Source organism: Myotis nattereri (assembly GCF_964212035.1).
Source record: "Myotis nattereri genome assembly, chromosome: X".
Taxonomy (NCBI): domain Eukaryota; kingdom Metazoa; phylum Chordata; class Mammalia; order Chiroptera; family Vespertilionidae; genus Myotis; species Myotis nattereri.
In genome coordinates, this window is record NC_138078.1 from 148,385,582 (window position 1) to 148,529,760 (window position 144,179).

The window sequence follows — 144,179 nt, forward strand, 5'->3', positions numbered from 1 at the left end:
GTGGTTTGTGTGGAATCAATGGAAATGAATACTTTCTCTTGTGATCTTTCAATTCCCTACTCAACTGTCTCCAGACTGGCAACCCAATAATAATGACATTTACCATCTCAAATAGCTTCATCTGCAATTGTGGAATCAAGTATTCAATGCAAATTTAGGCACCTCTGAGGCTCTCTGAGCTGGGATTGAGGCTTCAGAGTTGCCTCAAGCCCAGATAAGGCCTGAAGGAGCTCATGGTAGTGAGGGACTCACAGTCTAAGGGGTTCCTCAGATATGGTGAGTGGCCCTGTGACAACAAAGAGGGCCTGATACTTCCTGTTGTGAGAGTGAATGGGTAAATGGAAGGATCAGCAGCTCTGGGGGGGGGGGGGGTAGACGGGGGGGGGGTGGTGGTGTCAGGTGAAAAACCCCTATGAAGACAATCTGAAGTTCATAAACATATGAAAACCTTTAGGAGTTTAGGAATGTGCTGGAGCTTTGGATTGTACTACTGTCACTGGCTCTGTGGTCTCAGGGAAATTATGAAGTATCTCTGCAACCCAGCCTCTTCATTATTATCATTATTATGTGCTATTATTGTTATTAATATCCACACAATTATTTTGTATATAATAGTAGTAACACTAGTGATAAATGGTTTCTTACGACTTAAGTAACTGAATCCATCTAAAGTGCTTAAAATAACATCTGGCATCACTATGAAGATGAAAGATATATCAGCTGTCACACTATTCTACTCATACCATATTTACAGCCGTGTAGCGAGCAAGGACCTTCAGATTCAGGAGATACCTTGAGGTATTTGCTCGGGTGGACGTGGGAAGCCTCCTCAGAACTTTCGTTCGTAAATAGGTGATAAAGCAGAGATGGTCTTTGTTGGTAAATGTTCCCCACATCCTGGGAGACTCCTGAAGTATCAGGGAAATCTGCAGCAGATGGCATCAATGCACTCACCATCAGGGTTATTTTGGGACTGGTTTCTGATGATCGTTACTATAGATTGTACATTTGTGCATAGGATTAATTCATAACATTCTCTCTGATGGTTTAGAAAACTTGAACTAAATTCCACCACTGTCTCATTCTATTCCATGACATACATCTTACATTTCCCCCCAAAGAATTAAATTGATTTGTTGGGAACTTGAGCTTTCTCCACTTAACGATGTGTGGCAACTAGAATTCACTGTATACTCAAAATGGGTGAATTTTATAGTATGCCAATTATACCTGAATGAAGTCGTTTATTGTGTGATGACCCAGGTATGATTTAGCACAGCGGTTCTGCAAGGCTTCCAGTATAAAAAGCCTCCTCTAGTGTCAAAAACTGTGTACTGGATTTTCAGCCCCCTGACATTGATCTTGGGAGCTCGTGGAATAGGGCCTGTGGAGGTGGGGGTCCTAGGTCTATTGGAAACAGTGTGAGCCTTCTGACCCGGTCTTCTGGCAACTCTGCTGTTCCCGCAGAAGAGCAAGTGAACATATCCACCCTCTTCACAGTGAGTAAACACACTGCTCACATAGGCAGAGCTTTTTTGAGTGTGTGGCTTCTTTCACCCCCTGTGGCCTCTGCTCACTAATCACTAGGAAACCTCAGTGTGTGTTTGGCATTGCTATCTTGAACACTCTCTCAAATCAATATATAGAATCAGGTTCAGTTAGGAGTGAGAAGACCATTCTGTTTGGTAAAGCTCAGGAAAATACGTGAGTGTCATTACAAAGTACCTTAATCATTTTTCATCTCTTAAGGTGTTTATCTTAAGCTATCCCAATGCTATTCTAAAATTGAATTGGGAGGTCTTTTGAGTATTTAGACTTTAATCAAAATTTTCTTAATTTTCCTGTGGCTCACGAGGGTGTTTGGCAAGAATATTAACACCATTAAATAAAGAAATGTTTCAGGACATTGGGGGATAAGGACACATTTGTAATATCTTAATAGATAAAGGGAAAAATTAAAAAATATATTTTAATAACTTTACATAGTTAGAATTAACAAAATGTACATATTTGAATTGTCTAATTTCACAAGTTCTGACATATTGTATGCTCATTAAATTGTAATTACAACGAAAAAAAAAGAGAAATGTTTCAAACTCCAGAAAACTACTGAGGACTTTGTGAGAAACATGTGCCCCTCTCTCACTGTGTCTAGTCAGATCACAACACTAGTGCACATCCGCTTCACAGGGTTCTGAGATCCTTCATCCAAAACACAAAAAAACAGTGGGAACACGTCACAGCTGATAGAATCCATGCAGTGCTCACCGATCCCTGCCATGCCTACTTCTGCACTTCTTGACTCCTGAATTTGATGAGTTTTATTCACATTCAGGTTTTGATATAATTACCTTTGACCTATTATATATAAAAACATATATTGTTCTTTTGTATGTCTTAGGATTTTATAAAAATCACCACTGAACTGACTGTACTTAACCTTCTGCATCCAACATTCTTTACTAGCCAGTGATCCGTTTAGGCAAGAAATCCCTGAGAATCTTTTCTGAGCAGCTGAACCCCAAATAAATTGGGCTTCAGGGATAATTTCCAGGACTTTCCTGTCACTTACCATGACTCCCAGGATTCTGAGGTTCATCTGAATCATGCTCAGGAGATTTTGGGGTTGGATTATTCGGGGGCATGAAATTTGGGCCGATGGGCATGAGACCTAGGAGAAGCAAAAAAAGAGTTGTTGCTTAAGAGACAACCTGAGAGGAGGGTGGATGCAGGGAGGCAGCAGGGACAGGAAAGGTCAGGAGGTGGAGGGATGCGAACAAGGGCCAGTGGGAGAGAAATTGCAGGTTCCAGATCTGAGCATCTCTGTGGCCACTCCTGACCTTGAGTCCTGTTCAGGATCCAATAGAAAAGTAGGTTCTGAAGCTGCTCAGAGAATTCTCCCCGCACAAACGAAATGGGGTAAATTTAGTTGAGCCGAAGGAGCCACAATATGGAAAGGGAAAGAGGGATGGTCTTGTGTTCCCAGGTCAGCCTGTTACCTAGAGCAGTCATGAATTCGTATCTTTTCTTCATGTACACATAGCTTAATTCATCTTCATTTTCCAGTTTCGTCCACTCTTCCTCAGACAAGCATTTGGGAACATCCTGGAACATCTAGGAAAAGAAGAAATAAATGAATCCCTGCAGCCGCTCAGGTAAGCATGTTTGCCCTTTGGCCTGCCCTCTTCCTGTGCTGCAGAACCTGTGTTGGACCTGTACACTGGAGCTAACCGTTCCTCCTGGCTGATGTCACAGTGAACTGACAGAACAAGGGGAACATGGCTCAGCCTCTCCCCTGCTTGCAGCAGGTGCTTCATGCTGCTGGTGGGCTCTCCTCTCACCTTCCAGAATGGACTGTGAGTCACCACGTGCACCCAAGGTCACAGGCCCTGTTTCCTTCAGGGATGCTAGGCAAGTTCTGAGTGAGGGTGGGAAGCTCCTGAGACTCGGATCTCCCCCGGCCGACACCCTGCTCCCTGTCCTCACCGCCTCTGACCTCATGACCTCAGACATGTGGTCACCCTGTCGTGTGCCCCAGTCACTTCTTGAGACCCCCCAGGCTCCTCACCTCGCATGTCTCCTCTGAATCCTGGGAGTCCTCCATGGGGTTGTTATCCAAGGAGCTGTCTCTGTTCATGCCTCTGGGAGTGCAGTGATGTTGAAGGGATACAAGTGAGTCTCTGAGGTCACCCAGCTTAAGGGCTTGTGGCGATGAAACCCTGAGGCAGGGTCAAACTCAGTGTCACCAGGAATTAAGATTCTACTTTTGCTACAATGAGCTACCACCTCACTCCTGCCAGAATGGCTACCATCAATAACACACCAAACAAGTGCTGGCGAGGATGCGGAGAAAAGGGAACCCTACTGAATAGGTGGTGCAGCCCCTGTAGAAAACTGAAATAAAGAGGTAAAAGACCTCTACTCAGAAAACTACAGGATGTTGAAAAAAGAGATAGAGGAAGACATAAACAGACGGAAGAACATACCATGTTCATGGATTGGTAGGTCAACATCATTAAAATGTCCATACTACCCAAAGCAATCTATAAATTCAACACACTTCCCATTAAAATATCAATGACATATTTTACAGACCTAGAACGAAAGCTCCAAAAACTCATCTGGAATAGAAAAAAGACCCCGAATAGCTGCAGCAATCCTCAGAAAGAAGAACAAAGTAGGTGGGATCTCAATACCATATATCAAGCCTTATTACAAAGCCACTGTTCTCAAAACTGCCTGGTACTGGCACAAGAACAGGCATATAGATCAATGGAACAGAATAGAGAACCCAGAAATCGACCTGAACCAATATGCTCAATTAATATTTGACAAAGGATGCGAGAACATACAGTGGAGTCAAGACAGTCTCTTCAATAAATGTTGTTGGGAAAATTAGACAGATACATGCAAAAAAATGAAACTAGACCACCAGCTTACACCATACACAAAAATAAACTCAAAATGGATAAAGGACTTAAAAGTAAGACGGGAAACCATAAAAATACTAGAGGAATCCAAAGGCAACAAAATCTCGGACATATGCCAATGTAATTTCTTCACTGATACTGCTCCTAGGGGATTGGAAACTAAAGGGAAATGAAACAATTGGGACTACATCAAAATAAAAAGCTTCTGCACAGTAAAAGAAACCATCAACAAAACAACAAGAGAGCCCACTGCATGGGAGAGCATATTTGCCAATGTTATCACTGATAAGGGTTTAATCTCCAACATTTATAGGGAACTCATACAACTTACCAAGAGGAAGATAAACAATCCAATCAAAAATGGGCAAAGGACCTAAATAGACAAGTTTCAAAAGAGGACATTCAGAAAGTCAAGAGACATATGAAAACATGCTCCAAGTCACGAATCATCTGAAAGATGCAAATCAAAACAACAATGTGGTATCATCTCATACCTGTCAGAATGGCTATCATCAACGAATCCACAAACGACAAGTGCTGGAAAGGATGGGGAGAAAAGGGAACACTCGTGCACTGCTGGTGGGAATGCAGACTGGAGCAGCCACTATGGAAAACAGTATGGAGTTTCCTCAAAAAGTTAAAAGTGGAACTCCCATTTGACCCAGTGATCCCACTTCTAGGAATATATCCCAAGAAATCAGAAACACCAATCAGAAAGGATATATGCACCCCTATGTTCACAGCAGCACAATTCACCATAGCGAAGATCTGGAAACAGACTAAGTGCCCATCAGCAGATGAATGGATTAAAAAACTGTGGTAAATCTACACAATGGAATACTATGCTGCTGTAAAAAAGGAGAAATTCTTACCATTTGCAACAGCATGGATGGAACTGGAGAGCAAACTGCTAAGTAAAATAAGCCAGTCAATGAAAGAAAAATACCACACGATCTCACTCATTTATGGATAATAAAGACCATTATAAACTGGTGAACAGAAATAGATACAGAGGCAAAGCAGCATCGAACAGACTGTCAAACTATAGCGGGAAGGCTGGGGAGGGTTGGGGGGCTGGAGGGGGGTAAGAGATCAATCAAAGGACTTGTATGTATGCATATAAGCATAACCAATGCACATAAGACACTGAGGGGTAGGGGAGGCCAGGGGAATGTCGGGGGGAGGGGGGGGAAGGAGACATATGTAATACTCTTTGTAATACTTTAAGCAATTAAACAAACAAACAAACAAAAAGAATCCAGAAACACCAATCAGAAAGAATACATGCACTCTAGGTTCATATCACTGTCAGTTATAATAGCGAAGTTCTGGAAACAGGCCAAGTGCCCATTAGTAGATTAGTGGATTAAAAAAGCTGTGGTACATTTACACACTAGAATACTTCATGTATTTAAAAAAGAAGGAACACTTACCCTTTGCAAAAAAAATGGATGGACCATGGGATTATGATGGTAAGCAAAATAAGCCAGTCAGAGAAAGACCATTTCCACGTGACCTCACTTACATGTGGAGTCTACTGTACATAATAAACTGATGAACAAAATAGAACCAGAGGCATGGATAGATGGAAAAGACTGACAAAAGCGAGAGGGGAGGTGGGTGGGTGGGAACTGGATAAAGAAGGTGAAGAGAGTAACCAAGGAACATATGTGCATAGCACATGGTCACAGGCATCAGTGTGGTGAAGGCCAGGGCAGCAGAGGTGGGGACTGGGTGGAGGTGGCCATAGTGGGGAAATGTGGGACATCAGTAACAGTGTCAGCAATAAAAATGTATTCTCTGTTCTCCATCCTGTGTTCTTTGTCCCTGAGGGAGGACAGGGAGTGGTCAGTGGAGGAGAGGGCCGAGGTCTCCGGGAGAGGAACTGGTGGGGAAGACAGGTTTCCTGTGGGCATGATCCCAGGAGCCAAGTGCCTTGAGGGGGTTGGTTACTGCTGCAGATCTGTCGTTTGTCCTGAATGTGTTTCCTGAAAAATGTTATGAAGCTCCTGCTGTGTAATCAGCAGCTGAGGGTGCTGTGTTACTGAGGATGTGTTTTGCATCCAAACGGTCGTGGGAGGTGAGCCCCAGGATCATGTGGTTGGGACACTGAGACAAAGGGATGTGGGGTTCCTTGCTGGAAATAAATGAAGACTGCTACTAGGAGTGGAGCTGGAGGCCAGTCCTAGGTCATTTGGAAATTGTTAGGGTCAGGAGAGCTGGAATCTCTGAGACAACAGGACCAGGCATCACCCTGCCGAGAAGGTAGGAGTTCAACATAGCGCTCTCGTGCTCCCCTAAGTGAGGGCACTGGGTGTCTCTCAAGGAGGGTTTCTGAGGCGAAGAGGACGGCCGCTCTAACCTAAGTGCCCACCAGTAGACGCGTGGATAAACATAGTGCCTGTAGGCCACGGAACATTACTCAGCCACAAAAAGAAGGCAATCTGACCATTTGGGACAGTAAGGATAGACAAGAGGGAGTCATGCTGAGTGAAATTCGTCAGTCGTAGAAAGACAAGTGCCATATGCTCTCATGGACACTGAAATGCAAAGAACAAATAAATGAACAGAGAAAATTAAAACAGACTAAAGGGCAAAGAGAGCAGACTGGTGGTTGTCAGATGGCAAGTTGGGGGATGGGGAGAAAGAGGTGAAGGAGTGAAAAGCACAAATTGCCCCGAATAGCTGCAGCAATCCTGATAAGACCAAAGTGGGAGGGATTTCAATACCAGATATCAAGCTATATTACAAAGCCACTGTTCTCAAAACTGCCTGGTACTGGCACAAGAACAGGCATGTAGATCAATGGAATAGAATAGGGAACCCAGAAATCGACCCAAACCACTATGCTCAATTAATATTCAGCAAAAGAGGCATGAATATACCATGGAGTCAAGACAGTCTTTTCAATAAATGGTGCTGGGAAAATTGGGCAGATAGATGCAAAAAATGAAACCAGACCACCAACTTACACCATACAGAAAAATAACTCAGAATGGATAAAGGACTTAAATGTAAGTTGAGAAATCATAAAAATACTAGAGGAATCCATAGGCAGCATAATCTCAGACATATGCCAAAGAAATTTATTCACTGATACAGCTTCTAAGGCAACGGAAAGTAAAGAGAAAATAAACAAATGGTCCTACATCAAAATAAAAATCTTTTGCATAGAAAAAGAAACCATCAACAAAACAGTGAGAAAGTCCATTGCATGCAGAACATATTTCCCCATGTTATCACCGATAATGGCTTAATCGCCAATATTTACATGGAACTCATACAGCTTAACAAAAGGAAGATAAACAACCCAATCAAAAACTGGACAACGAACCTAAAAAGACACTTTTGAAAAGAAAATAGAAGAAAGGCCAAGAGACATAGTAAAACATGCTCAAAGTCAATAATCATCAGAGAGATGCAGATCAAAACGACAATGAAGTACCATCTCACACCTGTCAGAATGGCTATCACCAACAAATCAATGAATGACAAGGGCTGACGGGGATGTGGAGAAAAAGGGAACCCTTGTGCACTACTCGTGGGAATGCAGACTGGTGCAGCCACTGTGGAGAACAGTATGGAGTTTCCTCAAAAAACTAAAAATGGAACTCCCATTGGACCCAGTGCTCCCACTTCTGGGAATATGTCCCAAGAAACCAGAAACACCAATCAGAAAGGATATATGCACCCCTATGTTCATAGCAGCTCAATTCACCATAGCGAAGATCTGGAAACAGCCTAAGTGCCCATCAGCAGATGAGTGGGTTAGAAAACCGTGGTACATCTACATGATGGAATACTACGCTGCTGTAAAAAGGAAGGAACTCCTACCATTTGCCACGGCACGGATGGACCCGGAGAGCATTATGCCAAGTGAAGTAAGCCAGGCAGAGAAAGATAGGTATCACATGATCTCACTCATTGTGGAATATGAAGACCATCATAAACCGATGACCAAAAGCAGACCCAGAGTCATAGAAGCCTCGATCAGACCCTCAAACCTCAGAGGGAAGGCAGGGGAGGGTGGGGACGGAGCTGGGCGGAGGCGGTGAAGGAGTGAGCCGCACGGGCGGGTCTGCAAAGCCGCCACGGGGATGTGAAGCACAGCACAGGCAACACGGGGAATAATGTGTGGACGCTGTGTGTGGGGCTGGGCGCGCTGGAAATATGGGCCCCGGCACCGTGTGCCTGACACCAGTGCAAAGAGTACTGCGTGTGATGGTAATTTAAACAATGATAAGGTTAGAACAAAGGAAGGGCAGGAAACAACTGTCGCCTTATCGCTAGGCGGCAAGAAAGGAGCCCTCGTGGCGCGGCCCGGTGTCTGGTGAGGGCCCGGGGGCGTGTGTCTAACGGGGGTCGGTCTCTCAGGCTGCGCAGGTCCGGCTCCCGAGGGGAGCAGTCATGGCGGCTCGCGGACGATGGCAGTTTCGGTTTCGTCGCGGCCGGGAGGAATCTGCCGAAAGGCTTTACGTGCCCCTCAGGCCTAGGACCGTGGGTGTTACTGGGGGCGCAGCAGGGACCGACCGCTGGGGCCAGCGGCTGAGGCTCCCCGCGTTTCTCCGTGGCCCCCTCCCCCTCATGTGCCCAGGGCCCACCCTGCGGGAGAAGGCAGCTCCGAGTGCGAGGTTGTGCGGCTCGGGCCCTGAGGGAGGACACGGCAGCTCAATGGCCGAGGACCTTGGCCTACCCTTACTGGTGGGGGAACTTGACCTGGCGCTTGGGGTCAGGATGAGGCAGTGGTCGCTGGGGCCGGAGAGCAGAGGTCAGTCAGGCCGGGCGATGGAGCCGGGAGGTTCTGTCAAGATGGCTGGAGACAACGAGGAGGACTTTCCCGCCTGTAGGGTGGCCCCGCCCAGCGCAGCCGCAGTTGGCCACTCCGGGTTCCGTCAGTGCGCATGCTCAGATTTTTCATTGAGCGGACCCTGAGTCCTACTCTCTACTATGTGTAAGCTGATTTGCTTTTAATGAGATGTATTTAATTTTACTTTTGTAATAAAAAATTTAAAATATGTGCTGTTTTAAAACACCTCACCCGAAGATATATTCATTGATTTTTCATAGAAACAGGATGGGAGATAGAGCAATAGGAGAGAGGGGGAGACGGAAACTTCAATGTGAGGGAGAAACATCAAGCAGTGTCTGACTGTGTCCGTTGGAGAGATCAATCCTGCAACCGTTAGGCATGTACAGAACAATCCTTCAACCAACTGAACCATTGGGCTAGTGCTGTTGTTTAGGTTTTAAAAAAATCTTTATGGTTAATAGTATTACAGATATTCCCCCCTTTCTTCCACTGTCCCCTCCACCCAGGTCCCGCCTCACTCCAGACCTTCACTTTCCTATTGTCTGTGTCAATAGGTCATGCAGATAAGACCTTTGGTTAATCTCTTCCCGCCCCCCACCACCCCCTTCCCTCTGAGATTCATCAGTCTGTTACATGTTTCCATGCCTCTGGTTCTATTTGATTCATCAGTTTATTTTGGTCATTGGATTCCTTTTTTATTTAATTTGGTTTTTAGATTCAATTGTTGATAGATATGTATTTATTGCCATATTTGTTCATATTTCTCCTCCTCCTCCTCCTCCTCCTTCTTCATTGCTTCTTCTCCTAGAAAACCCTTCAACATTTCATGTAATACTGCTTCGGTGGTGGTGAATTTTTTAGTTTTTTTGTTGTCTGAGAAGCTCTTTATCTGACCTTCAATTCTTTGCTGGGTAGAGGAATCTTGGTTGTAGGTCCTTGCTTTTCACCACTTTGAATATATCTTGCCACTCCCTTCTGACCTGCAAAGTTTCTGTTGAGAAATCAGCTGACAGTAGTATGGGTGTTCCTTTGTAGGTAACTAACTGCTTTTATCTTGCTGTTTTTAATATTCTTGGTCTTTAATCCTTGGCATTTTAATTATGATGCATTTTGGTGTGAGCTTCTTTGTATTCCTCTTGTTTCTGACTCTCTGGACTTCCTGTACTTGTAGGTCTATTTTTTTCAACAAGTAAGGGAAGTTTTCTGTCATTATTGCTTCAAAGAGGTTTTCAATATCTTGCTCTCTGTCTTCTCCTGCTGGCACCCACATAATGTGAATGTTGGTATGCGTGAAGTTGTCCCAGAGGCTCCTTGCATTATCTTCATAATTTTGGATTCTTATTTCTTTTTGCTCTTCTGATTGGGTATTTTTTTGCATCCTCATATTTCAAATTGTTGATTTGATTCTCAGCATCCTGTACTTTACAGTTGATTCCCTGTAAATCATTCTTCATTTCAGCTAGTGTATGGTTAATATTTGACTGGTCCGTTTTAATGTCTTTGTAATTTTTACTAAGATCCTTGAAAGTCTTACTAAGTCCCTTGAAGCTCCCTTTGAGCCCATTGAAGCACTCATTAAGATTCTTGAGCAACATTATAATTCTGTATCTAGTAGTTTACTTGCTTTCATTTCATTTATTTCTCTTTCTGAAGATTTCTTCTGTTCTTTCAGTTGTGACATGTCTTTATTTTTATTTTATTTTATTGATTTCAGAGAGGAAGGGAGAAGGACAGAGAGAGAGAAAGATCAATGATGAGAGAGAATCATTCATTGGCTGCCTCCTGCACGTCCCGTATGGGGATTGAGTCTGCAACCAGGGCATGTGCCCTTGACCAGAATCTAACCTGGGATCCTTCAGTCCACAAGCCAATAATCTATCCACTGAGTCAAATTAGTCAGGGCAATATAGCATTCCTAAAGACTGTCTTGTGTAGCTGGTGGTCCAGCAAGGAGATGTAGGAGGATGCTAAACGTGCTGCTTTTCAGAAGGAAATAAGAATATATTCCTTCATTTAGAGCAATTACACCTGAAATGTAATGTTGTGCACTAGAACAGCTTGTGTAAAACAAGTGAGAGACCACATAGAGAAGTCTGTGAAACCTGGAGAGCTCTCTGGGATCATGGGTGCTTGCAAGGGCCATTGGTTATGGACAGTGGTGGAGGGAGCTCTGTCACCTGTAAGGCTGCTGCACTGCTTCCAGGTCATCCTGCTGGAGATCATTCTCGTGGTATTAAGTCACTGTACAATCATGTGAACTAAGTAAACCACCAGAGCCTGCTTCAGACACACCCAACTGGAACCACAAAGTGCCATTTTGTGTGCCCATACTGAGCAGCCAGACATAGAACTCCCTCCAGCAGGACCAACATTGAAGCTTGAACATTGCACTGTCTACTCTGAAGGACACCGATTCCACAGACAATCTTTACTTATCAGGAGACCAAGGCATGAGAAAGCATCATGAGGCCTCCTTTCACCTTCTCTACAGGAATGAGAACAGGGAGTCACCTGGTAGACACACACAGGGACCATCTAAAAGGCCCTTGCATCTTTACAAGCTGCAAGTTGTAACTCATGAACAGGCCAATAGAATGTTGTATGTGACTTGACAGAATTTCATGTCTTTAACAAATTACAATGAAATAACACAGTGCATCGCAGAACAGAATAGAAAATACCAGGCTGTATCGCATGTGCAAAGAGTCAGTATGTTTTTGTGGAGCACTTGGCTTAGAGTCACTAAAAAATGTGTTGTGTACTGTGGGTCTTGGTGAAGAAAGCCCAGAAGGCTCCTCTTCTGATGCATGCACTGCTCTTTCTCACACATCCCTGCATTTCCCAAATGTCTGCTAGGAATGGGGATTAGCTATAGACCCAGTCTAAAAACAATTGAAACACAAATGAATCAGACAGGAGGGTATAAACAGTCATTTAGGACCTCATCAGAAGAGCATATGCATCCACATGGGGCATCAGTTTGTGGGGGAGAAGTATAATTGGGGGTGGGCTCAGAGCCATGTCCAGGCTGATTTCTGGGTTTGGGGAAAACCAGAGTCTCCTGACATCTCATAATCAGGATCTGTCTCATGGACAGCATTATCTATTCTGGAACCTAAGGAAAAACATTTACGCTGCTGACTGCAAAGTGACTTGAAGTCGTTTTTTCTTGTGTATCTTCCTGCTGGGCACCCAGTTGGTGTGTACCACCTTTCAAGGGGGAAGAAAAATGAAATCTTTCAGGATTTATTCTGGGGATTCTCTTCTCTTTTCCCATGGACAATCATGTACTCAAACGGCATTAGCAGAATATTGATTTGAGGAATGCAGTGCTATATTAGGGTAAGAGAGAATTTGTTTGTGCTGAGGTCAGCATCCTCGCTGACCCAGGCAGGACTCCCCTCTCACTGCTGAGCCAGTTCTCAGGGACCTCAGCACTTGTTATTCTGACCCCTCACACCGTCCTCCCTGACACCCTCTCCTTTCAATTTCTGTGACAGCACACACTGGGTCCTTGTTCTCCCTTGCCTGTATGCCAGGCCCTCTCCCACACACCCTGTGCATCTGTGTCCTCCCCTGCCCACACTATCACCAGAACACTGCCTCTCCCTCTCTGTAAGCTGCGCTCTGGAGGTTCCCAGTCTTGGAAAAATGATTCCATATCTTCTCCCCTGAGTTCTGGGACAGAGTCCAGAGCAACTCTGTCTCATCCCACACTTTCCACAATAGCCTTTCCCAGCCCCTGAGCCTGAGATCTGACTGAGTTAATAAAAGCAATGGTTTGAACACGTAAAATCAGGAAATATATCCCAGAAAAATGTCAAGCTCAGGTGGACGACATTTTTTTCTTATTACTGGATGTCTCCTCAGCACACGGGACAGCATTCAGTCCTCTGTAAAGGGCCTGTACCTGTTTGTTGAATGAATGAAACCTGTGAAGTAGCAACTCCACTTCATCCTTTTTTTAAAAATCCCCACCTGAGGATATTTTTCTATTGATTTTTAGAGTAGTGGAAGAGAGTGGATAACGACAGAGGGAAATATCGATGTTAGGGAAACACATCGATTGGTGGCCTCCTGCAGAAGCCCGAAGCAGGGTCGGGGCTGGGGAGAAGGCTGCAACCTAGGTACATGCCCTTGGGAGAATCAAACCCAGGAACCTTTGGTCTGCAGCCCGATGCTCTATCCACGTAGCTGAACTGGCTAGTGCAGTAACTCCACTTCGAAGTCTGTTCAAATGAACCACCCACACATATGCACAGGGTTTGTGCATAAGAAGGAGAGGAGCAACCAACTGAGAAAAAACTTCTGTTTATTAACTGACAGTGACTGATGTAGGGGAAATGAATACTGGGGTTTGCAACACAGAGCAATTGCTCAACAGGGAACAGAGTAATTTATCTAACAGAGTTTTCATTACTATAAACTTCCCAGGACACTTGGTAGAGAAGAGCAATTAGAAGATGCTCATAGTCAAAGCGTTTGGGCGTGGGTACAAATGCAGAGAAGATCATCTGGAATCCAACCACTGGAATGCATTACCAGTCACACCTGGGGAGAGGAGGGTCCCTTACAGTGCTTTTCTACCGAAATAAGTGCATGGATACACGGACAGGAATGTGCATTAGGAACAGGTGTTACTATACTCTATAAAACTAACATCTAACAGAACATTTGTCACATTAACGTATTAACATAGTGCTAAGCTTTTCACTACTGTATGCTCTTTGTTTTAGTTGCTGTCCTCCTGATGGCCTGTACTTCACAGTCGTGCCCATGTTCAGGAAGGGCCACCAGGTTCTGCTTCTCTTCATGGGCACTTGTCACATCCCTGAGGTGGAGACAAGGAGAGAGAAAGGAAATAAGTGGCAGTGAGCTCCCATTGCCTGATCCGTTAATACCTAACCCCTCATCCTGACCTGCAGGACCCTGAGCACTCAGATTCCTCCCCACCTCATGCTGTGCATGCACCCGCCAGTGCTCCTCAAAGCGAATCATCTGCTCATGCCACAGGGACTCTCACCTGTTGTATGAGTTCCTAGGCTAGAGGAAGCTGAGGCCTATAGTTCAGGAGCTGACCAGGGGGTGGAGCCCAGGGCATGCTGGGTAGGGAGGTCCCTGGCTACACAGAGCAGGGAGTAGAAAGAGGGAGGGAAGCCTCCTCATTTAGTCTCAGTGCTGCATCCCAAGGGTGTAGGCATAGGAATGATTTAGGGAAGGAATGACAAGGTGCGACTATGAGAACAGTGTGTTTTGCAGTGGTGTGGGCTGGAAGGAAAGGCCACTTACGGAGTCAGTCATCTACCTCGGAGTCACTGATCTCTTTGTACTTAACACAGGTCTTTCTTTCCCTCAGCCTGCCGACCCAGACATCAGTGTTTCCTTTCCTGGATCCTGTGATACAGAGGCATTGGTTAATGTGGACGAAGCATTGTGGGCCTTATTGTGTCATATAAGGTTTCTCCTCTGTCCCAGTGGTCCAAGAGCCTTCTGCTTGGCCTGTTGTCCACATCCTCTAGCTCAGAGATATTGAGATGGTAGAACCGAACCGGTACACAACAAATGCCGGGTTGAGTTTTAGCTCCTGGACCCTCCAATGGGTTAGATTCCCAACCTCTGTACTTATCAGAACACTCATTTAGACCTTTCAGCATATATTGTTAAGGACATACTGTATGTCAGACATTGAGCTGAGGGTGGTGGATACCACTTTGAGTAAGACATGCGCTCAGGTTACAGAGGTAGAATTAAATGAGCGCCTTTCATGTTGTAAGTCATATAGATTTCACTTAATGTGTTCAAGTAATTAATGAGAGTTGATTCTTCATTTGCATTTTATGAGATAAGAATCTGGAGTTGAGAGAATTGTATGACCTGCCCACAGCAACACACATCTTATGCCGCTGACAAGTCAACCTGTGACTTTGGAAGTCCTGTTCTCAGGTCTCCGCTGGAGCTGAACAAGCTCCAAAGTCCAACCTGGACCCAGGCCTGTTCCGGACGCAGCTCCCTTGCCAGTGAGGCCAGAGGCGTTGTCCGCCACCCCCCCCCCCCCTTACCAGGCTTCTTCTTCCTCAGCTGACCAGAGGCCTTCCATTTGCCTGTGGTGCAGAGCTTTTTTGGAGCTGGCTCTGAGTCTGGCGCTACTGGTGGTCGCTTCAGTTTATTTTGTTCCCTTGCTTCTTTCACGGGCACCATCTGTCTCATGGGAAGGCCACACACAAACACTATCAGAGGCATTTCTCTGGTGTGTCAAATGTATAAAATATCTTCACCTGCAGTATTTTAATGAACATTCTCTACAACTCTGGGGTAGTATATGACCGGTACCTCCATGGTGAGGAACCTGGGCAGTGAGAAGGAAACGGAACGGCCTGAATGAGGGTGTTTTGAGGACTAGAACACTTGGTTTCCTGGTATTTACAGACCCATGTTCTGGCAAATAGCAGAAGTCTCCACAGAAGTGTGAGTGTGGTATAAAGAACATTTTCAGAACAACAGCACTGTAAATATCCACGAGGTCTATGAAAGCAATGAAGAGCTTCAAACCAATAAAGGTGACCATATATAAAAGAGTAGAAACCTGCTGGGATAGTAAATGTAGTTTTCTCACAGAAAAGGAAACCATCAACATATACATATACATATTTGCCAATATGTATGCCTGATAAGGGCTTAATTTCTAAAATATATAAAGACCTCATACAAGTTAACAATGGAAGACGAGCAATACAATTTAAAAATGAACCCAGCCAGCGTGGCTCAGTGGTTGAGTGTCGAGCTATGACCCATTTACACAATGGAATATTATGCCGCTGTGAAAAATAAGAATCTCTTACCCTTTGACACTGCATTGAGAAACTTGAAGAGTATTATGCTAAGCGAAATAAATCAGTCAGAGAAAGACAAGTATCACATGATCTCCCTGATATGTGAAATCTAATGAACATAATAAACTGACTCAGAAAATAGATCCAGAGGCATGGAAGCATGGCACAGACTGAGGAATCCCAGCGGGAAGGGGGTGAGTAATGATTAAAGGAGAAATTATATGCATATATGTATAGCCTGTGGACATAGACAATAGTGCAGTGAAGGCCGAGGAAGGTGGTATTAAGGTGGAGGGGATCATGGGGGGGGGGGTGTTGAAGGTGGGACATCTGTAATCGTTTCTACAATAAAGGTAAAACTTTACAAAGTGTTTGGAGGGGAAAAAAACTGCTTGAAAATGGTGTGGGGAGGTTTATATTGGGGGGGAGCGGAATTAAAGAATGCTACACAGAAAAGATGATACGCAGACAAGAACACTGTGCCAGATGTGACATACTGTCCTACCCTGGCACCATCATTTACTGGTATAGTGGAATTAGGGAGGTGGTTCCCACATCAACTTTGGTGCTGTCAGGTGTTGTCATGACCATCAGCTTTCATGTACTTTTCATCATACTCCTTCCTTTAGGAAAGAGTGAATAAGAAATGTAAAACAAGGGAAGTGAAAGTGGTTTGTGTGGAATCAATGGAAATGAATACTTTCTCTTGTGATCTTTCAATTCCCTACTCAACTGTCTCCAGACTGGCAACCCAATAATAATGACATTTACCATCTCAAATAGCTTCATCTGCAATTGTGGAATCAAGTATTCAATGCAAATTTAGGCACCTCTGAGGCTCTCTGAGCTGGGATTGAGGCTTCAGAGTTGCCTCAAGCCCAGATAAGGCCTGAAGGAGCTCATGGTAGTGAGGGACTCACAGTCTAAGGGGTTCCTCAGATAAGGAGAGTGGCCCTGTGACAGCAAAGAGGGCCTGATACTTCCTGTTGTGAGAGTGAATGGGTAAATGGAAGGATCAGCAGCTCGATGGTGGGTGAGGAGGGGGGCAGGTGTAAAACCCTATGAAGACAATCCGAATTTCATAAACATGAAAACCTTTAGGAGTTTAGGAATGGGCTGGAGCTTTGGATTGTACTACTGTCACTGGCTCCGTGGTCTCAGGGAAATTATGAAGTATCTCTGCAACCCAGTCTCTTCATTATTATCATTATTATGTGCTATTATTGTTATTAATATCCACACAATTATTTTGTATATAATAGTAGTAACACTAGTGATAAATGGTTTCTTACGACTTAAGTAACTGAATCCATCTAAAGTGCTTAAAATAAGGAGAAACTAAGATGGCGGCATAGATAAACACCGGGAAATTGCTGCTTCCAACAACAATCAATAAATGCATCAAAAACACAAGGTGGACACCATCCAGAACTACAGGGGGGCTGGCTGAGTGTAAATTCTACAACTAGAAGGAAAGAAAAGCACACTGAGAGCCAGAGGAGCTGCAGAGGTGGAGTGCAGAGGTACGGGGGCTCGCGCACGTGGAAAGGGTCTGGCACCTGAGGACGCGGCTGTCTTTTTGAATCCGGAGGGAGACACAAGCTCCCAGCGGCTCTGAAATCCGGTTCTGGGAAGTCTCTGGGGACCCAGGTCTCATACAGGGAGAAACTGTACTGTCTGGCAGCGGGCGAGCTTGAGAGCAGCTTTCCCTCAGAGGTGCTTGTAGCCATTGCTGGGACTCTGGGACTCGCGACTCCTTAGGGCGGGGCTGAGGCTCCACCATACCTGCTTGCTCCGCCCTTTGATTCCTTGAGACCCCGCCCCGCCCAGGCTGAGGCAGAGGCTTTTGCATATGAATGCCCCGGCCCTTTGCAACCTGTAATTACCTAACCACAGCCAGGCCAGACAGACCCAGAACTTCCAAGAGAAGGCCCAAGGCCCCACAGCGGCTTGCACTGCTACACAGCTGAGCATCATCAGGGCACCTCCAAACTCCAAAAAAAAAGGAAGGGGAATCTGCAATTCTCTTCGTAGTTCCTGCTGTGTAACCTCAGGCAGAGGCTAAATTAGCACCTCCTTAGATCCAAGAGCCACTGTACCCAGTGGTCAGAGGGGGACCATCCAGATCACAACTCCTCAGATCCATAAGGGACACACTCAGGGTGCAGTCTCAGTGAGCACCAAAGCCCCACTGAAGCAAGTCTTGCCCCAGAAGGGTGTCTCCAGCACAGAAGTTCTCCCACTGCAGACACAGCTGATTCTCACTGCCAATTGCCCTGGAGGACAATTCCTCCCAGTGATCCTACAACAACCAAGGCATAGCTACAACAAGACTGTGCACAAAGCCCACGAGGAGGTGCACCAAGAGTGTCCACCTCAGGTAACTGGGGAGGCTGAGCCACTGGGCCCTACAGGACACCTAGCACACAAAGCCACTCTATCAACACAGGGAAGCAGCCAAAATGCGGAGACAAAGAAACAGGTCACAAATGGCAGAAATGGAGGAAAGCAAACGACTGGATATAGAGTTCAAGGCCACGTTTATAAGGTTTTTCAAGAATTTTATGGAAACCGCCAATAAATTTAATGAGTCCCTCAATAAGTATAGTGAGACCATGGAGGACATGAAAAAGGACCAACTAGAAATTAAGCATACACTGACTGAAATAAAGAATAATCTACGGAGATCCAACAGCAGACAAGAGGATCCCAAGAATCAAGTCAAAGATTTGAAATACAAAGAAACAAAAAATACCCAACTGAAAAAGAAAAAAGAAAAGAGATTCCAAAAATATGAAGATAGTGTAAGGAGCCTCTGGGACAACTTCAAGCGTACCAACATCAGAATTATAGGGGTACCAGAAGAAGAGAGAGGGCAAGATATTGAAAACCTATTTGAAGAAATAATGACAGAAAACTTCCCCTACCTGGTGAAAGAAATAGACTTCCAAGTCCAGGAAGCGCAGAGAACCCCAAACAAAAGGAATCCAAAGAGGACCACACCAAGACACATCATAATTAAAATGCCAAGAGCAAAGGACAAAGAGAGAATCTTAAAAGCAGCAAGAGAAAGACAGTCAGTTACCTACAAGGGAGTACCCATATGACTGTCAGCTGATTTCTCAACAGAAACCATGCAGGCCAGAAGGGAGTGGCAAAAAATATTCAAAGTGATGAATAGCGTGAACCTGCAACCAAGATTACTTTATCCAGCAAAGCTATCATTCAGAATAGAAGGTCAGATAAAGAGCTTCACGGATAAGAAAAAGCTAAAGGAGTTCATCACCACCAAACCAGCATTATATGAAATGCTGAAAGGTATTCTTTAAGAAGAGGAAGAAGAAAAAGGAACTCTTACCATTTGCCACAGCATGGATATGGAATGGGAGAGCGGATAAATACCACATGATCTCACTCATTTGTGGAATATAATGAACAACATAAACTGATGAACAAAGACTGATCCAGAGACGGAGAGGCATTGATTGGACTGTCGGGCTTTGGAGGGAGGGTAGGGGAGGGTGGGGGTAAGGGGGAAAGATCAACCAAAGGACTTACATGCAGGCACATAGGCCTAACCAATGAACACAGACAACGGGGGGGGGGGGGGGGAGGGGTGAGGGCATGAGCAGGGGGCGGGGTAGAGGGTAACGTGGGGACAAGGACACATATGTAATATCTTAATCAATAAAAATATATTAAAAAATAAAGTGCTTAAAATAACATCTGGCATCACTATGAAGATGAAAGATATATCAGCTGTCACACTATTCTACTCATACCATATTTACAGCCGTGTAGCAAGCAAGGACCTTCAGATTCAGGAGATACCTTGAGGTATTTGCTCGGGAGGACATAGGAAGCGTTCACAGGACTTTCGTTGGTAAACAGGTGATAAAGCAGAGATGGTCTTTGTTGGTAAATGTTCCCCACATCCTGGGAGACTCCTGAAGTATCAGGGAAATCTGCAGCAGATGGCATCAATGCGCTCACCATCAAGAGGTTATTTTGGGTCTGGTTTTTGATGATCGTTACTAGAGATTGTACATTTGTGCATAGGATTAATTCATAACATTCTCTCTGATGGTTTAGAAAACTTGAACTAAATTCCACCACTGTCTCATTCTATTCCATGACATACATCTTACATTTTCCCCCAAAGAATTAAATTGATTTGTTGGGAACTTGAGCTTTCTCCACTTAACGATGTGTGGCAACCAGAATTCACTGTATACTCAAAACGGGTCAATTTTTTAGTATGCCAATTATACCTGAATGAAGTCGTTTACTGTGTGATGTCCCAGGTATGATTTAGCACAGCGGTTCTGCAAGGCTTCCAGTATAAAAAGCCTCCTCTAATGTCAAAAACTGTGTACTGGATTTTCAGCCCCCTGACATTGATCTTGGGAGCTCGTGGAATAGGGCCTGTGGAGGTGGGGGTCCTAGGTCTATTGGAAACAGTGTGAGCCTTCTGACCCGGTCTTCTGGCAACTCTGCTGTTCCCGCAGAAGAGCAAGTGAACATATCCACCCTCTTCACAGTGAGTAAACACACTGCTCACATAGGCAGAGCTTTTTTGAGTGTGTGGCTTCTTTCACCCCCTGTGGCCTCTGCTCACTAATCACTAGGAAACCTCAGTGTGTGTTTGGCATTGCTATCTTGAACACTCTCTCAAATCAATATATAGAATCAGGTTCAGTTAGGAGTGAGAAGACCATTCTGTTTGGTAAAGCTCAGGAAAATACGTGAGTGTCATTACAAAGTACCTTAATCATTTTTCATCTCTTAAGGTGTTTATCTTAAGCTATCCCAATGCTGTTCTAAAACTGACTTGGGATGTTTTTGTAGGATTTAGACTTTAATCAAAGTTTTCTTAATTTTCCTGTGGCTCATGAGGGTGTTCGGCAAGAATATTAACTCTTTGAAATAAAGAAATGTTTCAAACTCCAGAAAACTACTGAGGACTCTGTGAGAAACATGTGCCCACCTCTTACTGTGTCTAGTCAGATCACAACACTAGTGCACATCCGCTTCACAGGGTTCTGAGACCCTTCATCCAAAACACAACAAAACACTGGGAGCAAGTCACAGCTGACAGCATACGTGCAACCTTCACCGATCTCTGCTATGCCTACTTCTGCACTTCTTGACTCCTGAATTTGATGAGTTTTATTCACATTCAGGTTTTGATATAATTACCATTGACCTATTATCTATAAAAACATATATTGTTCTTTTTGCATGTTTTAGGATTTTATATGAATCGCCACTGAACTGACTGTACTTAACCTTCTGCATCCAACATTCTTTACTAGCCAGTGATCCGTTTAGGAAAGAAATCCCTGAGAATCTTTTCTGAGCAGCTGAACCCCAAATAAATTGGGCTTCGGGGATAATTTCCAGGACTTTCCTGTCACTTACCATGACTCCCAGGATTCTGAGGTTCATCTGAATCGTGCTCAAGAGATTTTGGGGTTCGTTTATTCGGAGGCATGAAATTTGGGCCGATGGGCATGAGACCTAGGAGAAGCAAAAAAAGAGTTGTTGCTTAAGAGACAACCTGAGAGGAGGGTGGATGCAGGGAGGCAGCAGGGACAGGAAAGGTCAGGAGGTGGAGGGATGCGAACAAGGGCCAGTGGGAATGAAAAGTGCAGGTTCCAGGTCTGAACATCTCTGTGGCCACTCCTGACCTTGAGTCCTGTTCAGGATCCAATAGAAAAGTAGGTTCTGAAGCTGCTCAGAGAATTCTCCCCGCACAAACGAAATGGGGTAAATTTAGTTGAGCCGAAGGAGCCACGATATGGAAAGGGAAAGAGGGATGGTCTTGTGTTCCCAGGTCAGCCTGTTACCTAGAGCAGTCATGAATTCGTATCTTTTCTTCATGTACACATAGCTTAATTTATCTGCATTTTCCAGTTTCGTCCACTCTTCCTCAGACAAGCATTTGGGAACATCCTGGAACATCTAGGAAAAGAAGAAATAAGTGAATCCCTGCAGCCGCTCAGGTAAGCATGTTTGCCCTTTGGCCTGCCCTCTTCCTGTGCTGCAGAACCTGTGTTGGACCTGTACACTGGAGCTAACCGTTCCTCCTGGCTGATGTCACAGTGAACTGACAGAACAAGGGGAACATGGCTCAGCCTCTCCCCTGCTTGCAGCAGGTGCTTCATGCTGCTGGTGGGCTGTCCTCTCACCTTCCAGAATGGACTGTGAGTCACCACGTGCAGCCAAGGTCACAGGCCCTGTTTCCTTCAGGGATGCTAGGCAAGTTCTGAGTGAGGGTGGGAAGCTCCTGAGACTCGGATCTCCCCCGGCCGACACCCTGCTCCCTGTCCTCACCGCCTCTGACCTCATGACCTCAGACTTGTGGTCACCCTGTCGTGTGCCCCAGTCACTTCTTGAGACCCCCCAGGCTCCTCACCTCAGATGTCTCCTCTGAATCCTGGGAGCCCTCCATGGGGTTGTTATCCAAGGAGCTGTCTGTGTTCATGCCTCTGGGAGTGCAGTGATCTTGAAGGGATACAAGTGAGTCTCTGAGGTCACCCAACCAAAGGGCCTATGGGGATAAAGCCCTGAGGCAGGGTCAAAGTCAGTGTTACCAGGAATTAAGATTCTACTTTTGCTACAATGAGCTATTATCACACTCCTGCTAGAGTGGCTACAATCACTAACATAACAAACAAGTGCTGGCAAGGATGGGGCGGGGAGGGGGTGTGGGGGGGGGGAAGAGAACCCTACTGCATAACTGGTGGGACAGCCGACTGGTGCAGCCACCATGGAAAACAGTGCATTTTTAGACCCCCCCCCCCAAAAAAAAAGAAGTAGAAAAAGAAAAAGAAACTGCCTGTTGACCTAACCATCCTACTTCTATGAATATATTGTAAGAATCCAGAAACACCAATCAGAAAGAATACATGCACTCTAGGTTCATATCAGCGTCAGTTACAATAGCGAAGATCTGGAATCAGCTCAAGCTCCCATCAGTAGATTAGTGGATAAAAAGCTGTAGTATATTAACACATGTCTGAAAAAGAGACGGAACTCTTACCCTTTGCAACAGCATGGATGGACCAGGGGATTATTATGGTAAGCAAAATAAGCCAGTCAGGACACAATTTCCACATGAACTCACTTACATGTGGAATCTACTGTAAAAAATAAACTGATGAACAAAATAGAACCAGAGGCATGGATAGATGGAAAAGACTGACAAAAGCGAGAGGGGAGGTGGGTGGGTTGGGACTGGATAAAGAAGGTGAAGAGAGTAACCAAGGAACATATGTGCATAGCACATGGTCACAGGCATCAGTGTGGTGAAGGCCAGGGCAGCAGAGAGGTGGGGACTGGGTGGAATTGGGCATAGTGGGGAAATGTGGAACACCAGTAACAGGGTCAGCAATAAAAATATATTCTCTGTTCTCCGTCCTGTGTTCTTTTGCCCTGAGGGAGGACAAGGGGTGGTCAGAAGAGAGAGGGCGGAGGTCTCTGGGAGAGGAACTGGTGGGGAGGACTGGTTTCGTGTGGGCATCATCCCAGGAGCCCAGCGCCTTGAGGGGCTTGGTTACTGGTGCCGGTCCTTTGTCCGGATGGTGCTTTCTGAAGGAAGATATGAGACCCCTGCTCTGTAGGCAGCAGCTGAGGGTGCAGTGTTACAGAGGATGTGTTTTGCGTCTGAAAGGTCGTGGGAGGTGAGCCCCAGGATCATGTGGTTGGGACACTGAGGCAAAGGGATGTGGGGTTCCTTGCTGGAAATAAATGAAGACTGCTACTAGGAGTGGAGCTGGAGGCCAGTCCTAGGTCATTTGGAAATTGTTAGGGTCAGGAGAGCTGGAATCTCTGAGACGACAGGACCAGGCATCACCCTGCCGAGAAGGTAGGGGTTCAACATAGCGCTCTCGTGCTCCCCTAAGTGAGGGCACTGGGCGTCTCTCAAGGAGGGTTTCTGAGGCCAAGAGGACGGCTGCTCTAACCCAAGTGCCCACCAGTAGATGCGTGGGTAAACATAGTGCCTGTAATAATGGAACATTACTCAGCCACAAAAAGAAGAAAATCTCACCATTTGGGACAGTAAGGATAGACAAGAGGGAGTCATGCTGAGTGAAATTTGCCAGTCATAGAAAGACAAGTGAGATATGCTCTCAGGGACACGTGAAATGCAAAGAACAAATAAATGAACAAAGAAAATTAACACAGACTCATGGGCACAGGGAGCAGTCTGGTGGTGGCCAGAGGTGAGGGTGTGGACCGGGAGAAAGAGGTGATGGAGTGAAAAGCACAAATTGCCCCGAATAGCTGCAGCAATCCTGAGAAAAACGAACAAAGTGGTAGGGAACTCAATACCAGATATCAAGCTATATTACAAAGCCACTGTTCTCAAAACAGCCTGGTACTGGCACAAGAACAGACATATAAATCAATGGAATAGATTAGGGAATGCAGAAACTGACCCAAACCACTATGCTCAATTAATATTCACCAAAAGAGGCATGAACATACCATGGAGTCAAGACAGTCTCTTCAATAAATGGTGTTGGGAAAACTGGGCAGATACATGCAAGAAAATGAAACTAGACCACCAACTTACACCATACACGAGAATAAACTCAAAATGGATAATGGACTTAAATGTAAGACGGGAAACCATAAAAATACTAACTGAATCCACAGGCAGCAAAATCTCAGACATATGTTGAAGCAATTCCTTTACCAATGCAGCTCCTAGGGCAATGGAAACTAAAAAGAAAATAAACAAATGGGACTACATCAAAATAAAAAGCTTCTGCACAGGAAAATAAACCATCAACAAAACATTGAGAAAGCCCACTGCATGGGAGAACATATTTCCCAATGTCATCACCAATAATGGCTTTTTCTCCAGCATTTACAGGAACCTCACGCAAGTTAACAAAAGGTAGAACAACACGACCATCAAAAAATGGGCAACAGACCTAAATAGTTATGTTTTGAAAGAAGACAGAAGAAAGGCTAAGAGACATATGAAAACAGGCTCAATCTCAGTAATCATCAGAGAGATGCAAATCAAAACGACAATGAAGTACCATCTCACACCTGTCAGAATGGCTATCACCAACAAATCAATGAATGACAAGTGCTGACGGGGATGTGGAGAAAAAGGGAACCCTTGTGCACTACTGGTGGGAATGCAGACTGGTGCAGCCACTGTGGAGAACAGTATGGAGTTTCCTCAAAAAACTGAACATGGAACTCCCATTAGACCCAGTGCTCCCACTTCTGGGAATATGTCCCAAGAAGCCAGAAACACCAATCAGAAAGGATATATGCACCCCTATGTTCATAGCAGCTCAATTCACCATAGCGAAGATCTGGAAACAGCCTAAGTGCCCATCAGCAGATGAGTGGGTTAGAAAACCGTGGTACATCTACATGATGGAATACTATGCTGCTCTAAAAAGGAAGGAACTCCTACCATTTGCCACGGCACGGATGGACCCGGAGAGCATTATGCCAAGTGAAGTAAGCCAGGCAGAGAAAGATAGGTATCACATGATCTCACTCATTGTGGAATATGAAGACCATCATAAACCGATGACCAAAAGCAGACCCAGAGTCATAGAAGCCTCGATCAGACCCTCAAACCTCAGAGGGAAGGCAGGGGAGGGTGGGGACGGGGCTGGGCGGAGGCGGTGAAGGAGTGAGCCGCACGGGCGGGTCTGCAAAGCCGCCACGGGGATGTGAAGCACAGCACAGGCAACACGGGGAATAATGTGTGGACGCTGTGTGTGGGGCTGGGCGCGCTGGAAATATGGGCCCCGGCACCGTGTGCCTGACACCAGTGCAAAGAGTACTGCGTGTGATGGTAATTTAAACAATGATAAGGTTAGAACAAAGGAAGGGCAGGAAACAACTGTCGCCTTATCGCTAGGCGGCAAGAAAGGAGCCCTCGTGGCGCGGCCCGGTGTCTGGTGAGGGCCCGGGGGCGTGTGTCTAACGGGGGTCGGTCTCTCAGGCTGCGCAGGTCCGGCTCCCGAGGGGAGCAGTCATGGCGGCTCGCGGACGATGGCAGTTTCGGTTTCGTCGCGGCCGGGAGGAATCTGCCGAAAGGCTTTACGTGCCCCTCAGGCCTAGGACCGTGGGTGTTACTGGGGGCGCAGCAGGGACCGACCGCTGGGGCCAGCGGCTGAGGCTCCCCGCGTTTCTCCGTGGCCCCCTCCCCCTCATGTGCCCAGGGCCCACCCTGCGGGAGAAGGCAGCTCCGAGTGCGAGGTTGTGCGGCTCGGGCCCTGAGGGAGGACACGGCAGCTCAATGGCCGAGGACCTTGGCCTACCCTTACTGGTGGGGGAACTTGACCTGGCGCTTGGGGTCAGGATGAGGCAGTGGTCGCTGGGGCGGGAGAGCAGAGGTCAGTCAGGCCGGGCGATGGAGCCGGGAGGTTCTGTCAAGATGGCTGGAGACAACGAGGAGGACTTTCCCGCCTGGAGGGTGGCCTGTCCCGGCCCAGCGCAGCCGCAGTTGGCCACTCCGGGTTCCGTCAGTGCGCATGCTCAGATTTTTCATTGAGCGGACCCTGAGTCCTACTCTCTACTATGTGTAAGCTGATTTGCTTTTAATGAGATGTATTTAATTTTACTTTTGTAATAAAAAATTTAAAATATGTGCTGTTTTAAAACACCTCACCCGAAGATATATTCATTGATTTTTCATAGAAACAGGATGGGAGATAGAGCAATAGGAGAGAGGGGGAGACGGAAACTTCAATGTGAGGGAGAAACATCAAGCGGTGTCTGACTGTGTCCGTTGGAGAGATCAATCCTGCAACCGTTAGGCATGTACAGAACAATCCTTCAACCAACTGAACCATTGGGCTAGTGCTGTTGTTTAGGTTTTAAAAAAATCTTTATGGTTAATAGTATTACAGATATTCCCCCCTTTCTTCCACTGTCCCCTCCACCCAGGTCCCGCCTCACTCCAGACCTTCACTTTCCTATTGTCTGTGTCAATAGGTCATGCAGATAAGACCTTTGGTTAATCTCTTCCCGCCCCCCACCACCCCCTTCCCTCTGAGATTCATCAGTCTGTTACATGTTTCCATGCCTCTGGTTCTATTTGATTCATCAGTTTATTTTGGTCATTGGATTCCTTTTTTATTTAATTTGGTTTTTAGATTCAATTGTTGATAGATATGTATTTATTGCCATATTTGTTCATATTTCTCCTCCTCCTCCTCCTCCTTCTTCATTGCTTCTTCTCCTAGAAAACCCTTCAACATTTCATGTAATACTGCTTCGGTGGTGGTGAATTTTTTAGTTTTTTTGTTGTCTGAGAAGCTCTTTATCTGACCTTCAATTCTTTGCTGGGTAGAGGAATCTTGGTTGTAGGTCCTTGCTTTTCACCACTTTGAATATATCTTGCCACTCCCTTCTGACCTGCAAAGTTTCTGTTGAGAAATCAGCTGACAGTAGTATGGGTGTTCCTTTGTAGGTAACTAACTGCTTTTATCTTGCTGTTTTTAATATTCTTGGTCTTTAATCCTTGGCATTTTAATTATGATGCATTTTGGTGTGAGCTTCTTTGTATTCCTCTTGTTTCTGACTCTCTGGACTTCCTGTACTTGTAGGTCTATTTTTTTCAACAAGTAAGGGAAGTTTTCTGTCATTATTGCTTCAAAGAGGTTTTCAATATCTTGCTCTCTGTCTTCTCCTGCTGGCACCCACATAATGTGAATGTTGGTATGCGTGAAGTTGTCCCAGAGGCTCCTTGCATTATCTTCATAATTTTGGATTCTTATTTCTTTTTGCTCTTCTGATTGGGTATTTTTTTGCATCCTCATATTTCAAATTGTTGATTTGATTCTCAGCATCCTGTACTTTACAGTTGATTCCCTGTAAATCATTCTTCATTTCAGCTAGTGTATGGTTAATATTTGACTGGTCCGTTTTAATGTCTTTGTAATTTTTACTAAGATCCTTGAAAGTCTTACTAAGTCCCTTGAAGCTCCCTTTGAGCCCATTGAAGCACTCATTAAGATTCTTGAGCAACATTATAATTCTGTATCTAGTAGTTTACTTGCTTTCATTTCATTTATTTCTCTTTCTGAAGATTTCTTCTGTTCTTTCAGTTGTGACATGTCTTTATTTTTATTTTATTTTATTGATTTCAGAGAGGAAGGGAGAAGGACAGAGAGAGAGAAAGATCAATGATGAGAGAGAATCATTCATTGGCTGCCTCCTGCACGTCCCGTATGGGGATTGAGTCTGCAACCAGGGCATGTGCCCTTGACCAGAATCTAACCTGGGATCCTTCAGTCCACAAGCCAATAATCTATCCACTGAGTCAAATTAGTCAGGGCAATATAGCATTCCTAAAGACTGTCTTGTGTAGCTGGTGGTCCAGCAAGGAGATGTAGGAGGATGCTAAACGTGCTGCTTTTCAGAAGGAAATAAGAATATATTCCTTCATTTAGAGCAATTACACCTGAAATGTAATGTTGTGCACTAGAACAGCTTGTGTAAAACAAGTGAGAGACCACATAGAGAAGTCTGTGAAACCTGGAGAGCTCTCTGGGATCATGGGTGCTTGCAATGGCCATTGGTTATGGACAGTGGTGTAGGGAGCTCTGTCACCTGTAAGGCTGCTGCACTGCTTCCAGGTCATCCTGCTGGAGATCATTCTCATGGGACCAAGTCAGTATACAATCATGTGATCTAAGTAACCAACAGAGCCTGCTTCAGACACACACAACTGGAACCACAAGGTGCCACGCTGGGTGCCCACACTGGGCAGCCAGACCTGAGATCCCTACAGCAGGACCAACAGGGTTCTGTGAAGCCTGAACATCGTGCTATCCAGCCTGAAGTCCACCAAATCTACAGACAATCTTTACCTATCAGGAGACTCAGGCCTGAGAAAGGATCATGAGGCCTCCTTTCACCTTCTCTACAGGAATGAGAACAGGGAGTAACTTGGTAGACACACACAGGGACCATCTAAAAGGCCTTTACAAGCTGCAAGTTGTAACTCATGAACAGGCCAATAGAATGTTGTATGTGACTTGAGCAGAATTTCATGTATTTAATGAATTACAAGGGAATAACACAGTGCATCGCAGAACAGAATAGAAAATACCAGGCTGTATCGCATGTGCAAAGGGTCAGAATGGTTTTGTGGAGCACTTGGCTTAGAGTCACTGCAAAATGCATTGTGTATTGTGGGTCTTGGTGAAGAAAGCCCAGAAGGCTCCTCTTGTGATACGTGCACTTCTCTTTCTCACATATCCCTGCATTTCCCAAATGTCTGCTAGGAATGGGGATTAGCTATAGACCCAGTCTAAAAACGATTGAAACACAAATGAATCAGACAGGAGGGTATAAACAGTCATTTAGGACCTCATCAGAAGAGCATATGCATCCACATGGGGCATCAGTTTGTGGGGGAGAAGTATAATTGGGGGTGGGCTCAGATCTATGTCCAGGCTGATTTCTGGGTTTGGGGAAAACCAGAGTCTCCTGACATCTCATAATCAGGATCTGTCTCATGGACAGCATTATCTATTCTGGAACCTAAGGAAAAACATTTACGCTGCTGACTGCAAAGTGACTTGAAGTCGTTTTTTCTTGTGTATCTTCCTGCTGGGCACCCAGTTGGTGTGTACCACCTTTCAAGGGGGAAGAAAAATGAAATCTTTCAGGATTTATTCTGGGGATTCTCTTCTCTTTTCCCATGGACAATCATGTACTCAAACGGCATTAGCAGAATATTGATTTGAGGAATGCAGTGCTATATTAGGGTAAGAGAGAATTTGTTTGTGCTGAGGTCAGCATCCTCACTGACCCAGGCAGGACTCCCCTCTCACTGCTGAGCCAGTTCTCAGGGACCTCAGCACTTGTTATTCTGACCCCTCACACCGTCCTCCCTGACACCCTCTCCTTTCAATTTCTGTGACAGCACACACTGGGTCCTTGTTCTCCCTTGCCTGTATGCCAGGCCCTCTCCCACACACCCTGTGCATCTGTGTCCTCCCCTGCCCACACTATCACCAGAACACTGCCTCTCCCTCTCTGTAAGCTGCGCTCTGGAGGTTCCCAGTCTTGGAAAAATGATTCCATATCTTCTCCCCTGAGTTCTGGGACAGAGTCCAGAGCAACTCTGTCTCATCCCACACTTTCCACAATAGCCTTTCCCAGCCCCTGAGCCTGAGATCTGACTGAGTTAATAAAAGCAAGGGTTTCAACACGTAAAATCAGGAAATATATCCCAGAAAAATGTCAAGCTCAGGTGGACGACATTTTTTTCTTATTACTGGATGTCTCCTCAGCACACGGGACAGCATTCAGTTCTCTGTAAAGGGCCTGTACCTGTTTGTTGAATGAATGAAACCTGTGAAGTAGCAACTCCACTTCATCCTTTTTTTAAAAATCCCCACCTGAGGATATTTTTCTATTGATTTTTAGAGAAGTGGAAGAGAGAGGATAACGACAGAGGGAAATATCAATGTTAGGGAAACACATCGATTGGTGGCCTCCTGCAGAAGCCCGAAGCAGGGTCGGGGCTGGGGAGAAGGCTGCAACCTAGGTACATGCCCTTGGGAGAATCAAACCCAGGAACCTTTGGTCTGCAGCCCGATGCTCTATCCACGTAGCTGAACTGGCTAGTGCAGTAACTCCACTTCGAAGTCTGTTCAAATGAACCACCCACACATATGCACAGGGTTTGTGCATAAGAAGGAGAGGAGCAACCAACTGAGAAAAAACTTCTGTTTATTAACTGACAGTGACTGATGTAGGGGAAATGAATACTGGGGTTTGCAACACAGAGCAATTGCTCAACAGGGAACAGAGTAATTTATCTAACAGAGTTTTCATTACTATAAACTTCCCAGGACACTTGGTAGAGAAGAGCAATTAGAAGATGCTCATAGTCAAAGCGTTTGGGCGTGGGTACAAATGCAGAGAAGAGCATCTGGAATCCAACCACTGGAATGCATTACCAGTCACACCTGGGGAGAGGAGGGTCCCTTACAGTGCTTTTCTACCGAAATAAGTGCATGGATACACGGACAGAAACGTGCATTAGGAACAGGTGTTACTATACTCTATAAAACTAACATCTAACAGAACATATTAACATAGTAACAGTGCTGAGCTTTTCACTACTCTAAGCTCTTTCTTTTAGTTGCTGTACTCCTGATGGCCTGTACTTCACAGTCGTGCCCATGTTCAGGAAGGGCCACCAGGTTCTTCTTCTCTTCATGGGCACTTGTCACATCCCTGAGGTGGAGACAAGGAGAGAGAAAGGAAATGGCAGTGAGCTCCCATTGCCTGATCCGTTAATACCTAACCCCTCATCCTGACCTGCAGGACCCTGAGCACTCAGATTCCTCCCCACCTCATGCTGTGCATGCACCCCCCCACCCAGTGCTCCTCAAAGCGAATCATCTGCTCATGCCACAGGGACTCTCACCTGTTGTATGAGTTCCTAGGCTAGAGGAAGCTGAGGCCTATAGTTCAGGAGCTGACCAGGGGGTGGAGCCCAGGGCATGCTGGGTAGGGAGGTCCCTGGCTACACAGAGCAGGGAGTAGAAAGAGGGAGGGAAGCCTCCTCATTTAGTCTCAGTGCTGCATCCCAAGGGTGTAGGCATAGGAATGATTTAGGGAAGGAATGACAAGGTGCGACTATGAGAACAGTGTGTTTTGCAGTGGTGTGGGCTGGAAGGAAAGGCCACTTACGGAGTCAGTCATCTACCTCGGAGTCACTGATCTCTTTGTACTTAACACAGGTCTTTCTTTCCCTCAGCCTGCCGACCCAGACATCAGTGTTTCCTTTCCTGGATCCTGTGACACAGAGGCATTGGTTAATGTGGACGAAGCATTGTGGGCCTTATTGTGTCATATAAGGTTTCTCCTCCATCCCAATGCTCCAAGAGCCTTCTGCTTGGCCTGTTGTCCACATCCTCTAGCTCAGAGATATTGAGATGGTAGAACCGAACCGGTACACAACAAATGCCGGGTTGAGTTTTAGCTCCTGGACCCTCCAATGGGTTAGATTCCCAACCTCTGTACTTATCAGAACACTCATTTAGACCTTTCAGCATATATTGTTAAGGACATACTGTATGTCAGACATTGAGCTGAGGGTGGTGGATACCACTTTGAGTAAGACATGCGCTCAGGTTACAGAGGTAGAATTAAATGAGCGCCTTTCATGTTGTAAGTCATATAGATTTCACTTAATGTGTTCAAGTAATTAATGAGAGTTGATTCTTCATTTGCATTTTATGAGATAAGAATCTGGAGTTGAGAGAATTGTATGACCTGCCCACAGCAACACACATCTTATGCCGCTGACAAGTCAACCTGTGACTTTGGAAGTCCTGTTCTCAGGTCTCCGCTGGAGCTGAACAAGCTCCAAAGTCCAACCTGGACCCAGGCCTGTTCCGGACGCAGCTCCCTTGCCAGTGAGGCCAGAGGCGTTGTCCGCCACCCCCCCCCCCCCCTTACCAGGCTTCTTCTTTCTCAGCTGACCAGAGGCCTTCCATTTGCCTGTGGTGCAGAGCTTTTTTGGAGCTGGCTCTGAGTCTGGCGCTACTGGTGGTCGCTTCAGTTTATTTTGTTCCCTTGCTTCTTTCACGGGCACCATCTGTCTCATGGGAAGGCCACACACAAACACTATCAGAGGCATTTCTCTGGTGTGTCAAATGTATAAAATATCTTCACCTGCAGTATTTTAATGAACATTCTCTACAACTCTGGGGTAGTATATGACCGGTACCTCCATGGTGAGGAACCTGGGCAGTGAGAAGGAAACGGAACGGCCTGAATGAGGGTGTTTTGAGGACTAGAACACTTGGTTTCCTGGTATTTACAGACCCATGTTCTGGCAAATAGCAGAAGTCTCCACAGAAGTGTGAGTGTGGTATAAAGAACATTTTCGGAAGAACAGCACTGTAAAAATCCACGAGGTCTATGAAAGCAATGAAGAGCTTCTAACCAATAAAGGTGACCATATATAAAAGAGTAGACACCTGCTGGGATAGTAAATGTAGTTTTCTCACAGAAAAGGAAACCATCAACATATACATATACATATTTGCCAATATGTATGCCTGATAAGGGCTTAATTTCTAAAATATATAAAGACCTCATACAAGTTAACAATGGAAGATGAGCAATACAATTTAAAAATGAACCCAGCCAGCGTGGCTCAGTGGTTGAGTGTCGAGCTATGACCCATTTACACAATGGAATATTATGCCGCTGTAAAAAATAAGAATCTCTTACCCTTTGACACTGCATTGAGAAACTTGAAGAGTATTATGCTAAGCGAAATAAATCAGTCAGAGAAAGACAAGTATCACATGATCTCCCTGATATGTGAAATCTAATGAACATAATAAACTGACTCAGAAAATAGATCCAGAGGCATGGAAGCATGGCACAGACTGAGGAATCCCAGTGGGAAGGGGGTGAGTAATGATTAAAGGAGAAATTATATGCATATATGTATAGCCTGTGGACATAGACAATAGTGCAGTGAAGGCCGAGGAAGGTGGTATTAAGGTGGATGGGAACATTGTGTGTGTGGGGGAACCCAACCCCTAGATCCCTTTACCAGCTCAACTAGTTTCATCTGCAATTGTGGAATCAAGTATTCAATACAAATTTAGGCACCTCTGAGGCTCTCTGAGCTGGGATTGAGGCTTCAGAGTTGCCTCAGGCCCAGATAAGGCCTGAAGGAGCTCATGGTAGTGAGGGACTCACAGTCTAAGGGGTTCCTCAGATAAGGAGAGTGGCCCTGTGACAACAAAGAGGGCCTGATACTTCCTGTTGTGAGAGTGAATGGGTAAATGGGAGGATCAGCACCTCGGGGGGTGGGGGTAGGGGGGGTCAGGCAAAAAACCCCTATGAAGACAATCCGAAGTTCATAAACATATGAAAACCTTTAGGAGTTTAGGAATGGGCTGGAGCTTTGGATTGTACTACTGTCACTGGCTCTGTGTTCTCAGGGAAATTATGAAGTATCTCTGCAACCCAGCCTCTTCATTATTATCATTATTATGTGCTATTATTGTTATTAATATCCACACAATTATTTTGTATATAATAGTAGTAACACTAGTGATAAATGGTTTCTTACGACTTAAGTAACTGAATCCATCTAAAGTGCTTAAAATAACATCTGGCATCACTATGAAGATGAAAGACATATTGGCTTTTACACTATTCTACTCATACCATATTTACAGCCATGTAGGGAGCAAGGATCTATGGACCTTCAGATTTGAAAGATACCTTCAGGTGTTTCCTTTGTTGGATGTGGAAAGCCTCCTGAGGACTTTCGTTCGTAAATAGGTGATAAAGCAGAGATGGTCTTTGTTGGTAAACGTTCCCCACATCCTGGGAGACTCCTGAAGTATCAGGGAAATCTGCAACAGATGGCATCAATGCGCTCACCATCAAGATGTTATTTTGGGTCTGGTTTCTGATGATCTTTACTATAGATTGTACATTTGTGCATAGGATTAATTCATAACATTCTCTCTGATGTTTAGAAAACTTGAACTAAATTCCACCACTGTCTCATTCTATTCCATGACATACATCTTACATTTTCCCCCAAAGAATTAAATTGATTTGTTGGGAACTTGAGCTTTCTCCACTTAACGATGTGTGGCAACCAGAATTCACTGTATACTCAAAACGGGTCAATTTTTTAGTATGCCAATTATACCTGAATGAAGTCGTTTATTGTGTGATGACCCAGGTATGATTTAGCACAGCGGTTCTGCAAGGCTTCCAGTATAAAAAGCCTCCTCTAGTGTCAAAAACTTTGTACTGGATTTTCAGCCCCCTGACATTGATCTTGGGAGCTCGTGGAATAGGGCCTGTGTAGGTGGGGGTCCTAGGTCTATTGGAAACAGTGTGAGCCTTCTGACCCGGTCTTCTGGCAACTCTGCTGTTCCCGCAGAAGAGCAAGTGAACATATCCACCCTCTTCACAGTGAGTAAACACACTGCTCACATAGGCAGAGCTTTTTTGAGTGTGTGGCTTCTTTCAACCCCTGTGGCCTCTGCCCACTGACCACTAGGAAACCTGTGTGTGTGTGTGTGTGTGGCATTGCTATTTCGAACGCTCCCAAATCAATATATAGAATCAGGTTCAGTTAGGAGTGAGAAGACCATTCTGTTTGGTAAAGCTCAGGAAAATACGTGAGTGTCATTACAAAGTACCTTAATCATTTTTCATCTCTTAAGGTGTTTATCTTAAGCTATCCCAATGCTGTTCTAAAACTGACTTGGGATGTTTTTGTAGGATTTAGACTTTAATCAAAGTTTTCTTAATTTTCCTGTGGCTCATGAGGGTGTTCGGCAAGAATATTAACTCTTTGAAATAAAGAAATGTTTCAAACTCCAGAAAACTACTGAGGACTCTGTGAGAAACATGTGCCCACCTCTTACTGTGTCTAGTCAGATCACAACACTAGTGCACATCCACTTCACAGGGTTCTGAGACCCTTCATCCAAAACACAACAAAACACTGGGAACAAGTCATAGCTGACGGCATCTGTGCAACCTTCACCGATCCCTGCCATGCCTACTTCTGCACTTCTTGACTCCTGAATTTGATGAGTTTTATTCACATTCAGGTTTTGATATATTTACCTTTGACCTATTATATATAAAAACATATATTGTTCTTTTGTATGTCTTAGGATGTTATACGAATCAACACTGAACTGACTCTACTTAACCTTCTGCATCCAACATTCTTTACTTGCCAGTGATCCGTGTAGGCAAGAAAGCCCTGAGAATCTTTCCTGAGCTGCTTGAACCCCAAATAAATTGGGCTTCAGGGATAATTTCCAGGACTTTCCTGTCACTTACCATGACTCCCAGGATTCTGAGGTTCAAATGAATTGTGCTCCGGAGATTTTGGGGTTCGTTTATTCGGAGGCATGAAATTTGGGCCGATGGGCATGAGACCTAGGAGAAGCAAAAAAAGAGTTGTTGCTTAAGAGACAACCTGAGAGGAGGGTGGATGCAGGGAGGCAGCAGGGACAGGAAAGGTCAGGAGGTGGAGGGATGCGAACAAGGGCCAGTGGGAGTGAAAAGTGCAGGTTCCAGGTCTGAACATCTCTGTGGCCACTCCTGACCTTGAGTCCTGTTCAGGATCCAATAGAAAAGTAGGTTCTGAAGCTGCTCAGAGAATTCTCCCCGCACAAACGAAATGGGGTAAATTTAGTTGAGCCGAAGGAGCCACGATATGGAAAGGGAAAGAGGGATGGTCTTGTGTTCCCAGGTCAGCCTGTTACCTAGAGCAGTCATGAATTCGTATCTTTTCTTCATGTACACATAGCTTAATTCATCTTCATTTTCCAGTTTCGTCCACTCTTCCTCAGACAAGCATTTGGGAACATCCTGGAACATCTAGGAAAAGAAGAAATAAGTGAATCCCTGCAGCTGCTCAGGTAAGCATGTTTGCCCTTTGGCCTGCCCTCTTCCTGTGCTGCAGAACCTGTGTTGGACCTGTACACTGGAGCTAACCGTTCCTCCTGGCTGATGTCACAGTGAACTGACAGAACAAGGGGAACATGGCTCAGCCTCTCCCCTGCTTGCAGCAGGTGCTTCATGCTGCTGGTGGGCTGTCCTCTCACCTTCCAGAATGGACTGTGAGTCACCACGTGCACCCAAGGTCACAGGCCCTGTTTCCTTCAGGGATGCTAGGCAAGTTCTGAGTGAGGGTGGGAAGCTCCTGAGACTCGAATCTCCCCCGGCCGACACCCTGCTCCTCTGACCTCATGACCTCAGACTTGTGGTCACCCTGTTGTGTGCCCCAGTCACTTCTTGAGACCCCCCAGGCTCCTCACCTCAGATGTCTCCTCTGAATCCTGGGAGCCCTCCATGGGGTTGTTATCCAAGGAGCTGTCTGTGTTCATGCCTCTGGGAGTGCAGTGATCTTGAAGGGATACAAGTGAGTCTCTGAGGTCACCCAACCAAAGGGCCTATGGGGATAAAGCCCTGAGGCAGGGTCAAAGTCAGTGTTACCAGGAATTAAGATTCTACTTTTGCTACAATGAGCTATTATCACACTCCTGCTAGAGTGGCTACAATCACTAACATAACAAACAAGTGCTGGCAAGGATGCGGGAAAAGAGAACCCTACTGCATAACTGGTGGGAAAGCCGACTAGTGCAGCCACCGTGGAAAACAGTGCATTTTTACACGCCCCCCCCCAAAAAAAAGAAGTAGAAAAAGAAAAAGAAACTGCCTGTTGACCTAACCATCCTACTTCTATGAATATATTGTAAGAATCCAGAAACACCAATCAGAAAGAATACATGCACTCTAGGTTCATATCAGCGTCAGTTACAATAGCGAAGATCTGGAATCAGCTCAAGCTGCCATCAGTAGATTAGTGGATAAAAAGCTGTAGTATATTAACACATGTCTGAAAAAGAGACGGAACTCTTACCCTTTGCAACAGCATGGATGGACCAGGGGATTATTATGGTAAGCAAAATAAGCCAGTCAGGACACAATTTCCACATGAACTCACTTACATGTGGAATCTACTGTAAAAAATAAACTGATGAACAAAATAGAACCAGAGGCATGGATAGATGGAAAAGACTGACAAAAGCGAGAGGGGAGGTGGGTGGGTTGGGACTAGATAAAGAAGGTGAAGAGAGTAACCAAGGAACATATGTGCATAGCACATGGTCACAGGCATCAGTGTGGTGAAGGCCAGGGCAGCAGAGAGGTGGGGACTGGGTGGAATTGGGCATAGTGGGGAAATGTGGAACACCAGTAACAGGGTCAGCAATAAAAATATATTCTCTGTTCTCCGTCCTGTGTTCTTTGGCCCTGAGGGAGGACAGGGGGTGGTCAGAAGAGAGAGGGCGGAGGTCTCTGGGAGAGGAACTGGTGGGGAGGACTGGTTTCGTGTGGGCATCATCCCAGGAGCCCAGCGCCTTGAGGGGCTTGGTTACTGGTGCCGGTCCTTTGTCCGGATGGTGCTTTCTGAAGGAAGATATGAGACCCCTGCTCTGTAGGCAGCAGCTGAGGGTGCAGTGTTACAGAGGATGTGTTTTGCGTCTGAAAGGTCGTGGGAGGTGAGCCCCAGGATCATGTGGTTGGGACACTGAGGCAAAGGGATGTGGGGTTCCTTGCTGGAAATAAATGAAGACTGCTACTAGGAGTGGAGCTGGAGGCCAGTCCTAGGTCATTTGGAAATTGTTAGGGTCAGGAGAGCTGGAATCTCTGAGACGACAGGACCAGGCATCACCCTGCCGAGAAGGTAGGGGTTCAACATAGCGCTCTCGTGCTCCCCTAAGTGAGGGCACTGGGCGTCTCTCAAGGAGGGTTTCTGAGGCCAAGAGGACGGCTGCTCTAACCCAAGTGCCCACCAGTAGATGCGTGGGTAAACATAGTGCCTGTAAGAATGGAACATTACTCAGCCACAAAAAGAAGAAAATCTCACCATTTGGGACAGTAAGGATAGACAAGAGGGAGTCATGCTGAGTGAAATTTGCCAGTCATAGAAAGACAAGTGAGATATGCTCTCAGGGACACGTGAAATGCAAAGAACAAATAAATGAACAAAGAAAATTAACACAGACTCATGGGCACAGGGAGCAGTCTGGTGGTGGCCAGAGGTGAGGGTGTGGACCGGGAGAAAGAGGTGATGGAGTGAAAAGCACAAATTGCCCCGAATAGCTGCAGCAATCCTGAGAAAAACGAACAAAGTGGTAGGGAACTCAATACCAGATATCAAGCTGTATTACAAAGCCACTTTTCTCAAAACTGCCTGGTACTGGCACAAGAACAGACATATAAACCAATGGAATAGATTAGGGAATGCAGAAACTGACCCAAACCACTATGCTCAATTAATATTCACCAAAAGAGGCATGAACATACCATGGAGTCAAGACAGTTTCTTCAATAAATGGTGTTGGAAAAACTGGGCAGATACATGCAAGAAAATGAAACTAGACCACCAACTTACACCATACAAAAGAATAAACTCAAAATGGATAATGGACTTAAATGTAAGACGGGAAACCAAAAAAATACTAGCGGAATCCACAGGCAGCAAAATCTCAGACATATGCTGAAGCAATTCCTTTACCAATGCAGCTCCTAGGGCAATGGAAACTAAAGAGAAAATAAACAAATGGGACTACATCAAAATAAAAAGCTTCTGCACAGCAAAAGAAACCATCAACAAAACATTGAGAAAGCCCACTGCATGGGAGAACATATTTCCCAATGTCATCACCAATAAGGGTTTAATCTCCAACATTTACAGGGAACTCATGCAAGTTAACAAAAGGTAGAACAGCACAACCATAAAAAAATGGGCAACAGACCTAAATAGTTACTTTTTGAAAGAAGACAGAAGAAAGGCTAAGAGACATATGAAAACAGGCTCAATCTCAGTAATCATCAGAGAGATGCAAATCAAAACGACAGTGAGGTACCATCTCACACCTGTCAGAATGGCTATCACCAACAAATCAATGAATGACAAGTGCTGGAGAGGATGCTGAGAAAAGGGAACCCTTGTGCACTGCTGGTGGGAATGCAGACTGGTGCAGCCACTGTGGAGAACAGTATGGAGTTTCCTCAAAAAACTAAAAATGGAACTCCCATTGGACCCAGTGCTCCCACTTCTGGGAATATGTCCCAAGAAGCCAGAAACACCCATCAGAAAGGATATATGCACCCCTATGTTCATAGCAGCTCAATTCACCATAGCGAAGATCTGGAAACAGCCTAAGTGCCCATCAGCAGATGAGTGGGTTAGAAAACCGTGGTACATCTACATGATGGAATACTATCCTGCTCTAAAAAGGAAGGAACTCCTACCATTTGCCACGGCACGGATGGACCCGGAGAGCATTATGCCAAGTGAAGTAAGCCAGGCAGAGAAAGATAGGTATCACATGATCTCACTCATTGTGGAATATGAAGACCATCATAAACCGATGACCAAAAGCAGACCCAGAGTCATAGAAGCCTCGATCAGACCCTCAAACCTCAGAGGGAAGGCAGGGGAGGGTGGGGACGGGGCTGGGCGGAGGCGGTGAAGGAGTGAGCCGCACGGGCGGGTCTGCAAAGCCGCCACGGGGATGTGAAGCACAGCACAGGCAACACGGGGAATAATGTGTGGACGCTGTGTGTGGGGCTGGGCGCGCTGGAAATATGGGCCCCGGCACCGTGTGCCTGACACCAGTGCAAAGAGTACTGCGTGTGATGGTAATTTAAACAATGATAAGGTTAGAACAAAGGAAGGGCAGGAAACAACTGTCGCCTTATCGCTAGGAGGCAAGAAAGGAGCCCTCGTGGCGCGGCCCGGTGTCTGGTGAGGGCCCGGGGGCGTGTGTCTAACGGGGGTCGGTCTCTCAGGCTGCGCAGGTCCGGCTCCCGAGGGGAGCAGTCATGGCGGCTCGCGGACGATGGCAGTTTCGGTTTCGTCGCGGCCGGGAGGAATCTGCCGAAAGGCTTTACGTGCCCCTCAGGCCTAGGACCGTGGGTGTTACTGGGGGCGCAGCAGGGACCGACCGCTGGGGCCAGCGGCTGAGGCTCCCCGCGTTTCTCCGTGGCCCCCTCCCCCTCATGTGTCCAGGGCCCACCCTGCGGGAGAAGGCAGCTCCGAGTGCGAGGTTGTGCGGCTCGGGCCCTGAGGGAAGACACGGCAGCTCAATGGCCGAGGACCTTGGCCTACCCTTACTGGTGGGGGAACTTGACCTGGCGCTTGGGGTCAAGATGAGGCAGTGGTCGCTGGGGCGGGAGAGCAGAGGTCAGTCAGGCCGGGCGATGGAGCCGGGAGGTTCTGTCAAGATGGCTGGAGACAATGAGGAGGACTTTCCCGCCTGGAGGGTGGCCCCGCCCAGCGCAGCCGCAGTTGGCCACTCCGGGTTCCGTCAGTGCGCATGCTCAGATTTTTCATTGAGCGGACCCTGAGTCCTACTCTCTACTATGTGTAAGCTGATTTGCTTTTAATGAGATGTATTTAATTTTAAGAATGAATTTTTTTTAAAAAAAAACACCTGTTTTTTAGTGTATTTCTTTAATATCTCGCCGAGGGCATGCTCATTGACTTTTCTGAGATTGGATGGGATATATATATATATATATATATATATATATATATATACACACATGGGGCTTGTGGAGAAACATTGAGATGTGTCTGCTTGTATGTGCTTTGTTGAGAGATAGCACCACCTACCATTTTGGGTGTTGGGACCACCCTCCAAGCAACTGAGTCACCTGACTAGAGCTGTTATTTTGTTTTAATAAATGGATTGTAGGTAGTGGGCTATCTTCTCAAATCCTTCCCATTGCTTCGGAACTAGTGTGGTCGGGTGCCTGCCGCAATGAAGCCAATGTCGAGAGGCAGGTTCTGATTCACGAAGAAAGGTTTGATTCAGATGCTGCGTGACCTGGGAGAAGGGTGGACTTACCTGTCATAGATCACCACCCCTTCCTGTTCAACCCTAGGGTTCTTATAGGGATAGGGAGTGGGGAGCTTTTATTCGCTTCTACAATTATCGTGATAGTTTAGTGTGCCCTTATGTCCTGTCCATTTGTCTCCCTGGTTTTTGGCGGGCTTAGTGAAAGAACCTCCTCTTGCCCCACCTTGACGAATGAGAGGGACTCCTTGGCACTCCCTGACTGTAGGGTAACGTCATCATTCTCCAACGTCCTCACATAGGGAGTCTGTCCTAGGATTCCTAGCACCTCTCTAAGAACGAAAAAATTTAAACTGTGTTTTAAAATCAGCATTTTATATGTTTCTTTCCAGAAGACTCAACAACCAGAAATATTTTTATTTCTTCATACTAATATTTATAATTCTGGTATTAATTTGAGTATTTATGTGATTAGTGCTTGCGTGTTCCTTAGTGGGCTCAAAAGTCACTTCTTCTGTGACATCTCCCCTACCCCACTGGCAGTGCCCCCAATGCTCCTCATTACCCCTGGGCTTTATCCATGCACAACCCTGATTTCTCTACAATGCCGATAGCAGAATGACAGAGAGCTCTCTGAGGACAGGGACAGGGACATGGTCAGGACCCCTGTGCCAGCACAGAACGTTTTATATGCATCACCCCATTTAATTTTCATAGCCACCAATGAAATTAAATCAGTGGTTCTCAACCTTCCTAATACCGCGACCCTTTAATACAGTTCCTCATGTTGCAGTGACCCCCAACCATAAAATTATTTTCATTGCTACTTCTTTTTTAAAAAAATATATATTTTATTGATTTTTTTACAGAGAGGAAGGGAGAGGGATAGAGAGTTAGAAACATCGATGAGAGAGAAACATCGATCAGCTGCCTCCTGCACACCTCCTACTGGGGATGTTCCTGCAACCAAGGTACATGCCCTTGACCGGAATCAAACCTGGGACCTTTGAGTCCACAGGCTGATGCTCTATCCACTGAGCCAAACCAGTCAGGGCACATTGCTACTTCATAACTGTAATTTTGCTATTGTTATGAATCGTAATGTAAATATCTGATATGCAGGATATATTTTCATTGTTACAAATTGAACATAATTAAAGCATAGTGATTAATCACAAAAACAATATGTAATTATATATGTGTTTTCTGATGGTCTTAGGCGAACCCTGTGAAAGGGTCGTTTGACCCCCAAAGGGGTCGCGACACACAGGTTGAGAACCGTGGAGTTAAATAGTGATATCATCTCCATGGGTCAGATGTGGAGAGTGAGGTTCAGAGAGTTTAGCCACTTGATGAAGGACACAGAATCAGCAGGCAGCAGAGCTGGAATTCACCCCCAATTCGAACATAATCCAAGATCTATGCTGTTAATTTCTATTCTATTTTGCCTCAAATCTTCATTAGCTGGTTGAATGAATGATGACGACACAGCTAGCAAGTGGTAGAGATGGTATTTGAACCCAAGAGAACCTATGCTCTTAATCAGTACACTATCTTCCACATCCCCTACCACCCTGAGTGATCTGGTGTCTCCTGGTTAGACCTTTGAATATGTGGAAGTGATTGAATGGGAGTACCTCCAGGCATTGGAAAAATGAAGAGGGTCAGGAATCAGAGGTCTCTTGCATTGTTTACAAGCACCATCCTTTATTAAATCCACAAACAAAAGAAAATCTCTGTCTCTGGGAATGAATCAATCATGAAGTCATTCTCTTTGTGTTCGGTTTTGCATGCATATTACACCCCTTGAGCCATTCAGATAAATCACGGCCTTGACAGTGCTGGGTCCAAGAACCCCTGGGAAATGGAAGGAGGGCAGAAAGATGAAGTGGACAGGCTGATGGCATGGTAGTGCCATTTGGCTGCCCAGGGTCCAAGTCATTCCCATAAACTTACCAGGCATTCATACCGTCCCGTGAGGACACGACTTTCTTGGCACACATGATGTCATCCAGAATATGGCGGTTGAGAAGGTCTGGGGGAAATAGAAGGACATAGTGATCTGGTGCATTGGGGACAGAGTGACAGTGTATGTAGGACCCAGGGGTTCTAGGTTCCTTGAGGCCTGAATAACATCAGCACCAACATTAGCTCATTCTGATAACCTTGATTTACTTGTCAGATGGTTACCTCAACTACCATGTTGTCTGGTTATGAATAACCTCAACCACCATATCAGTTGGTTCTGGACAACCTTAACCTCCATGTTGGCCAGTGATGGATGACTTCAACTGTCATTTTTTTTCAACTGTCATTTTATGTGGTTATGAATGATCTAAACTGCAATGGTAGCTGGTCTGATGTCACATCAACCACCATGTTGGCTGATTGAAAATCTACTCAACTGAAAGGTTGATCAGTCCTGGTGACTTTAAACAATATGTTGTCAGGTACTGGATAACCTCAAGTCACATTTTGACTGGTTATTATATAAATGACCTCAATCTCCATGTTGGGTACTTTTGTTCAACCTCAACCACCAAGGTGCCTGGTCCTAGTATTGAAAAACCTTAATATTCATGTTATCCTGTCTTAAACAACCTCAACCTCTATCTTGACTAGTCTTGGACAACCTCAACCTCCGAGCTGGTTAATCCTAAGTGACCTCTTTGGTCACTGTGCTAGGACTTGGACAACCTCAAACTGCTCCCAAATAACCCCAGTCTCCATTTTGATCTATCTTGGACACCCTCAAGCACCATTTTGGACAACCTGGAACAAATTCTACTGTTATTCAATTTTGTCCTCAAAAACACCACATCTTGTCTGGAAAGTTCTCTCCTTTCTACACAGAAGTACATTGTGTCTGTTCCTACAACCATATATCTGCTTCTTCCCTCAGGGGCTGAACAATCTCAACCCCAAATAAGGACAATCGCCTCAATTCTATGTGGCATTAAGTTTCCCATTTCCTGAGTCCCAGAAAACTGAAGCTTCCATTCTGGGTGAGGTTTGGGAGCTCTGAGTCCTCCTGTCCTCAATCTCCATGTTGGGTAGTCCTGTTCAACCTCATTTCAGTGCAGTATGGGTAAGGATACAGGGTGGTATCTCTAACAGCCTAGGCAACTCTGTTTCTTTCCCTATCATTTTTCTGCTTGTTACTTGAGATTATGGCTTAGATAACCTTGCCCTCTGTTTATTGGGCCAGACAGGGCTTCAGGGTATCCCCATTGCTGCCTCACCGTGACAGTCCATGGAACAGAGGTTCTTGGTGGGTGTAACACCATTGTCACACCACCAGGCAGAGTTCAGCTGGAAAATGCCATATTGATTGCTGCCATCAAGATTGTGGTCCACGACAGAGGTATCAAAGCCACTCACATAATGTGCCAGGCACAGCCCTGAGGCAGAGATAGGGAAGGTAGCAGGTAAGCATGGGTTCTAGAAATAGAAGAGGTTAGGAGGAGGGGGGTGGGACAAGTATGGTTGTCATCTCAGCTGTGGGGGTGATGATCTTGGTTTGGTGATGGTGTTGATGTTGGTGATTTTGTTGAGATGTCAATGATGGCAGTGGTTATGGTATTCATGATGGTAATAGTAGCAATGACATTGATGGTAGTGATGGTGTTGATGGTAGAAATGAGAGTGATGGTTGTGAAGGCAATGATGAAAATGACATTAGAATTAGTTAAACCCCAACATCATACTCAATGGGCAAAAACTAAAATCATTTCCCTTAAGAACAGAAACAAGACAGGGATGCCCACTCTCACCACTCCTGTTTGACATAGTACTGAAGTACTAGCCATTGCGATCAGACAAGAAGAAGAAATAAAAGGCATCCAAATTGGAAAAGAAGTAAAACTGTCCTTATTCACAGATGACATGATACTGTACGTAGAAAACCCTAAAGACTCCACCAAAAATTATTAGACTTAATAAATGAATTCGACAATGTAGCAGGATATAAAATTAATGCCAAGAAATCTATGGCATTTCTATACACCAATAATGAACTTACAGAAAGAGAGACTAAAAGAGCAATCTCATTTACCATTGCATCAAAAAAATTAAGATACCTAGGAATAAACTTGACTAAGGAGGTAAAAGACCTATACACAGAAAACTAGAGGACACTGAAAAAGGAGATAGAGGAAGACAGAAACAGATGGCAGAACATACCGTGTTCATGGATTGGTAGAATCAACATCATCAAGATGTCCATACTACCAAAAGCAATCTATACATTAAATGCACTCCCCATTAAAATACCAACAGCATATTTCACAGACCTAGAACAAACTTTCCAAAAATTCATTTGGAATAAAAAAAAAAGACCCCTAATAGCTGCAGCAATCTGGAGAAAGAAAAACAAGGTAGGTGGGATCTCAATACCAGATAACAAGCTGTATTACAAAGCCACTGTTCTCAAAACTGCCTGGTACTGGCACAATAACAGGCATATAGATCAATGGAACAGAATAGAGAACTCAGAAATCGACCCAAACCAATATGCTCAATTAATATTCAACAAAGGAGGCATGAGCATACAATGGAGTCAAGACAGCCTCTTCAATAAATGGTGTTGGGAAAATTGGACAGATACATGCAAAAAATGAAAATAGACCACCAACTTACACCATACACAAAAATAAACTCAAAATGGATAAAGGACTTAAACATAAGATGGGAAACCATAAAAATACTAGAGGCATCCACAGGCAGCAAAATCTCAGACATATGTCGAAGCAGTTTCTTCACTGATACTGCTCCTAGGGCAATGGAAACGAAAGAGAAAATAAGCAAATGGGACTACATCAAAATAAAAAGCTTTTGCACAGCAAAATAAACTATCAACAAAACAAGAAGGCTCACTGCATGGGAGAACACATTTGACAATGTTATCACCGATAAGGGCTTAATCTCCAACATTTACAGGGAACTCATACAGCTTAACAAAAGGAAGATAAACAACCCAATAAAAAAATGAGCAACAGACCTAAATAGATACTTTTTGAAAGAGGACAGAAGAAAGGCCAAAAGACACATGAAAACATGCTCAAAGTCACTAATCATCTGAGAGATGCAAATCCAAACGACAATGCGGTACCATCTCACACCTGTCAGAATGGCTATCATCAACAAATCAACAAACGACAAGTGCTGGAGAGGATGTGGAGAAAAAGGAACACTCGTGCACTGCTGGTGGGAATACAGACTGGTGCAGCCACTGTGGAGAACAGTATGGAGTTTCCTCAAAAAACTAAAAATGGAACTGCCATTTGACCCAGTGATCCCACTTCTAGGAATATATTCCAAGAAACTGGAAACACCAATCAGAAAGGATATATGCACCCCTATGTTCATAGTAGCACAATTCACCATAGCTAAGATCTGGAAACAGCCTAAGTGCCCATCAGCAGATGAGTGGATTAAAAAACGGTGGTACATCTACACAATGGAGTACTATGCTGTGGTAAAAAAGGAGTTCTTGCCATTTGCAACAGCATGTATGGAACCGGAGAGCATTATGCTAAGTGAAATACGCCAGGCAGAGACAGATAAGTATCCATGACCTCACTCATTTGTGGAATATAATGAACAACATAAACTGATGAACAAAAACAGATCCAGAGACAGAAAGCATCAATCAGACTGTCAAACCTCAGAAGGAAGGTAGGGGAGGTTGGGGTTACGGGGGAGAGATCAACCAAAGGACTTATATGCAAGCATATAGGCCTAACCAATGGGCACAGACAACAGGGGGGTGAAGGCATGAGTGGGGGGATGGGGGCAATGTGGGGATAAGGACACATGTGATAATAATCAATAAGAAATTTTTTTAAAAAAAGAATTAGTTAAACCACTCATCACAGTCAGTCAAGAGGTGACCAAGAGGATCACCTGCTGGCCTGTAGAGGTGATAAATGACAAGAAGGGCCTGTATCTGAGTGTGGAGGGAGCCTTGGGGTGTGGATGGGGCATGGGGCAACTGAGGTCTCACAGTCTCCAATGCTGTAGCCTTGGAAGCCATTGAGGCCTGCCTCCTCCAGCTTCATTGCCAGGTCGCATCGTTCATAGATCTTGGCATCCACAGTGGCAACAATCAGGACAGTCAGGGTCACCACCACAGTGCCCCAGGCTTTCATTATGAGCCTTCCTAACAGACTCCTTGCTCCAGACTCACTATGCAGTGTTCAGAACTAGGGCATTCTGGAACTCTGGGCTCTGTGAGCAAAGACCTAAGTGATAGATTCTGGAACACAGAAGCCAAAGGGTTGGGCACCTCACCATTTTCCTCATTGACAACTGTTACACACACACACACACACACACACACACACACACACACACGAAGAAAGATACTGTTGTATACACAGAGATTGAAGGAGACAAAAATGAAGAAAGTAAGATGTCAGAAAGAGATACAGAGAGAGGGGGGCTGGGGACACACAAATGACAGACAGGAATCACATTGGTCCCACATTTCCCTACATTCCTTATCACTGTCCCAATCTACCGTTAATCATTCTCTAGCACTTGCTTACCTCCTTTTCCACTCACTCTGCCCCTCATCACCTCCATCCCTCCCCCAGTTCTGCTAAGTGGTCAGCTCTATTAACTATACTGTGCCTACTACCACCTCAAATTCATGATTGTTTGCAAAATATGACCACCACACCCTCACCCTCTGCCCCCCTATTACTTCCATTTACTCATTCTCAGCACTTGTTTCACCCTAATTTACTGTAATATGCCCCCATGTTACTCCCATTTGATCACACTCTGCCCCATGTTACATATTTATTTTATGTTACATATTATATGTATACACGCTACTGCTTTTTCACCTCCATTCTCATTCTACCTTTTATTCCCCATTCACTTACACTGCCTCTCATCCATTCATTCATTTACACTGGGCCTCATTTTTTATTTTTATTTTTGGTTAATCCTCACCTGAGGATATTTTTCCATTGATTTTTTAGAGAATGGAAGGGATAGGGAGAGATAGAGAGAAACATTGATGTGAGAGAGACACACCAATTGGTTGCCTCCTGCACACGCCCCGAACAGGGCTAGGAATTTAGCTTGCAACAGAGGTACGTGCCCTTGACCGGAATTGAACCCTGGACCCTTCAGTCTGCCAGCCGACCCTCTATCCACTGAGCAAAACCAGCTAGGGTACACTGGGCCTCATATTACTGCAATTCCCTAACCCTCTACTTATCATTAACCAAATTCTCTCACATCACATTCCTTCTTCACCTCCATTCACTCTTTCCTACTTTTACCTCCACTTCCTGACCCTGTATCAAACAACTCCCATTCTCTCTCACATGGCCCATCCTTCAATTTTGTTCATTGACTCTGGACCTCATTTTCTCCCTTATTCTCTCTCTGCCCCATCTTCACCTCTGTTCTCTCTAATGCTATCACTATATATTAGTAACCCCTATTTCGTGGACCTGTGCCCCATATTACTCCTAAACACTAGCTCAAGTTCCCTAGGTATAATTACTCTATGCTTGATCACCTCCATTCTTTCTCAATTTTCTCTTCATTGCCTCCATTTACTCTCACTCAGCCTTTCATTATCTCATTCATACTAATTCACTCCCAGTGTAACCCCTATTTCCACCCATCACTCCCATTTACTCCTGATTCGAGTGCAGTTGCTCCTACTCTGCACTACAGTACCCCCAATTCAGTCACACTCTGTCTCGAACTCATCACTTTTTGTGTAAACTTGGGCCCAATTTTCCCCAACTTACTCACTTTGGGCCATGTGAATGACCTTCATCCCCTCTTCCTTTGCCTCACAACACCCAGTTACTCACCTTCCTCCGACCTTTACTTACATCCGCTCTCACTCTGCTCAACATTATCTCCATTTATGCACACACTTCTTCTCATCCATCTGGGCTGATTCACACTGGGATCCCTGGACATCCCTGGAAAACTGCCCTGCATTGCCACTATCTAATCCCAGCCTGCCTCTCATTCATTTTTCGTCACTCTCCTTCCCTACTCAAAATCAACCTGGTTCATGTGTTCACATCCTACCATGGATTCATCTTATTCTGCCCCTTGTGCACCCCATTATTCCCTCTATGCCCCACATTGCCTCCATTCACTCCTACCTCCCCCCAAATTCACTTCTCTTTACTCATACTGTGCCTCATAAATCATCATTCACTCACACTGTAATTCTTTGTATTCATATAAACTCTAATGCATTATCAACTCCATTCACTTTTACTACCTTTCATTACCCCATTCACTCACAGTCTGCTCCCATTTGAACTCTTTGTCACTTAAACTGCGTCTCATTTTCCCATCATTTACTCAGTCTCAGCCATAATTTTAGATTAGGGCACAGTCTAATACATAGTTACTTCCTCACTATGCCCCATGCTACTCACATCCACTCCACTCTGCTGCTCATTCACCTCCATTCCATAGCCCAGCCGTGGGCAAACTACGGCCCGCGGGCCGGATCCGGCCCATTTGAAATGAATAAAACTATCGAAATAAAAGACCGTACCCGTTTATGTAATGATGTTTACTTTGAATTTATATTAGTTCACACAAACACTCCATCCATGCTTTTGTTCCGGCCCTCCGGTCCAGTGTAAGAACCCATTGTGGCCCTCGAGTCAAAAAGTTTGCCCACCCCTGCCATAGCCCTTTCTCTCTCCAAATTTACTCTCAATTTGTCCTTCATTCATCATTGTAATTCATCACCCTCCCGGTACCATGTGTCTCCTGTTTACTGATACATCAACCAAGACAGAAAAGTCTGATTCGGTTTGACTGCACATACCAAAACCTCCACAAATACAAGTGACTTCAAGAAGTTGGAAAGGGATTCCTCACTTGGAGGCAGGTAGTTTAGGGTAAGCGTGGCAGCTCCAAGGTCACCAGAGAACTGTCTCCTCTGTGCTGTTGTTCCATCAAACTCATCTTCTACCTCATGGTCCAAAATGGGTGGGAGCGTCACATGTGCAGACTCTATGCTGGGACCAGCTGTCAGCTTTCCACACCACTTCACCTAGCTACCTGCTGTTTAGGCCACTGTATGAGGAAGTCTCGCCTGTAGGAATTGATGGTAGAGGATGCCCAGGACAGAGAAGGGGGGGGGGCGGGATCTTAGGTCTGCAGCAGAAAAGTTGGCCTCACATAGTTTGTGGATGCGCACTGTGAGCCCTAGGAGAGTTGCTGAGGGGCTGTGTCACTGGCTTAGGAACATTTCTGGAGCTGGCCATCACTGCACATCAACCCCCACCAACCCTAAAAGAGATCCCTCTGTGTGTGTGTGTGTGTGTGTGTGTGTGTGTGTGTGTGTGTGTCCTAGGTCTCCGTTTATTTATTCTTCAGTTTCTGGTTTGCCTTTAAACGCTTGACTGTCAACTCCCAGCCCTAGCCACTGGATGGAGCCAACGGCATTTTCATACCTCATAGACTTTGTGCACTCTATGCTATTCTGCTTCCCATCTGTCTTACTGTTCTATGACTCCTGCAAACCTGATGCTGCCTTCCAAAGTACAAGACACCAAAAATCTGCCTGCTAGAGCTTTCGTTAATTGGGTACTTCCTCTCTCTGCCGTAGGAAAATGGATCTTGGAAGTTTTAGGAATGGCGGCCTCCCCGCAGAACAAAGTAAACACCTGCTCCAGGCGGCCACCCTCCTGGGGTGCAGATGCGGTGGGCGTGGCCATATTCTGGGAGTGACGTTACAGCGTGGCCATCTTCCCTCTGCGCCTGCGCTGAAGTCTTGTCGCACTTGCTTCGGACAGCCGGGAGGGGCCGCTTGTTGACTATTGGCGGACTCAGGCTCCAGCTCAGACTGAGCGTGCGCGCGCGCGCGCGCGCGCACGCACACACACACACACACACACACACACACACACACACACACACACATATATATATACACACACACACACACAGCCCTGCAGCCTTGTAGGCTGGGGAGCCCGAGTTAGTTCCGAAGCGGAAGTATTGCTTGGATCTAGTTCTCTGCAGCGAACAGAGAAATGTTGTCGAGAGAGGGAAAGACAGAGGTTGAGGGGGCGAGTGCTTAGGGGTGATGGGCTGAGTGATGGGGAGTTCTGGAGGGCGAGTAAAGGGGTGTTTGTGGGGGTCTTTGATGTAGGGGGTTGTGGGGGTGAATGATAGAGGACCGAGAGGTCAGTGAATGAGGGTCTTTGGGCTCAATAGTGGGCAAGGTTATGGGGCTAGTCAGGGTTGAATGGGGCTTATTAAACGTTGACTTTTACACATTTTCCAGCACAGTGACCTGCTCTAAGGGCTCATAGCACCCCTCAGGCCCTTCCTTAGGCGTGCTCAGTTTCTCCCTCTGTTCGTGGCCCCTTGCCCAAGCCCCGAGGTAGGGGCCTGGTGCCAGTGTTCCAGCTGAAGTGACTCTGCACCCGAAGGCTTCCTTCTGGCTCCTGGGCAAGACGGCCCCAGTGAGGTGAGGAGAAGGAAGAAGGCACCTGAGAGGACTCACCTGCGTAAGGGTCCGCTCAGAGCCTGGGGCTTGGCATGGGTGGGACGAGGCCTGAGGCTGCAGGGTCTGCGGGGGACGGGGGGAGGCGGGGGGATGGGGCTAATGCCATGGGGTAATGTTTTAAAAAGTTGGCGGTTAACAGATAAGTAACATACTTATTTATTTAATGTGTTTTTTAAAGTAACACATGTAACTTCTAGATTAATTAGAAAATAGAAAAGAAAATCAAAAGGAACTAATTTTATGCCCCTACATTTAAATGCCCATTCTTAGGCATTTTTTAGTGTGTATAAGGAGTATGCATTTAAAATAAATATTTTTATTGATTTCAGAGAGAAAGGGAGAGGGAGACAGAGACAGAAACATCAATGATGAGAGAATCATTGATCAGCTGCCTCCTGCATGCCCCCCTACTGGGGATTGAACCTGCAACCTGGGCATGTGCCCTGACTGGGAATCAAACCATGACCTCCTGGTTCATAGATCGATGCTCAATCACTGAGCCACTCCAACCCTGCAGGAATATGCATTTTAAAACATTTAATGTACAGTTTTAAAATGGGTTCTTGCAGTTTTATAACCTACTTTTTTCTTATTTAGAAGTTTACTGTGATTCAGCTTAAATATTTATTCTATAACATTTAAAAAACTTAATTTAGATATATGTACAGAAAAGTACACAGATGTGTGAACGCTATGTGTTATATACAGTTGTCAAATTATGTTGTACACCTGAAACTTGTATAATGTAATTAACCAATGTTACTTCAATAAAAAGTACACAGATAATAAATGTACAGTTCCATACAACATTATTTTTAATAGCTACATAGCATTTCATCTCGTATTTCCTTATCAATTCCATATTATGCGTCATATAGGATCGTTTAAATTTGGCATTGTTAAAGTCAATGCTGAGATGTAGGTACTTACAGAGAAATTATGATATATTATTTCATTAAGGAAAATACCTAAAAATACAATTTCTGGGTCAGTGCATAAGTATACATAGAATAAACCTTTTGTGTTAAATATTAATATAAGGAAAAGAGGCAAGAATACACAGGTGGTTGTTAAAACCACATGGTTGCCCCAACTTCCACAGAGCAGCCTCATGTCTAGCTGGTGTGAGGGAACTTCTAGGCAGGTAATTCTGGGCACTGGAAGCCTGGTATAGTCTCTCATATGCTCTACACTTCTCCATTCTTCCAGCTCACGCATCTTCCTTTTCCCAAGAAGAGCAGGAAATGGCGGAAGCCCAGGTAAGACCTGTCTGTTTTTCCTCTGTTTTACCATAGATATGATGAGCTATGTAGGAATCTCTGACATAAAGTAGGAAATTATTTGTAAGTAAGCATTAGGATCAGGGACAATGAGCAGCAGCAGCAAGGCCCATGTAGACATGTGGATGACTTAGGGTGTCACAGATACTAATGCTGAGTTGTAAATTTCTCTTTGAGCCTCTGGCAGCCAGAGGGAAGGAAATACAACCAATAACCTGGCTCACCTTGCTTATAATAGGGAGATCACACCAAGTCCTCAGGAAAGAAAAGGTTCTTCAATTGCCTTTCAAGATGTTTCTTTGCTGGGTCTTCCTGTGGAAGGTGGAATTGTCTTCTACCATAGCCTGGTGAAAAACGCAATCCCTGGTTTCTACAGATATTTCTTATACCATTCCTCAGTGAGTAGAGACCTAATGTCAAAATGTAATTTGGAAATGAAATATCTTGGGGAACTGCTTGTCTTTCAAATTTTTCCTAAAGTAATTTTCTCAGTTGGAATTTTGATTCTCATTTGGCTAAGAGACAAAGTCCTATAGACACCTATAGTCCACCAACTTTTCCCTTTCCCTTGAATTTATTTTTTAAACAAACAAAATAGGAACAGATTCATGGATATAGTGAACAGACTGACAGCTGTCAGAGGGGGAGGGAGATTCGAGGATGGGTGAAAAAGGTGAAGGGATTAAGCAAAAAAAAAAAACCCACAAAAAAACAAATACTCATAGACACAGACAATAGTATGGTGATTACCAGAGGTGAAGAGGAATGGGGGAGGTAGAAGAGGGTAAAGATGTGATAAATGGTGATGGAAGGAGACTTGACTTTGGGTGATGAACACACAATACAATATACAGATGATGTAATATAGAGATGTACACTTGAAAAATATAATTTTATTTATTTATTACCATTTTCTTGATTAAGGCAGCGGTTCTCAACCTGTGGGTCGCGACCCCTTTGGGGGTCGAACGACCCTTTCACAGGGTCGCTTAAGACCATCAGAAAACACATATATAATTACATATTGTTTTTGTGATTAATCACTATGCTTTAATTATGTTCAACTTGTAACAATGAAAATACATCCTGCATATCAGATATTTACATTACGATTTATAACAGTAGCAAAATTACATTAATGAAGTAGCAACGAAAATATTTTTATGGTTGGGGGTCACCACAGCGTGAGGAACTGTATTAAAGGATCACGGCATTAGGAAGGTTGAGAACCACTGGATTAAGGTATTATGTATGTGGCCTATCTCCCCATTGCCCCCCAATCCCCCCACTAATGCCCTCACCCCCCTGTTTGTGTCCATTGGTTAGGCTTATATGCATGCATACAAGTCCTTTGGTTGATCTCTCCCCTTATCCCCATCCTCCCCTACCTTCCCTCTGAGGTTTGATGTTCTGATTGATGCTTCTCTGTCTCTGGATCTGTTTTTGTTCATCAGTTTATGTTGTGCATTATATTCCATACTAGGGGCCTGGTGCATGAAATTCGTGCACTGGGGGGTTGGTGTCCCTCAGCCCAGCCTGCCCCCTCTCACATACTGGGAGCCCTCAGGGGATGTCCTATTGACGGCTTAGGCCCGCTCCCAGCTCCCCTTGGGGATAGGGCCTAAGCCGCAGTCTGGCCTCCCTGTGTGGGAGTTGATCGGGCTGATCAGGGGAAGGCACCAGCCCCATCACCCTGCTGCTGCAGCCACTGCCAGTCACCACAGCCAGCAAGGTTTTTTCATCAACACGGACTCCAGTCCCTTCACCATGAAAAAATGACAACTTTCTTTAGGCATTTTCAAGATGTGTCTTTCATATAATAATAATGTCTTTATTATTTTTTTAGCCTCACCTGAGGATATGTTTCCATTGATTTTTAGAGAATGCGAAAGAGAAAGGGAAAGACAGAGAGAAACATCAAAGTGAGAAGAACACTTTGATTGGTTGCCTCCTGCATGAGCCCTGACCTGGGCCCTGGCCAGGGAGGAGCCTGCAACCTAGGTACATGCCCTTGGTCAGAATTGAACCCAGACCCTGCCATCGGCAGGCCAAGGCATTATCCACTGAGCCAAACCGACTAGGGCAGAATATGACATTTCTTAGCCCTCCAGCAGCGGACCTTCGTTTTTTTCACCAGGAGTGTGGTGAAAAACCCTGATGCCTCCACAAGAGGTGTCAAGCCTGGGCAGGGGACCCCCATCTCCCTCCCATCGCCGGCTCCGCCCTCGCCCAGGCCTGACGCCTCAGCCAGAGGCTTCGACCCCCATCACCCTTCGATCACCGGACCGGCCCCTCACCCAGGCCTGATGCCTCTGCCAGAGGTGTCAGGCCTGGGCAGGGGACACCCAGACCCCTCCCATTGCTGGCTCCGCCCCCCACCCAGGCCTGACGCCTCTGGCCCAGCCTTCAGGCCTAGGCGGGGGACCCCCATCTCCCCCCCATCACTAGCCCTGCCCCCTGCCAAAGCCTGACGCCTCTGGCCCAGGCGTCAGGCCTGGGCAGGGGACCCCCATCTCCCTCCAATTGCCATATCGGCCCCTTGCCCAGGCCTGACACCTTGGCCAGAGGCGTCGACTCCCATCACCCTCCAATCGCCAGATCAGCCCCTCGCCCAGGCCTGATGCCTCAGCCAGAGGCATTAGGCCTGGGCAGGGGACCCCCAGACTCCTCTGATTTCCAGCTCTGCCCCCCGCCCAGGCCTGATGCCTCTGGACCAGGCTTTAGGCCTGGGCAGGGGACTCCCATACCCCCCCGATCACCGGCTCTACCCCCCATCCAGGCCTGATGCCTCTGGCCCAGGGGACCCCCAGACCCCTCCAATTGCCAGCTCTGCCCCCCACTCCAGGCAGACACCTCAGCCAGAGGCCCTGACCTCCATCACCCTCTGATGGCCAGATCGGCCCCTTGCCCATGCCTGACGCCTCCACCAGAGGTGTCAGGCCTGGGCAGGGGACCCCCATCTCCCCGTGATTACCGGCTTCTGGGAGGCTTCTGGGGCTTCTGGGGCCAGCCTGAGGCTTGGGATGGCGGCCTGCGCTGGACCGCCCTGCCTGCAGTATGCAAATTAGCCGCCATCTTTGTTGGCGGCTAATTGGCATATCACACTGATTAGCCTATGGGAGGCGTAGTGAAGGTATGGTCAATTACCATGTTTGTCTATTATTAGATAGGAAATGACTGAGATCATGTGATATTTATCTTTCTCTGATTGGCTTATTTCGCTTAGCATAATGTTCTCCAGGTCCTTCCATGCTGTTGCAAATGGTAAGAATTCCTTCTTTTTAGAGCAGCGTAGTATTCCATCATGTAGATGAACCACAGTTTTTTAATCCACTCATCTGCTGATGGGCACTTAGGCTGTTTCCAAATCATAGCTATGGTAAATTGTGCTGCTATGAACATAGGGGTGTATATATCCTTTTTGATTGGTGTTTCTAGTTTCTTGGGATATATTCCTAGAAGTGGGATCACTGGGTCAAATGGAAGTTCCATTTTTAGTTTTTTGAGGTAGCTCCATACTGTTCTCCACAGTGGCTGCACCAGTCTGCATTCCCACCAGCAGTGAAGGACGGTTCCTTTTTCTCCACATCCTCTCTAGCACTTGTTGCTTGTTGATTTGTTGATGATAGCCATTCTGACAGGTGTGAGATGGTACCACACTGTCGTTTTGATTTGCATCTCTCAGATGATTAGTGACTTTGAGCATATGTCTCTTGGCCTTCCTTATGTCTTGTTTTGAAAAGTATCTAGGTCTGTTGCCCATTTTTTGATTGGGTTGTTTATCTTCCTTTTGTTAAGTTGTATGAGTTCCCTGTAAATGTTGGAGATTAAGCCCTTATCAGTGATAACATTGTCAAATGTGTTCTCCCATGCAGTGAGCCTTCTTGTTTTGTTGATGGTTTCTTTTGCTGTGCAAAAGCTTATTTTGATGTAGTGCCATTTGTTTATTTGCTCTTTAGTTTCCATTGCTCTAGGTCTGTATCGGTGAAGAAATTGCTTCGATGTATGTCTGAGATTCTGCTGCCTGTGGATTCCTCTAGTATTTTTATGGTTTCCCATCTTACATTTAAGTCCTTTATCCATTTTGAGTTTATTTTTGTGTATGGTGTAAGTTGGTGGTCTAGTTTCATCTTTTTGCATGTATCTGTCCAATTTCCCCAACACCATTTATTGAAGAGACTGTCTTGACTTCATTGTATGCTCTTGCCTCCTTTGTCAAATATTAATTGAGCACATGGTTTGCGTCAATTTCTGAGTTCTCTATTCTAGTCCATTGATCTATATGTCTGTTCTTGTGCCAGTACCAGGCAGTTTTGAGAACAGTGGCTTTGTAATACAGCTTGATATCTGGTATTGAGATCCCAACTACTTTATTCTTCTTTCTTCTTTCTCAGGATTGCTGCAGCTATTCGGGGTCTTTTTTTATTCCAGATGAATTTTTGGAAAGTTTGTTCTAGGTCTGTGAAATATGTCGTTGGTATTTTAACGGGGAGTGCATTTAATCTATAGATTGCTTTCAGTAGTATGAACATTTTGATGATGTTGATTCTACCAATCCATGAACGTGGGATGTTCTTCCATCTGTTTATGTCTTCCTCTATCTCCTTTTTCAGCGTCCTGTAGTATTCCGAGTACAGGTCTTTTACCTCCTTTGTTAAGTTTATTCCTAGGTATCTTAATTGTTTTGGTGCGATGGTAAATGGGATTGTTTTTTTAAGTCTCTCTTTCTCTAAGTTCACTTTTGGTATATAGAAATGCCATAGATTTCTTGGCGTTAATTTTGTATCCTGCTACATTGCCAAATTCATTTATTAAATCTAATAATTTTTTGATGGAATCTTTAGGGGAAACATATAATTTTATTAACCAATGTCACCCCAGTAAATTCAATAAAAATGTCTATTTTTTAATTTAGTGTACATTAAAATTGATTTTGTTGCTGTCCAGTCCAATAAATCTTTTTTTAAAAATATATTTTATTGATTTTTTACAGAGAGAAAGGGAGAGAGGGAGTTAGAAACATCAATGAGAGAGAAACATCGATCAGCTGACTCCTGCACACCCCCCAGTGGGGATGTGCCCGCAACCCAGGTATATGCCCTTGACCGGAATCGAACCTGGGACCTTTCAGTCCGCAGGCCAACGCTCTATCCACTGAGCTAAACCGGTTTCGGCTAGTCCAATAAATCTTAACACATTTATAAATTGGTGTAACTAATCTGTAGGGTATAGAATAGTTTCATCATGCCAAAACTGTCTCATGCTACCCCACCTGTAACCTCAGGCAAGCACAAATCTGTTCTGTATCAGTTTTATCTTTTTAAGAATGTCATATAAATGGAATCATATGGTATATAAACTTAAAAAAAAATTAAACTGTATTTTGAGATAAATGATTGACATGCAATGTAAAAATAATACAGAGAAATCCTTTGTGTCCTTTACCCAGTTTCTCCCAATGTTAACATCTCGCAAAACTATAATACAATGTCACAACCAGGAGATTGATACTGATATGGTCAGGACACAGTTCCATCAATGCAAGGATCCCTTGTGTTGCCCTTTTATAGTCACATCCACCTCTTTATACCATTCCTAGACTAGCAATTACTGATCTCCATTTGTAGAATTTTGTCATTTCAAGAAATGATCTAAGTTGAATCATATGGTATGTGACCTTTTGAAATTGGATTTTTTTCCCCACTTGGTATAATTCCCTGGAGATTCAGCCAAGTTATGAGTGTGTCAGTAGTTCTTTCCTTTTTATTGCTGAGTGGTATTCTACACTATAGATGTACCACAGCTTGTTGATCCATTCTCCTGTTGAAAGACATTTGAATTATTCCCAGTTTTGGCAATTATCAGTAGAGCTACTTTAAACATTCATAACAAGTTTTTGTGTGAACACCTGTTTTCATTTCTCTACAGTAAATATCGGATTGCTGGGTCATATGGTAAAGGTATGTTTAACTTTTTTTAAAAATTGATTTCAGAGGAAGGGAAAGGGAGAGAGAGGTAGAAAAATCAATGCTGAGAGAGAATCATTGATTGGCTGCCTCCTGCATGCCCCCTACTGGGGATCGAGCCCCCAACCGGAGCATGTGCTCTTTACTGGAATCAAGCCTGGAACCCTTCAGTCTGCAGGCCGACGCTCTATCCACTGAGCCAAACCAGCCAGGGCTGTTTAACTTTTTAAGAATCTGCCAAATTGTTTCCCAGAGTGGTTGAATCACTTTTTATTTTCACCAGCATTGTGTACTAGTAAGAATTCTAATTGCTTCACATTTTTGCCAGCCCTTGGTATTGTCAGTACTTTTAATTTTATTCATTCTAGTTGTATAATGGTATCTTATCATTGTTTTAATTTGCATTTCCCCAATGGCTGATGTTGAATATCTTTTTACATATGCTCATTTACTTTTTGCATATTCTCTTTGGTGAAGTTCTGCTCAGTCAAGTTCTTTGCTTATTTTTAAATTTGATTGTTTTCTCACTATTCAGTTTTTTTAATTTTTAAAAATTTTCTATTATAGTTTACATTCAATATTTTATATTAGTTTCAGATATACAACATAGTGGTTAGACCAGTGATGGCGAACCTTTTGAGCTCGGCGTGTCAGCATTTTGAAAAACCCTAACTTAGCTCTGGTGCCATGTCACATATAGAAATTTTTTTATCTTTGCAACCATAGTAAAACAAAGACTTATAATTTTGATATTTATTTTATATATTTAACAAAGAAAAAATCAACCAAAAAAATGAGTTCTCGTGTCACCTCCGACACATGTGTCATAGGTTCGCCATCACTGGGTTAGACTATCAGATACTTTACAGACTGTTCCCCCTGATATTTCCAGTACCAAACTGGCACCATAAATAGTTACTACAGTATTATTGACTATATTTCCTATGCTGTACTTTGCATCCCTATAACTATTTTGTAACTACCAATCTGTAGTTACAAATCTCTTCACCTTTTTCAGTTTTGAGAGTTTATATATTCTGTGTACAAGTGCTTTGTTAGATACATGATTTATAAATATTTTCTTCAAGTGTGTGGCTTGTCTTTTCATTCTGTTAACAGTGTTGTTCACAGAGCAAGAATTTTTAATTTTGAAAACGTCCAATTTATAAATTATTTCCTTTATGGTTGTGCTTTTGGTATCATGTCTAAGAACTATTTGCTGAACCCTAGGTCATGAAGATTTTTCATATTCTATAAGTTCTATAGAATATAAACGTTTTACATTTAGACCTGTGATCCATTTTGCATTAATTTTTATATAAGGTGTGAGGACTAGGTCAAGGTTCATTATTTTGGATATGAATTCCCATTTGTTCTAACCCTGATTGTTGAAAGGACCATTTTTGTCCATTGAATTGCTTTTACAGTTTGTCAAATATCAATTGGCCATATTTATGGGGTCTATTTCTGGACTATATTATGTTATATCTATCTATATATCTGCATAGTACCACAGTCTTAAAATCAAGTAGTATGATTTCTCTAACTTGATCCAGTTTTTTTCAGAATTGTTCAGTTATTCTTGTTCCTTTGCCTTTGTCTTTCTATAAAAACTTTAGAATAATCTTGTTACATATCTAAAAATTATCTTGCTAAGGTTTTTACAGGAATTGATTTAAACTTGTAGATCAGTTTGGAGAGAATTGATATCTTTATTATCAATTGTGGCTTCCAATCCATGAACACGGCATGTCTCTCTATTTATTTAGATCAGGGGTGGGGAAGCTTTTTTTCTGCCAAGGGCCATTTAGATAATTATAACATCATTCAAGGGCCATATAAAATTATCAACTTAAAAATTACCCTGCTGCCGAGACCAGTTTGGCTCAGTGGATAGAGCGTCGGCCTGCGGACTGAGAGGTCCCAGGTTCGATTCCGGTCAGGGGCATGTGCCTGGGTTGCGGGCATATCCCCGGTGGGGGATGTGCAGGAGGCAGCTGGTCGATGTTTCTCTCTCATCGATGTTTCTGGCTCTCTATCTCTCTCCCTTCCTCTCTGTAAAAAATCAATAAAATATATTTTAAAAAAATTACCCTGCTATATTTGGTCAAACATTTAATTAACTCACCCCTAATGCCTTGGCAGGGCCAGATCAAATGATTTCCCAGGCCTTATATGGCCCGTGGGCTCGACATTCCCTATCCCGGTGTTAGTGGATATATCAGTTTGTTTAACCATTCTCCCGTGTACATGAGAATTTTGATTGTTTCCAGTATTTTGCAATTAAGAATAATGCTGCAACAAAATATGTTGTGCATATGTTGTTTACTTATTGTTTAAATATATCTCCTATTTAAATTCCTACAAGTGACATTGCTGGATCAAATGGTAGTTTTGTTAGATATTGCCAAATTCCCTCCTGTAGAGTTGTACTGTTTCCACTCCCACTAGCATTGTATGATAGAGTCTGTTTCTACATGGTTGCACTAATAGAGTATGTTGTCAGGCTTTTAAAATTTTTATTTTTTTTTCAATCTGCTAGGTAAGAAATGATATCTCTCTATAGTTAGAATTGGTATTATTCTTACTATGAGTGAGTTGAAAATAATTTCATATATTTAAGAGCCATTTTTAGATCTTTTTTTGTCAATTGTCCCTTCTTTCTAATTTTCTATCAGGTATTTGTCCCCCTCCCTTTGTTTTTTAAGAGTACTTTATATATTAAGGATATTAATCTGTGATACATGTTGCAACAATTTCCCCCCTAGTTTGTCATTTGTCTTTGGATATATGTGTTTAGACTTGCAAAAGTGTTTTTATATTTTCGTGGTTTTATTTATAAATCTTTTATTGCATCTGTACCTTTACTTACAGTTAGAAAGTCTTTCCCTTTATTCAGGTTACCCAGGCATTCAACCAGGCTTTCTTATAATACTTTGTAGGGTTTAAATATTTTACATTTAGCCCCCTGATCCATTTGGTGTTTATTCTTGTGTATGGTATGAGGTATGGATCCAATTTATGCTTTCCAACTGGCTGTCCAGTTGTCCTGTTACCATTTATTACAATGTGGATCTGTTATCCTGTGCTTTGAGAGAATGCATACATCAAGGTATCCTCTAGTTACTTTGTGAGGGTGGGCTATCACAGTTTTTATTTCCACTGTTTTTCTAGCTACTCTTGCACAAGTATTTTTAATATGACTTTTAGTATTATCTTGTTAGTACCATTAAAGAGCTTGTTTTATTAAATTTGGGTCACATTAAATTTATATATTAATTTAGGGATAACTACATCTTTGTGTCATTCTGTCTTTGAAGAGTTTGACAAATCTGAAGTTGGAGGAAACAGTCCCCATAAGAGACCACTCTCATTTCTGACACTACCTACAATCTTGGGGTCCCAACAGCACCCTTAGGTTTGATAATTCACTGAAAGGGCTCATAGAACTCACTGAAACCTGTTATACTCATGGTTATGGCTTTTTACAGGGAGAGGACACAAATTGGAATCCACCAAGGGAAAAAGTGCATAGTGCAGGGTTCAAGAAATGACTAAATATGGGGCTTCCATTTTTCTCTCCCCATGAAGTTGGGATGTGTGATAGTACCCATGGAGTTCTGCCAACCAAGGATACTCACATGAGCCTTGGTGTCCAGAGATTTTGTTAGGTTTCATTTGATAGATATGATTTTCCACGTGGCTACTTGCCATCTCCAGCACCTCAGGGAGTGACCCAAAGCCCCTCCCCCCAAAAATCACATTATTATACTATCCATGGTGACCCAAGACTCCCATGCAAAACATCCTTCCATTCTTTCTTCCTTCCATTCCAGTCTGTCCTTCTTTCCTCCCCCTCCCCCTCCTTCCTTCTTTCCCTCCCTCCCTCCCTCCCTCCCTCCCTCCCTCCCTCCCTCCCTCCTTCCCTCCATCCCTCATTTATCTAGCTGTCTGTCTGTCTGTCTATCTTTGGTTATTTTAAGGAAATTACCATCAATTGTAATCTTAAATCAGGATTGGGTATTGAATTCTGTTTTAATATTTTTGTATCAGCATTTCTTATGTTAATTCTTTTAATCATATGGATTTTCTCCTTAGGTCTACTTAAATGGTGAATAATATTTTTTTGCATATGGATATCCAATTGTTCCAATACCACTTGTTGAAGTGGGAACTCCCATTTTGCATTCAATTGCCTTTGTAATTTTGTTGGAAATATTTTTTTTAAGTATGAAGATATAAAATACATCTATAATAATAAAAGTGTAATATGTTAATTAGACCAGACAGCCAAACAACCTTCCAGACGACCTTCTGGATGAAGCCGGGGCTGCGAGGGCCGAGGCAAGCCACCTAGCATGAATTTCATGCATCAGGCCTCTAGTTTAATTATAACATACATGAAGTATAGTTTATAAGTCTCCAGCTTGATGGATTATCGCAAAGTGAACACACTGTGTAACCACCCCATTGGTCAAGATTAAGACATAATTAGGACTTCTGAATTCCCACTTATGCCCTCTCCCAATCAATACCACTCCCAAAGTTAATCACTCTCCTGAGTTCTACATCATGGATTGGCCTTACCTGTTCTCTTACTACACATAAACTAGAGGCCCAGTGCGTGGGGTCTCTCAACCTGGCCTGCGGATTGCGAGAGGGTGCAGGCCAGGCCAAGGGACCCCATTGGTGCATGATTGGGGCTGGGGAGGGACCACAGGAGGGCTCCAGGGCGTGTCCGGCCTGTCTTGCCCAGTCTCCATTGAGGTCAATCAGGGCTGGCTGGCTGGAGAGGGACCACAGGAGGTTGGCCAGCCAGGGAGGGACCATGGGAGGGCTCCAGGGTGTGTCCAGCCCGTCTCGCCCAATCCTGATTGGCTGGACCCCAGCAGCAAGCTAACCTACCGTTTGGAGCGTCTGCTCCCTGGTGGTCAGTGCGTGTCATAGTGACTGGTTGAACAGTCGGACACTTAGCATATTATACTTTTATTATATAGGATAGAATCATGCAGTATATACTCTTTTGTGTCTGAATTCTTTTACTCAGCAGTATATCTGTGAGATTTATCTATGTTGGATATACAGTTGTAATTCATTATTTTCATTACCATACAGTATTTCACTGAATGACTGGGCCACAATTTACCTATTTTATTGTTGAGAGACATTTTTATTTTCTCCTCAATTAAGTATTAGAAATAGTGCTGCAGTGAACATCTCTGTACTTGTTTTCTAGAGCATATGTGCATGATTTTCTCTAAGGTGTGTACCTTTGGGTAGAATCACTGGATCATAGTGTATGCAAATCATTACCTTGAGTAAATAATGGCTAACTGTTGCCCCAAGCAGTTATACCAGTTTACATTCCTACTAACAGTGTGTGAAAGTTCCTATATCAAAACAATATTATGGTATTTTAGCCTACTTAATTGTAACCTCTCTGGAGGGTGCATAGTGGTGTCTCATTGTGGCCTAAATTTTCATTTACCTGAGAGCTCATGGGATTGAGTACATTTCATTGGTTATCTGAGTGCTAATGAGGTCAAGTACATTTTTCTCATGTTCATAGGTCATTTGGTTTTTCTTTTTAGTGAAGTGCCTATTCACATCTCTTGTCTATTTTTATGTTGTTTGTATGATTCTTACTGATTTGTAGAGGTTATGTTTCAGAAAAGATCCCTTTATCACTTGTGAATATTGCAGATAATTTCCCCATCTATAGCTTCCTTTTTTTACTGTTGTACTTTCAATCTTATAACGTTTATAACTGTTTTCCTTTAAGAATATTTTAGAATTATTTCCATATCCCAAGACTATGAAAACATTTTCCTATACTATTTTCTAGACACGCTATTGTGTTATCTTTCACATTACATTTACAATTTACCTGTAATTGATTTTTGTGTATGGTGACTATTAAGGGTTAAATGTCATTTCCCCTCATATAGATATCCAGTAACCCATCCACATTTATTTGAAAAGATCATCCTCTCTTCCCACTGTTTTGTAGGCCAACTCTGTCATAACTCAGGTGTCCATACATATTTGGATTATCTTTTTAGTTCTACTGGACTATTTGTCTAGCCTTGTGCTAATACCACATTGTCATACGTGTTCTATTATTTAACGGAATAGTTTTTTTCTACTGATTTGTGAGTTTCCCACAAAGTAGGTCACTAACTTGATATGAAGTAGGTATCCTATATTAAGTCATCATCATGAACTGGGAACCCAAACAGAAGTTTCCTTAAATTCCATCCTCATCACCCAATGATCAGCATTTTAGTATAAAATGAATGTGCAATTACAGGGACTCGTGACATTTGAGGATGTGGCTGTGGATTTCACTCAGGAGGAGTGGCAGTATCTGAATTCTCCACAGAGGATCCTGTACAGGGACGTGATGCTGGAGACCTACAGCAACCTGGTCTCTGTGGGTAAGAATGACTTCCTTGGGTAATTTTGCTGTTTATGATTATTGTGTCCAATAAAGGGTATTTATTTTCTCAATTTTTGGGAACTTTCAAAGTCTCTGAACTGTTTGAAGAGTTTGACACTGAATCCCAGGGATCAGAGTACCTTTTTCTCTCTCTGCTCTCCTGACAAGGTATTTGTGAACTCAAAACCCAGGCGAAATGATTTGACTTAACCATTGTGTCAAGTGGTAGGTCCCTTGTGCTGCCCCAAACTTCACCTTCCTCTTTCTCAGAGGCTCTGAAGACCAAGGAGGTGTTGTTGTCTTTTCTCATTAGCAGGGGAGCAAGCTACTAAACCAGATCTCATCCTCAATTTGGAGGTAGAAGAGCCATGCCTGGCAGAAGGAAAAATCCCAATTTGGAGCTTTCCAGGTAAGTGGGATTGACCCAGGTTATGAGGACAGGAGGTCCCAGCTTGTCAGTCGGGGCTGAGGACCTCTGAAAGGGCTTTCATGGATTGCTGGGAAATGTGGCCTTTATTGTTGTTTGAGGACAGGGACATGAACTCCACAGACATAAGACTGATACCACTCCCCTGTCCCACACCCACCAGACCACTCTTCTTCAGTTGGTGCTCACCCACAAGTTTCTGTACAGCTCCTTTCCCCATATATACGTGTCCTGTATATGCCAATCTCCTGCCCTGCACTTCTACCATTCTCATTTCTCACTATTGTATCTAAAGACAGGCCCACATTAGTCACAGGCCTAGGCTAGTGCTGCAATTTCAGATTGAATTATCTGATTCCATTAAGCTTAGATATTCCTATCAGATTTATTCTCCTAAAACATCTAGATTATCTCTTTTAAACGATATTTTTATTGATTTCAGAGACAAGGGAGAGGGAGAGAGAGAGAGATAGAAGCATCCATGATGAGAAAGAATCATGGATCGGCTGCCTCCTGTACACCCTCCACTAGGGATGGGGCCTGCAACCTGGGCATGTGCCCTTGACCAGAATTGAACCCAGGACCCTTCAGTCCTCAGGTCGGCGCTCTATCCACTGAGCGAAACCAGCTAAGGCTTGATTATCTCTTTTTAAAAAGAACTTTATTGAGATAAAATTCACATACCATAAAATTCACTCTGAGGTACACAAGTTCAGTAACTTTTTAGTACATTCATAGAGTTCTGCAACCATCACTTTTATTTATATTTATTTTATTGACTTTTTTTTAGAGAGAGAGGAAGGGAGAGAGAGAAAGAGAGAGGGAGAGAGAGAGAGAGAGAGAGAGAGAGAGAGAGAGAGAGAGAGAAAGGGAGAGAGAGAGAGGCTGCCTCTTGCACGGCCCCACTGGAAACCCAGGAACATACCTTGACCTGAAATCAAACTAGCAACTGTTTGGTGTAGGGGACAACACCCAACCAATTGAGCCACATGGGCCAGGGCTGCAACCATCACTTTTAGAGCACTATAATCACTCCAAAAAGAAACCCCTATCTCTTTTTTTAAAAAAAAATTTTTTTAATATATTTTTATTGATTTCAGAGAGGAAGGGAGAGGGAGAGAGAGATAGAAACATCAATGATCAGAGAGTATCATTGATCGGCTGGCTGCCTCCTGCACACCCCCTACTGGGGATCGAGCCCACAACCCAGGCATGTGCCCTTGACCGGAATCGAACCCAGGACCTTTCAGCCCATAGGCTGATGCTCTACCCACTGAGAAAACCAGCTAGGGTGAAACCCCTATCTCTTATTAGTCACTCTCCATTCCCTGCCTATCCTCTGGCAACTACTAATCTACTTTCTGTCTATGATTTTGCCTATTCTGGACATTTCATATAAATGGAACCATATAAAAATATGGCCTTTTATGCCTGGTTTCTTTTACTTCTTGGCATGTTTTCAGGGATTGTCCATCCATATTGTAGCATGTGTCTGTACTTCATTTATGGCAGAATAATATTCCATTATATGGATACTAGAGGCCCAGTGCACGAAATTCGTGCATGGGAGGGGGCTCCTTCAGCACAGCCTGCACCCTCTCCAATCTGGGACCCCTCGGGGAATGTCTGACTGCCTCTTGCAATCCAGGACTGCTGGCTCCTAACTTCTCGCCTGTCTGGCTGCCTGATTGCCCCTAACCACCTCTGCCTGCCTGATCCCCCCTAACCCCTCTGCCTGCCTGCCTGATAATCCCTAATTGCTCCCCTGCTGACCTGATTGTCCCAACTGCCTCTGCCTCGCCCATCACCTGGGACCCAGGATTCCCTCCTCTGGCCAGTCACAGGCACCAGACCCAGGATTCCCTCCCTCTGGCTGGCCACAAGCACCCAGGACTCGGGCCAGCCTCACCCGGGCCAACCATAGCCCCAGGGGACTGTGGACGGGTGGCTTCACCTGGGCCACAGCCACAGGTGCTGGCTCCCGGGACCACAGGGTGGGCGGCTTGTCCCTCTCCTGGGCCTTAGGCGCAGCCGCTGGTGCCTGGGACCACAGGGAGTGTGGCTTGTCCCTCTTCCAGGCTGCAGGCACAGCCGCTGGCTCCTGGAACCATGGGGACCATGGGGCATGCGGATTGTCCCTCTTCCAGGCTGCAGGTGCAGGTGCAGTTCCTGGCATCCAGGACCACAGGGTGGAAAGGTTGTCCCTCTCCCGGGCCACAGCCTAGCTGGTCCCCATTGCTCTCTCATGAACTCATTTGTGCCTGGCTGGTCCCCATTCCTCTCTCGAGAGCTCATTTGTGTCTGGCTGCTCCCCATTGTTCTCTCTTGAGCTCATTTGTGCCTGGATGGTCCCCATTCCTCTCTCCTCAGTGTTGAGTGTCTGAGCTGTTATGGCATGATGGCATGAGGGCATGAGGGTGTGATGACCATTTGCATATTAGCTCTTTATTATATAGGATACCACATTTTGATTTTCATTTGTTGGGACATTTAGGTTGTTTACACTTTGATGGTTATATGAACATTAATGTAGAAGTTTTGGTGGTGATGTATGTTTTCATTTCTTTAGAGTACATACATAGGAGTGGAATTGTTGAACAGTGTGATAACTGAGTGTTTAACATTTTGTGGAACTGCCAAACTGTGTAAATATCCTGTTCCTCAAAAATTTTTTATTCAGTGGTTTTAGCATTCCATGATGATTCTTGCCTAAATCAGTTATTACTTATATGGTTGAAAAATGATGAATTTTCTATCATTCCTTCTACATTTGTATGTTTGTAGTCTTCTGTAAAGAACTTTCCCTTACCCCATCTCAACTAATTAACTGGCCAAAGGAAACTCCTTCAAATTGGCTTCTGAGTCTTTGGTAGATTCCTTGCTTTCTGTTACAAGATGTTCAAGGATCATTTCACATATTTCCTTCTTCTGACCTGAAATCAGACACTTCTTCTATGAAGCCCCCATTTCTTTTTCATGGTAAATGTTGTGAGACCACAATTTAGATGTTAGGGAATGGTTTCTAAGCCTTTAGAAACTATGTAAAAAATATATTTTTAAGAGAAAATACATCATATATTCAAGTTGGTATTTCCAAATCAAATTCTGGAGTTAAACATTTTTAATTAATATTACATCTAGTGATATTGTTAATCTAAAAAAAAAGGCCAAAGTGAGAGGCAACAGCATTTATTTGAGGTAAAAAAGAATAGGTATTCAGTATAAATTGGTAGTTACAAAATAGTCATGGGGATGTAAAGTACAGTATAGGGAATATAATCAGTAATATTGGAGTAACTATGATTGGTGCCAGTTGGGTAGTGGACATATGGAAGGGAACACTTTGTAAAGTATATGATTGTCTAACCATTATCCTCTACATCTGAAACTAATAGAAAATAATATTGAATATAAACTGTAATTGAAAAATAAATTTTAAAGTTCTTAAAAAGAAGAATACTTATTCGGGAAGCATTGATTCACGCAGAAACCCAAATAGTGTTCTGATTAGGAGACAAAGGCAAGGGGTATTAATGACAAAGGTAAGGGAAACAATCACATCAGTAGAAAGAAGTAATTTCTATAGATGTAGATAAGCTATCATAGTGATGCTAATTCTAAACAATGTTTTTAATTTTCAGTCCAGTAGTTTGGTAGTAATCAGTTCTCTAGTTATAATATCTGCTTTTTAAAAAAATATATTTTATTGATTTTTTTACAGAGAGGAAGGGAGAGAGATAGAGAGCCAGAAAGATCGATGAGAGAGAAACATCCATCAGCTGCCTCCTGCACACCTCCCACTGGGGATGTGGCCGCAACTAAGGCACATGCCCTAGACCGGAATCGAACCTGGGACCCTTCAGTCCGCAGGCCGACGCTCTATCCACTGAGCCAAACCGGTCAGGCATATCTGCTTTTTTATTATCTTTCCAAGCAGTTGTTTGAAATACAGTGTTGCCTTAGGCCCAATCCAAAGGTTTGGGGTTTTTTTGTCCTGTTTTTAACATTCAAAGGTTTGAGGAGTAACATGTGCAAGGCAGTTCCTCTAGGATAGCAGGTCTAACTCCATTTTAAAGTGGCTCCACTTATATTATTTTTTATAGTAGTATTGTTAGTGTTATTCTGAGACTGCTGAATATAGAGGGTTGAATCAGTTGAAGTAATCATGTTGGTACCATTGAGAATCAAGACTTTTCAGCATGGTTGTTAGGAAATATAGATGAGAGGATATTAGGGAATCCTTTTGATGTCTGATTATATAAAATTTGCAAATGTTAAGGAACAAAAATTCAAGCGAGTAACTTTGAAGATGTAATTGACAGTAGTAAACAAGTCGTGAATCAGAGAGCATTCCATCTAGCAAACAGAAGGGAGCTTCAAGGAGTTGTACAACATGGTAGGTTTTTATAGGTAGAAGGAGAGTGGGACAAGGAGGTTTAAAAGAGTGTATTATTTCAGGTACGGTCAGGTCACTTTCTCTTAGGGGAAGGGAGGGGATCTTACTAGGCAGATTACCTCATTAGTGTTGATTAGGAAGTTCTAGAGTGGTTTTAAAATTCTACTCTTGGGAGAGACTAAGACTGCAATTATTAACCCTTGGTGGGGCTTCCTACAAGTGACTCCAATTTGGATCTGTTGTTTCTTTTTAACACAAGTATTTGTTTGGTTTCAAAGTCAAATCTAGAGAACAGGTATTTTCCAAGAAGTCCAGCTTCTTTCCCTTTTCCATCCCACTCTCTTCTTTCCTTCTCCCTATAGGTTAACACTAGCATCAGATGTAACCATTTATTAAAATTTGAAAGTGTATCTTTCCATTGTTTTTCACAGGACCCTATATAAATATGTATTTATATATATTTTCCCTTCTTCAGAAAAATGTTAGCCTACTCTGCACAGTTTTATTAACTGTGTTTTCACTTGCTATTCAAGAACAGGTGAATTACATTGAGATATTCCTTATTTTCAATAGTAATATATTGGCTTAATCATAATATTAGTAGTAGTTGTAGTAGTAGTAATAGTAGTAGTAGTATATTAATTGTTCTAGTAAACATTTGAAAACACTTTTTTTTAAATTGAAAACATTTCTTATGTGCCATATATACTAAGTAATTTAATTATATCACTAAACATTTGGGTGGGCACTGTTATAATTCCTCTTTTCTAGGTGGGAAAGTAAGACACAAATAGATAACTTGCCTAAGTTCACAGAACAAGTGAAAGGCTAAGGCAGGCTTTGATCCTGGGCTAGAGAATCCATGACCCTAGCCCAGTGGTTGGAAAACTGTGGCTCGCAAGCCACATGTGACTCTTTGGCCTCTTGAGTGTGGCTCTTCCACAAAATACCGACTTCTGTGCATGAGCCACGAAGTTTCAATTGCACTGTACATGCGCGCCCGCACGTGGTATTTTGTGGAAGAGCCACACTCAAGGGCCAAAGAGCCGCATGTGGCTCACGAGCCGCAGTTTGCTGACCACTTCCCTAGCCACATGTACTATGCTTCTTACCACATAAGAAGGTCCTATTCAGTAGATACTTGGTGGAACTTGGGTCCCATCAGATGTATTTTGTAAATGCTTTTTCTGTGATTCTAATGTTCACTCCTAGATAAGAACTAGTACTTTGCAATCCAAAGAAAGGATGTCATAGAAGGGAAACCACTGCTGCATGATCCATTTTAAAATTCAGTATTATTATTATAAATGTTATCCTTATTAAATTTAAGTGGTTATATGAATAGTTTAGTTATTGATACTCTTCTTTCATCTTCTCTGTATGAAATTTTTCATATAAAGTTTTAGGAAAAACTTCAAAAGTGAACTTCAAAAATGACAAAAAATTAAGTAGATGTATAAAATGTATTTACCATATTTTATTGACTTCAAGATACCCTTGGGTTTTTAGACATATCACTATGAAAGAAAAATTTCCACCAATTAATTTTTGACATGTCATTGATTGTAAGGTGATTCTGGATTCAGAAATGTTAAAATGTGGAATGATATTCATCTTGTGACTGATGAAATATGGTATATTAAAGACAAGGCTTTGCAATTTTAACTGAGTGGTACATACAGATGAGCAACTACTTTAGAAGTTAATAAAAATTAGTTATAGAGGTAAGTTTTGAAAAGACTGAACTTCTTAAAAGTTATCCACATTTTGACTATAGAAGAATATGGAGGACTAGGCTCTGTGGGTAATGGAACATGAGAAAGGGTTTGGAGTTAATAATAGGCATAGCGTTTAGTAGAAATAGTATAGATAGGAGTAGACGGTGATGTTGAAGAACTGTGAATGCAAGCTTAGATAGATACAAAGGTGAATCCAGATTGGGCCAAGATTTTCAGGTTTTTCTTTGTTTTTGTAAGGCTAATTATTCTAAATCTCATTTTCTGATAATGAATTTAGGATTTTTATAAATAGTGTAAGTCAGGTAGAGTTAAGAGTTTATATGGTAGCCCTGACCGGTTTGGCTCAGTGGATAGTGTCAGCCTGCAGACTGAAGGGTCCCAGGTTCGATTCTGGTCAAGGGCATGTACCTTGGTTGCGGACATATCTCCAGTGGGGGGTGTGCAGGAGGCAGCTGATCGATGTTTCTCTCTCATCGATGTTTCTAACTCTCTATCCCTCTCCCTTCCTCTCTGTAAAAAATCAATAAAAAATATATATCTTTTTAAAAAGTTCATATGGTATATGATGATAAAGGGTGATAAGGTCAACAAAGTAGATGGAAATAAGAGACGATGTAAATGTAGAAATAAAGACTTAGGTGTCAAGGCAAGATTGTTCTCAGTAACAAAAAAGCTAGTAGGTGGGATTTTAGTAAAAGAACAGGATTTGATGGTCAAGTTTCTCTCTACAGGAACTCTAATAAAATGTGCTAACAGTATCAGCTTTCATATGGCAGGGCATTTATAAAGAAGGTCCATTCTATAATATCAGAGTATAAAAATGGTTTATTCTATTTCTTTCTAGAAGAAACCTGCCAAGTTGATGAACAGATTGAGAGGCAGAACCAGGATGATGAAGATAAATGTTTTCTGATGCAAGTTGGATTCCCTGACAAGAAAACAATTACCACCAAGAGTGACCGTGACTATAATGAATTTGGAAACACACTTTATATGAGTACAAACCTTGTTGCTTCAATACAAAGACCCCATAAACATGAGTCATTTGGAAATAATATGTTAGATAATTTAGACTTATTTAGTAGAAGCTCTGTAGGAAAGAGATATGATAATGGAAGTGCAAAATTATTATTTCATACTGAATATGAGAAAACAACTCCTGGAGTGAAAACTTATGGATATAAAGAGTGTGGGAAGACCCTCAGGAGAAAGAAAGGTCTTAGTCTACATCAGAGAATTAAAAATGGAGAGAAACCCTTTGAGTGTACTGCATGTAGGAAAACCTTCAGCAAGAAGTCACACCTCATTGTACATTGGAGAACTCATACGGGAGAGAAACCCTTTGGATGTACTGAATGTGGAAAAGCCTTTAGTCAAAAATCTCAGCTCATTATACACCTACGAACTCATACAGGAGAGAGACCCTTTGAGTGTCCAGAATGTGGAAAAGCCTTCAGAGAAAAGTCAACTGTCATCATACATTATAGGACTCATACAGGAGAGAAACCCTATGAATGTAATGAATGTGGAAAAGCCTTCACTCAAAAGTCAAATCTCATTGTCCACCAGAAAACCCACACAGGAGAGAAAACTTATGAATGCACCAAATGTGGGGAATCTTTCATACAGAAGCTTGATCTAATTATACACCATAGCACTCATACAGGAAAGAAACCCCATGAATGTAATGAATGTAAGAAAACTTTCAGTGATAAGTCAACTCTTATTATACATCGAAGAACTCATACGGGAGAGAAACCTCATAAATGTACTGAATGTGGGAAGTCTTTCAATGAGAAGTCAACTCTCATTGTGCATCAGAGAACTCATACAGGAGAGAAACCTTATGAATGTGATGTGTGTGGAAAAACCTTCACCCAGAAGTCAAACCTTGGCGTACATCAGAGAACTCATTCTGGAGAGAAACCCTTTGAATGTAATGAATGTGAGAAAGCATTCTCCCAGAAATCTTATCTCATGCTACACCAGAGAGGTCATACAGGAGAGAAGCCCTATGAATGTAATGAATGTGAAAAAGCATTTTCCCAGAAATCATATCTCATTATACATCAAAGAACTCATACAGAAGAAAAACCCTATAAGTGTAATGAATGTGGCAAAGCCTTCAGAGAAAAATCAAAGCTTATTATACATCAGAGAATTCACACAGGAGAGAAACCCTATGAATGTCCTGTATGTTGGAAAGCTTTTAGCCAGAAATCACAGCTCATAATACATCAGCGAACACACACAGGAGAGAAACCCTATGCATGCACTGAGTGTGGCAAAGCCTTTAGAGAAAAATCAACATTCACTGTACACCAAAGAACTCATACTGGAGAGAAACCCTATAAGTGTACAGAATGTGGGAAAGCCTTTACCCAAAAATCAAACCTTATTGTACATCAGAGAACACATACAGGAAAGAAAGTCCACGGGAAAGGCCACACCCAGAAGTCAAAGCTCATTATACATTAGAAAATAAATCAGTAGTGTCTGTTATGTTCCCTGAAGGAACATTTCATTTTGTTAGCTATGTTTTTTAAGTATGTTCTGACTTACGGTTTAAATATAGGGATAAAGTCAGCCTTTTTTTTTCCATCTCAATCTTTACCCAAAAACTACAGGGAAGCAAAGAAACAGAAGTGTAATCTCTGTATCTGACAAAATTAGGAGATAGCTGAAACCCTGATGAGAGGGTTGCCACAGGCAGATGTGGGAGATCTCCAAGGACAGAGAATGCTCAAGGCTGCAGATGTGAGGCAGCACAGGTAAGGACGCTTAGTAGAGGTTCATATACAAACACAACAGCAGTAACCCAGAGCATGGGTAGGTGGGAGGTAGGATGTTTCCTAGATCCATTTGGCATCTGAGGAGAGATAGGCTGGGGTCTTGACAAGGAATTGCTCAGACTAATCATATTTAGTAGAAACTAGTCTGTACTAATCAGATGAGCAATTGGTGGGGGTTGGGGCAAGAGAAGGCAGTGTTTTTTGTGACAAACCCTACAGCTTCCCCTATTTACTGACTCAGAGAATCCAAGTCTGAAAGAACTACCAAATGGAAAAAATCCCAGTTGCAAGAGAACCTCTGATCTGCCTTAAATGTTGCCCTGGTTTCTTTTTCCACATGAACCTCCAGCAAACACCATGTCCAGGAAAAACTCTTATTTAAAGAGAAATGATTCCAAAGTAACCAAAACCACAAATGTGCATGGCTTTTCCAGCAATTCCACTTCTAGGAATGTATATACTCCTGCATATACAAAATCATGAACGCACAGAGGAATTCACTGCTGCACTGTTGTGAAAACAAAAGGTTGGAAGCTGTAGATATGACAACACCAGGGGTCTGGTTCCTGAAATCCTGGTATGTTGACTCAGCAAACTCCTAGGTAGAAAAAAATGAGTAAAATATATAAAAAGAACTTTTGAAGACGCCATTTAAGAAATGATGTGGATGCTCTCCAACATACATTATTAGGTGGAAAAACCAAGGTGCAGAATAGTGAGTATAATGTGCTACCATTTATATATAAAAAGGAGAACATATGCTAAGTATTTAGTGTGTATGGATAAACTGTCTCTGGAAAGATAACACAAGAAGCTGGTAACCATGATTACCTCTGGGAAAGAGAAGGGGAAGTGGGTAGCTGGGGGGATGAAATTGTTAGGGAGACAACAGTATATCCTTTCATAACTTTTGAAAATTGTACTGTGTGGAAGCACTACCTTTTCACTCAATAAATAAAACTTTTAAAAAGCATGGTTTGTTCTATTACTATTGTAATGAAGTCAGATTCTAGATACAAGATTTCAACATTTAATAGAGATATGCTCATTGTGGAGTTTTAGTTTTCTAGAGTGAAAAAATTGAATAATCAGAACAATAGATGTCCACTTGGGGGTGCAAATAATGTGATTCTCAGATCAGCTGGGACCACATTCTGTAAACCTAAAATAATTGAGGCTGGTACACATTTCTTATTTAGTATATGTAGTGACATCTGTGAGAGTATCCTGTACTAAAGCCTGTCAATGGCTTTCCACATCTTAACATTGAATTACCTTGTGTGTGTGTGTGTGTGTGTGTGCGTGCGCGCGCACGCGTACACACACACACTCACACACACACACACACACACACACACACGCTTTTAACAAGAGATATAAAACATAAATCTACAGAGAAGTTGAGTGCTTGCCCCTCAGGTCACACTACTGCCAGTGGCTGCATTTTCCAAGGTAAGGGACAGATTGAGAGCCGTGGTCTGAATGGGCATGGCCAAAGACTGTGTAATAGCACATCTGCTCCAGAATAAGAAGTCCCACTTTGTGCATGACAGTCTTTGTGGCCCTGATGCTTCTGAGGTGGAATTGGGCAACCCAAGCTATCTAAAACCTGGGCCTGGTCAGTGTTTCTGTAAGAAAATAAGCTGTGAGTTCACTTTTTTATGAGTGATGTTAAGTCAGACATGTCATAGAGGGTGAGGCAAAAGTAGGTTTACAGTTTGTATGGAAAATACAATAATTAATAATACAAGAATAAAGTTGTGTACTCACAACTGTAAACCTACTTTTGCCCCACATTATTTAGTGCCTTTCCATGGAGAAGAAAGTTTGGGGGGAAATGTGGGGTTAACTTCCTTGCTCCTTGTGCAGTCTGCTGAGAGAATGCCTAAGGACACTAGACATGAAACATTTCATTTTCCTGCTGATAAAGAATATTCCTGGGGTTTCAGGACCATCAAAGATCATTCTAAAGTGGGGTGGGGCAAGTCAGATCTTGCCATTTAAGGTTAATCTTGGACTCCTGCTTTCTGGGACACAGATAAGACAAACAGCCCAGTTTAAAAACGGGCAAAATATTTTAAAAGATACATCGATCAAGATGATATACAGATGGCAAATAAGCACAAGATACTCAACAGCATTAGTTCTTAGGAAAGTATAAATTGAAACCACAGTGGGATACCACTTCACTCTTACTGAAATGGCTAAAATTACAAGGGCAAAGAAATGAAGTGAATGGACACGTACATACTACTGGTGGGAATGTAAAAGGGCACACCACTTTGGAAAAACAGTTTGGTAGTTTCTTACATATTTAAATATATACTCACCATATGATCAAACCATTCCTAGGTATTACACAGGAGAAATGAAACTACGTCCACACAAAGACTTGTATATAAATGTTCATATCAGTTTTATTTGTAACATCCAAAAACTAGGAACAATATAGATTTTTATCAACACATTAATGGATAAACAAATCTGGTATATCTATGCAATGAAATACCACCTATCAATAAAAAGGAATACAGGTACATGTAACATCACAAATGAATCACAAAATAATTATGCTGAATAAAAGAAGGAAAAAAATACCCACCAAGAATGCCTATGGTATAATTCCATTTATATAAAATTGCAGAAAATGCAAACTAATCCATAACAACACAAAACAGATCAGTGGTTGCCTATGGATGGGGGAAGGGTGTGGGGAGGGAGGTTGGATGACAAAGGGGTATAAGGAAACTTATGGGGGGAGGGGTGATAGCTCATTTCTTTACATTTTAATTTTTTTCCTATGGATACATTTTTTAAATGTTCATTATTTTTGATGTAGTGTTTTTCCCCTTTTATTGAATTTAATGGGATAACACTGGTTAACAAAGTTTTATAGGTTTCAAGGGTACAATTCTACAATACATCATCTGTACACTTATTGTGTTCACCACCCCAAATCAAGTCCATCACTATTTATCCTCCCTATACCCTCCTCCATCTCCCTGCCCTATTTGATGTATGAGATATGATTTCTGCCCACCTCTCCCCCACCCTCAGGGAAATCACCACACTGTTGTCCTGGTGCATGGGTTTTTTTCTTTTTTCTTATTTTCTCAATCCCTCCACCTACCCCACCCTGACAGCTGTCAGCCTGCTTTCTATCTATGGCTCTGTTCCAATAAAACTTTATTGTACTGAAATTTGAATTTCATGTAATTTTTTACATGTCATGAAATATTACTCTTCATTTATCAACCATTTAAAAATGTAAAAACTACCCAGCCCTCATGTATCAGTGGTTGAGCATTGAACTATGAACCTGGAGGTCATGGTTCAATTCCAGGTCAGGGCACATGCCTGGGCTGTGGTCTTGATCTCCAGTTGTGGACGTGCAAGAGGCAGCCAATCAGTTCTTCTCTCTCATCATTGATGTTTCTATTTCTCTCTCTCTCTCCCTTCATCTCTGAAATCAATAAAAATATATATTTTTAAAAAGAATGATATGAAACAAATATTGAGTAGTATTAAATGGATATAGAAGGTGACAAAGACATATTACATATACATAATTGATGTCCTGAAGAGGAAAATAGATCAGAAAAAAAAGTTCAGCAAAATAAAACTTCCCTGAAATAAAAGGCTTCAATCATGATTGGTACAGTTTACTGTAACCAAGGTAAAATCAAATTAACAAAAATAAAGACCAAAGCATATGTTTTTAAAGATCCCTAACTTCAAGCATAAAGAAAGAATGTGGCAGAAAGGTACAAGGAAAAAAAAGAGCAGTTTAGTCTAAGAATTCTCAGTAGCATCACTAAATTTTAGAAGAGAAACATTTACCAAGTTCTCAGGAAAAGAAAGTATAACATTAACAATCAGGGTTCAATTAAGTGGATTCACTATGAGTATTATGGAATAAGGAATTTTTACATGAATTAAGCCATACACAAATGTGGGAGTAGCTGAGGAAGTTAAGGTATGGACGGGGGAGTTGGGAGAAACACTGGCATGAATAGGTAAGTCAGAGTTTGCAGGAAACTCTTAGAAGCCAGGCACATCCAGCTGCTGATGTGAGATTATTAATGGGGAGCTAATGGAGAAGTCTAAGAAAAGCCTTTGCCTTTGTTGGTCTTTAGCCAAGCATCTGGTGGTAGGCCTGGGCCACTGTTGGTCAGCAGACTGGGAGATGCAAAGAAGGGCTGAATAGAGTGGAAGAGAGTGAGGAAGAATTAAAACCTTCTAGGTACCCCATATCTGTAGCCCTGAATCTAATCTTAAACTTTTAGAGTAATGATGTTTGCTCCTTCACTGTGACCTCTTAAATCTCTTGCAATTTCTACTTTTGGACAACTCTAACCTGGAATCCAACAGGATTCTTGAAAACACATTTTCAATAGAGCAATACCTAATATTTTTTCTATCAGAAAAGTTTGATGGTGAAGTAACTACCTGAGCTCAGAAATCCCTTCAACTTTGCTGTTGTTTTCTTTAGTTAAGTTCACTTAAATAATGTTCACCAAAGTCAACACTGATCTCCTTGTCACAAAATCCAAGAACCAGTTTTCCATCCTCATATAAATGAACCTCTGGCTGCTCCTTCCCACTGTCCTCTATAAATAAATTCTTCTCAAATGTTAGTAGCACAAGTCTTGGTACTAGGCCTGCTTTTCCTGTTATTCCAAACATTTTCTTTAGGTGGTTGGATGAGGTTAAGATACCACAAAGGTCTCAAATCCTGCCCAAGTACAGAGAGTTGTAGGGGGACCTAGGCAGCCTCAGGAAGTGGGATGTATCTAATAATCATCGTGAACTTCTTTCCATACATAGTTCTAAGTACTTTATACAGATAAATGTATTAATTTATTATATGGGTTGAATTATGTCCCCCCACAAAAGATATGTCAAAATCCTAACCCCCAGTACATCAGAATATGACCTTATTAGGAAAGAAAATCTTTTCAGAGTAATCAAATTAAAATATCGCCATTAGGGTGGGCCTAATCTAATGTGACTGGTATCCTTATAAAAAGGGGGAAGTCGAACACAGACAGACACAGAGAGGGAACACGATGTGAAGACACATAGAGAGAAAATGACCATGTGACGGAAGTAATGCATCTACAAGCCAAGAAATGCCTGAGGCTACTGAAAACTTGAAGAGATGCAGCTAACAGTTCCTGACACCTTGATTTCAGACTTCTGGCCTCCCAAACTGTGAGACAATAAATTTCTGTTTTTTTTAAGCCATCTAGTTTGTGGTACTCTGTCAAGAGACAAAGCAATCAACAGAGTCAGACTCAGGTGACACAGTTGTTGGAATTATCAAACAGGAAATTAAAATAACGATGATTTAATATGTTAAAGAAAATAGTGGAAAATGTGAACAACACATGAACAGATGGGAAATTTCAGCAGATAACATAACTGAGATGAAGAATGCCTTCAATGAGCTCACCCAGTAGACTTAACAGAGCCAGGACAGGGGTTAGAATCAGTGAACTTGATGATAGGTTAATAGAAATTATCCCAACTAAAACACAAAGAGAAATAAAGATTACAAGGGGGCATAGATGTAGGGGTGCAAGAAATTAGTAGTGTTTTTCAAGCTAACATAGTCTATTTTCTGGTCAAAAATAATTTTATTTACATTCCATACCATGCAACAATATGTTCACCCATTCCAAGACCTCCAAATGTCTCATCCCAAATTGTGGCACCATGTTCAAATCCAGGACCTCAAGTCTTCTGTATCAGGTTCAGAAGTGGCTGAGGCTCTCTGAGTGCAGCTTCTTAATCTAGAGACCTGTGAGCTAAATAACAAGTTATATGAACGACCCCCCCCAACACACACACACACACACACACACACACACACACACTATAATGGTGACATAGGAACAGAATTAACTGCAATACACACTCCAATTCAAAAAGGGGAGAAAGAAGAGGCACATATCTGTCACTGTTCCATAACAATTCTTGAAATCCCACAGAACAAATGTTTTCAAGTCTTCCTGCTTCAGGGGTAGATGTTTTTTTATTAGGTCACAGTTCATCTGGGAATGTTTCCCCAGTCCATTTTAATATATTGTTCTTGGGTCTTCTCTCTGAGACCTCCTTCTTTTCCCATTAGAAATGGCCCATGTTTGCAGCCGTGTAACTTTCTCAGCTTCATTTCTATTCATAGAAGCTAGAGAGGAGAGTCCAGGTACCACTTTTCATTCTGGATTGTTTCAGTCCCTTTAAGTCCAGCTTGGAGGCAGTTTCACTAGTAAAACTCTATTAAAAACTTTAAATGTTTCCTATGAATCTGGTTTGTATTTCTCTACTTTGAGCAATGTGTCAGGCTACTGGGGACGATGTCATGAAGTCTACAGAAGCCATTTAGCTTAGCTTAGAGGGTCTCCCAAATACCAACTTAAATGTTTCATGCATTTTTACAAAGGGTCTTACATCTGCACTCATGACTTGATCTCTACCCTGAGGCCATTTTCACTTTGAAAGTATTTTGGAGACTGGAGATGTGAAAGTTATTTTCTAACCCAGCAAGTAGAGGTGTTTGTTTTTTCTTCTGAATTCTGCTTGTAAATGGAATAGTCATTCTCTTAGTTCATATCTCCTTTTTTACCTTATTATATGAGCTCGTAGAAATAAACGAACTTCCAGCATTCTGTTGGAAATCTATTTAGCTAGATCCACAAGTTCATTTGATACATTCTCTATTTTCCCACAGAGCATGGTGACTGTTTTGCTTTTTCTTTACTAAATAACACGGGACGCCATCTTTTCCAGGCTTTCTTAACAGTTTTCCTCCAGGTCCAAAGTCAATGCCACATGTCTTGTGTTTTGGTACAATACCCCCCTCCCTACCCCCCAGCGATCATACACTTTTAAGTATTATTAGCATTTGCTGTGCAACAAAGTACCCTAAAACTTAGCAGTTTAAGACAATAATTATTTTATTTATCTCAAAGTTCTCCATGTATGCTGGGATAACTGGTATGGCTCTTCTTATATGGGCTGGATTGGTTGGGGTTGGAGACCAAGGAAGGCCACACTCCCATGTCTGGTAGGTGACCTGAAGGGCCTCAGCTAGGCTGGCTCATCTTTGCTCCATCTGGTTTCTCATCCCCCAGTAGAGTAATCTGAGCTTCTTCATATGAAGGGCTTAGAATTTTGAAGAGTAGCAAGAGAGTAAGCCTCAAGGTAAGCTTTTTTCACACTTCTTCAGCCATTTCTTGAATCTCTTCGCTAATGTACAGTGGCCAAAACAAATCACATGGCCAAGTTAAGAGTCAAGGAGTAGAGAGGGAGCTCTACTGCTTAATAAGAGAAAAAACAGAGTAACATTGCAAAGGAGCAGGCAAAAAATGACAGGAGAGACCTTTGGCATTTTTGCATTGTTCCACAATTAAAAAGGATAAAAACACAATGTCATGGGAACCAGTATGAATGATAGGATTACATTTGTGTGTTCATGTAAAATTATATCTTCAGATGTGTGTGTATATAAAATCACAATGACCATAAAACTGTGAATTCATGTGAGAGAAAAATTCAATAGAAGACATATTTAATAGATGCAATTATATTAAATTTAAAAAATGAACTTCAGTGATTCCTCCTGCTGTGCATTGTGTTCTGCCACAAACAACCTACAGAACTGAGAGTAGGTCTACACATCAAATATGTTATTTTATTGTCCTACTTTTCATTTTGTTGTCACTTTAAATTGTTTAATGTAACAGTAAACATGACTAACATTTACATAATTTTACACACTTCATCTGCAAAGAATTTGGTAACAATTTGCCTTATAATACTTCCTTTACAATAGGAAGGCTTTCCTCCTAATGTATTAAACTGACATCATTTTTCCTAGTATGAATTCTATTATACAGGGTGTCCCCAAAATGTATACACACTCATTTCTATAGATTCATTTAAATTTTGGAGATGAACTGTATGTTAATAAACACTGATTATATCTCAAAGTGTGTATACATTTTTGGGACACCCTGTATTTTGTGAGGCTGTGCAAATATGAAAATTCCCCTTCATTCAATGCATTCTAAGAGGATATCGTCTAAATAATTTTTTTTACCTCAAGTGAGAGAGCCTGACGAATACTTTTTACTATGCCATATATTCATATAGGGTCTGTCTTGGATGAATTTTATAATATACCCTTATACCTGACTTCTGTGATAAGGCTTTCTCATTTTTAAGAGACAGGGTTACTTTCATGTATGAATATTACGATGCATACTCAGAACTGATTTCTGAGTAAAGCCCTTTCCACAGTCACTGCATTTATAGGGCTTTTCTCCAGTATGAATTGTCTGGTGTTTATTGAAATTTGACCTGTCAGTGAAGGCTTTCCCACATTCTGCACATATATATGGTTTTTCTCCTGTGTGAATTCGTTGATGTACTTTGAGATGTGGTTTCTTGGAGAAGGATTTCTCACAGTCAGGACATTTATAAGGCTTCTCTGTAGTATGAATTCTCTGATGTGTAATTAATTCGGACTTCTGGAAAAAAGCCCTCCCACAATGAGCACAAACATAGGGTTTTTCTCCAGTATGAATTGTCTGGTGCTTATTGAAATTTGACCTGTCCGTGAAGGCTTTACCACATTCAGCACATATATAAGACTTCTCTCCAGTATGAGATTTCTGGTGAGTATTGAGATTTGACCTGTTGGTAAAGGCCTTCCCACACTCAGTGCATATATAGGGTTTCTCTCCTGTATGAATTCGTGTATGCATCTGGAGTTGTGACTTAGAAGGGAAAGATTTCTCACAGTCACTGCATTCATAAGGCTTCTCTCCAGTATGAATTCTTTGATGTGCAATCAAGTGTGCCTTCTGGATGAAGGCCTGCCCACATGCAGTACAAATATAGGATCTCTCTCCTGTATGAATTCTCTGATGCATCCTGAGTGTTGATTTTTGGGTAAAGGCTTTCCCACACTCACTGCATTTGTGGTGTCTCTCTCCAGTATGAATTTTCTGATGTACACTGAGAGCTGAGTTCAGGGAGAAGCCTTTCCCACATTCACTGCATTCATAGAGTTTCTCTCCAGTATGGGTTGTCTGGTGCCTAAGTAGAGATGACACCTGGAAAAATGATTTTCCACATTCACTGCATGTATAGGGTTTTTCTCTAGTATGAGTTTTCTCATGCATAATTAATTCTGAATTCTGGATGAAAGCCTTCCCACATTCAGTACATACATACAGTTTTTCATCTCTATGAACTCTCAAATATATGCTGAGTAGTGGCTTTTGTGTAAAAACATTTGCACATTTGCTAAGTTCATGAGGTTTTTCCATGGTATGGATTCTCTGAGATGCAAAGAGGTGTGACTTCTGGGTGAATATCTTCCTAAATTCAGTACACATATTTCCTTTTTCCCCAACAGGAAACTTCAGATTGTGACTGAGTGCTTGTTTGAGGTTGAGGACTTTTCCACACTGATTACATTCACAAAATTTCACTCCTGTATGCATACTTTCATGGTTAGTAAAAGAACTCTGGGTGAAATTTTGACTGTGTCTATTAATTTTATCAATGTTCTTTGTTGCTTTGTTTTTAGAATGAATATGTAAATCTAAATCATGCTTAAAACCCTTTTCAAATGAGTCACATTTATGGGGTCTTTTCTGTGATGCAATAATATGATTTGGGCTTGGATAAACAAATTTTCTGCTGCCTTTATATTCATAATGCCACTCCGTATTCAATATTTTCTTATTTACAAATGTAGCATGACTCACAGGTTTGCTGTGTTTTTCCTGATATCTTTTCATCTGTTCAGCATCTTGCCACAGTTCTAAAATGGAATACAATGAATCATCTCTTATATCTTCACCCTCCATTTCACTATGAAATGAAGCTTTCCCAGAAATTCTTTTTTGTGAGATCTTAATCCCAAACTTCCCATCTAAAAAGAGAGAAAAAAGTAAAATCAACACTTATAGATAGCAGAAGATTAAAAGATACATATAAGCTAATCCAAATTGAACACAGGGAAACCAGTGAATCCAATGATGACAATGAAAATAATTACAGGAAATACATATATAGCACTTATTGTGTGTCAAGCTCTTGCACGACACTTATGATGTTCCAGGCATTGTTAAGATATAAACATGAACTCATTTAATCCTTTCCAAAGTTCTATTTTCTATTATTATTTATCTATTGTAGATAAGGAAAGTAAAGCTCAGAATGGTTTGATACATATAATTTGTCGTAAAACATGGTTATAGCTCAATTTGGGTAGGAGGCTTGAATATCAAGTAGGGTGGACTGAAGATTAAAAAGACAAGGATTTTCAGGAAAAATATTGATGGAGAGCCTAGGCTCGGAGAGGGTGACTGAGAGACTAAGTCCTCATTAGCTTTAGATTCTAAATCCTCACTGATCTTGTTGCTTCTTGCTATTAGCAACAATACCAAATTCATGAGATCAAAAAAAACAATTTCACTTGCTGAGGGAGTATATCCTAAAAGTTCTCATCACAAGGACAAGAACATTTTTTATTTTTGATATCTATATAATATAGGTGTTAACTAAATTTATTGTGGTAATCATTTCACAATGTATGTAAGTCAAGTCATTATGCCTCTAGGAAAATTATTGTGGTGATAGCCATCTTGACCTATACAAACAATAAATGGATGTCTATACTCCAACTCTCCATCATGTGTAATTGTTTTCTATTAAACACAACTTTCATCAAGAGCCGGATATACACTCTTTTCAGAGACACATGGAACATTCCCAAAGATAGACCATTTGCTGAAATCATACAGAATGTATTCTCAGAATACAACAGAATGAAACTAGACAAAATAAAGAAAACAAATTCCTTGAAAAAAACCACAACTTATTATGTATGACAAAAGATGAAACAGAAAATTGAAAGAGCCCTATGTATATTAAAGAAATTGAACTAGTTATTAAAACTTTCCCATCTGGCAAACTCCAGGCCCAGAAAGTCTTGCTGGTGAATTCTGTGAAACAGCATAAAAAGAAATAACAAACTTACACAAACTATTTCAGAAAATAGAGAACTCATTCACAACTCATATTATGCAGCCAAGTGTAACCCTAATATCAAAACCCGACAAAGATATTTCAAAAAAAAAAAGAAAGAAAGAAAGAAAGAAAGAAAGAAAACTACAAACCGGGATCACGCATGCAAATATTTTAAACAAAATATAAAAATAGAATCCAACAATATATAATAAGGGTAATGTATATAATAATCACCAGTATTTGTCCCAGAAATACAAGGTTAATTTAACATTTGAAATCAATCAATAAATTTGCCATATTAACAAAATAAAAACAATAACTCATATGATCACTAAAGCATTTGACAAAATTCAACACTTAACTATAATTTTTGTTAAAAACCTCTTTAACCAGCTAGGATTAGAAAGGAACTTATGTAACCTGATAAAGGGTAGCTTAAAAAAACTACAGCTAACATCATACTTAATGATATGAATTTTTTGCTCCTAATATCAGGAACAAGGCAAGCATGCCCACACTCACACTTCTATTCAACATCAAACTGAAGGTCTTAGACAGTGATATAAGGAAAGGAAAACAGATAAAAAGATTGGACAGAAAGAAGTAAAACTGTCCCTAAAGTGATGAGTATTTACTTACAAGGAACCTAGAAGACAAACAACCCAATAAAATGAGGAAGATATGTAAATAGACACTTCACACAAAAATGTACAAATGGTCAATAGCACATGAAAAGATATTTAACATCATTATTCACCAGAGGAATGCAACTTAAAATCATAATGAGTTACCATTACATATCTACTACAATAGTAAAAATTAAAGAGACTGATGACAGCAAGTGTTGGCGAGGATGTGGGGCAAGAAGAATTCTCAGGTATTGTGGTTGGAAATGTAAAAAGGCACAGCCACTTTGCAAGACAGTTTAGCAATTTCTTATAAAGATAAGCATATACCTATTTTATAACCTGACAACTCCATTCCTAGGTATTTACCCAAGAGAAATAGAAACATATGTTCACACAAAGATACACTAAAATGATCACTACAGCTCATAATAACCAAATAATAACTCCCTGTCATCAATAGGGATATAAACAAATTACCATATATTTATACCATGGAGTAGTAGTGAGCATCTTAAAAGAACAAACTAGTGATATACTCAATAACATGGGTAAAACACAAAATCATTATGCTGAATGCAAAGAGCAGACAGTATAATTCCCGTTGATATAAACAATAAAGACAAATATATTCTATAGTGAGAAAATGCACGTTGATAGTTGCCTGGGGTCCCGGATGGTTTGGCTCAGTGGATAGAGCGTCGGCCTGGGGACTGAGGGGTCCTGGGTTCGGTTCCGGTTGGGGACACATGCCTGGGTTGTTGCGGGCTCGATCCCCAGTAACGGGGCGTGCGGGAGGTAGCCAACCAATGATTCTCTCATCATCTCTCTCTCTCTCTCTCTCTCTCTCTCTCTCTCTCTCTCTCTCTCTCTCTCTCTCCCCCTCTCCCTCTCTCTCCCTCTCCCTTTCTCTCAGAAATCAATAAAAATATATTAAAAATTTATTTAAAAAATAGTTGCCTGGGGCTGAAGTGGTGATAAGCATTGACTACAAGGGACATGAAGGAGCATTTCTGTGTGATGGAATGTTATATATTATGATAGGGGTAGTGGTTATACTAGTGTGTACCTTGTCAAAACTCATCAAGCTATATACTTAAAATGGATACACTTTAGCGTATGTAAATTATACTTTAATAAGTGGAATCTAATGAACAAAATGAACTAACAAGTAAAATAGAGACACATTCATAGATAAAGAGCAGGCTGATAGTTGTTGGGGGTAGGGTTGGGGATGGAGGAATTGAGCAAAAATAAAAAAGAGAGAAAAAGCTCATGGATATGGACAACAGTGTGGTTACTGCTGGGGGTGGGGTGGGAGAGAGGTAAAAGAGCGTATAGAGGGGATAAATGGTGATGGGAGGAGACCTGACTTGAGGTGGTGAACAAACAACGTAGTATACAGATGATGTGTTGTGGAATTGTGCACCTGAAATCTGTATAATTTTGTTCACCAGTGTCACCCCAATAAATTCAATGAAAAGAAAAAAAGTAGATTTTAAAAGAAAAAATGATATGTGACTAACCACAGTCAGAATATGGAAGAGAGGCATGGAGTAGGTGAGGTGGAGATGAGTGAGGAATCTGCAGGTGATAAATACAAAGAGAGGAGGTGAGGCTGGTTGCAGGTGACAGTTTATTGGTATCTTAGAATGAGAAGACAAAAGTGAAAGAAGAAGGAAATAAAAGGGTACGGGGAAAAATAGGAGTGAGGCAACCAACTAAATCCATTAAAACCTGAATGTATATGATAAGATTCTAAGACCCTGGGGTTGGGGTTAAATAATGAAGCATAAAATGTTATGGAAGAAAAGAATATCCAAGAAAGCAACATCCATAGTGAAGAAGGCTGGCATATGATCTAAAGTATGGGAATTGCAGCAACTCTTCTGGAGGAAACCCCAAAGAAAACAGTTGATGACAATACAGAAAATAAAGACAGAGCAATTTGGTTACCTGAGAGGCCTATGCTATTTATTTTCAAGCAGTTTCTAAAATTTAAACCTTCAAGAAGGCAGCAAAGACACCAACCTCTCTGGGGGGAAAAAAAGTATTTCCATGTCTCCTTTCTGCCTGGATCACACTCACACTGACCTGAACAACTCTGATGTGGGGTTTCTCCCTCCAATATCCATGGTTCCTCTCCTTGCTCCAAATTGAAGATGACCTCTGGTTTGGGAAGTTCATACCCTGTTAATAAGACATAATAGAGAACTGGGTCCAGCTAATTGTTTTCCATTTGTTCATTAGAAAAGAAAACACATTTGACTGGGGAAACACTAATAATCACAGAGGTGAAAGGGACTGAAGAATCTCAGACCAATCAGGGATTATATCAGCATGCACTTAAGATATCCCAGAGCACTCAGCAGCTGGGAATGGAAATGGTTCTGTCTTAGTTTCCTTGGGCTGCTTTAACAAAGTACCAATAACTGGCTGACTTAAAACCACAGAAATTTACTGTCTCCTACTTCTTTAGGCTAGAATTCTGAAATCAAGGTGTTAGCAGGGTCATGTTCTCTCTGGATGATAGGAGGGAGAATCCTTCCTTGCATCTTCTAGCTTCTGGTGTTTGCTGGAAATCTTTGGCATTCCTTAGGTTATAAATGCATCACTCTATTGTGTTTTCTCATCATCTTCCCTCTATGAGTATCGATTTCTGGGCTCTTTTTTTTATGCCAGCTATATTAGATTAGGGCCCACCCTCATGACCTCATTTTAACTGATTACCTCTAAAAGACCCTATTCCCAATTACGGTCATATTCTGAGGTATTAGGGGTTAAGACTTCCACATATCTTTTTTGTGGGGGGACACAATTCAACCCATCAGAGCTTGCCCTCTGAACCCCCCAAATTAATATTCTTCCCATGTTGAAAATACACTAATTCCATCCCAATGTCCCCTAAAGTCTTAATCATTCTAGCATCAACTCTTAAGTCTAAAATCATAAACTCAGAGTCTCAGATATCATCATCTAAATCACCCAAATCAGTTATGGGTGACACTTAACTATGAGTCCAAAATCCAAGTGTCAACAGGGCTATCCATGCTCCTTTTGAAGGTGTTAGGGAAGGAGCTGTCTCATGCCTCTCTCCTGGTTTCTGGTGGTCTCGGCATTTCTCGGCTTATAGATGCATCACTCCAGTCACATGGCCATCTTTTCCTTGTGTGTCTTCACATTGTCTTCTCTGTGTGTGTGTGTCTGTCTCTGTGTTTAAATTTCCCTTTTTTATAAAGACACCAGTCACAGTGGATTAGGACCCACCCTAATAAACTCATTTTAGCTTGATTACTTCGGTAAAGACCCTCTTTCTGCCCTAGCTGGTTTGGCTCAATGGATAGAGCGTCAGCCTGCAGACTGAGGGGTCCCGGGTTCGATTCCAGCCAAGGGCACATGCCTGGGTTTCGGGCTTGATCCCCAGTGGGGGGCGTGCAGGAGGCAGCCAATCAATGATTCTCTCTCATCATTGATGTTTCTCTTTCCCCGTCTCCTTTCCTTTCAAAAATCAATAAAATATATATTTTTTAAAAAGACCCTCTTTCCAAATAAGGTCACATTCTGAGGTACTGAGGGTTAGGACTTCAACGTATTTTATTTGGGGGATATAATTTTACCCACAATTGTCTCCTCACTGGTTTCATGGGGTATCAGTGCTTACCCACTGAGAGCAGGTGGCTGTAGTTCTCCAGCATCACCTCCTGGTACAGGCGTCTCTGAGTAGAGTTCAATTGCTGCCATTCCTCCCTGCTGAAGTCCACAGTCACATCCTCAAGTGACACTGAGACCTGTAACAACACAAGCTTGTTCAAGGTGACAAGGTCAGCACTGGGGGATAGGGAAAAGATAGAAAATAAGTTTCGCCCTTGCCGGCTTGGCTCAGTGGATAGAGCATCAGCCTATGGACCAATGGGTCCCGGGTTCAATTCCGGCCAAGGGCACATGCCTGGGTTGTGGGCTCGATCCCCAGCAGGGGGTGTTCAGGAGGCAGCCGATCGATGATTCTCTCTCATCATTGATGTTTCTATCTCTCTCTCCTTCTTCCTTCCTCTCTGAAATCAATACATTAAATATATTTTTTTAAAAAAAGAAAATAAGTTTCAATGCCTATTAAATACCTAGTTATATAGAATGTTATGTAAACTACAAACATCAAATCCTAAATTTCTGCTATTCATTGTGTACAATAAAAGGATTACTTTTGTACAAAATTTGACTTTGATCCTATTTTGTTGCTCATTTTAATAGGAAATTTTATAACTTTTACAAAGAAGCATGTATATACTTTTAAAAAACTTTACATAGTTCCCTCTACTGTTGCTTTCATTTACTTTAAAAAATATGGCCATTTTCTTCTGATGCCTTTTTATTGCTCATTTCTAATTTAATTTCATAGCGGTGAGGGAATATATTCTGTATGATTTCAACACATGGTCTATCTAGGAGAATGTGTTACATGCCCCTGGAAAAGAATGCATATTTATCTGTTAGTGGGTAAAAACTGACAAGGAGATGTTAAAGTTTATATGATTATGCAAAGGACATAGAATAGCCAAAGCAAGAAGTAGTATGGAGTATTTATACTGTGTAATGTTAAGATTTCCTATAAAGCTACAATAATTCAGACAAGGTGGTACTGATGTAAATACAGTTAGATAAATCAATGGAATGTAACAGAGAGTCCAAAAACAGGTCTGCACATATATTGATGATTGCTTTTTTACAAAGATGCCAATGTGATTTAATGGGGAAAAGGAGAGTCTTTTTAAAAAATGTGCTGGAATAAATGGTTGTCAGTATTGAAGAAAAAAACTTTGACCCATACTTCACACCACATATAAAATTAACTCCAAAATTAAAGGAAATTAAGTTCCTGTATGAATAAATTGCTTTTATTAGGCCAAAAGTCATACAGATAACAACTATAAGCTCTGAACAAAATATAAAAAACCATGATCTGAAGATACTGAAGAGCAACCTAAGTTATGCATCTACTGGAAGAGAGTTAATGCAAGAAGGGATGACACAGGATGTGTTTACTATTTTTACAGCTTTTAGTTTGTAAATAAGCCCAGTCAGTCATGCAAGGTAACTAAAATTCCAATTTTTAAAACCTTCATTCTTATTGACTTAAAAAATCAAAGGAGTGTTTTGCAATCATAACGACCACTGGAAAGTCAGGGGGGAATCCAGATGGAGAGGAGTGCCTAAATTCTGTATAAGAACTCTGCCCAAATATCTGCTTACCTACTTAAATGAACTAAAATCTGAGCTATCACACACTACAGAGAAGATAGTTTCCACTTTGAGTCCAGCCACAAGTCAAATGCTTACTAAACAAAACAAAACAAAAAAGCAGCAATCTTTAAGGGAACTAAATAGAATAAAAAATTTCAACAATACATGATTTACAACAACCAAAATACAATCCAAAATAACATAGAGAGAGAAAGGTATCAAGAGAAAGAGAAGAGATTCAAGAGTAAAAGCAGAGACTGACCCTGAGATGATCCAAATGCCAGAATTAGACTTTAAACTAGTTGTGTATAAATATGCTCAAGAACATAAGGACAACTATGTTCATAATAAATAATAGGATAGTTCAACTGAGGAATGGGAACTATAAAAAAGTAACTAACTGAAAAGTCTAGAACTGAAAAATGCAATCCGAAACTTAAAAATTTCCCTGGATGGACTTACCAACAGAATGTAGATAACATAACAAAAGAAAGAGTTAATGAATGTAAGACAGACCAATAGAAGTTAACCAATCTGGAAAGTAGAGAGAAAATTCTTGGAAAAAGTAAACAAAATAATAGAGTCTTAGGGATGGGTAATACAAAATCAAAAGATCTAATATACATGTAATTTGAGGTCCAGAAGAAAGGGGGCAGAAAAGATGTTTTTAAAAATAATGAGCAGCATCAGCAGATGAGTGGACTAAAAAACTATGGTACAGCTACACAATGGAATACTATGCCGCTATAAAAAAGAAGGAACTTTTACCACTTGCAAAAATATGGATGGAACTGGAGAGCATTGTGCTAAGCGAAATAAGCCAGTCGGAGAAAGATAAATATCACATTATCTCACTCATATGTGGGATATAATGATCAACATAATTTGATGAACAAGAATAGATAGATCTAGAGATAAATGGTAGGGGAAGAAGGGTTAGAGAGCAACCAAAGGACTTGTATGCATGCATATTAGCATAACCAATGGACACAGACACTGGGGAAGTTGGGGCTTGCCCGGGGTGGGAATGGCTGGGGAGGTCAATTGGGAGAAAAGGAGACATATGTAAAACTTTAGACAATAAAAATAAATAAATAAATAAATAAATAAATAAATAAATAAAATGGGCAGAAACTTCCCAAATTTGGCAAAAGACATACATTTACAGATTTAAGAAATCTGGCAAACCCCAAGCAGAATAAATCCACAGAAAACCATGCCTAGGCACATTGTAGTCAAACTTTCAAAAACCAAAGAATAAAAGATTTTGAAAGCAGCCAGAAAACAAAACAAAATGACATATTATATACATGGAAACAGTGATTTAAATGATACTTTTTAAATGCTAAAGAAAATAAGTGTTATCTGGCTGGGCAAAGTTAGCAGTTCCATAATTAGGTCTCAAGGCCTAAAAATAACTCTTCATGGCTTTTGGTTCTGCTCTCTTGGTTCTTCCCACTTTCTAAGTCATACTTCCTTTTACATGAATGGTCAGCAGAAGAGTTTTCTCAGCCTGCTTCCTGCCAGTAGAATTTTGGGAATCCAACGTCTTCCTTTCATTTTGTGTAGTCTCTATCCCTTTCAATTTAAGGTGAGCGTTTCTGCTGATACAGTTTGCTCTAATATTTTATGGTTTGTCTATTAATCTCATTGGGTTTACTCCATTAGACAAAAGCTTCAGCCATAAATCTCTTTGAGATGAGCCATTCTCTACCTTGGACTCCTGCTGAAAGGAATGATGGACAACACTCAAGCTTTCAAGAAGCCCTCTTGTATGATTGAGAAGATCTGTAAGTTACCCCCTTCACCTGTGCAAAGAGTTTTGATGGCTGAATGCTCTGAGCCCTCACTGCTCAGATTATTGCCATTGCTTTCTGGATCCACCATCACATTGGACATGGCAACACATGTATCCTCACAGACTGGGCACAAATGAAAACACTGCTTTTCTGATGCAGAAGCTACCACGATATACCAAATCTGTGACTCCTTCCACAAGATGACCCGTTGTGACGAGAAAGTGCACACAGCATGAAGTGAGTGTGGCCCACCTGCTCCTGGCCAACTGACTACATCACACTTCAAGCCCCTCTCTGATTTGCATCATAGTTTATATGTTTTCAGGTTAAAATATTGCTGTTTCAGTCTGCTCAGCCCACTCCAGCCACACAATTGTGGATCTTGGAACTAACCTGTATCAAGTTTTCAGCTTTCTGGACTATTTGTAGCCTAAAAATGGAACACCTTTCATTGCACAAGCCATGTAACAATGGACTGATAGTTAAAGTATTTGATGGACTTCCACACTCTCTCCCATCCACTGGCATGTGGTATTGTTGAGCATTGGAATGGCCTCCTCTAAAAGGAACTCAAAAGGATTTCAGACTCTGCCTCTCTCACCCTCTCCTGCTCCATACATGCTCTTTAGTAAGGCAGTTTAATTCGTGAATATGGTTGTCCCCAGAAAGGAATCATCTCGTTTCAGCTGCTCCCTGGGTAATGATGAGAACAAAAGGTGTTAGGAGTTATATGGACATATTTTAATAACTTGGAATCCTGTCTCGTTGCTAACCCTCTTGGAGGCAAAGCATCCAGAAAGAAGGGTGCCTAAGAGATTTCAGTTTAATTCTGGTTGTCACCTGGATTCTCTGGTTGGATTAACATTGTCCTAGAATAATGTGGTCGGCAAACTCATTAGTCAACAGAGCCAAATATCAACAGTACAACGATTGAAATTTCTTTTGAGAGCCAAATTTTTTAAACTTAAACTATATAGGTAGGTACACTGTTATTAACTTAATTAGGGTACTCCTAAGGCTTAGGAAGAGCCACACTCAAGGGACCAAAGAGCCACATGTGGCTCGCGAGCCGCAGTTTGCCGACCACGGTCCTAGATCATAAAGATAATTGCTTCTTGGTTCAGTACACTTGCTTACTGTGTTCCCCTTTAATGACCCACATGGGCCAAAGGGTAGAACATAACAGATCTCTGTAAGCTTATTAAAATGGCCTTGTTCCTCTTTCATCTGACTCATTGAAATGAAAGGTCTGGAAACTAGTAGGAGATGATTGGGGTGGGGGTGAATTTAATACTTACTAGAATGAACCCTAATGATTTTGTGTCAGCAGAGGGTGAGCAACAACACCGAAATTGAAGAAGAAACACCTTAAACCCCAGGAGGTACAGGAAAGGGAGGGGCATTAATAAGCTGTCTTTCTGAACTACTTGTGGAGCCTTCATCACAAAGGAAAATACCTTAGTACATCTTCCCCAAACTGCCGAAAGGGCGTAAAATTTACCTGTCAGGTCTGCTAATACCTGCATCCACAAGGTTATCACCATTCCCCTTAAGCTTGCTGAGAAGTCTACCAGAAACAGCTGGGAGGGCCCCAGCTCCTGCACCACACACAAAACACCCATCAACACCTTCAAATGTCTGCTCTCCTTGAGCCACTTGCCCTAGCAGCTGCTCAGTCATTATGTGGGGCAGAAGAATATCATGCAGCTAGTGACTTGGACATATAGGACAGGTTGGAATGAAGGCCTTCAGGCAGTCTCTCCAATAACAAGAACTAGACTCAAATTTTCAAACAGAACTGAGGACCCTTAATGTTGAACATAACCTGAGCCCAGTTAAGAAATCCCCCCAGCCGAAACCGGTTTGGCTCAGTGGATAGAGTGTCGGCCTGCGGACTGAAGGGTCCCGGGTTCGATTCCGGTCAAGGGCATGTGCCTGGGTTGCGGGCATATCCCCAGTGGGAGATGTGCAGGAGGCAGCTGATCGATGTTTCTCTCTCATCGATGTTTCTGACTCTCTGTCTCTCTCCCTTCCTCTCTGTAAAAAATCAATAAAATATATTAAAAAAAAAAGAAATCCCCCCACTCTTTTATGCTCTTAGAACCAACTTACCACAAATATCACCTTTCCCCTTATGGCTCAGATAACATTTGCTGTCCACTCTTTCTCATAACTCCCATAAGACTCCTGGGGCTTACGTATGACAAGGCCAAATGGAGACCTTTCTCCTTTTATTGAACTTGCTGAAAGGCTAGACACAGACCCTCCAACTCCCCACTTTCTCATGAATGATTAACTGAGATTAGAAGTTAAACTAGCTAGCTAGACACAGAGATAAGCATTTCTTTTCCAGCTGACGGAGACTTCTCCTGAATGCAGAAACAATCCTACCTATAAATCTCCCCACAATAACTTGTCTAATCCTCAGTATGAAAATAAAAGGCAAAACCACCTTGCCGAGACACTCCAACTTTCACATCTGGGGTGCTCTCCCTATTGCCTGAATAAAATCAATTTCCTTTTTTGTTCAGTTTTGTCTTTAATAGTTAGAGACTATCAGCTGGATGAGAGGCCACATGGGAGGCACTCTCAAGCTATGTCTCCTGACTGCTGGAGGTCCCACCAATTGTAAAGAGCACCTTCTTTTGGGGGGCGTCCTGGGATTGTACTTCTTATGCAGAAGCCAGGCATTAACTGGCCTTCCTCCCCAAAACATGGTGATTTTCACCTTAAGGGTGGTCATAAGTGAACTGAAAGTATGTGAGGTGGTGATTGGTGATTCAGGTAACCCATAATGACTCTGGGGGTCTCTCTAAAAGGAGGCAACCTACTTGGTTGCTAGTAGGAGCTTCCTAGAAGAGTAAATGGCTTGCTATTCATGTGAACCCTGAGGGCAGTTATTCCTATAATAGGAATCATCCAATTAGAAAAGGTGGTAGGACATTTGTCCCTGATTGTATCTGAGGTGATCAACATAATATCTTGGCTCTGGAAAGTATTCCGGGGTCAGGCTCAGCTTACTGTCCAAACAGAGGATGAAAATGCCACCTTGGGCCAAGACAGAATCTGTGCAATCGCTAATACATCCTGCTGTACCTGGATTCATGTCCCACACCAAGGACAAAGGTCAATATAGAAACTTAGGCAGAAAGGCACCTGGCTTTGTAAGGTAAACATTGATGGCTTAAAAGGATCTGTTCAGCTCATTGAGTCTGGAACCCCGGATGGCACAGATGAGCAAAATACTGCAGACTGGCCTCATTCTGTCACTTGGAGTCCTGTTGATTAAGTGTTGCATAAGATAAATTGAACAGCCTGGGCTCTCATCTCTGCCAGTCAGATTAATCAGAGTAGCTGACAGAGTAGTATACGCATGGGAAATTTTGCAGAAGGCAAGACAGTGCAGAAATGAAGGGTGGATATTATTGGGAGACAATTCTCAACAGATCTCTTGTGTTACAGTGAGCATTTCTACATGTCCTGGTACATCAGCCAAGGATTTCTGCTCATATTTCCCTGAGAGAATTGTTTTCTCTTATGATCTACATATGCTTTGATGAAGAAGGCTAAGATGTTTTCCAAAGAGATTATGCCAATTTACACTCCCACCAGCAGCAAATGAGCTGCTGGTATGTGCTGATATGGGCCTATAAGCTGCTGATATGGCTCCTCATCCTTGCTACCACTTGTCATCATCAGTCTTCTTTTTTTTATCTTTAAATTCTTTATTAGTTAAGGTATTACAAATGTGTCCTCATTCCCCCCCCCATTAGCCCCCATCCCCCCCCCCCCACTAATGCTCTCATCCCCCTGTTGTCCGTGTCCGTTGGTTTGGCTTATATACATGCATACAAGTCCTTTGGTTGATCTCTTCCCCTTACCCCCACCCTCCCCTACTTTCCCTCTGGGGATTAATAGTCTGATCGCTGTTTCTCTGTCTTTGGATCTGTCCCTGTTCATCAGTTTATGTTCTCTATATTCAACAAATGAGTGAGATCATGTGGTATTTCTCTTTCTCTGACTGGCTTATTTCACTTAGCATAATGCTCTCCAGTTCCATCCATGCTGTTGCAAAAGGCAAGAGTTCCTTCTTTTTTACCGCAGTGTAGTATTCCATTGTGTAGATGTAATCATCAGTCTTCTTAATTTTAGCCATTCTGGTGGGAGTGTAGTAGTATTACATTGTGGCTTAAATTTTGCACTTCCCTGATGACTAATGAGACTGGGCACCCTCTCAGGTGTTTGTTAGCCATTTGGATATCTTTTTTGTTACATATCTATTCAAATAAGGCATGTGACTACTGTGTAGTCTGCTTTTTCTTACTGTTTTGTTGTTCTTGATATATTCTGGCTAGAAGTCCTCCATTGTCTATCTCTTCTACTCTGTGGCTTGTAATTTTCTTCTTAATGAAAGTGATTATTATAAAAATCAAGATAGTAACTATCTTTGGGAGTAGAGGGACTCTGAAATTATACGGCCACTTTCTAGACTGACAAAATGAAAAATCAGTGAGCTGTACATTTTTTGTATGCTTTTCTGTATGTATGCTATATTTCACAATAAAAATAATTTTAAAAATATAGGCTTGCCCTAACTGGTTTGGCTTAGTGGATAGAGCATCGGCCTATGGACTGAAGGGTTGATTCTGGTCAAAGGTATGTACCTTGGCTGTGGGCACATCCCCAGTAGGGGGTGTGCAGGAGGCAGCTGATCGATGTTTCTCTCTATCCCTCTCCCTTCATCTCTGTAAAAAAATCAATAAAATATATTAATAAAGTAAAATGCCAGGAAAGCATTAATATATATATATATATATATATATATATATATATATATATAAGCTTAATCTATAACCCATCAACTCCACCCCTATGTATACAGTTAAGAGAGGGGTATACACATATACATGAAAAGAAACAAACAAAATTTTTTGTTCATGGTAGCATTGTTTATAATTCATATTACATTTCACCAAAATACTTAACAATAACAAAAGCTGATAAAAAATTTGTTTAGTAGGCCACCTTTTGTGAAATAAAAAGGAAAAAGTAAGGATGTGTTCTCAGCTGCTTTTATTTGCATAAAGGAACCCTAACCATTCAGTAAACTAACCTGGTTATGTGTATTAGACACAGGTGAGCAGATAAGAGAAAGATGAATGAGAATTTAGACTAGTAGATTTTTTTATATCCTCACCCAAGGATGTTTTTATTGATGAGAGAGAGAGAGAGAGGAGAGAGAGAGAGAAACATCAATGTGAGAGAGAATAATCAATTTGTTGCCTCCCAAACTCACCCCGACCTAGATCCAACCCACAACTTGGGTACGTGCCTTGACTGGGAAATGAGCTCACAACCTTTGAGTGTACATGACAATGCTCCAACTAACTGAGCCACCTGGCTAAGTTTAGGCTATGTAGATTTTTATAGTTTTGAATTTTATATATTTTCATTTTTGTGCTATGTGTCTATATTGTCAACCAAAATTAAATTAAAAACTATTACTAATATTTTTAGAGTGATAAGATGCTGCATCCATGAAACAAAAATAGCATGCTATTAAAAGAGAATATTCTGAAAATAAAGAGCTATTTAAAATAAAAAATATGTAACAGCATTAATGAGAGACACAAAAGAAGATTTATAAGATAAAGTGTTCCAAAAAACTCTTAGAAAGGAAAACAAAAGAGAAAGAAATGGAAAGCAGAACAAAGACTAAAAAAAGTAGGAGGGTCAACAGCTGAATAAGAAGAGTTTTTTGAAAAGTAGAGAAAATGACTAGACTGGAAATAGGCTTTTAAAATTCTGCACAAAAATGATTTCCAACTGAGAATTCTATATCTAGCTGAAAAGATAAATTTAGTATCAGAGTCAAATAAATATATTTCCACCCTGGCTGGCATGGATCAGTTAGTTGAGTGTTGTCCCAGGAACCAAAAGGTTGCTGGTTCAATTCTCTGTCAAGGCACATAACCAGTTTGCAGGTTCAGTCCCTAGTTGGGTGCATGTAGGAGGCAGCTGATCAATGTGTGTTTTTTCTCTCACTCTCCCTTTCTCTCCTTCTAATACATTTCCAAGGCACTTATTACTTTTTTATTTCTATAAATGTATTTCTACAATTATATATATTAAATAAATATAATTTTGCATGACATTTTCAGACATACAACTTTTCATAAAATCCACCTGTCATGTATCCATTTTCAAAGATAGACTGGAGGATGTCTCCCACAAAATGAGGGTGTAGACCAAGAAAGAGGAAGGCAGAGGATCCAATAAACAAGAAAGAAGACATAGGATCCCCAGGAAAGGGGATGTGCAATAAGACAGAGGTGAAAAGGATTTCCTGGGGGATAACACAGGGAAGACACCAAGATGATAGCTGTGTGTGAAGTTGAGGGAGAAACCAGACCAGCAGCCTGGTCAACAAGTTCCAGGAAAGAATTTATCACAGAGAAGACGTTGCTGCCCTGAGTTGAGACCATTCCCACCTACCAGTAGCTGTGTAAAATTGAGCCAGATAGTTTTTCTCTATGCCCACGTTTCCCTCTATAAAATGGGAGTAACAATTACACACACTTCTTGAGTTTGTTATGAAGATGAGTTAGTATATGTAGTATGTGTATAACAGTGCTGGGCACATAGTAAACATTATATGAGTGTTTCCAATTATTGTCACTATGATTATTACCTATATGTTTGAATATACAGAGAGGAGATTTAAACAATTAGAAAGAATTTGAAGTTGAATTATTGATCTGTATATAGTAAAGCAAAGTAATGACTAAACCAGAAAACTGTTAATTCCAAGAAAAAGAAAAAGTAGCATAGAAATAGGCACCTCTTTGTCTTCCTTACCTCACAGGAGCTGTCTCTTTCTCCTGCAGTCAGGGCCAGGGACCACTGGGGAGAGCTCTGGTTGGCTGGCATGTTTACTCGGGCCTCAGGCCTCAGGCTCTCTTGCTGACAACTCCGCTCTTCCCAGGAGCCTAGGGACAGGCAGGGTCTGTGGACTCAACCAGAGTTTCTGGGACCAGAAGGAAGATCTTGCAGCCTTCACTGTGGGGTCTGGTCCAGGAGCTCCACAGAGACTCCAAGAAACCTGGAAAGACAGTGTCCACATGGTTAGTCAAACCAGCATTCATGCCACAAACGTTACTTGGGGGCACCAGAGTATGGCACTGGATGCTGTGGGAGTAGAAAATGTCCAGTCAACACCTATTCTAGTTATTCACAAAAATGGAATATGAGTGAGACCACAGATTTAGACTAAAATTAATGAAGGCTTAAATTCTAGCTCAGCCAACTTTTAGCTATGAGAATATGAAAATGTTTCTTTAGGGTTTTTTTTCAAAATGAGTCAAAACTATTTATCTCAAGGGGTTGTGAGAGTTAGATAAGATGATGTTTGTAAGGCACTTAGCACCAGACCAGACCAGACGAGCCCAAGTAAACTTTTAATTCATATTAGCAAGCATTGTTATTACAAGGAATCATCTAATGTGCAGAAGCAGATACCTCATTTAATTTGCACAACAATCCTATCATCAATGTGTTGCTGCAATTTTCATTTTATACATAAAGAAACAGAAGTTTACAGATGTTAAGTAAAACCCAGTCTACGTGGTTTCAAAGTTCACATTCTCAATACTATACCATACGGTGCCTGTTATATGGTAGGCTCAAAATAAATGTGCTTCTGTTTACTAGATGTTGAAAACATGACTTTGATTTGGAATAAAAATGTTAAGTAAAGTTTCTTAAAATAGAAGAGACAGATCAGAAGGAAAATACTAATAGGCTGAGACTAAAATTGTTTAATTGCCTCAAAAATATCCAAAGGTAAAACTGTTTCTCCTGTTGAGGGAAGAGAGGGTGTCTCCATATCCAAGTGGAGGTATAATTTTATGCTGGTCAACCAATAGAGGCACTACAGATTTAGTCATTATTTTTAGGAAAGAGAAGGGGTGATATCCACATAAAATGAAGAGAAATTAAGACAACAAAAGTAAGAGATGAGATGAAGAGAAAACAAGAAAGTTAAATAAGAAGTAAATAAAATAAAAGGCATGAACAAGTTAAATTTTAAACACATAAAGATGATGATGCACTAAAGAAAGAGAAAATATGCTTTCTTTTCTTATGCCCATGGTACTCTTATAAAATTCCATCCAATAACTTATCTACAAAGAAAATCTGGTAGATGTTTTAATGCTGAGAATTGACAGGCTACATCCTTTGTTCATAGAATAAGGTGTTCAATGCCATTAGTCATTAGGAAATGTAAATCAAAACCAAAATTTTTAATTCATTTGGAGACCATTTCATATCCATTAGGATAGCAAAAATAACAACAACAACAAGAAACAATAACAAGTGTTGGTAAGGTGTGAATACACTGGAGTGCTCATACATTGCTGGAAGAATTGTAAAATAATTCAGGCATTCTGAAAAACAGTTTGGCAAAATGTTACCCACAGAGCCACCATATGATCCAGCAGTTCCACTACTAGGTATCTACCCAAGACATATGAAAACATGTGTATACTCCAAAACTTGTACACAAATATCCACAGCAGTATTATTCATAACTAGAGGCCCGGTGCACAAAATTCGTACACTCCGGGAGGTCCCTCAGCCCTGCCTGCACCCTCTCAGAGTCTGAGGAGCTGGCCTAAGCCGGCAGTTGGACATCCTTAGCACTGCCGCAGGGCTTCTGGCTGAGCAGTGCTCCCCCGTGGGAGCCAACTGACCACCAGGGGGCAGCTCCTGCATCAGTGCATGTCATAGTGACCAGTCATTCTGCGGTTGGGTCAATTTGCACATTAGCCTTTTATTATATAGGACTAGAGACCCGGTGCATGAAATTCGTGCACTAGGGTTTGGGAATCCCTCAGCCCAGCCTGCCCCCTCTCACAGTTCAGGAGCCCTCAGAGGATATCCTACTGATGGCTTAGGCCTGCTCCACAGTCTGGCCACAGAGGCTCAGATCAAGCACTGCGTGCTCACGTGTGTCTGTGTGTGTGTATCCGCTGGGCGCCTGCCCCCAACTGCATCAGAGGCTCGGAGAAGGCGCCCTGTGAGTGTGTGTGTGTGTGTGTGTGTCCGCTGGAGGTCTGCCCCCAACTGTGTCAGAGGCTCGGAGCAGGCGCCCCGTGTGTGTGTGTGTGTGTGTGTGTGTGTGTGTGTGTATGTGTGTCCAATGGGGGCCTGCCCCCAGCCGCGCTGCGGAGGCTCAGAGCAGGCTCCCCGTGTGTGTGTGTGTGTGTGTGTGTGTGTGTCTGCTGGGGGCCTGCCCCCAGCCATGCTGCAGAGGCTTGTAGCAGGTGCCCCTCTGTGTAGATCTCTCAGGCTCTGGGCTGCGCCCAGCCCCTCCTCCTGAGCTGGTTGTGACTGTTATGGAGTCCCAACCTCATTTGCATAACAAATATATATATATATAGAACTCACCTAAACGTCCATCAACTGATGAATGGATTAACAAATGTGGTAGATCTATATAATAAAATAGTATTTGCCAATAAAAAGTACTGATATATGCTATAACATGAAAAAACCTTGAAATCATTATCTTACATGAAAGATGCCAGTCACAGAAGACCACATATTGCATGATTTCATTTATGTGAAATGTCTAAAATGGGCAAATACATAGAGACAGAAATTGATTGGAAGTTTCCTAGGGTGGGAGTGTGGGCTGTCATAAGTGATGAATGTCTGCTATTGTGTACAAAGTTGAAAATGTTCTAAAATTAGATAGTGGTGATTGATGACTGGACAACTCTGTGAATGTACTTAATACCATTGAATCATATACTTTAATGGGTGAATTTTTATGGTATTGGAATGTATCTAAATAAATCTGTTTTGTAGATCTAAATAAGTCTGTTTTTAAAAGAAAAGCAATACAATCCAGGACCACAGTAGAAAATCAATACAGAAGATATACAATTTTTACCAGTTGTCATGTAACACACCAAAGTTATATATAAAGTGAAATTTATAGCTTTAAATGGCTTTATTTTTAATTAAAAATAAATATAACAAAAAGAGCTATCTGTTCAACCTAAAACATTAGAAGTAGAAAAATCAAAATTAAGCGAACCACCCAAAAAAGTAGTACTCAATAAAAATGAAATCTTAAATCAAATAAATAAAACAATAGGGAGTTTCAAAGAAACAAAGAGTTGGATCTTTGAGCTGACCAATGTCATTGATAACCCCCTAGCAAACCAGATAAAGGAGAATAGCTTAAACATTTTATATATATATATATATATATATATATATATATATATATATATATATACAAATATATAAATATACACACACATACACACACACAAACAAACATACAGAGGAAAAATCTTTCCCAGATGGGGTAATGGTTCAAAGTAGTTATTGTGAGATATTATGTATAACTGTACAGCAACATACTTTATTTTTTAATTTTTATTATTATTTTTTAATATATTTTATTGATTTCCGAGAGGAAGGGAGAGGGAGACAGAGACAGAAACATCAATGATGAGAAAGAATCCTTTTTTGGCTGCCTCCTTTATGACCCCCATTGAGGACTGAGTCCACAACCCGGGCATGTGCCCTGACTGGGTATCAGACCATGACCCTCCTGGTTCCTCAATGGTTGAGCCATGCCGGCCAGGCAACATACTTTAATATTGATGTGAAATAAGGGCTTTCCTAGCAAAATGTAAATTAACGAAGTTAATAGACGAAGAAACTCAAAAGAGAACAATGAATGTAGAAGAGATCAGAGCAAAAATGACATAGCACAACAAATACAAAGACGGAAAGGTAGAAAGGAAAGGGGGCCAGCCCACAGACCTCAAAGCATTGTAGAAGTCTATAACTAAAAACTGTCAACAGGCACAGACTAAAAAGCTCTAAGAAAAGTCTACTCCCCTTAATCGAAGTATCAAGAAAAGTGTGGCCTAACTGAACATACTCACCCTACTCCAGCCAAACACTAATAGAATACACATTCTCTTCAAGTACCCGTGCCACATTCTCTAAGACATACCACATCCAGAGTCATAAAACAAATCTCAACAAATTGAAATCATAAAGCATAAGTTCTTTGATTATAATAGTGCTGAATCAATAACAAAAAAATAAAACAAAAGTCACCAAATACTTGGGAATTAATAATCCATTTCTATATAATCATGGAGCACAGAGGAAGTCTCAAAGGAAATTAAAAAGTAACAATATAAATACAACCTGTTGAAAATTTGTGGAATGGAGATAAAGCAGTGTTGAAAGGGAAATTTATAAATTTAAATGTTTATATTTTCAGAATTAAGGTCTTAAACCAATAATTTAAGCTCCCACCTCAAAAATTAGAAAAAGAGCAAAGTAAACCCAAAACAAGAGAAGGGAGGAAGTAATAAATATAAGAGCAGAAATCAATGAAACTGAAAACAGTAAAACAATAGAGAATATCAATGAAAACAAAAGCTGGCTCTTTTTTAAAAAATATATATTTTATTGATTTTTTACAGAGAGGAAAGGAGAGGGATAGTCAGAAACATCCATGAGAGAGAAACATCGGATCAGCTGCCTCCTGCACACCCCCTACTGGGGATGTGCCCGCAACCAAAGTACATGCCCTTGACCAGAGCCGAACCCGGGACCTTTCAGTCCTCAGGCCGACGCTCTATCCACTGAGCCAAACCGGCTAGGGCAAAAGCTGGTTCTTTGAAAACGATAAAATTGGTAATCCTCTAGAAAGATTGACAAAGGTAAAAAGAAAACACAAATTACCAACAGCAGAAATGAAACAGGAGATATAACTACAGATCCTGCAGCTATTAAAAGGAAAGGGAATACTACACACAGCTTTATGCACATTAGCTCAACAACTAGGATGAAATAATCCAATTCCTCACAAAACACAAACTCCTACAACTCACCCACTATTAAATAGTTACTCTGAAAAGATATTAACTAGATCATCTGAATAGTCATATAACTACTACAGAAACTAAAGACATAATAAAAAAGCTTCCAAAAGGAAATTTCCAGACCCAGATGATTTCACTGGAGAATTCCACCAAACATTTAAAGAAAAATTAGCATAATTCTACACAATCTCTTCCAGAAAATAGAAGTGGACATTTTTCAAGTCATTCTATGATGCCAGTATTACCCTAATATTAAAACAGACAAAGATAATACAAAAAGAAGAAAACTGTAGATCAGTATTTCTCATGAACTTGATGCAAAAATCCTGGGGGGGAAAAAGCATTAGCCAGTCAATTCATGCAATACATAAAAGGAATTATACCACTACAATTACGTAAGCTTTATTCCAGGAATGTAAGGCTGGTTCAATATTCAAAAATCACCAGTGTATTCCCTCATATTAACAGGCTAAAGATAAAAAAAAATCACAAGATCATATAAATTCATACACAGAATGACAAAATTCAACACTTATTCATGATAAAAGTAGACAGAGACATAGATCAATGGAACAAAATAGAGAACCTAAAAATAGCCCCACACAACTACAGCCAATTTATTTTTGATAAAGATGCAAAACATATCAACAGAGGAAGAACGGTGTTTTTCAATAAGTGGTGCTTGAGTAATTGGACATTCAAACAAAAGAACCTCAATCTAAGCCTCTAACTTCATATGAAACTTAACTCAAATGGATCATGGACAGTAGGGAGGAAAAATGGACAAATCAGCATCACAGTAGAAAATTTATCTCTCCTCTCCCAGAAGTACAAGAAGCAGACAAAAAAGTGTACAAATATTGTACAATGCAACTGACAACTAAATAATTAAATATTATTGTCAATTTATATATGGAACATGTATAAACATTCACCGCGTACTAGGCCATGCATCCCCTCATATTTCAAGGAATGAGCTTCGCATAGACATTTTTCGGACCACATTTTTCTCAGGCTAGAAACCTATTCAATAAACTTTTAGAAACTGAAAACGCATTTCTAAATAACTCCTGGGCAGAAGAAAAAATTTTCAACTCTTAGAAAACACTTAGCACACAATGCACCAAACCTTGTGGGTTTTAGTGAACTTTAAGACCTTAACATTGACATGAGAAAAGCAAATCCTGCAAAATAATGAGCGAATTATCCAACTACAGTTAGACAACCGAGTGCATCACTGATCACACAGAATTCCCCAGCACTCACCCTCCCCAGGGCCGCATCCCTGCGAAACGCCTCCGGCACAGAGCACTGAGATCCTCCTGACAACAACTGTTCAACCGTGGCTGAGAACCACAGCCGCTTCCGGTCACCACCCCTAGCATCGCCCCTTCTCGGGATTCGGGGCGTCTCAGGAAGGGGGCGTGTTTCTGCACATGCGCAGAACCACATTTGAAGCCGCCGGCAGCCAAGCGTTGAGGAGATGGTATGCAGTTGGCACCCCTTGGTAGCACTGGGGAATATGGCCGCGCCCAGGTAGCGCTTCCTCGTCGTGGGATACACCATGTTGAAGGAGCGTCCATTCCCTACGGAGGATGAGGAAGCCTCTAAGTCAGAGAACCCAGCGATGGAACTGTCTCACAGGTGGCGGGAAGCACGCTTCCCGAAGGAGGGGGTCTTTGGTCTATAGATTTGTGTAATAATGTTCAGAGAAACCGAGGGGCCTCTGGAAAGACGCAGAGGTGCCATGCTATCATCTCCTGACAGATAACGCAGGATGGGGGCGCGGGGGGGGGGGTAGAAGTCAGACTGGTTACAGGCGTACCCTGAGGGGAGAAGGGAAAAATCAGGGATGTACAGGCATTCTCCCCCTCCCTGCACCCCTACCCCCTCGCCCAGGATATAGCACTGGAGGAAAAAGGGGAGAAGTCAGTGTTAGCTTTTCCTCTACTGTGCTTGTGGAGGTTGGCTGTAGGGGTTGAATGTTCTCATAATCGACATTATCTTCCACTCCACCTACCCAAAATAAAATAAATATATGTATGAATAATAAAATTTTTGAACTGCACTTTTTATTGTTGACAGTATTGCAGATGTCCCCCAACTTCCCCCCTTAGCCTTTTTATTTTTTCTTAACCTAATGCAATATGCCAATAAAAACATCTTTAAGAAACTATTGTTTCTATTTCCTCATAAAATAAAACCTATATAAGTGATACCCTCTTAGTTTGCAAATGTAGCTTTAAGGCAACACGGATTCTGCCCTTCCACCAGTTTGCTGCCCCTTATCATCTCCAACATGGAAATTCTGCAGATGCCCTGCCCTTCTGGGAGATGTCACTGGGGTAAATGGGGAAGAAGTCGTGCTGCCCTTCACCTGGGAATGCCTGCTTACACTTCAAAACCAAGTTCAAATATCTCCTCCTCCAGTGAATCCTCCAAAAAGAGGTAGGCCTTTCCAAATCCTTAGGCGAGGAAGATATTCTGAGGGGACCCCTGTAGTCCTGGTATAGGTGTTTGTTGAATAAATAAATGAAAAAAGAAATGGAATCAGTGAAGCACATTTGGTATGCATTCACTTCTAATAGAGTGCCAGGAATCATTGTTAATGTTGTTGAGTGTCACAATAGTACTAGGTTATGTTAAAAAATATGTTTATCTGTTAGACCATTTCAGAGAAGAAAGATAGAGCCAATAAACATTCTTTTTTTATCTTTTTTTTTATTATTGCTTAAAGTATTACAAAAAGTATTACATATGTCTCCTTTTTTTTTCCCCCGCCCTTGACAATCCCCTGGCCTCCCCTGCCCCCCAGTGTCTTATGTCCATTGGTTATGCTTATATGCATGCATACAAGTCCTTTGGTTGATCTCTTACCCACCCCCCTCTTGCCCTCCCACCCTCCCCGGCCTTCCTGCTGTAGTTTGACAGTCTGTTCGAGGCAGCTCTGCCTCTGTATCTATTTTTGTTCATAAGTTTATAATGGTCTTTATTATCCAGAAATGAGTGACATCATGTGGTATTTATCCTTCATTGTCTGGCTTATTTCACTTAGCATAATGCTCTCCAGTTCCATACATGCTGTTGCAAATGGTAAGAGTTCCTTCTTTTTTATAGCAGCATAGTATTCCATCGTGTAGATGTACCACAGTTTTCTAATCCATTCATCTACAGATGGGCACTTAGGCTGTTTCCAGATCTTAGCTATGGTGAATTGTGCTGCTATGAACATAGGGGTGCATATATCCTTTCTGATTGGTGTTTCTGGTTTCCTGGGATATATTCCTAGAAGTGGGATCACAGGGTCAAATGGGAGTTCCATTTGTAGTTTTTTGAGGAAACTCCATACTGTCTTCCATAGTGGCTGCACCAGTCTGCATTCCCACCAGCAGTGCACAAGTGTTCCTTTTTCTCCACATCCTCTCCAGCACTTGTCGTTTGTTGATTTGTTAATAAACATTCTTTAATGATCAGGGGAATACAAATCAAGACATGTTGAGATGGCATTTTACACCCATTCAATTTGCAAAACTTTTAAGTGATAATGCCAAGTATTGGAGAATGTAAATAAGTGAAACCACTTTAGAAAATAGTTAGCATTCCCTCCTACAGTGAATATTTATATGCCTCACAATCCAGCCAGTCCACTCTTAGGATATATCCAAAAGAAACGCTTGCACATGAAACCTAGGCTATGCATGGCATCCTGTTTCCAGCAAAAACTGGAAGCAAAAATGGATATTTGTCAACAGAAGTCAAAATGAATGAACTAGAATAATATCCAACAACATGGATGAATATTAAGGGGAAAAAATCCTATAATTCCCAAAAGATTGTGTAAAATATACTTTTATAAAACTAAAAGCTACTAATATAGAGAACATGAACTATTTAGGATTTTGTATAGTTGTAATAAAATAATATAAAAAGGAAATAATGCCCTAGCTGGTTTTGCTCAGTGGCTAGAGCATTGGTCTGCAGACTGAGGGGTCCCGGGTTCAATTCCAATCTGGGGCACATGTCTGGGTTGCAGGGTCGATCCCCAGTAGGGGGCGGCGTGCAGGAGGCAGTCAATCAATGGTGTCTCTTTCATCATTGATGGTTCTCTCTCTCCCTCTCCCTCTCTGAAATCAATAATAATAATACATTTTAAAAAAATAAAAAGGAAATAAAAAAATTGATGAACTTGGGATTCAGGATGATGTTTACCTAAGTTGAGGGGAGGCAAGGCAATGAATTGAGGTAACACATAAATACATGGAGGTTATTGTCAAGGCCCTACCTTTTACTAGTAGATGGTAGATGCATAAATATTAGTTGTATTATTAAAACTAAGTATTTTAATTAATTGGGAAAATTTGTTAGGTCGATATTTATATGTAAAAAGAGAAAGTTTGCATGGAGAAAAGTGCTGCCCCTTCCTTGAATGGGGCAAGACTGGAGATGGTAGGATAGCAAGGAGGCAGGATCTCCACAGCTTTGACACTTACTGAGGCTCCTGCCATATATATATATATGCATGCCCTGGCTCCATGGCTCACCCCATCATGCCACTCATGTCTGCTCAAATGTCTTTTCTTCAGGCGTCTTTCTTCCCTGACCAACCCCACTACTTAAGCTCCTTGCCATGCTTTAGTTTTCTTCATAGCCTTCCTTTTTATCAGAAATTATCTTATTGATTTACTGTTTGCTCATTGACTTGTTCATGCTGATACTGCAATGACTTCTGCTTCTCACGTATGTGGAATAATCAATCAACTGCTTATTTTTGGTATCTTTACCACACATGTAGAGAGCAGCAAAACACACACACTGGACTCATTTTCTTAAAAGATTAATTATTCCCTCCAAAAGACTCTGCAGGCATCTCTGGGTGATATGACTAATTATAAAATTGATTTGATATGAGTAATGCAGGAAATACTAAGGAGAGGGAGAACTTACAAGTATATGAGACTATTTGTTCATTCATCAAATATTTATTGATCACCAGTCACTGCCCTTAGTATCTGATGTTTGGTAAAACAAAAGAGCCCCTAAATCCCTAGCTTCATGAACCTGGCATCCTAGAGGGGAAGAGAGATAATAATAAATTATTAGGAGGTGATAATTGCTAAAGGAGGGTGGATAGGACTGAGTGATATGAGTTGGAAATTTTGGGGGACTGCCACTTTAAATAGGAGGATCAGAGTCTCCTTTAAACTCTGGCACTGATTTTCTGCATCCTGGGGCAGGCCAGTTGCAAATCTTCACATTTATGTGTGTATTTAGTTAAAAATGAGGAAGAGGGCAGGTCAGAATATTTTAATATCTGCAGCTAAGGACAGAATATTGTCCTATACACACCTGGTGTCTCTTTATATGTCCTAATCTCCTCTTCTTATAGGAACACTAGTCAGATTGGATCCGGAATCATCCTAAAGGCCTCATTTTAACTTAATCCCCTCTTTAACAGCCCTATCTCCAAATATGTCACATTTTTCATTCTGCAATACTGGGGATTAGGGCTTCAACATATGAATTTTGGGGGAACACATTTCAGCCCATAACATTCAAGTATGCTTTCACAAGATGGTTTTAGCATCCATTGATGATCTTCACAATGGTTAATTTAGGGGTTGCAAAATGGTGATTTTCAATTCTATCATCTTTCTATATTTATTAGCTAACTTTCTTTGATAAAGAGTTTTCTTTCCCCTTGCATGTTTGTTTAAAGATGATTATATTAATGTGCCAGTTCTTTGGTTAACCTCTTCCTGCACCCTCCTCCCCCTGCCAGATCTGTTATTTTGTGCCATGTATCCATGTCTCTGGACCTATTTTGCTCCTCAGTTTATTTTGTTCATTAGATTTCTGATGTGTTAGTCTTTCAGTGTACTGTTGGGTTCTGTTTACTAATGTTTTATTTAGAATTTATATTAATGCATCTACAATCAGATTTATTGCTTTTCTGATTGCAGATACATTATGTAATACACAATTAGTTTTTAAGAAATAGCAGCGCAATTAAGGAATAGTAAGTACTACTGTAACATTCTTCTAGAACACCTGGATATAATCTGGACTCATTGATTCCAATTTTCCCCCCTACCCCGAATTGCAATTTGTCAGATATACTGGTTTCCAGCTCTTACTTTGTCTTGGCTTTGAAACCATTATTTTCTTCTAATGTTACATCTTGATGCTTGAGTCTACTGGCTGGAATCATGTTGATTACTTGATTTTATTGATTTCTTTGAGCCCAGCTGATGAACACAGATTTTTTCCCCTATACTTTTCTATTTCAAACAATGCCACAGTGAGCCACCTTGTAATATGTTTTCCAAATGTGTGTGGATATATTCATAGAATAGAGTCCCAGAAGTGTAGTTTCTGAGTCATAATTAAGTGCATTTTAATTTGGTAAACATTTCCATCCGCACCTCTGTATGATTGTATCACTTTGACTACCCCCAGCAGTTTTCCCACAAATTCACCAGCAGAGTGGATTGTTCAACTTTTAGATTTTTGCTAATCTCATAGGTGAGAAATGGTATGCCAAGTGTGGTTTTAATTTTCATTTCTCTTAATATGAAGATGGTTGGCATCTTTTCACATAGGGTGAGTGGAGGTGGGCAAAAGGGGAAACATGGGGATGGAAAGAGACTTTGCTTGGGGAGATGGGCGCATGATGCAATGTGCAGATGATGTTTTATTTGACTTGAAACCTGTATGGTTTTATGAACCAAGGTCACCCTAATAAATTCAATTTATTTTATTTTTTAAAATATGTTTTCATTGATTTTTACAGAGAGAAGAAGGGAGAGGGATAGAGAGATAGAAACATCGATCAGGCTGACTCCTGCATTCCCCCCACTGGGGATTGAGCCCACAACCTAGGCATGTGCCCTTACCAGGAATCGAACCAGCAACTCTTAGTTCCTAGGTCGATGCTCAACTGCTGAGCTATACCAGCTGGGCTAAATTCAATTTTAAAATTAACAAAATAAAATCATATTTTTCTCTCAATGATTTTTTCCTGTGTTCAGTTCAACTAATATGATGACGTACTTCAAAAATTTAAAACTTCCCTTGGAATCCTACTAGAGCCCTATTTGGTTATGATGTGTTGGTCTTTCTTTCTTGCTTTCTTTTCCTTTGAGGAGGGGTAACAATCTATAATTTAACAGCTCATCTTGCATATATTCATATAAATTCTTTGGTTAATCTCTTCCCATTCCCACTCCCCCTCCCACCACACCTGCTAAGATCTGTTATTCTGTTACATGTGTCCATGCCTCTGGACCTATTTTATTCATCAGTTTATTTAGTTTATTAGATTCCTAATGTGTTAGTCTTTCAATATACTGTTGGGTTCTGTTTGCTAATGTTTTATTTATGATTTTTTAATGAGCCTAAATTATAGTGCTCTAAACTTTTCATTTTTAAGCAAAATTTCTTAGGTCAGTATTCACCCATGTAAACATCACCACAATTAAGATAATTAATATTTCTATCACTGCCCCTCTCAAACTTTCTTCATCTCTATTTGTAATCCATCACTTCCTTCATTCTCACTTCTAAGTAACCACTGACATATTTTCTGTCACTATAGATTCACATACGCATTTTTTAAGCGATTATAGAAATGGAATCATGCAATATTTTCTGTTTTATGTCTGGCTTCTTTCACCCAGTATAATTATTTTGAAATCACCCGCCCTAACCGGTTTGGCTCAGTGGATAGAGCGTCGGTCTGCGGACTGAATGGTCCCAGGTTCGATTCCGGCCAAGGGCATGTACCTTGGTTGCGGGCACATCCCCAGTAGGGAGTGTGCAGGAGGCAGCTGATCGATGTTTCTCCCTCATCGATGTTTCTAACTCTCTATCCCTCTCCCTTCCTCTCTGTAAAAAATCAATAAAATATATTTTTAAAAAAAAGAAATCACCCATGTCCAGGCACTTGAATTTTTTTGTTTTTATATCTCTCTCTTTTAATATTTTTATTGTTGACACTTTACAGATATCCCCATTTCCCCCCACTTTGCCCACCTTCACCCAGCCCTCATTCCCCCTCCCCTCTGGCCATCACCACATTGTTGTGTGTGTCCATGGGCTATGCATAAATGTTCATTGGTTTATGTCTTCACCTTCTTTCATCAAGCCCGCCCCATCTTCCTCCCCTCTGACATCTGTCACTCTGTTCCCTATATCCATGCCTCTGGTTCTCTTTTGTTCATCAGCTTATTTTGTACATTAGATTCCATGGCATTTGTCTTTCTCTGACTGACTTATTTCACTATGTCTTTTTGTTTTTACCTCCATTTTATTGCATTGTGGTCTGTGTGATATGATTTTGAAATATTTATTATTTCCTTTGTGGCCTATTGCAAGGAGAATTTTTCAGGATGTTTCATTTATGTATAAAACATATGCCTTCTCTGTTGAGTACAAAATACAGATCAAATGTAGATCTATAAAATATCAACTATGTTAGTTGTAGTATTCCAATCTTTGTAACTTACTTACACATGTCATCTACTTGATCTGTCCATTTCTGTGACATATATTATTCTTCCACTGTAAATGAATATTTGAAAAATGTTCCCTATCATATCAGTATTTATTTTATATATATAAAAAGCATACACATACTCATACATATGCTCATGATTGGTGCATCTTTTTGGTGGCTACATGCTTTTAAATTAAGAATTTGTTTAGCTCTTAAAATTCTTCTTTTTGAAATATATTTTGTCTAATAGTAATATTGTTATTTGTGCCCTAGCTGGTTTGGCTCATTGGATAGTGTCTACCTGTGGACTGAAGGGTCCCAGGTTCAATTCCAGTCAAGGGCACATGCCCAGGTTGTGGGCTCAAGCCCCAGTAAGGGGCATGCATGAGGCAGCCGATCTGTGGGTCTCTCTCATCATTGATGTTTCTATCTCTCTCTCTCTCTTCTCTCCCTTCCTCTCTGAAATCAATAAAAATATATATTTAAATATATATATATTGTTACTTGTAAATATTTCCATTTCTTGTCTTTGTTAAAAAACTTCACCATGAACTTTTAACATACATACTAAAGTAGAACAATAGTATATGGAATCTTTAAGTACTCAGCTTCAATAGTTATCAATATTCGGTCTTTCTTGTTTTGTCATTTCTCCACATCTCATTCACAATCCCCTTTGTTTGAATATTTTAAAGCCAGACTTCATTTCACCCATATACATCAATATAAATCTTTAATATATGAGGATGCTTTTCTTCCCTTTGCTTTTTCTTTGTTTTCTTCTCCTTCTTCTTTTAACATAACTACAGTACCATCAACACACCCAACAAAATTAATGATAATGCTGGGAACAATTTTAGACATGTATATGTACTAACCAGCTTCCACAGATTTAATTTGTTCTTTTACTTGTTCACTCAACAAACAATTATCCAATCCAGGACTGTGGGAGAGCCAGAGGACTATTTAGTAATCAGAGTCCAGCCCTCTACTGTCCAGAATGTTGAACTGGGGCCTAAAAAGCATGTGACTGGTCTAAGGGCACAAAGATAGAGGACAACAGAGCTCAGGGCCAGCTCCTTTCAAAAAGCCTTTCCCACCTGCTGGGTCCAAGGGGCCTTCAGCTGGCATGAATCCTCCTATCACTCAGGGAGAGCTTCCCATAGGAGGTGTGTGGGCTGGATTTCGTAGAATGTGTAGCAGTTCATCCATTGAAAGGATATGATGGATTTTTCTCACCTCTGCCTCATGACATCTCCCAGAGGGGCAGTGGCATCTGTATAATTTTCATATTTGAGGTGCTAAGGGGCAGCAAACTCGTTGTGGGCAGGGTTGGAAATTTGTCCTAATGCTGCACTTGCATAATTATTACTTAGATTTTCTTTTACAAGGAACTGTGAATAATAAAGTGTCCTAAAGGATGCTTTTATTGGCACATACATGAAACAGAAAGCAACCATTGGTCATACCAATTTAAAACTTACTTTTAGCTCTAGTCGGTTTGGCTCAATGGATAGAGCGTCGGCCTGCGGACTGATGGGTCCAGGGTTCAATTCCAGTCAAGGGCACGTACCTTAGTTGCAGGCCCCTCCCCAGCCTTGGCCCTGGTTGGGCCTTGTGCAGGAGGCAACTAATCGATGTGTTTCTCTCACATCAATATTTCTATCTTTCCCTCTCTCTTCCACTCTTTCTAAAAATCAGTGGAAAATATTCTTGGGTGAGGATTAAAAAAACAAACACTTTTATTGATACCTATTACTATTTCAATTGCTTTAACTTCCTCTTCTTCCTTGCATTCTACTTATACCTACATCTGCAATCCTCCCCACAAATAACCAGTGCTAACATCAGGTAGGAACCATTTCACTCTTATTTCCATGTCTGTGTGTAAATTTTATTGCACAAATACATTCTTTTTTTTTGTTTTACAAAAGTGAGATGAAATCATATTATACAAAATTCTCTGCATCTTGGTTTTTTTCACTCAATAGTTTTTTATGACTGCATAGAATTCCAAGTTGTAGAATTTTTCCATTCCCCAGCTGTCAACTGACAGTATTCAGGACTATCAATTGCTCCAGGAATTGCCTCTGTTGCAGACAGCCACCTTGCCCAAGGTCATGCCCTTTTCTGGGGCAGCCCGCATTTGATATCTGATCAAGTCCAGAGAATGAAGGCCCAACACAGGAAAGAACATTCTAGCTCCAGAGCTCTTTGTGTGGTTGGCCAAGGCTGTCATTTGATCTGCAATACAGCTCAACTTCTCCCCCTTCTATCCCCTCATTCCAACAAACTTAACATGAACAATTGGTACCAAAAATGGTCTGAGAAGGCAAGCTGTGGATGAGATGGTGTTTTGAAACTTGGTTGCTCACTACTCATCTGAAAAATAGCTCCTGGAATAAAAAATCAATTCAATTGTTAAAACTCACAGGTGGTGAACTGGGATGACTACTGGTAAAAGGGAATGCTCTAGACCAGCGGTTCTCAACCTGTGGGTCGCGACCCCTTTGGCTGTCGAACGACCCTTTTACAGGGGTCGACTAAGATCATCCTGCAGATCAGATATTTACATTACGATTCAAAATCACAGTTATGAAGTAGCTGTAAAATAATTTTATGATTGGGGTCACAACATGAGGAACTGTATTTAAAGGGCCAGAAGGTTGAGAACCACTGCTCTAGAAGGTGCAATATATCAGATATTTTAGAGACATGGGGGAAATAATAGTAATGCAAAAAGTATTGGGTGGATATCACTAAACTCAATTGACAATCTAGAAAAAGATTCTAAAAGGCAGAGTGATTAACAGGCATTTGAATCCCAAGTGTAAAAGCTAAGGGATGACCTTGGCAGCAGCATATGAAGAAGCTGTCATCTCCAGCAGAGAGAGGGCAAAGAACGATAAGGACAAGGCTCACAACTTGGTCAGAGTGGTTGACAAACACAAAGGCTAAACTCCTAACCAATGCCAATCTGCTATGCCAAGGTCAGGGCCCTGATTGGGAAAGAATACAACCTTGACACATGTTTTGGAGACCTCTTGTTTGATTACCTACAGAAAGTTCAGTCTCCAGATTCTTCTTATTCCAGTTACTATGGCTGTGTTGCAAATTTCTCAAAGAATTATGTGAAGCCCTAGCCTGTTTGGCTCAGAGGATAGAGCATTGGCCTGCAGACTGAAGGATCCTGGGTTTGATTCTGTTCAAGGGCATGTACCTCTGTTGCAGGCTCCTCCCCAGCCCAGGCCCTGGTCAGGTACGTGTAGGAGGCAACCAGTCGATGTGTTTCTCTCACATCAATATTTCTCTTTGTCTTTCGCTCTCTTTTCCACTCTCTCTAAAAATCCATGGAAAAATATCCTCGGGTGAGAATTATTTAAAAAAAAAAAAAAAAGAGGGTCCCGGGTTCAATTCTGGTCAAAGGCACATGCCTGGGTTTCGGGCTTGATCCCCAGAAGGGGGCGTGCAGGAGGCAACCAATCAATGATTCTCTCTGATCGTTGATATATCTATTTATCTCTCCCTCTTACTTCCTCTCTGAAATCAATAAAAATATATTTTTTAAAAACTACTAAAAATAATTATGTGAAACAAGCAATCTGGGTCAGAAATTCAGGGAGAACTCACATGGCCAGCAACTTGGTACTGGCTGTTGGCCAGGGACCTCAGTTTTTTCCCCACAGGGTTCTCTCTGCAGAACTCTTCTCACAGAAAGGCAACTGGCTTCCCTCAGATGATCCAAGTGATTAAGAGAGAAGCTGCAATGTTTTTATGATGTAGTCCCAGAAGTCACACATCATCACTCCCAGTGTATTGTATTGGTCATACAGGGCCAAATCCTTATTCAGTGTGGAGGGGACTATACAAGGACATGAATACCAGAAGGCAAGGTTTCTAGGAGCCATCTTGGAGGCTCATTACCATATCTCTGGGTCCTGTAAGCCCGCAGAAGTGGCCCATCCCTCTCTCTTAAACACTAGCACACTCCAATGCTGAAATATAGTGCAGATGCTTCTGTTGTACAAGAAGACATGTACCCCCACATGGACTGACCCCTATTTCTTATCTTTGCCAACTATAAATAGGATTAAGTCACAGCATAGCTCAGCGGATATATGCTGGGCACGACAATACTGCCAAGGAGATTCAAAAACTGTCCTGCATGTACCAACAGGAACTGGGGGAGCATGTGTGGGACTGGATTTTGAGGGTGTTTGATCAAGAGGGATTCTGAGGGCAGTTATTAAAGAATGATGGGTGGGAAGAACATAGGGGTAGATAGATATAACAGAGATGCAGGATTAACATCCTGGCAAGGACTTCAGGATATGATGCAAATTCACTACTAGAATGTTTCCTAGAAACCTGAGAAAGGCAATCCACCCCAAGTGATGTTGAAATGCCAGAATTGCTATGTCAATAGGAAGAAGGGACTAAGAGTCTCAGAGAAGTGGGCATGCTGGAGTGAATATACTATGTACAGCCACAAAACCCACAAGATAATTATGCTCCATGAGAAGCACAAGAGTATACACTATTTACAAAGACTAATAAGAATTTGTAAAATGAGAGGCACACCAACATCACTATATTCAGTGTTGTCTCTCCACTTTAGGTCAGCATTTCCCTTTAGAGCAGGAACAAGACAGGTATGTCCACTTTCCCCACTCATATTCAACATCGTATTGGAAGTCCTAGCCAAAGCAATCAGACAAGAAGAAGAAATAAAAGGCATCCAAATTGGAAAGGAAGAAGTAAAAACCGTCATTATTTGTAGACCACATACTTTATATAGAGACCCCTAAAAATTCCACCAAAAATACTAGAGTTGATAAATAAATTCAGTAATGTAGCAGGACACAAAAATCCAAAAATTGGTTGCAGTTTTATTTTTAAATATATTTTTATTGATTTCATAGAGAAACATCAATGATGAGAAAGAATCATTGATCTATTGCCTCCTGCACACCCCTTCCTGGGGATCGAGCCATAACCGAGGTATATGCTCTGACTGGGAATCGAACCATGAATTCCTGGTCCACAGATCAATGCTCAACCACTGAGCCATGCTGGCTGGGCTGGTTGCAGTTTTATACACCAATAATGAACTATCAGACAGGAAAATTAAGAAAACAATCCAATTTATGTTATATTTTATATTACAATTGCATCAAAATATAAAATAAAATACCTAGGAATAAATTTAACAAAGGAGGTAAAAGACTTGTACTTGGGAAATTATAAGACACTAAAGAAAGAAACTGAAGAAGATACAAATAAATGAAGTCCTCTATCATGCTCCACAATAAATATACTAAAAATAAAAAAGAAATTAGAAAAAGAACAACAAACTTAATCAAACACATGAAAATGAAACACAAAACAAAAACTCAAAAAGTGGCAATTCATAAAAATTTAAGCTTAAATAAATAGAACAAAATCTGGTCCTTTCAAATAATTATATGGATCAGCTCCTAACAAATCTGGTCAACTTGAAAAGAAGGAAAAAGATAATATTTATAGTAAAAAAGAAATTACTTATTGCACCAAATAGTAATATATACAAACTAGTTATAGTAGAATGTGAGGTATAAGTCTAAAGCAGCATACTTAAATATTTAGATGAAACATGTGAGTCCCTGGAGAAATGTAATTGTAAAAATTAATAAGGAATTAATACCCACAGGCTGTGTTACAGACATACCTCCATTGTCACAGGAGGACTGGCTGGGGCTGGCAAAGGGAGATGTGGCAGAGGTCTCAGTACCCTTATGACAACGCTATAGGCTTGAAATAGGCATGACTGGATGGGGACTCAGTGGATAGGGCAAACTGGAAAGGGTAGAGTCAAAACAGGGTGTTGAGGGAAGAACAGGATGTGATTAGCAGGGCTCGGGGGAGACAGACAGACCAGAACTGGATTGGCAGGTGCCAAAGCTGACAGAAAGGGCTAGGACCTCGTGGGATGGTCAGGGATAGAACAGGTCGGCAGGGGCAGGGCATGATTGCCATGACACCTTGAATTCTCCTCAGTGTTCTAAAGTGGAAGCATCAGGGAGTACCATCCCACAGTAATCTTATCTCACATCTCAATGTTTTCCCAACACCTCTAGCCTAAGGAATATTAACAGTTACACAGAAGCTGGTGAATTGGCTGTGCACTAATCAGGCACCAACTATATATGTGATGGCCTGGCATGGGAACTGCAGGGAATAAGGGTCAAGACTTCCAGATCCCCTTCGTAAAGTCCCAGCTCCCCTGACAAAAGAGAACCCACTGAACACTGAATGGGCATCACTTCATAGCTACCTCTGCATGGACAGCGAAGCCTGCTCCTAAATACTAGTACAGATGCACTGCTACCCACTACCATCGGAATTTCAGAATTGGGTTTGTGGCCAGACAGATGGGCCATCAAGGGCTATTAAAAGCCCTTGTTCTTCCAAAGTTTATTAACAAAATTCTGGGCAGTGGGAAATGAGATTCCCCTGACCCATCCCAGGTTCTGGGATAGAAGAATGAACGGAAACAGGAGAGAATTTTGATGACTCCCTCCCAAAAGGGGATAGACAGAAACAGGAGACCAAATGATGAACAGAGAAACACAGAGACTCTGAGATGCCCTGAGAAAGAAGTGATGAAAGAAATAGGTGTGTGAGGAATTTATGAATCTCCCTTGTACAGGATGCTGGGTACAGGATCTCAGTTGAACAGGGCTCAGTTGTCCTCTCTGGAGCGCAGGTCATTGGTGAGCGGATCATGCTGGATTGTCTGGTGAAGCATCAGGCCCAGCAGACCTGCCCGGTTCCTCATAGATGTGCGCACCTTGTGCTCTTGCTCACTCAGCAATTCAAGCTTGTACAACTGTGGGGGATCGGCATGAGAAGGGCATTCCAGGATTCTATCCCGTCCCTCAGCCCCACTCAGCATTGTTGCTTACCGCTCGCACACGCTCTAGGTCCACTTCGGCACGCCTCAGCTTTTCCCAGTTATAGTGGTGGATGCACAGGCATTTGGGGAGGCAGCAGAAATTACCAGTGGGTTCAAAGACATTGTGCACTAGAGGGCAACCACACACCTCATCATTGGATACCTGTGGGGAAGAATGAAGAATGATGAAGTATGAAGGAGGATAGTAATGGAGGATGATCAGGCAGGTGGGATGAAAGGAATAGGGGAATGGAGGGTAGTTGGGCAAGACGGAGAGAAATGAGGAGTGAGCCAGAAGGGGAGGAGAAAGGAATTCAGTGATTAGTTAGAAAAGAGGAAGCAAAAGGGGATGATCAAGCATGGAGGATGGAAGAAGTTAACAAGCAGGGATGGAGGAATGGAGGTGATCAGACAGGAAGGATAGAAGAACAAAGAGATCAAACAGGAAGGAGAGGAGGGTGGAGGGAAGATCTGACAAGGAGAAGTAGATGAATGAGTGTTGGCAAGGCATGGAGGAGGTGAGTAATGAGGCAGGGAAGGTGGGACGAATGGAAGAATGGAGGCTGGTTATACAGGGAGGAAAGGCTTTAGGAGATGACAAGCAGGGAAAAGATGATTGGGGGCAGATAGGGATGGAAAATAAAGAATGAGGGAGAAGTCAGAAAGTGAGGGAGAGAGGAATTTAGGGCATCCATGCAAAGAGGAAAGGAGGAATGGGGGTGGTTGGGCAGGAGGTGAGAAAGGAATGGAAGATGGTCAAGCAAGGAAAAGAGAATGGGGAATGGCCATGCAGTGTGGAGCAGAGGAATAGAGGGTGGTAAGGCAGAGAGAGAGAGAGAGAGAGAGAGAGAGAGAGAGAGAGAGAGAGAGAGAGAGTGAGTTGGTGGGGTCAGGCAATGAAGGCATGAATAAACAGCAGTCAGACAGAGAGAAAAGTAAGAACAGAAGGTGTTCGGGCAGTGAGGAGGAGGGAAAGTGGGGTAGTCTGGAAGGGAAGAGGGTATATAATGGCTGGCCAGGATGTTTGAAAGCAGTAAAGCAGAATGAAGAAGGAAATAGGTCATGCAGGGAGGAAGAGAGGAATAGGGTGGTCAGGCAGGGAGGAAGGAGGAATGGAGGGTGAGGACGAAAGAGCCTCACCTTGGGATCCTTTGAGTGCTCAGGGCATAGCACCTGGAGCCGTTTACAGTACCTCTTACTCATTGGGTCATAAACATCACAGAAGAGCCTTGTGGACCTGGGGGAGGTTAAAAGTGAGGTGCTAAAGATGAGGAGGAAGGAGGTCCTATCATGAACCCTGTCCACACTTTATCCCCAACTTCGCCCATACCCTGATCCGAACTCACCCGCCTCTGCCTCTGAGCCCACCCACATCCTGCCCATGATCTTGCCCACCCTGTTCCTGACCCCATCCATACCATGTCTTTGACCCTGACCAGCACCCATACTCACCCCTCAATGCAAGTGGGGTACAAGGACCCGAAGGACGCTTTGCATTCATACTGAGAAGAAAGATTACAAATGGGAAGAACTGTAAATGTACATTGCATGCCCACCCATGACAAAGCCCCAAACAATACATTTGTCCCCTGTGGACCCTATGCTACTGTCTGCCCAGCCAGTGGCCCCCCTCTTCACTGGCTGATACTCAGTCTCCGTCCTCATACTGGGGATGGAAGAAAAGCACAAATGAGTAGAACCATGGATGTATGTTGTAGTCCCTTCTACAAACACCCAGGCACCAAACCTGCCCCCCCTCCCCATGAACACCACCAAGCCCAAAACACCCTTGCCCCCTCAGCCCCCAGCCAATGCCCCAACCTTGGCAAAGCAGTGCTCCATGTGGCGGAGAGCGACACGCATAGTGATGGAGTTCCCACAGGAGACACAGAAGATCTGTTGAGCGTTGTCTGTGGTAACTTTTGTGCTCTGCACAGAAGAGTGGAGGAGCCAGTGAAGCAGTGCAGAGTGGGGATGGGCAGGGAAAGATATCAGGTACCTTTCCACTACACCCTACCTATTTCCACTCACCTCCTCATCCTTGCATATAGCCTGCTGCTTGCCACGCAGAATGATGGCCTCAAGTTCATGGTACTGACGCTCCAGGTACTTCAGGTGGGTGTGGACATCCTCCTGCTCACGGATGATGTTCTCGAGCATTTTCTTGCTATGCTCCTCAGCAACGCAGGGGCTGTTTTGCCACTGCTGGATACGCTGGGGCAGGATCTCATAGATGCGTCTGGAAGGGGTAACAGCAAGAAATGGAATGAGTAGGTAGGGGCAATAAAGGAAGAAAAAATGGGAAGAAATGGCTACATAGGTAAACATGGTACTCTTATCCACAACCACCTCAAAATTACAACTAAAATACAGAGCAACCATCATTCAGAACCACCTTAAATATGGCTGAATGTAAGTCCTACAACTGGAGAATTAAAGAAGAAAGCACATTGATACAGGTAGGAGGGGCAGAGGCGTGGAATGGGCTGGTCCGACACCCATGTGTGGTGTTTTTTAAATTGGGAGGGATATCTTGGCTTTAGATGCCACTGGTGAGGAGCAAGGGATCCCTATCCCACCCCAGGCTCCCCCACCCAGGATTCCAGTGCTGTGAAGATAAGTCCCCATAACTTTGGGTTATAAAACCCAGCAGGGATTGTGGCAGAGTGCCACAGGCTGCTGGAGATTCAGACAGTCCCTCTTAAAGGGCCGATGCACGGACTTACTTGGACTCACTCCCTCTGAGCTCCAGCACTGGGGCAGCAGCTTGAAAGGATCCAGGAACGTACAGGGAGGAACTAAATTGTCTGGCATCAGGGCAAGAACATGGGGGCAGCTTTCTCCCAGACAAAAGTGCTCTCAGAAGTCATTGTTCTTATACTGAAACCTCCACTGCCACTGAGCTGACTGGCAGGTGCCATATCTGAGTCTCCATCAACATGGCTCATACTGTTTGACCCACCCTAGTGATTCCCTGAGACCCAGCCCTACCCAATTTGCAGGCCCACCCAAACTGTTTGCAGGAGCTTTTCCATATGAATGGCCTGTCCTGGCTCAGGCTTCAGACTTTCCTAAAATCTCTCAAACAAGTAGCAGCTAGACTCAGTGTGCCACATATTGCTCAAAAAGTGGCCCCATGCCGAAACCGGTTTGGCTCAGTGGATAGAGCATCGGCCTGCGGACTGAAAGGTCCCAGGTTCGATTCCGGTCAAGGGCATGTACCTGGGTTGCGGGCACATCCCCAGTAGGAGATGTGCAGGAGGCGGCTGATGGATGTTTCTCTCCCATCGATGTTTCTAACTCTCTATCTCTCTCCCTTCCTTCTGTATAAAATCAATAAAATATATTTTAAAAAAAAAAGTGGCCCCAGGCCTGGCACTAGCAGCCTGCCTTGGTTCACAGCCTGCCTTTGGCCTCTCCTGGGCACCTCCAAGCCTAACACAAGTAGCAGCCATCTGCAAATCACTCTCAAGCTTTTGCCAGGTGGCCCCAGGCAGGGCACAGGCAGTGGCTGACTTTGCTCCTCTCAGAAGGCCCCAAAGCCAGTGCACCAAGTGGACAGCTTCAGACCACACCAGATTACAACTCTACTTATTTACGAGCAACACACATAAGGGGCAGACTCAGTGAACACCAAAGCACCACTGAAGTAAATCCTGCTCCACAGAGGTATCTCCTGCACAGCAGCTCTTCCACTGTAGTCCCAGCTGGTACTCACAGCCAATTGGCCTGAGGGCCTATTCCTCCCAGTGACACTAACAGCAATCAAGCCTCAACTACAACAAGACTGTGCACACTGCCCACACAGAGGTGCACCTAGAGTACCCAACTCAGGTGACAGGAGAGGATGAGCCACTGGGCCCCACAGGACACCTACTACATAAGGCCACTCTACCAAGTACAGGAGATATAGCAGCTCTACCTAATACATAGAAACAAACACAGGGAAGCAGCCAAAGTGCGGAGACAAAGCAACATGCCACAAATGAAAGAACAGAAGAAATCTCCAGAAAAAGAACTAAATGAATTGGAAGCAAGCAAATTACTAGATACAGAGTTCAAAACAATGGTAATAAGGATGCTCAAGGGACTTAATGACAATTTCAAGGAAATTAGTGAAACTATCAAAGACATGAAAAAGGACCAGTCAGAAATGAAGGATACACTAACTGAAACGAAGAATAATTTACAGGGAATCAACATAGAGTAGAGGAAGCCAAGAATTAAATCAGTGATTTGGAATATGAGGAAGCAAAAACACCCAATTAGGAGAGCAAAAAGAAAAAAGAATCCAAAAATATGAAGATAGTGTATGGAGCCTCTGGGACATCTTCAAATGTACCACCATTTGCATTATGGGGGTGCCAGGAGGAGAAGAGAGAGTGCAAAATATTGAAAATCTATTTGAAGAAATAATGACAGAAAATTTCCCCTACCTGGTGAAAGAAATAGACTTACAAGTTCAGAAAACACATAGAATCCCAAACAAGAGGAACCCAAAGAGGCACACACCAAGACATATCATAATTAAAATTCCAAGGGCTAAAGATGAAGAAAGAATCTTAAAAGCAGCAAAGAAAAGCAGTTAGTTACCTACAAGGGAGCACCCATACAACTGTCAGCTGATTTCTCAACAGAAACTTTGCAGGCCAGAAGAGACTGGCAAAAAATATTCTAAGTGATGAATAGCAAGGAACTACAACCAAGATTACCCTATCCAGCAAAGCTACCATTTAGAATTGAAAGTCAGATAGAGAGCTTCACAGACAAGAAAAAGCTAAAGGAGTTCAATACCACCAAACAGGTATTACATGAAATGATAAAGGGCATTCTAGAAGAGGAAGAGGAAGAGGAGGAGGAGGAGGAGGAGGAGGAGGAAGAAGAAGAAGAGGAAGAAGAAGAGGAAGAAGAAGAAGAAGAAATATGAATAATAAAATGGCAATAAATACATATCTATCAATAATGAATCTAAAAATCAAAATAAAGGAACAAGGAATCTAAAGAAAACAATAAACTGATGAATAAAATAGAACCAGAGGTAAGGAAACATGGAACAGATTGATGAATCTGAGAGGGAAGGGGAACAGGAAGAGATTAACCATATATGCATTACCTATGGACACAGACAATAGGGTGGTGAAGGCCTGAGGCAGGGTGGGAACTTGGTGGAGGGGGCAAAGGGGGATGTGAAGGGGGACACTGAAATACTCTCAACAATAAATATTTTTAAAATAATTAACATAAATTAAAATAAAAAAAGAAGAAATGGATGAGTGACCAAATGGTGACTACATAAGATGATAAATGGTAGATGAGTGAATGCTGATGAATAAGTGGTTAAATGGTGGATGGATGGGTGGATAGTACATGGCTGGTTGGGTAAATGATGATAAGGGTGGATGAGTGGGTTGGTGGATGAAATGCGGATGGATGGTTCACTGGGTGTGTGGCTGTAAGGGTGGATGAATGGTGGACACATGGGTAGAGAGTAGATGGACTTACAGATGCCATAGATCAGTGATGGTGAACCTTTTGAGCTCGGCGTGTCAGCATTTTGAAAAACCCTAACTTAACTCTGGGGCCGTGTCACATATAGAAATTTTTTGATATTTGCAACCATAGTAAAACAAAGATTTATATTTTTGACATTTATTTTATATATTTAAATGCCATTTAACAAAGAAAAATCAACCAAAAAAATGAGTTCGTGTGTCACCTCTGACACGCGTGTCATAGGTTCGGCATCACTGCTATAGATCATGCCCTACCCCAGGTTGCTTAACCTCCAGGTGCACTCACTCAGCTGCCAGATTCATGCCACAGTCATCTGAGCAGTACTTGGAGCCTGGCCGGTTGGGATTCACACAGCGACGTCCCAGGCACTGCCGCAGCACGGCTGGGTCCTGGACGTCCATCGGCTCTGCATGTTTCCGCTTTTCCATGAGCTTCTGCTTCTTCTCCTTCTGTGGAACAACCATGGTCAGGGCAGGGGTAGGAGGGTTCCCTAACCCTGTACCCCTGCCCTCCATTCTGCTTCCAACCTCTGCCTCCATGCCCCCCCTCCACCATTTCTGTCACCTTCCAATCCACCTTTCTCTTCAGCTTCTCCGTTTTCTTCATATTCACTGCCTGCTTTGGCAATGCAGGATCCAGGAGCAGGAACTCCTAAAAAAAAAAAATCTACTTTGCTGTGTAACAAGCCACCCTTCAAATCAATTTATAAAACACTGGTCATTTATTAATTCAAGATTCCATAGGTTGACCATTGGGATAGGCTCAGCTGGACAGTTTTGCTGGTTTTGCCTGGGTTTCTCCATATGGTTGTAGTCAGCTAGTGGCTGTTTGCTCCTAGATAGCCTCATTCTTATGTTTGGAGGTTGACAGGTCAATGGAAGTAATGGAGCCATGTGTTTCTATCAACTGGCAGGGTAGCCTGTGTTTTTTCACCTGGTGACTGGATTCCAAAAGCACCAAAAAAGCAGAAGTCCTGGTGTTTAAATGTACAGTAAACCCTTGATTTTGCAGACTTCGACTTAACGGACTTCTGATTTAAAAGACACGATTTCTGGTCTGTATGTCATATGTGAAAATTAACATTTTGTTAATTTTAAAATGCTTTAAAGCAAGATTTTCTTATAATTAAAGTAGCAGGGGTTTTTTGTTATTAATTCACTGGATTTTGTTGTTGTTGCTGTTAATCCTCACCTGAGGACTTTTTTTCCACTGATTTTTAGAGACAGTGGAAGAGAGGGGGAGAGACAAAGAGAGAGAAACATCGATGTGAGAGGAACACATCCATTGGTTGCCTCCCACATGCACCCCAACCGGGGCCTGGGATGGAGCCTGCTACCGAGGTATGTGCCATTTACTGGAATTGAACCTGTAACCCTTTAGTCCATGGGTGATGCTCTAACCACTGAGAAAAATCAGCTAAGGCAATTCACTGTTATTTTTAAAAATTTTATTTTTATTGATTTTAGATTGGAAAGGAGAGGGAGAGGGAGATAGAAACATCAATGACGAGAGAGAATCATTGATCAGCTACCTCCTGCACACCCCCTGTTCCCTGACTGGGAATCCAACTGACTGCTTGGTTCAGAGGTTGATGTTCAACATACAAATGTGTTTACATAAGTAAAAACAGGTAAGCTAATTTGTCCATTTGGAAAACCTACTTTATTATATACAAACTTTCTACTTTAACAGACATCCCCCTCTTCCAGATTAGTCCATTATATTGGGGTTTTACTGTATTTTAACCCTCTGCATGCATCATGTTTGCTAGCACCCCAAAGGACATGTCACTCATCCAGAACTATAGGCCAGGAAAATGCTGGCAGATCTCCCCAACTTGTTTCTTAATTGATTTTTGGATATTCCCTGCCTCCTCTCTCCTCATTGCTGACCTGCTCTGCTTTCATTGTTCACATCCTTCTACCCAAGGCTCTGCCAATACTAATCAGATGTTGATTGTCAAAAGTCCCTTATAAACAGACTGCCTAACTACAGCGGGAACGCTGGGAGGGTTTGGGAGAGGAAGGTAAGAGATCAACCAAAGGACTTATATGCATATATATAAGCATAACCAATGTATGCAAGACACTGGGGGAGGGCATGTGCCGGGGAGGGGGGGGCTAGGGGAGGCCAGGGGCAGGTCAATGGGAGGAAAAAGGAGACATATGTACTGCTCTTTGTAATACTTTAAACAATAAGATAAAAAAAAATTTAAGTCCCTTATGAAAAAGTCCTGGTATAGTTTTCAGTCCTGAAGCATATCCTTTTCAGTTAACAGCTGGAGTGTGGCTGTTATCTGAGGTGTCTCCTTTACTGCCAATGCCACTGCCTGGTACTTCTGGGATAGCCGGGACTTGTGCAGTTGAGCAGCTATGGTTGAGTGGGCAGTTGCCAGTGGGACCATGGCAAGGTCTCTGAGTGTATTATGGGCAAGAGCTGAGGGGAAGACCCTCACACTAGCTCTATTCCTCCATCCACACTGTGTCCTGGACTCACCAGAGAGCAAGGATTACAAGTAGGGTTTCTGTGTTTGTGGGACAAAGGCTCTGGATCAGCATTAAGTGGAGGGGAACAGGGTCATCCTGCCCTAACACTCCTGGCCTCACCTTCTGGGGAAGGGACCACTGGTTCTGACTGGATACACTGGTCTTGCCTGCCTGGGAATGACTGGCACTACCTGGTCTGGGTGGCCCATCTTATCCAGACACACCTGGCTGGTATATCTGGCTCTAACTTGCCCACCTGAAAGCATAAGGCCCTGCCTACCTGCTCAGAAAAGCTAGACTCCACTGCCTTACACTTGCTTAGCTCAGCCTGCCCTGCCCCACCCTCCAAAACACACCTGCTATCCTGTTTCATGAGCACCCTAGTCCCAGACAAGCCACCGCTGCCCAGCCCGCCCGAACACACATGGCCCCGCCCCCTCAGAATGCTCCACGTGCTCGCATTTCACGCTCAGTCCCCCTAGCGGACGCCAGGCCCTTCCCAGCCCTATCCTCTTGGACATACTCTGTCTTGCCTTATGCTACCAGCCCTGTGGGACCCATAAACGGCAAAGAGGCATACCCAGCCCGGCCCCTTCCCGGATAATCTCAGCCCCATATGCCCCTCCCCCATTCCTGCACATACCGAATTCTGCCTTACCTTCCGCGTATTGAGCCATGGCAGACCTTGTTCCCCCCCTCCCCCCCGCCCAACCTGCATGTGCCAGGCTGTGCTGTGTCCGCCCTGACTGACATACCTAGAATAATTCTACAGTCTTTATTCTGAAATGTACTCCTACCTGTACCCAGTAACACCAAGTAAAATATATAAAAAATGTTTGTGTGTATATATGCACACAGGCAAATGAATCCATATTCTCAGTGATTAATAGAGCAAGCGCACACACTGAAAGAATATACACATTTTCAATAAGACAATTATCAATTGGCGAATTCATACTATTTTCAAGCTAGTGATACAATATTCATAAAAACTGACTCCGGTGGCCATGAAGGATCTCTAAATATATTCCAATCAATAAGGGACACAGATAAATTACATTAGAAATTAATGAAAGGCTTAACTTCTGAAAATTGCAATAGCACTTCTAAATAACTTTTGATAAACAGAAAAGTAACAAATTAAAAAACACTTAGAATGTAACAAGAAGGAAAAATAATGTATACCTGACTGCGGTCTTAGATGGAACTTTAAGATGAGAATCTGAGGAAAGAAGAACGACGTAAATTACTAATATGAGCATTCAACTCAGATTAAAACAAGTCCTCATCTTAACTCCAAAGACTCCCATTATCAACACCAAAATCCCCTCACCCACCCTTCCAATCACAAAACCCCAAGACCCGAGTCAAAGCACTTAAAAATTACCTCAGCCAGCGCTGAACTGTCGAGAGCTTCGAGGTACGCTGCTTCACGCTCTTCGGAATTGACCTTTGCCCCGCCCCTTCTTGAATGTGTTGGGTGTGCGCATGCTCGAGACCCTCTGAAGAGTTGAGATGTGGTCCAAAGTTCAAACAGCGGGTGGCATAGGAACAAGAGAGGTCAAAGGTGCACCATTCTTCAGAACACCGCGCCACAGGCCTACATAGATACATTGTCTATTTTGATGCCAGTACCTCATTGTTTTACAGTTGGAGTGACCAATCATTGCATTATTTTATTTTTTTTTATTTTTTTTTATTGCTTAAAGTATTACAAAGGGTATTACATATGTGTCCATTTTATCCCCCCGCCCTAGACACTCCCCCAGCCTCCCCTATCCTCCAGTGTCTTATGTCCACTGGTTATGCTTATATGCATGCATAAAAGTCCTTTAGTTGATCTCTTACCCCCCTACCTCCTGCCCCCCAACCCTCCCCGGCCTTCCCGCTGCAGTTTGACAATCTGTTTGAGGCATTATTTTATATGGCAAGAATATTGATCCCCTTATCATTTCCAATTATTTTGAATCATTTTATATTATCACTATTTTATTATATGCTATTATTTTAACCATGAAGTAGACAATGAGATAAACAAGCAAAAACCCCACATAAATCCATTGTTAAAAATCAGGAAAGTAGAAAAATTATAGAAAGAGCAGAAATAGAAAGCAAAATGTAAGAAGGTATGAATAAGTTCATATTGAAGTTCATTAATGGAATAAACTCTGCCGTTAAGTCAAATATGGTCATTTCAGATGCAAATGAACAAATCTAACCATATGCTGTTTATATAAACCTAAAAAATCATAAAACTACAGAAATACTTAAAGGAATGGAAGAAAGTTTGCTAGGCAAATGGTAATCAAAATAAGCAAGATCAGTTACATTAATATCAGACTAAAAACACTATGACAAAAAATATTAATTGAGATTGGAAGGGCCATTCCATAGTTATTTGATTCACCATGAATGTGTAAAAATTTCAATCTTTCACACAGTTAAATGGTGTAAAATAAATATAAAGAAAAATATATTGTAACAAAAGCTAGAGTGGAAAAAAATATTCTCTTTATAGATTACAATCACACTGCTCTTAATTCCCATTCACCCTTCAAGACTCAGCTTTGTAATCTGGGAAGCTCTCTGCTTACTTTCTATCTGGATGGTTGGCGTCTCTTCTGAATGGCATAATTATAATAGCAAGGAAGTTCCTTTTATTTTAATCTTGAAATTAGGGAGGAAATGGGGATATTGCCTGAATCAATTACACTTGTTTTGTGTCTGTCTTACTAGAAATAAGGGCAGGGACAATGACAATGTTGGTCTTGATCAATGCTGGTTTCCAGTGCTCAGTTTACCTCCCAACCCACAGGGGTGTCCAGTAGCCACTGATGATCAAAGGAATTCATCAGGTATCCTCCCCTTATGGTGTTGCTGCAAAATGATAAATTTTACAGTAATCTATCTGGCTCCATATTATTCCTTGAATATAAAGGCAAATATATACTGTAATTTATACTAGAACTAGAGGCCTGGTGCCCAAAATTTGTACATGGGGTGGGGGTCCCCTCAGCCCAGCCTGCACCCTCTTCAATCCGGGACCCCTCGGGGGATGTCCAACTGCCGGCAATCAGACATCCCTCTCACAATCCTGGACCTCTGGCTCCTAGTCACTCACCTGTCTGCCTGCCTGGTTGCCCCTAACTGCCCCCTGCTGCCAGCCAGGTTGCCCCCAACTGCCCCCTCCCTGCCAGCCTGGTCACTCCTAACTGCCCCCCACCAGCCTGGTCGCCCCCAACTGCCCCCCTCTGCCTGCCTGGTCTCCCCCAACTGCCCCCCCCCCGCTGGCCTGGTCTCCTCTCATGGCCCCTCTGCCAGCCTGGTTGCCCCACACAGCCTGCTTGTTCAGTCATTTGGTCATCCCTCACTAACCCCCCTAACAGCCTTGTCACCCCACTCAGCCTGTTTGGTTCTCCGTTCAGTTGTTTCGGATGTGATGGCCCCTGGCTCTTTATATATATAGATGACTTGTCAAAAGAAAAAAATGTGACACAAATACTGTTTAAATATTTTATTCAACTGTTGTGCATCAGTTAGAAATTTAAGAACAATAAACTCCCTAAACTGAAGCAGGATTAGTTTATATAGGGCCAGAAAAGGGGTAACTGTGGTCAGTCACAGGTTGCAATTTTACTTATCTGTAATTGCTAAAAATTTGTGGCTGGAACTGTTAAGAGACTGTTTCAGTTTTTCATGCCTTTTTCTAAGAATCATTGCTGCAAACTCATGCCTACAGCTTTCAGAACAGTTCTTTGAGAGATATTTTTGTAATCCTTACGGTTTCTCAATGTTTTGGAAAGGAGGAGATTGTGTAGGAAGAAGATAAAAAAGGAAAGGATGCAGAAATTGAAACAAGAAAAACTGGAGTCTGTTTTAATTCTTTCAGAGCCCTTCCTCTTGGCCAAGATGGGATCCTTTCTTCACTGGCCAAATCTGTTGGGAGAAAAAACAAAAGCAAAGGATAAATAAGTTTCAAGAATCAAGTTAGGAAGGCCCCATAATGAGTTGGAGGGGCAGTATGTTGTTTGACATGTTGTTCCTTAACCATGCTTAGATCATCTGTTTGGACAGGACAGTACTGCTGGTCTTAATTAGACATGACAGAATGCATGTGATTAGTGATACTTCTATCAGGCGATAAAGGAAGATCTGATAAAGGCACTACGAGTAGGACTCCAGGGTGGTTTTTCATTGGTGTCTCTTCCAGTAGACTAAGTCTCTTGTTTGTAAGTCATGTAGGAGCTCAGAAGATGATTCCTTTGAAAAGGCAGCTTGAATCTGTTGGTAATGAGTCCTGTATATGACTTTGGTCCTTTACAGCAACAATTTTTAACTGATATGCCATGAGAATTTTTAAAACATGTAATACCTGACTATTCAGTCAGGGGCACTGACCTCTTTTCCCTTAGATCGTCAAATAAAAAAATCACAACAGCCAACACAAAAATAGTCATCTGGTGTTAATGAATCAAAATTATACCTATTTTTTCCATTACATTGGCAAAAATTATAATATTTTTGGTGTGCTGCAGAATTTTAGTAATTACTTTGTGTGCCATGAGATGATAAAGGTTGAAAATTGCTGCTTTACAGTATTGAGCCACATCTGCTTGCAACAAAGTGGAATCTAAAGTAAGAGATGCAATGTCCAATTTCATTGACCTGGCTATAACAAGTTCACTAGATGTAAATCCATGTTTGCCAGAGGAGAAGACCAGATGTCCATTAGGGCCAACTGGGGAACCTTAGGCCAAGGTAACTGTAAGTCTTCAGAGAGGTTAGCAAGTTTTAATTAATTTTAAAGTACCTCTTTCTGGAGGACATTCAGAAAGCCAAGAGACATATGAAAACATGCTCAAAGTCACTAATCATTTGAGAGATGCAAATCAAAACAACAATGAGGTACCATCTCACACCTGTCAGACTGGCTATCATCAACAAATCAACAAACGACAAGTGCTGGAGAGGATGTGGAGAAAAAGGAACACTTGTGCACTGCTAGTGGGAATGCAGACTGGTGCAGCCACTATGGAAGACAATATGGAGTTTCCTTAAAAAACTGAACATGGAACTCCCATTTGACCCTGTGATCCCACTTCTAGGAATATATCCCAAGAAACCAGAAACACCAATCAGAAAAGATATATGCACCCCTATGTTCATAGCAGCACAATTCACCATAGCTAAGATCTGGAAACAGCCTAAGTGTCCATCAGTAGATGAATGGATTAGAAAACTGTGGTACATCTACACGATGGAATACTATTCTGCTGTCAAAAAGAAGGAACTCTTACCATTTGCCACAGCATGGGTGGAACTGGAGAGCATTATGCTAAGTGAAATAAGCCAGTCAGAGAAAGATAAATATCACATGATCTCACTCATTCATGGATAATAGAGACCATTATAAACTTTTGAACAATAATAGATACAGAGGCAGAGCTGCCTCAAACAGATTGTCAAACTGCAGCGGGAAGGCCGGGGAGGGTTGGGGGGCAGGAGGTAGGGGGGTAAGAGATCAACTAAAGGACTTGTATGCATGCATATAAGCATAACCAATGGACATAAGACACTGGGGGATAGGGGAGGCAGGGGGACTGTCTAGGGCGGGGGGATAAAATGGACACATATGTAATACCCTTTGTAATACTTTAAGCAATAAAAAAAAAAACTGAAAATGGAACTCCCATTTGACCCAGTGATCCCATTTCTAGGAATATATCCCAGGAAACCAGAAACACCAATCAGAAAGGATATATGCACCCCTATGTTCATAGCAGCACAATTCACCATAGCTAAGATCTGGAAACAGCCTAAGTGCCCATCAGCAGATGAATGGATTAGAAAACAGTGGTACATCTACAGGATGGAATACTATTCTGCTGTCAAAAAGAAGGAACTCTTACCATTTGCCACAGCATGGGTGGAACTGGAGAGCATTATGCTAAGTGAAATAAGCCAGTCAGAGAAAGATAAATATCACATGATCTCACTCATTCATGGATAATAGAGACCATTATAAACTTTTGAACAATAATAGATACAGAGGCAGAGCTGCCTCAGATTGTCAAACTGCAGCGGGAAGGCTGGGGAAGGTTGGGGGCAGGAGGGAGGGGGGTATGAGATCAACTAAAGGACTTGTATGCATGCATATAAGCATAACCAATGGACATAAGACACTGGGGGATAGGGGAGGCTAGGGGACTGTCTAGGGTGGGGGGATAAAATGGACACATATGTAATACCCTTTGTAATACTTTAAGCAATAAATAAAAAATAAAAAAATAAAGAAATTCTGTTGTTTTGACAGATACCATGTGGAAATCATGAACACACCAAAGCAAGAGCTGTAGTTTGTGTGTATGTTAACTCTTTTATCCCTTGCTAGCTGCCAGGCTTAAGCCATGCTTATAAGTTTTGCTGACTTGACTTTAGGAAAGGGATTGGATGTTATAATATCTTAGGAAGTAGTGACAGCATAGTCAGCTTGAAAATATTCTTTTTTAAAAAATATATTTTATTGATTTTTTACAGAGAGGAAGGGAGAGGCATAGAGAGTTAGAAACATTGATGAGGGAGAAACATCGATCAGCTGCCTCCTGCACACTCGCCACTGGGGATGTGCCTGCAACCAAGGTACATGCCCTTGACCGGAATCGAACCTGGGACCCTTGAGTCCGCAGGCCAATGCTCTATCCACTGAGCCAAACTGGTTAGGGCTGAAAATATTCTTGTTCAGTCTTAGATATGACCCATCTACAAAAAAATTCTATGTCTGGGTCTTATAGAGTGGTTTCAAGGAGGTCAGAGTGAAGCATAGAAAATTCTTCGGTTAAAGTTAAATGATCATGATCTTCTCCCTCCTCTGCTAGAGGGAGTAAGATAGCTAGATTGAGAGGTGTGATGCTTATGTATGGTGATATGAACTGGGAATAGAAGCAGCAATTCACAGGAAGTGAGGCCAATTTAAAACATGATGGAAAGATTTGAATACATATTTCACCAAAGAAAATATACAGATGGTAAATAACGCATGAAAAGATGGTCAACATCATTAGTCATTAGGAAAATACAATTTAAAACCATGATGAGATAACACGATTCACCTATTCAAGTGGCTACAATTAAAAAGACCAGCTATATACCAAGTGTTGACAAGAATGTAGAAGATCTAGAATTGCTAATGGGAATGTGAAATGGTATAACTACTTTGGAAAACAGTTTGACAATTTCTTTTTTTCCTTTTTTTTTTCCTTTTGTTAATCCTCACCCAAGGATATTTTTTCCATTGACTGTTACAGAAAGTGGGAGAGGGAGAGACAGAGAGAAACATCGATGCGAGAGAGACACATCAATTGGTTGCCTCCCACATGCTCCCAACCAGGGCCTGGAGGCTGCAACTGAGGTATGTGCTCTTGACTGAAATTGCACGCGGGACCCTTCAGTCCACAGGCCAATACTCTGTCCACTGAGCAAAACCGGCTAGGGCAGCAATTTCTTAAAATGTTTAACAAATACCTACCATATTATCTAGCCATTCTACTCCTAGGTAATTACTCAATATGAAAGGAAATATAGCCACACAAATAAATGTACACAAATGTTCAGAGAAGCTTTATTTGGAATAGCCAAAAACTGGAAATAACTCAAATACCAGGTGAACAGATGAATAAGCTGTAGTATATCTATACAATCAAATACTACTCAGCAATAAAAAGTAATGGATTATTAATATACACAACATTAATGAACCTTAAAATATGATAAGTGAAAGAAGTCAGACTTAAAGGACTACATGACGTATGATTTCATTTATATACATTTCTAGAAATTGCAAACTAATCCATAGGACAGAAAGCAAGTGACTGGTTGCCCACATAAGAGGCAGGGGAGATAGAAGGGATTACAAAAGTCAACCTGGAGGAGCGCCTCTTGGAAATTTGGACAATGAAATAAACGATTATAGTATTGGATTATAATTCATAGAATAAAATAAATATCCACCTGTTCACAAAAGGTACAACAAAAATCTAAGTTCCCAGAAAGATTGAAAATAAAAGAATGGAAAAATTAAATATGGTGAAAATGGTAAATGTTATGTTTTATATTTATATTTAACCACAATAAAAAGAATGGAAAAGGATATTCTGATTTGCTCATGTCAGAATCACTTGGCCCCTTCTTTTGTGCCATTCTTGACTGCTTTTTTTCTCTGACATGCTATATCCAACCCATCAGAAAATACTGTCGGGGGTCTACTTTGAAGATGAGACACTAACAAAAGCAATTCTATATTTATAAGACTTACAAGGTCTCACTCCTATTTTAACCTTGTGTACAGTAAGTGAAAGCATCTATAGCTTCTCTCCGGCACAAGTTCTCCCATGTTTCCTAAGGGAAAAGGAATCATCAAAGACTTTCCCACAAATCTTACATTCCTAGGGTTTCTCCCCAGTATGTATTATCCTGAGTCCTCAGACTGGAGTCTTTTTCCAATTGATTATACTCACAAGGTTTTCCTCCAGTGTAAATCTTCATGTGACTCCTAAGGGATGTAGGAAAACTAGAGGCATTTTCAGCCCAAAATTCATAGAGTTTCTCTCCATTACATGTTCTCTTCTGCTTTTTAAGGTAAGAGTTTTTGCTGGAGGCTTTTCCACATTAATTCAATTCATAAGATTTTGCTCTATTGTGAATTCTCATGTATGCCTTATGGATATGCTCACGCTAAAGGTCTTTCTACATTGAATACACCCAAATGATTCCTCCTCAATGTGAGTTTTCACATAATTCTTTTTTTTTTCAATATATTTTATTGATTTTTTTACAGAGAGGAAGGGAGAGAGACAGAGAGCCAGAAACATCGATGAGAGAGAAACATCGATCAGCTGCCTCCCGCACATCTCCCACCGGGGATGTGCCCGCAACCCAGGCACATGCCCTTGACCGGAATCGAACCCGGGACCCTTCAGTCCGCAAGCCGACGCTCTATCCACTGAGCCAAACCGGTTTCGGCTTCACAGAATTCTTAAGAGAGGGGATATCCCTGAAGCCTTTCCCAAAGTTATTACATTCAGAGGCCTTCACTCTGATGTGTATTCTCCTATGTTAAGGTTAGCCCTCATGTTAAAAATTTCAGAAGAAATATTGTATTCATTGGGTTTCTCTCCAGAATAGTCTCCCCTGTTGATGAAGAGATGAGTGATGACTGGACAAAGTTTTCTATTCATTACCATCATAGAAATTATCCCCTTCTGTTATATATCTGATAGACATTATAATCTATATATACGGTATATAAGGTTAATATGCAAAGTGCCCCCTCAGGAGTTCAACTGGGAGACAGGGAGTTTGATCACTCACTATGACATGTGCTGACCACCAGGGGGTGGTATGGAACAAAGAAAGGCCCAGGCCGGCAGCTGGAAGGCCTCGATCGACCCTGATCCCCCACCAGGAGTAGGGACCCTACCCATGCACAAATTTTGTGCATCGGGCCTCTAGTCTTTAATAATTTATTGTGTATGCATATGGCTCCTGCCTTAAGATTTTTTTTTTCAAGTTGAAATGGTAACTCTTCTGCAATAAGGCTCTATCATGCAGAGATTTTTTGGTAATTTTTAAAGCTGAATTATTTTATAAAGGCTTAATATCAGATTCAAATTAATGAAAATAATTATAAATAAATTTCTAGCGAAAAACATGTTTTGCGCTATTATGATATTCATAGTATCTTTCCTAAGGCACTGCTTTCTCCCAAGTGAATTCCAGTTACCTAAATGGCTTTTCTAGTTCTTAGATAGTGCGTTAGTTTCCTGTTGCCTCTTTAACAAGTTACTATAAACTTGGTGCCTTAAAACAATACATTTTGTAAATCTTATAGATCTGGAGGTCATAAGTCTGAAATAAGTTTCACTGGCTAAAATCAAGGTGTTGGCAGGGCTGGTTCTTTCTGGAGGCTCTGAGGGGAAGAATCTGGTTTTTTTGCCTTTTCCAACCTGTCATAGATGCCTGTATTCCTTGGCTGAGGGCCCTTTCTCCATCTTCAAAGCGGCTTTTGTCATCACATCACTGTCTCCACTTCTGTGATCAAATCTCCCTCAGCTTCCCCACTTAAAAGGGCACTGGTGATTACACCTGGAGAATCCAGCATAACCTCCCCATCTCAAGATCCTGAACTTAACCACATCTGCAAAATCCCTTTTTGCCATATAAGTGAACATTACAGAGAATGTAATGTAACTTCTCCCCACCTCCCAACCCGGCAGCACAGTCTTTGCTTTCCCAAAGACGTTTTCACCAGAGATTACAACCTGGACATCATTAGGGACCACTACTCAGCCTGTCACACATAGCTTTTCTAATTCAGGGCCTTTCCAATATTAAGGCCACAGTATCATCCCTTGTGACTTTTACCATGTCCAGATAACTGCATAGCTCCTCCCTAAATATGTCCTGCTGAGAAGTTGACCATGGGTGTTTCAGTAAACTCCCCACCTGGAAGAAATATGATAAATATTAAAAATGTGGAGCCCGGCTGGCATGTTCAGTGGTTAAGTATCAACCTATGAACCAGGAGATTGTGGCTCCATTCCCAATCAGAGCACATGTCTGGGTTGTGGGCTCGATCCCCAGTGTGGGGCATGCAGGAGGCAGCTGATCAATGATTCTCTCTCATCATTGATGCTTCTATCTCTCTACCTCTCCCTTCCTCTCTGAAATCAATTATATATATTTTAATGTGGAGAACACCTTGCCAGAGTGACTCAGTTGGTTGAGTGTTGTGCCATGCACCAAAAAGTTGCTGGTTCAATTCCTAATTCCTGGTCAGGGTACATACCTGGATTGCAGGCTTGATCCCTAGTCAGGGAGGGTACTGGAAACCAATCAATGTTTCTTCCTCACATCTCTCTCTCTCTCTCTCTCTCTCTCTCTCTCTCTCTCTCTCTCTATCTCTATCTCTCTCTCTTTCTCTCTCTCTCTCTCTCTCTCTCTCTTTCTCTCTCTCCATGTCCTCCAATGAGGATTTAAAAAACAATTTTATGTGGAGGAAGAAATGCCAGAATAAAGTCATCATGGGTGTCAAAAGGTACAAACTTCTACCTACCTCCTAACCTGGCAGCACAGTCTTTGCTTTCCCCAAAGATGTTTTCCCTTCCAGAATTTCAACAGTTCCCAAGAGGTTTCCCACTTACCAGGTGGATCTGCCCTGAGAACCTTCCCTCCTTCAGGGCCTGGGGAAAACACCAAACAGACCCCTCAGTCTCTCTCTTTCATCACCTTCCACCTGGCCTGGGCAGAAAAGGGCAACTCCTAACAACCACTGCGTTAACCACTGGTACAACAGCTTCCTGGTGCCTCAGTTTCCCATCTGTAAAATGGGTACCCATGGCCATTGGTGGGATTCTTTGGAATGTCAAGGGGCAGAGGTATGCAGCACAAGCCACAGTAGAAACTGCTTTTTATGCATTTTTTACCAGGACCACTTTGGAAACAGGTGTATTTCCTCCGGTTGGTTTTAATGAGTGGCAGGCAATATTGCATCACATGCTACACAGTTCAAGGTGAGAATTTTCTAATAAACCTTTCTTTAAAAATGAAGAATCTTGAGCCATAACCCAGACCTCCTGGATAAAAATGAGCATTATCCTAAACAAGATCCTCAGGAATTTCAGGTACATGGTTAACTTGCACAAGCACTAGGGGGGAACTCTGCCTAGCAAATGAATTGTTCCGGTCCATTCAGATTTCCTGTAGCTCCTCCTGCTGGCCAAACACCCATGTTTCAAGCCTCAAATGCCTGTATCAGGCCATTACTTCTATTTATTAAATCCATCCAGCTATCTACTAGTATACAGAACTTGCTACATAAAGGTACTGAGGCTTCATCAGTGAGGAGTCACAATATAGCACATATGGAGAACTTACATTCTACTGGTGGAAGTCAGAAATTAAACTAATAATCAGTTATATACCAGGTGGTGTTAAGTTGTATTGGAAAAACAAAGCAGGCTGAGAAAGTATGAGGTGACAAAGACATGCACACATCCAAGAGTATTTGTATTGAGAGGCAAGACTGATTCTGAGTCAGATAGGAGAAATAAATAATTATCTTTCTGAAAAGAAATATAAATAACCATTTTACAGAGCATTCTAAATTGAAACCTTGCTTGCTCAAAAAATTGTTATTGAAATCCCAAAGCATTAGAAAGAATTAGAATGTTCTGGCTTTGCAAAATCTCAGGAAATATTGCTGATATTGGTTTACTTCAACTTACCCTAACTAGGAGGTGCTGGAAGTCAAATAGTTCTTGGCCCTCTCCACCTGCAGAGGGAAGGACTTGGGTCTCCTCCCAAGATGGAGAGAGATAGGACAATGAGTATCTAAAGAGCCCCCATAACAAAAATACTTTATACTGTCACCCGCCCCTACCTGTACTCCAGTCTAATCAGAAAAACCATCAGAAAAAAACCCAGATTGGGGGACATTCTATAGGTTGCCTGGCCAATACTCCTTAAGATTGTCAAGATCATTAAAAACAAGGAGGGAGGGAGAAATTGTTGCAGACAATAGGAGACTGGTAACTAAATGAGGCATGACACCTAAATGCAATGTGATACCTACATTGGATTCTAGACCCAAAAAATAGCATTAATGGGAAAAAACCTGGTGAAATTAAAATAAAGTTTGGAATTTTAGTTAATAACAATATATTACTGTTGGTTTCTTCATTTTGACTAAGACACTGTAACCGTGAGAATTATAACCCACCCCACCATTTATTCACATAAACATTGTTTCTGTAAATGCTGATGATTCTCTTCCAGGAATGGATTAAGCCGTTTGGAAGACATTAAGCTGTCTGATATCACAGAGAGATTTTCATACAGACCCTGGGAAACTGAAGGACTTGTTACAAGAAAGAGAGCAGGCCCTGAAGATAAGACAGCCTTGAGCCCAGATCAAGGACAGAACCTATCTGAAGGGATAGAGCGTTCAGGGCTAATCTTTGAAGCATTCCAGGGCTAATTTTTGCAAGGGCAATGAAAGAAGGCAGACCTTGGGAACTCACTAACTTTGGATTTTTTCCCATCCACTAACCCTATATAAGAATTTTTAAAAACAATTATATAAAGACGTTCATTATTCATCACATATTCCTTTCTTTTTTAAAAAAAAAATATATTTTATTGATTTTTTACAGAGAGGAGGGTAGAGGGATAGAGTTAGAAACATTGATCAGCAGCCTCCTGCACACTCCCTACTGGGAATATGCCCACAACTAAGGTACATGTCCTTGACCAGAATCGAACCTGGGACCCTTCAGTCCGCAGGCCGACGCTCTATCCACTGAGCCAAACCGGTTAGGGCCCTATATAAGAATTTGTTTGATGCCCAGCTGGTGTGACTCAGTGGTTGAGTGTTGACCTATGAATTAGGAGGTCACGGTTTGATTCCCAGTCAGGGCATATGCCCAGGTTGTGAGCTTGATCCCCAATAGGGGATATGCAGGAGGCAGCCAATCAATGATTCTCTCTCATCATTGATGTTTCTCCCTCTCTCTCTTCCTTCCTCTCTGAAATCAATAAAAAATATGTTTTTTTAAAAAAAGAAACTAAACATCACAGGGATCTACTATTTGAGCAAACATCTGATTATGTCAATGCATTAATCACAGATGCCCATGGAAAGGAGGCAATATTTCATCTGCTATGAGGAATATTAAAGGAAAAAAAGGATTTTTTTTCCCTAGAAGTGAGAAAAGAATGTTAAACAGAAGTAACATATGAAAAAAACCAACAACAAAGAAACTAGTCCCTTAAATAAAGGCACCATTAATAAGAGAGAGTAATAATATACTCATTTATTAAAGCTTTAAACTATTATCTTCCATTGTTTGGAATAATGCAATATCACTTCATTCTTATGCATCACAATCATCACATACACAGTATATATGAATACATATAAAATACAGACACTGCATGGTGACTTTATTTTTGGAACAAAACAAGAAGCAGGGTAACAGCATATATAAGTCATTCGTATTTAAACTGTTTATACTGGCATAAATTTTCATTAAGCATACTAACATTTTTATTTTTTTTAAATATATTTTATTGATTTTTCACAGAGAGGAAGGGAGAGGGATAGAGAGTCAGAAACATCGATGAGAGAGAAACATCGATCAGCTGCCTCCTGCACACCCTCCACTGGGGATGTGCCCGCAACCCAGGCACATGCCCTTGACCGGAATCCAACCCGGGACCCTTCAGTCCGCAGGCCGACGCTCTATCCACTGAGCCAAACCGGTCAGGGCAACATTTTTAAATAATGCAATCAAAAATCTACTTGCAAGAAGGAAAATACTTTTTTGTTGTTGTTAGCCCACCATTTCTATTGAGCACCCACTGTGCTCGGTACCTTGGGAACACAGAGGTGTACTCAGCCCTGGCCTTGCCCCCTGGGAGCTTACAGCCCAGCCAGCTGGGCCCAGGGAGGCGGGTAGGGCAGGACATCTTGCTGGGGCCTCACCCTGTTGTCTTAACAGTGACTTTTTTAATAACACCCACAGCTTCTCACGTGGTGCCACCCAAATAATTGCCCAGGTCATCATGGGTTTAGTGACACCCTCTCCCTCCATCAGCTCTGTCTTCTTGCCCCTAGCGCCCTGGGCCCTCGCACAGGCTCTTGGACTACCAGTGCTGGCGAACCTTTTGAGCTCGGCGTGTCAGCATTTTGAAAAACCCTAATTTAACTCTGGTGCCGTGTCACAGATAGAAATTTTTTGATATTTGCACCCATAGTAAAACAAAGATTTATATTTTTGATATTGATTTTATATATTTAAATGCCATTTAACAAAGAAAAATCAACCAAAAAAATGAGTTTGCGTGTCACCTCTGACACACGTGTCGTAGGTTCGCCATCACTGGACTAGGCACTGGGGGGAGGACTCCCACCTTGGAGAGGATGCTCAGCAAATCCTCATGAAATGGTGGGAACATGAATGACAGTGGGGCTCTCGCCCTGTCTTGGGCACCCACTCCTGGGATCCGCAGACTCTTCCCTGAATCTTTGCAGGCTCT

The 144,179-nt window shown here is 42.1% G+C and overlaps 3 protein-coding genes across 4 annotated transcripts; 1 reads left to right on the plus strand and 2 right to left on the minus strand.

Annotated features, from left to right (window-relative positions):
* Nucleotides 1–43,221: 43,221 nt before the first annotated feature.
* LOC308511009 (sperm acrosome-associated protein 5-like) lies at nucleotides 43,222–47,613 on the minus strand (the record flags this gene model as incomplete). The annotated part of the gene is made up of 4 exons (XM_081081020.1): nucleotides 43,222–43,321; nucleotides 43,421–43,499; nucleotides 44,707–44,865; nucleotides 47,469–47,613. The coding sequence occupies 4 exons, from the start codon at nucleotides 47,611–47,613 to the stop codon at nucleotides 43,222–43,224; spliced, it is 483 nt and encodes a 160-aa protein (XP_080937146.1).
* Nucleotides 47,614–51,316: 3,703 nt separating this feature from the next.
* LOC308512111 (uncharacterized protein) lies at nucleotides 51,317–75,981 on the plus strand. Its single transcript, XM_081081920.1, has 5 exons — nucleotides 51,317–51,944; nucleotides 53,193–53,242; nucleotides 65,540–65,666; nucleotides 65,982–66,077; nucleotides 73,075–75,981. The coding sequence occupies exons 2-5, from the start codon at nucleotides 53,228–53,230 to the stop codon at nucleotides 74,706–74,708; spliced, it is 1,872 nt and encodes a 623-aa protein (XP_080938046.1). The 5' UTR covers nucleotides 51,317–51,944; nucleotides 53,193–53,227; the 3' UTR covers nucleotides 74,709–75,981.
* Nucleotides 75,982–80,263: 4,282 nt separating this feature from the next.
* Nucleotides 80,264–107,038, minus strand: ZNF81 (zinc finger protein 81). 2 transcript variants are annotated; one of them, XM_081081928.1, is made up of 6 exons: nucleotides 106,925–107,038; nucleotides 100,593–100,836; nucleotides 90,359–90,485; nucleotides 88,792–88,887; nucleotides 84,805–84,971; nucleotides 80,264–80,832 (listed from the first exon to the last, which is right to left on the minus strand). In XM_081081928.1, the coding sequence occupies exons 2-6, from the start codon at nucleotides 100,662–100,664 to the stop codon at nucleotides 80,818–80,820; spliced, it is 477 nt and encodes a 158-aa protein (XP_080938054.1). In that variant the 5' UTR covers nucleotides 100,665–100,836; nucleotides 106,925–107,038; the 3' UTR covers nucleotides 80,264–80,817. The 2 variants fall into 2 exon arrangements, with proteins under 2 accessions (XP_080938054.1, XP_080938055.1); XM_081081929.1 differs by lacking the exon at nucleotides 80,264–80,832 and adding an exon at nucleotides 81,967–82,341.
* Between the last annotated feature and the right edge of the window lie 37,141 nt (nucleotides 107,039–144,179).

What these genes read in the sequence shown, in the direction of transcription:
- ZNF81 (XM_081081928.1), bottom strand. Translation starts at nt 100,664, where the DNA reads ATGCCAGCCAACCAGAGCTCTCCCCAGTGGTCCCTGGCCCTGACTGCA. An exon ending in AAAGAGACAGCTCCTGTGAG is followed by an intron (nt 90,486 to 100,592) that starts GTAAGGAAGACA and finishes GTGTTGTTACAG; the next exon opens with GTCTCAGTGTCACTTGAGGA. An exon ending in CAGCCACCTGCTCTCAGTGG is followed by an intron (nt 88,888 to 90,358) that starts GTAAGCACTGAT and finishes TCTTATTAACAG; the next exon opens with GGTATGAACTTCCCAAACCA.
- LOC308512111 (XM_081081920.1), top strand. An exon ending in CAGCAACCTGGTCTCTGTGG is followed by an intron (nt 65,667 to 65,981) that starts GTAAGAATGACT and finishes TTTTCTCATTAG; the next exon opens with CAGGGGAGCAAGCTACTAAA. An exon ending in CCCAATTTGGAGCTTTCCAG is followed by an intron (nt 66,078 to 73,074) that starts GTAAGTGGGATT and finishes ATTTCTTTCTAG; the next exon opens with AAGAAACCTGCCAAGTTGAT.